Source organism: Tauraco erythrolophus, chromosome 13, assembly GCF_009769465.1.
Source record: "Tauraco erythrolophus isolate bTauEry1 chromosome 13, bTauEry1.pri, whole genome shotgun sequence".
NCBI classification, from domain to species: domain Eukaryota; kingdom Metazoa; phylum Chordata; class Aves; order Musophagiformes; family Musophagidae; genus Tauraco; species Tauraco erythrolophus.
The window spans coordinates 6,760,214-6,904,392 of record NC_141477.1 but is presented as its reverse complement, the minus strand read 5'-3'; positions in this window follow the sequence as shown (position 1 = coordinate 6,904,392).

The following is a 144,179-nucleotide window of genomic DNA, read 5'->3' as shown; positions in this document are numbered from 1 at the left end:
CCACATTCGCTCTCTTAGTTATTTAATGGTATTAGCGGCAGCAAAAGTGGAACCATTTGTTTCAGGCCAAGCAATCATAAATCCTGCTCGCTCTGGATGCTGGTATTTAAATATGCGTGGGATGCTGTTTTCATCCTACATTCCTGTTCTGTAAGATTTTTGCTTTGCAAAGTTTTCCAGTCTCTTGGTCTTCTGTTTAACACCCTCCAGGTAAGCCTAGAATTGAAGAAATGTCAACCATTTTAAATAAGGTACAACACCAAAATGACATATGAAGATTTTAAACTTCCAGAGCAAAAAGGAATTATTTAGCATGGCTCTACTGGGAGTACAGACTCACGCTGAGAAAAATGGGATGCTTTGAATGACTTTCCGGCAATGAAATCTGTGGAATAGCCCAAGAGGGAAATGTCAGGTCCTTGTTGCTGGGGTAGATTACATCCGCGCTAGAAGATATCTAATCTTGGCTGGAAGGCAGGTCAGTGGTTCTTTCCCAACCGGTTGTACAAAGGGCCTCTGAGGCTGGTCACAGGCTCTAAGTGAGCACCTGGTGCACATTATCGGGGTGCAGAGGGAAGGCTTAGCTCAACAGTCAGGCAGCAAGGACAGGGCTCTGGAGTGAGAGCGGATATCCTTGTGATACGGAGAGGAAACGGAGCTGTGCAGCGTGCCAGCATGCAACCGGGAACAGCGTCTGACCTTTGAGAGAGCTGTCCCTCCTTCCGCCTGTGCTGCACTTTTTCTCTGCACGAGGTTTCTGAAGCATCTAGCGTTTCCCTGCCTGCTCCGACAGACACACACACGGTGGGGATGTGCCGGGTGCGGGTTAAGCCCAGGTTTGCACTGAGCACGCATGGTGCTGGGCTGAGCAGGGTGGCCGGGGCTTTCCTGGTGAGGAACACCTGCAAGCTCACGCCTTGTCCTGAGCTGCTCACTGCAAGCAAGCCCCAGCCAACAGGGTATCCGATGGGCCCGGGCTTGCTTGGGCTTGTAGGGTTGGAGGTGGTCTGACGCAGGGTGCTCCCTTGGGTGCAGAGCCCCTGCCGAGGCTGAGCTGGCTGCTGGGAAGCAGTCCGTCACCGGCATTTTTTCACGTTTTGTCTTTAAACCTGCTGCTTCCTGGAATTAGTCTCATTCTAGATTTTGATGCCAAATCCTCTTTCACCTTCTTCTATTTCTCTTTCTGTGTACCGCTTGTTCTTTAATTAGTAGAAATTCTGTCTCTGCTTTGCTTCTCCCTTTGTCCTTTTCCCAGCTCTGTGCTTGGATCTCTCTTTTCTTTACTTTTTGTCTGCCCTCTCATGGCTGGATATTTATTTGCTTATTTTAATGTCTCTGGTGGGAAAGCCTCTCCTGCACCACATCTCACAGACATCAGAGGATCTTCTTGGCCCCTTCCTGTCCTCCTCGTCCCTGTGCCAGTGTTGTTCCCTTGCTCTCTCCTCTTCCGTGAATTGTGCTGTTCTTCTGCTCTCACTGCCATGGTAACTTCAAAAAGACACAGCCATTTGATATACTAGGTGAAGGAGAAGTCCGCAGTAGTGCGTGCGTGCATGTATATATGTCAGGAGAGGGAATGGGACATCCTTTTCCTTTCTCTTCTCTTTTTTATATTCAAGCCATTTCATGACAGCCGCTGGAAAGAGGCACTCCAGCTCGCAGGTGCAGCTTGGGGCTGTGGGTCAGGAGCTGTGCGCCCTGTCCTGCTGCCCATCTTGGGACAGAGGATGCTCAGCTGCTCCCTGAGCCCGACTCCTGGCTCTGCAGCAATGGGGAGGAAAAAAAAAGAGGTAGTAACATCTTCAAAGTCTAAAGCATGGGAAGGAATATCTCTGCTCCAGAGGCGAAACATATGGGGCATTAGGAACACTTTCCTCAGCTTGCGCATTTATACTTGAAAGTTAACAGTCAAAGAAAACAAATGCAACAGCTTCAAACCAAACAAGCCGTAGGGGATCACGGGCTGTAGCAGCTGCTGGGGTGAAACCAGCAGCGCGTGGTGGTGGGGACCTGCTGGAGAGGTTCGGTGGCATGTGAGCTGCCCTGCGTCAGCGTGGGACGAGGTGTCGTGGGGCTTTCGCTAAGTGTTTGGGGTGGAAGTGGTGAGGCCAGCCTTGCCCAGGCAGGGGTTTCTCAGGGGTATAGTCCCATGGAAGTGTGTTAATCCTGTCCATTGTGCTGGCTGGGAGCGCACAGCACCCTGCAGCCAAAGCCTGGGGCTGCGGAGCAGTGGAGGAGGCTACGGTGGAGGCTATCGCTGCAGCTTTCGTCCCCTTTTCTGCAGGAATGGCAGATCTCCCCCTGCCCTACAGCAAGCAGTAGCACCCTGCGTGCTGACCTGCTGTTTGCCCGGAGCCGGCCACGGCCGAGAAACCGGAGCCAGAGCCGGGCTCTTTGAGGATCTGGCAGCAAAGGGTCCCTCCAGCACTGGGAAACACAATTACTGTTTTGGACTCGTATATTTTCTCCACAGTCTCATTTTGAAAGGGATAATGATCTTTTCTTCTCCCCTGGATGCCAGGAAAGCAGCTTGGGCAATTAGTTGCAGAGAGGGGCTGTGGGAACCGCTCCTGCCTGGGAGAACAAGGGTGCCGGCAGCAAGGAGGGGACACCTCTGCTTCTGCCTCCCCTGGTTGGTTACCAAAAAGGTAAGAAAAAATAATAACTGCAGAAATGTCTCTATGTCAAGATGTTTATCCGCCTTGCCGAGCTGCTGGGCAGGAATTGGTCTCATGTTTTTGGGAGAGTGTGGTGGAGCCCCAAGCTGCTTTCCCCAAGGGGGATGCAGGACTGCGGGAATCTCATGTGCTACCAAAAGCGGGGCTGGGACCTGCGCAGGGTGGGGGCAATGCGGGCATGTCCTTGGCCCAGCTCGGGCATGAGTGGCCTCATTGCTGCTGGGGGTTGCAAAGCTGTCTTTGCATGAGGTGGATTTGAAAGCAGCTTTTCTGCTGCACTGAGCCAGGAAAGAACAAACCTGATGCTCCACAGGGACCAAGCAGGGGATTTTCTGCAAAGATTTCTTCTCATAAACACCCTCCTGTGGCTTTTAATATGGCTGGGGAGGAAGGAGGAACAATCTGGGCCAGCAAAGCTAAAATCTGGTTTTCTAATATGTGAAAACCAAGCAGGGAAAGAATAGAGGGAGTAAAGAGCAAACTGATGACTCCACCATGAATCTTGAAGGAGCAGAAACAGGTCCCTGGCACGATGCTCTGCCCCACTCACCCCATCCCTGTCCCACTCACACATCTATAGCTTTGTAGTACACCTTTCATGATTGCATGAGGGATGGGGTTGCTGCTAATGAAAAAAGAAGCAGCTGAAGCCTATTCCCTAATGCAGTACTAACTCACTCATGTCCGTTATCTTTACTGTGATAGCATCGTGGCAAAGCTATACTAATGCAGAATCCTTTTTTTTTTTTTTTTTTTGCATGGCATTATTAAGTTATTCATTAAAAGGTTTGACTGGCTGCATGGATTCTTGCTCCGTGGCTTGTTGGTGGCAATTCCTTTACTGTGTCCTCACCAAGAAGATGCAGCTTGAGACATGCTGGAAAAAAATACAGCACCAGAGAGAAACAGAGGTGCACCTGAACAGGTAGGGGTAGATCAGCCCCAATACTGGCCATGCCATCATGTTTTATGTAGTTTCAGAGTTCAGATGATGTGATTGAGGCAGGAAAAGGGCTGCGGAAACTCCTTGGGCTTGGCTCCACGTCCTTGGGCAGAGCTGCAGAGCAGTCGCATCCTCAGCTCCCTGGAGAGCTGAGAGCTGGTGGGGCAGTCTCGGGGGAGTGTTCAATGAAAAGAGAAATGAAAAGAGAAAAAAATGTCATTAGGGTTAATTTTGGTTTGGTTTTCACCTGAAAGCATTAAAAAAATCGGAGGAAACTTTGAAAGGAAATGATGTTCTGAGCTGAAAAGACCTGAAAGTCTGCTATTGAAGGCTTTGACTTTTGTTTTTGTTTTTTATAAGCAAATAGCAGAAGTGCGCAGATATGTTTTGATGCTTAAGCTCCGTTTATTTTTGTTGGAAAGGGTGTTTGGCTGTTTGGTTTTGTTTTCACCAGCTTTATGTTGGAGAGAAAACATCCTGGATGCAAATGTGTGATCCAGGAGAGAATCTGTGAGTCTGCCACCAAACACATCTTTTCAGTACAAAATGTCTCCAGCACCAGAATCCTGGGTTAATTTGCCATTCTTCCAGGGCTACATACAAACTGTTTAGCTGATTAGAGATGTGCAAACACACCCACCACAGCATACACTAGTGCTCATAAACTGATAAATAACAACAACCTGCAGCACAGAGAGCTGGTGTGCCTGGTGAGCCGGCACACAGACCTGAGCCAGGGAGCGGTTCCCCACAGTCTGGTGGCATCAGCTAAGGGCCTTTGTTCTCCCCAAATCCAGACTTGGAAAGTGCTCCGAAGTGCCCCACTCCTGGAGCACCCGCTGGGCAGAGCTGGTCCCACTGGGGCCGCCAGAGTTCACTGAGCTGGTCAGGCCCTGCACAGCGGTGGGGAAAGAGAAGTGGGACGTGAGAGACACAACTCTGCAGACACCAAGGGCAGTGAAGATGGAGCAGGAAGAGATGTGCAGGAGCAGAGATTCCCCTGCAGCATGTGGAGATTCACTGTGGAGCAGAGATCCACCTGCAGCCATGGAGGACCCCACAACGGAGCAGGTGACTGTGCCCCAAAGATGCTGTGACCCCTTGGGAAGCCTGTGCTGGAGCAGTCTGTTGTTGAAGGACAGCACCCGCAGGAGGGATCCATGCTGCAGCAGTTTGTGAAGAGCTGCAGCCTGTGAGAAGGACTCACGTTGGAGAGGTTTGCGGAGGACTGTCTCCTGTGGGAGGGACCTCATGCTGGAGCAGAGGAAAAGTGTGAGAAGTCCTGCTCCTGAGGAGGAAGCAGCAGCAGAAACAACGTGACAAACTGACCCCAACCCCCAGTCCCTGTCTCCCTGCACTGCTGGGGGGGAGGAAGTAAAGAAATTGGGAGTGAGGTTGAGCCTGGGACGAAAAGAGAAGTAGTGGGAAGGTGTTTTTAAGATTTGGTTTTATTTCTCATTATCCTACTCTGATTTGATTGCTAACAAATGGAATTGATTTTTTTTTCCCAAGTCGAGTCCGTTTTGGCCATGACCATGACTGATGAGTGATCCCTCCCTGTCATTGTCCCGACCCACCAGACTTTTGTTATATTTTCTCCTCTCCATCCCACCTGAGGGGGAGGCATGAGCAAGCGGCCACATGGTGCTTAGTTGCCAGCTGGGGCTAAACCATGACAACTGTGCGTGCAGCAGCCTCGGGGCTTTTCTCAAGCTGTGGAGCAGCGGGGAGCTGGACCAGATGTGGGCATGCGGTTGAGGTTCTATCAGCCCACCTCGGAGGAGGAAACTGGAAAAGCTGGTTTGAGTGTGCCCATCGGCGTGGTTTGGTGATGGTGCGGGGGAGCTGGTGCATGTGCTCCATCACGAGCAGCAGCCGCGGGAGGATCTGCTCCCTCTGGGAAAGGACAGGCTGGATGCATTTCATTATGCTTCCCTCGTGGGCATGCATATGTATGAACGGCAGGCTGGTGCATGTGCGTATGCATATGCACGGCAGGAGATGGAGAGGAACTCATACATTAAGCTGTGTGGAGAACCGACTGGTGCCCGTGGTCCAGGGTAAGTGGGAGCACTGGTCGGCCTCTCCAGATGAGACAGTTTTAAGGAGATGTAGGTCCCTGAGTGCTGCGAGAACAGGGCTGCTCCCAGCTGTGCTGCGGCACCCGCTGCAAACCCTCGAGTGCGACGGGACCGAGGTGCCGACCCTCTCTGCTCCCTGTGTTTTTGGCCACCCCGTTTACCCGTGGCAGTGAGATCCTGGTGGGGTTGTTCTCGCAGGGGAGATCTCGCTGGCCGCTCAGATGAGCTTCTTGTTGCTGGAGCAACGCAGAGCAGTCTGAGCAGCCCTGAGCACCTGGTTCCTGTAACACTGCTCCTTCGTTAAAGCCCTATCATATTTATGAGGCAGTGTTATAGGCAGACGTATTCGTAGCTCTTCCCTGCCCATTCCCAGTCCCACCCGTCACTCATGCACTCACCATACCTGAAACACGCAGAGCCCAAATTCTCCTCCTCGGGAAAACAAAACCGTGCATCTCTTCTCTTACAGCCGGGGAAAAAAAAAAAAAAAGGATGTTTTAAATCTAGCTCATCTTTTTCAAAACTTCCTTTCTCGTTGTCCTTGAAAAACTTCTCTTGGTTGTTTCTCTGTCTGGTCCCTGCAAATGAAATTTCTAGCACGGACACCTTGTTGGCTTTTTTCTTGGGCTTGAATACAGTGTTTCAAATGAAACGCCTTTTTTAGTCTCACCTACTTCATCTACAAGAAGATGAGTGAAAAAAAGCTGTTTTCTTTCTTCTTTTTAAAAGATTTTTTTTTTTTTTTTTTTTACAAGTGGCCTTGTGGCTCCTTTTAAAAAATTATATAACAAATTGAGGAAATGTGGATTGGAGCTGGTAGTTTGATTTCTTTAAGACTCTCCCTTCTGCCACTAAGACAAAGAAAGGCAGAGTAACATTCAGTACACACAAAAAAAATTAAAATCAAAGTTACTGTTTGGCTTTTGAACAAGGTGCAAATTAGGGAGTATTTGTTAAAATTTGAGACAGCAATTGTCTAAGAAAAATATTTTCAAAGAGGAGAAGGGTTTTTTTCTTCTTAAATAAAAAAGCCCCTGAACCTTCCTTTCTTTTAACTTCAAAAGGGAGCCAGATTGCAGAGGAAGAGAGAAAAAGCTTAAATCTCTTCTGAAGGGAAGCAAGTAACTTAGTAAAAGTGGTCTTATTTGTGATGGAATAAATTCCTGTTCACTTTTTTTTTTTTGTAAGATCACGATCAAGTGACTTGTAAATTTTTAACTGAGCCTGCGAAACATCTGCTCTACCTATGGAGAATTTGAATGGCCATTTATTTGGGAATAGCTGGATTATGCTAAGACCCACCTGAAAACTTCATCAGCAGGCACCAAGCAGGAGTTTTCTCTCTGCTTTGGGTAGCTGTTTTCAGCAGTACAAGAGCGCATGAAAATGCTTCCAGCTCCCTGCGATGGCGTTTTGCACTTGCTTCTGCATTGATGCAAGTAGCGGCAACACAAACACGCTTAAGGTTAGGCATGGATCCAAGTCTTGGTGGAAGATAAGCGGTGCCTGTCCTGCCTGAGGTCTCTGCTGCATTTGCAAATAAATAGTGGTGATAAAGAGGGGTTTTCAGATGTGACCCATAGGTATTTCATGTTTATGCAAGTGATAATCTCTGGAAGAAAGATGCCTGCTAAGGGATGTTCTTGCGATTTATCTATGAAAGCTGGTGTCAGCCTTGTCCAGAGAAATATTAACCCTTGTATGCATTTATATATGCAGCATCTGCTGAGTCTTTGGCTGGGCTCGTAGATTTGACATTGAACTCCTCGTTTCAATCTAAACTTTAATAACGTAAGAGTTGCCACAGCGCAACAGAGCGCCAATTCATCCCGTAGCCGGCTCTGCCAGTGGCCCGCGCCAGATGCTTCAGAGGAGATTGCAGAGCATCATCATACAGCTAATTGGTGGGAACACGTCCTCCCGCTGCCAGCTGGTGTTCATCAGCTATGTGTCCTGCAGCACCGGGGTCTGATGAAAATAGCCATGTGCAGTGCTTCTTGCCTGCCTTCAATCAGAGGAGCACGAACACCAATGAATGAAACCCCTCATATGTTGGGTATTGTGTTGTTGCTATCTGTTGATTGCCTGATACCAGGGGACTGAGAGCCAGCATCCTTGATGGAGGTTCAGCGGCTACAATCACTGGATAACATCAAAACAAGACCCAACATATGAAGGGTTTTGTTCACTGGTATTTGCACTCTCCTAATTTCCCTGATGGTCCAGGGAAAGTCAGGTGGCTCCTGCAGGTATGGGGAGAGCTGTCCCAGCGAGGGGCTGGGACCACAGTGTGTGGCAGGGCGGGCAGGGAGATGCTCCTGCAGGTGTAAGAAGATTAAAAAATAGTAAAATTAAAACTAATAAAAGAACATAAAGCTGGGCAAAATGTGATACAGGCTGAAGCCTGTGTGAAGGCAGAATTATGAAACCTGTAGCCGGGCTCTGGCTGGACCTGCCAGTCTCTAGAAAATGAATGCTTCTCCCTCTTTTGTAGAGGAGCAGAAGCTATTCTTGTAGCTGTCGAGTCATTTTTTGAAAGTTAGTAAGCTTTTTTTTTTCCTCAATAACCTACAGCAGAGAGCCCTACAGGCTAATTATATGTTTCATTTTAAATCCTTTAATTTTTTTGTAGTTCAAATAGATAACTACATTTTTTCTCCCACATCTTTGATTCAGACAGATGATTTGCTTCATTAATTGATATGTGGAGGAAGGGGTCTGGAAATGAGCTATATTTATGCTTCAAAAATAATCTTTTCCCAACTGTGTTTTTTTCTTCCATGAATCCTCCTATTTATTTCAAAATTATCCTTAAGTGAATGTCATCAACCTTTATCCAGGAGTCTTTTGCTGAATTAACTAGTCTATAATGAAATCTACTTCTCGTCCTCTTTGATTTCCAACTTTCAGATTGGCCTGGTGTCAGGCTGCGCCCAGAAATCTGCTTTCTATCCCGTCAGTGCGAGCAGGGAGCAGGAGGGCAGGGTGCTGGGGCTGCTTGCAAAAACCCACAGCTTGGAAGAGGTGGAATTTCAGTCATTGATGTGAAAACACACCCAGGAAGAAGTTCTTTCCTCAAGGAGTTGTAGGAAATGGGTGAGTCCAGAACAGAACCGTCGCAGAGCTCAGCCTGGTCCTGGTCCAGCCACTCTGTCGGGTGGCACAAACATCCCTACACTAAATGGCGATGGAGTCACCTCCCAGAGGGGAAGCTTTTGTGCAGCCTTGTCACTTGGTGATGTTTATTTCAGCTCTTCCTCTTCCTGGCCAGATGGAGAAACGCGTGAAGGTCCAAGCCCTGCAAACCAGACACCAAAGCAAATCACACTATCACGCTGTCGTGCCACCAGCCAGGATCTCATCTCCCTGGGAAGTTTTCCAGCGCTGCTTGCTTGCTGCTTTCTCCTTGGCTTTTTTTTTTTTTCTTTCAACACACTTTGGTGAAAAATGGGTGTGAATCATTTTTCATGGGAAGCTTCCATTGCAAAAAGGGCTTTTTTTAGGAATGCGGTATCTTTTTAAGTGAAATGCCAGAAATCTCACAAGCTGAAGCTGAAATGTGCTGGTTGCAACATTAGGTGCTAACAGTTGGCAAAGCTTGAGTCCCAGTGGCTAAAATACCAGAGAAAATGGCAGACAGTTCCTTGGCTTTTAAATTTGGGTTGTCTCGCTTGTGTGACAGGAGGAGACAGGGTAGGACTCAGCTCAGGCTTTTTGGCTGAGTGATTGACACATTTCACGGACGGTTTTTTGTGGCGCTCATCGTGGTGATGTTCTGATTGCCTCCTCAGCGCTAATGAAGATCTCCTGTAATGGGCCTACGAGGTAGGAAAATATTATTATCTCTAATTCCTAGATGAGCCTGATCTGCGTGGATCCATTTGCCTGACATCGCTGGCCTGCGTGATGGCGGCGATGACGCAGTCCCATGCAGGTGGTGGTGCCTGTGCTCTTGGCCCCGTGTCAGAGCTCTGACGCCATGGGCCTGGGACTGGCTTCACGAGGGGTCTTGGACATATTCCCAAAGCCACTGAGAAACCCCTCAAGACCAGCAATGTTGCCAGCTGAGAAATGTAGGAAAAAATGCCATGCCCACAGTTGACTTTGTCTTGAAATCTTCGAATGAAACCAATCAGAATTGTCAGCATTTTTATTTAGATCTTCATTCCCAAGATTTTTTTTAATAGAAATGCCTGCAAAACGGGTGCACAACATGTTAGTAACAGTCTCAAGAAAACTGGGAGAGGAGAGATGTTAAAAAAAAAAAAAAGAACAGAAATGAATAGAATATTTTTTGAGAGTAGGAATGTTTGATGTTGGCACTAGCTTGGGGTAAGGTGGGAAGAAATGTTTTTGAAAACCATCATTTGGAATAAAATCTTTCATCTGACAGTTCAGGTCAGCCTTCAGATTGCCACAAGGGCTGTGACCACTGGCCAGGTAGCCTGGCAGTCTACTGAAATTTCGGACCCAGTCACCTCCTTTTCTGCAGAATGTTGGGGACATACCCAACATCAGCCTTGAGCACGGAACCTCCAGCTACGGCATTGTACCCGACACCGTCTGCTTGCTCCCACTCTCTCTGTTGCCTGTAAGGAGCTGCAAGCTGATGACAGATGCAAATGGTTTATAGGCAGATTTGTGGAAAGATGCATTTTGTAGGTCAGTGCCACGATGAGGACGGCTGGGGTGCCAGCTTCCTGGATGAAAGATGAGGCCTCTGCTCTGCTTCCCTTTGACCTGAGCTGAGCAGCAAACTCAGCTTGCCCTCTGGGTGGAGAGGTGGCACATATGGATTTTGATAACTTTCTTCTGTTTGGAGGTCATTTTCCACTTTAAATATTCATGTTCTAAGGGACATTAAATAAATAATGCTGAACTTGTTGAGCTGAGCAGCTTGCAACTTTTGCGTTTTGTGTCTTATTTGCAATCACGAAGTGGCGCGAGGCTGCTAAATACGACCTGCTCTGTAATTAGGGAAGGTTGGTCGTTCAGACCCCATTATCTGCTAGCTGGGTTGGCAAAGCAGGACTGCAACGGTTTGCACACAGGTCTTCAAAACAGGTGTCTCTGATGGCTACAAGCTGGTTTCCTCTTTAGGAGGAAAAAAAAAGAAGAGCATATTTGCTGCAAATCAACATTTTTGATCAACCAGAGGCCCCAGTCCAGATTACCGTGCGTGGTGGGGGGGTTATTCCCTCCGGGGCTGTGATGTGGGGGCAGAACAGCCCCACCACAGTCCCCCCGCTCCTCGATTGCTCCCGCCAGCGGTGCCGGGTGCCCGTGGGCTTTTATTATGCAGATTCCAATGCATTGCCTGTAGGATCTGCATTAAGTGACAATTTGGAAGAAATCCCTGTGGCGTGAGATTGAAAATAAATGGCCAGCGCCTCTTATTTTATTTTTTACTCTATTTGGTTGGTACCAGAATATCCCACGGTGTCTTGGGACTTGCAGTTCAATTCAGACACTCGTATTTGCAAAAGATGGTTAATGAATATGAGGTTTCAAGGTAGGAGTCTTTCAGCGACATGAGATTTATGCAGAGACAGTTATTATAGTTTTTTTTCCCCCCTGCCTGCTTCAGAAGGAATATGAATCACCAGCTGAAGGCCTCCTGTATTTGTAAATCAGCTGAAACATAACGGTGATGTTGGGAAGTTGTACTGAGTTAACTGAGCTACTTCTCAATCTCGGAGCTTTACATAACCCCTTCTTAACGCACTGTTATTTCCTTTATAGATAGACTCATAAATTACTCCTGGTACACAAAATGTGTGGGAGGCTGCCTGTTTGCACAGCATGGGACCAAGACCTGCACATTCAAATATCGGCAGACAGCTGGAACACAATCTGTGAAAAGGCACTCAGAGCCTCCAGGTCTATTAAATACAAACTTAGAACATCTATCGAGAATTTTATATCTTGCATTACACGAGTAATGCCAAAAAGAATAGGTGCAATACGCCTGAGACTCTGTCAATGAATGTAGCAGCAGAGCATCCAAAAAAATCTTTCTTCTGCGGGTAGGTGGATCGGTGTGCACACAGAGGCTGGGACATATGTGTGCTTATGCAGGAACATGTATTTGTGTATAACTATATATTTGAGAGAGGAAGATCAGCCTATGATAGCTATATTTAATTTAGTATCCCATTTTGTGCTGCACTCTAACCACATCGAGAGAATCGGGAAATGTGTCGTTTTGGGTTCTGCAGTTGTTCTGCCGCAGTCCTATTAAATGACAATGTATACAGAACCCAAATTGTCCCTTTCTGGAGTTATTTGCTTCTTAATGTTGGGAAAGCTTCCATTATGGACAAAGTTGCCATATTTGCTTCCAACAGTATGTACCATTTGCACTCGCAGTTTTTAGCAGAGAAGTGAGGTGGTGAGATGCAGCCATGAGACTGATGGATGCAAAGGGAGACAGGGTCAAGATTCCAGAGCCCCACTTAAGAGCCTCTAGTTCAACTTCCACGTTATTGCCTTTTTTATCTTACTGGCTGAATTCTTCAGTGTCTGATTTTGAAATGTAGTCCAAGGGCCAACTCTTACCCCAAACCCTCTGGCAGTGTGTGATAGCATTTATGCTGCTTTTACATCATGTATCTATGCAGACTTCACTAATATATTTCAGTTTCCTGTTACCCACAGCCGGTAATGAAAATTTGGAAAAATACTTTACTTTGTCTTTAATCTAAAGGCCACCTCTTGATTAAGCTGTTTTTGAATACGAGCCAGATACGTTTCCAGCTGCAAATAAGGCCCAGGTATTCAGGCTAGTCATGTGTCGGATTTGATTAGCAGCATAATCCATTGGGCACGGAAATGATTCACTAACATTTCAGAGCATCTCTGGATGCTAACAGGTTGTGGTTGTCTGCCATGCAGGCACTGGGCAAATATACCTGGGTTTTGGAAAGAGAGAATCTGATTATGAAAGAAATAATGCACTCAGGTTTTATGTTGTACTGTTGTCCACAAACTTATACGAAGCGGAGGCGACTGCAGTGATGTGATCTGGGCTGCATGCTGATGAGGCACCTTATTTTGGGTGCTCAGGGAAGGCAAGCACAGGGAGGCTGGCCGGAGGCTGAGCAATGGAGGCTCCTTGCAAGCACCCTCGCTGGGGAATTGCCGTCCCCAGCTTTTCGGGAGAAGGGATAAGTGACTGAGATTCTCCAAACTCCTTTCTGCAGCCAAGCCACCATCTAGGTGATGCAGAGAGCACCCAGCCCACATCGTTTCCCCAGTGCCCGAGGGGCAGTGCCGCGACCTGTGGTGCCGGTGGGAGATGGGACCCGAGCCCACACTGCTGCTGCAACCCGAAAGTGCAGGAGCACATCGCGCGGCTGCAGGGACGGGGCGAGAGCCGTGTTACTGACACCGTCCTCAGAGACTTGAAATGCAAACAGCTGAGAAGCAAATCAAATCCTCTGTGCTTCTCCCAAGAAATCGGTCATGCCTGGGAAATTTTTGTTTCTTTCAGGAATAAGGCGTGGTCAGGAGGGAAGAGGAGAGATGTAAAAACAAACAACGCGCTCAGCGTGCCTCTGTTTCAAAGCGAAAAGCCTCTGGAGTGCTGGGAGGAAAGCCTGTTCTCTTGCCAGACTTGCTGTTTGTTCCCATATGACATGATTTAAGTTGCACCAAGTTTTGTTACCTCCGTGCATCGTTCAGTCACATGGGAATAAAAACTCTTGCCTACAAGGCCTACTTGATGCATGGAAAATGCTTTGGGATTTTTGAATAAGAAATGGATGAAAGCCCAAGTAACTATTGCTCATTGTACTGCTAAGGAATTTTAATAAAATTTGATTTAAGAGGCAGGGATTAGGTACAGTGCACTGTAAAAACATCAATTAGCAGAAGTACAACAAGCAGTCATACAAATTCGAGTTTGTTAGTGACTCCTGCTAGAAATATTTAGTGGAGTTTTTCAGGGGCATAAGTTGTCACAAGACTTACAATTCTTGTTTTGATTCTACTGATAACTTTCTATTTTTATAGCTGCAGGGAAAAAAAAAGATTAATGTATCTGTTTTATAAAAATCTATACAAGATGGGGAAAAAACCCACCTTCTTACACTTTGCCTTTCAGTTCTGCAATAATAAATTAACTATCACAGTTTAAGATGCAATTGTTTTTCTTCTACATCTCCAGAATAATGCATTGTGACACCTCAATTACGTGAAACAGGGATGGCTCGTCCTGCCCCATCTCTTCTAGGTGGAAGCCTGTGACCACAGCAAGGAAACATTCACCGGCCTCCTGGGCTGGATGCGACCCATTTGTCCAACAGCAGCCGTGCCCGGTGTCCCCGGCTGTCCCCCGCACCAGCGGTGGGGAGGACACAAGGTACCCGTCCCCGTGCTGGTGTCAGATCTCCCCGCCAACGTCGCTGAAGGGGCCATGTTTCTATTTGTGCACCTGTGTACCTGCTGCCCTTAACAATTTTAAAAAATAATAAGAAGAGGGAAATTGCAAAGCTGCTGGACCAGAACACGGCGGTGTGCAGCCAGAAGTCGGTGCGCACCGTGCGCTACTGCCACGGATGCTGTGTAAGAGAACGGGAGCATACAATCAACAGCTATTGTGAGAGTAATGAAAAGAGCCTTTCAAAACAAGTGTGGAAGCACACTGGGAAAAATCCCTCTATTTATTTATATTGATATCCCTAATAAAATTACTTCCTACAAATGTTTTGTGCTTGACACTGCCTTGCCCAGTATCTGCAATAATCAGATCCTAGTAAGGCAATTGAGCAAGTTGTGTGTTTTTTTTTTTTCAAGAGAAAACAGTTTGTTCTTTTATTCCACCAGCCTGGCTCTGCATCCCGACTGCTCCCCTCCTCTGGCGTGCTCTGCCTCGGCCAAGGTGTGCTCTCCCGAGCCGTCTGCTCGCCCGCAGCTGGTGCCAGTGAGGTTGGACCATCAGTGAAGCCATCCTGAGCCATGCGACCGCCCGAGCCCTGGTCCCTAAGCAGAACTGCTAAGTTTGGATGCTTCCAGACTAGGGCAAAATTCCTCAGCCCATCTCCATGAAAACACGATTATTGTCATTAAATGCATACTGTGATACACAATGTCTCTGCAATACTCCCCGATGAGCCCGTGCACCGAGCCTAACGACTCCTACTGTAGCTAAATACCATACGTGGTTGTTAAGACATCACTGCATGCTCGGCTCCTACCGCTGATGAGTGGTCTACGAAGCAGCCTGATGATATTCTAAAGATCTGAGATCATGGTAGCACTCGGAGAGTCACAAAAAAAAAAGTCTCCTTTCCCTCCCTCTCAATCCCTGCAAGGCTCATTTTGCAAACTGCAGCTGCTGAAAATGAAAAGCTGGTTAGAGCCATGTCTCTACGATGGCATCATGGAGCTGGGATGCTGCAACGGAAACGGCAGGCAAGGACGGACACACTGGGCTCCCAAAGCATGAGACCTCACTCTCCTGTTCGTGAGATGAGTCTCAGGAGCCAGTAGCACCACTGCAACGTGGGTCTGGTAAAAGTGTCCTGCGCTTCTGCCAGCGTCGTCGGGAACACACGTGGCCACATGCTGCCGGCACAGGGCGAGGGCCGCCAGTCCAACCGTGTCGGTCCCCAGGCTCGGCTCAGGACCAGGTGAGTAGCATGCTGCCCACCAGCAGCCCTGGCCACCAGGTCAGTGTGCCAATCCCCTCCTGCCCCATCCACCCGCTGCTGCCTCCTTTCTTGTTTGGCCCCTTAGGAATCTTAACGGAGCCCATAATATTTAATGGATTTGCTAGTGATAATGTCATTTTAAGTGACATAGCTGTGATAAATCGCTCCCACACGTCACTGAATTCTGTTTCTAAATTTTATGTATTTTGATAGGCCAATTTATCCATGCTGCAGCTCCAGCCCATGCAGTCAATGGCATTCCACTGGGGGTGAATTTTGTCTGCTGTTTACAGTGTGTGCTTTTAAGCAGTGATTGGTGTGACAGTATGATCTGTACAGCTGTCTCCCTGTATTTATTCTTTTGCCTATAAGGTTGATTTATTCTAGTTAAAAAAAAATTATATTAAAAAAAAAAAGATCATAGCTTTTCCTGTGAATGACTTTAAATAACTGATTAACGATTATTATTAGCATGATTATAATGGAACGGGGTTTGCAAAGTTTATGGGCCTGGCTGAGCAATTGCACGTAAAGCTGTTGTGTGCCCCTCTCCAACTCTAAATGTTTTCTGAGGTTTTCTTTGTAATTGGACAGTGCCCTCTGGGCTCAGGCTGACTTGACGGGCCTGACGTGACGTTAGTGGCAGAGCTGCTTGTGTGGGGGAACGTCTGGTGTCCGTGTGCGGGGATGGCATCACACGGGTACCGGCTGGGAGCGAGGGGAGCTCTACCCCAGCCCTTTCCTTGTGGAGAGATGGAAATCCCCCCTCCCCATCCCAGACAACAGTGGTGGCTTGTGGGCAGGGAGCGTTCGAGTGTCTCCTGTCCCTCTGGGTGTTGATCTGTGCCTTGTTCATGGTGTATTCAGTGCCACCCAGGAGTCTCCTGGAGCCTTTCGGAGGGGTGCAGTGCCAGATTAACCTCCTCTGCTTTGGTTTGTGTCTCTTCTCCCTTCCTGGACAGACGGTAGCAGATTCCTGGTAGCCAGAAATACCTGCAAGCAGCCAAGCTCTGCTCCCACGTGTGCGTGGGTCCTGGGGATGGCACAGGGACAGGTTCCTGGCTGCTGCGCGCTGTCATGGGCAGCGGCACAACAAGTGTCCGCTGCCAACCTCACGCTAACCCGCGCTGGGGTGTCTATTGCTAGCACTCAACCAGCAAAATCCTTTCTGACAGAGCAGCTCCTATACAGTTAACATTTTCCAGAACTGAGCCTCCTGAGATGTTTATTCCAGCAGCAGCAGTTATCCTGCTGGAGCTACCACCTGTGGTACCAAATAGGAGGAAGGATGGCTACGTCATGAACACGTTCATGCCCTGAAAGAAGCAGGAATTTGCAAGCCAGGAAATGCCGTGTGTGTTTTCCTGAAGATTTAACTCCTGAATGGGCTTGTTTTTGTGTGTTTGCAAAAGATATGGCTAAGCTGCCTGCAGAGCAACATCAGAGGGGTTCGGTTTTTCCTAATGTTACACAAGGCAGCCGTCCTGCTAGGAGCACCCTTGCTGTTTCATTGTTGGGTTTGTCCCTGTCAGAATCCTGGGAAGGGAATAATAGGTGTTTGTTTTGTTTTGTTTTGTTTTTTTTTTAAATAAGATAGGATAAGGCCAAGTCTGAGAATACAAAGTATTATTATTGTTATTATTATTATTAATCACAGCTCAGGTAAACCGGCCCCAGAATCACTTTTATTATTTGGTCTGCTTTCCTTTGGTTAATGTTCCCTGAGCAGAGTTTGATTAAAAACTGTTGCATCTCATTTCTCTCACAAAGGTTGATGTGCTGCGTTGCTGTCACCTATTTGCAGTGAAAATAACATGGCACATCATGGAAATGGTTGAATACTTGCAACTGGTTTTGATCTTCTTCAAAATATCATTTTCACTTTATATAACTAGAGAATAGCTGGCCTCCTGCCGTTCCCATTCACATCTTATCCTTGAACAATGAGAGTAAAATCTGCCTGCAGTAAATGTTCAGTTTATGTTGGGGAATTTTTCCAATACAGAAAGAGAAAGGGAAATAAAGCAACTCTATGAAATAATGCTGCCGTTCTCAGATAAACACGGATATTTTTGCTGTTAACTTCATGAATAAGGGAGAGTAAGGAGGTCAGCTGTAGCTGAGCTCATGCCAGAACTGCTTGCCTATTCAAAGGTTTTGGGCTTTTTGAGATTTTTTAAAAAAAGACTTTTAACTCATGCAGGTTTTCCTTTCCTAGATCTAAAAAGGGCAGATTTACAACAGGTGTAATAAATAAAAGTGGGTTCCGAATGCACCCTCTCTGCGATCGGCGGCACGGCAGGCATCGGAGTGCCAGCCCAGCACTGGCTCCATGGAGATGGGGACCCAAAGCAAGTTGCTCACAAGAACCGCGGCGGTATGAAACACAGTCATTTGCTGGCATGATTCTGCAACCGAACAGCAGCTCAACTACTTTTATTATTAATTTCAAGCTCCAGCTGCTGCCTTGAAGCATTTTGTTTTGTCATTCTGAAAGTTGCTGCTCAGAACAAACAAAAGGGAAAGACAAATGAAAGCAAAGCCCCTAAAACTCATTAGTAACATAAAGTCTAGCAAGGATGGCTAACGGTGTCTAATAATCCATCAAGGTAGCTCATCTGTCAGCTATAAAAACGTCATCTCTAGAAGTTTACTAAAGCTTTATAAGGTCTAAGCACAGTTTACTGCTCGTGGCAGCGGCGCTGCGGTGGTGGCATGCAGGAGGCACTGCACGGCCAAGGAAAACGGAGCGTGGTGCCCACACCCTGCAGGAGCAGCACCGGGAGCATGGGCCAAATGTGTGTCAGCCCCAAGGACAGAGTGTCTGTCAGTCCTGGCTGCAGAGGAGACAAAGGCAGTCAGTGCCTGGGTACGTTGCTTTGGCCAGAGAGAATGGATGAGATAGCTGTTGCGGATGTGGGGGGAGAGGGAACCAGCCCAGTGACTTGCCCTGGTCTCATCAAAAGGCACGGAGAGAAGCCGTAATCTGGCCTGTCCTCTGCCAGCACAGCTGCTCTCCTGGGCTCTGCCTGGCCAAAGCAGGGCAGGAGGTGGTGGAGTGGCTCCACAGGAAACAGAGGTGAGCTGGGAGGGCACACACAGCAGGCACGGAGGTCCCACTGAGCCCAGCAGCTGCTGAAGTTGGTTCGTCTGGAGTAAACTCATGCTAAGGTCTTCACGAGCAGTATATGGCTATTTATCACCAGGAGATACTCTCCCTGTGCCTCCTGCAATGTCTCAGTCACCTTCTCCGCTCTCCCTTTCAGTGACTTTCCCTTTGCCCTCAACTAATCCATCATCTGGGTCTGGTCCCTGGAAACAGCCCATGGTGTATTTGCTGCTTTAAAGTGCCGACCTTCAGGTTTTGCTCCCATGACGGCTCCTGGTCCGTGCTGATCTCTTTTCCCTTCGGAGACTGCTGAAACGTTCTGGTTTTGAAACAGCTTCATATAGAACTGGAAGGAGATCTCAAATCCAGATCAAGCTTAACATCCACCACTGCTCCCCATGCACCCAGCCTCTTCCCTCCCGCAAGTTTTAAGCCAGTCTTCTCACTCTGCTGCTTTGTGGGGCTAATGAGTTTACTGCTGCTGTTCCCTCGGACAAGGAGATGGGGACAGTCACATAATCACTGCGAAAGGCTTAGAAAGACTTGTAAGGGGTTTGGGTTTCTCTGTGAAATCTGGATTCCAATCCCCACTCTCAGTAAAAAAAAAATAAAAGGGAAAAACACCAACACTGAAGAGCAGCAACTTACTTAAAAAAAAAATAAAATTCATAGGGAGTCCGAGGTTTTGCTGTCTTTTTCTCCAGACAGGAATGTTGTAGCACTGCCTACGGAGCCTTTCTTCTCTGCATTAGGAGAGCGAGGAGATTTCATTTCATACATCATTTACAATGGAGTGCGTCAAGAGCAGAGTCGGTGCATATTAACACAGGGATGTGGGGAAAGAGTTGGGTTCTTTGAAAGTTTCAAAGCATTTCCACTGAGGAGGGGAGCCTGGGCTGCTGATTCCCTTTCACTCCGTTGTAGAAGCTGTGTGAACCAAAAGCCCATGAAATGGAGAGAGAACAAAGGCACTGAAAGGCCTGTAATCTGCCAGCGTCTGTGCGAGCTGGAGTGTGTGGGATGGTGCAGCAGCCGGCCCTGTAAATTTTGAGAAACTCTTCCATCTCTTCTCCTCACTTTCCTAACTGCCTCCTGCCTTCCTTTGTATTCACACTGGCATGAGTACAGTGTCCTCCCTGTACTTGGAAAGACTGGTCATGGGTTGGGAGAACATGCAGAAGAGGTTGTTCTCCTTCCTCCCCAGCCCATCTGCCTAGCAGCTGCCCATAATCACGCTTTCTTCGTTGCCCCATGCTTTACTTTAAGCCAGGTTTTCAGATCACTACAGAATGGCCACCCCCTGTATTGATTAAAAAGTCTTTTAGATAATTATTTGGTTTAAGAATTGATGTTCTTCTTTTCTGAATCTATTTGTGTTGCTTTTGATTTCCTCCTGGAATTTGTAGTCTTGAGATATACTTGAGAAAACTGGAAATTGTAACTCCCTATGAGCTCTAAAACTAAATCTAGAGAAGCTGATGTTTTCTTATCACAGGACTCCAGGGGCTGGAGCTTTCTGGAAAACACCTGACACGACAAAACTTGCTATAAAAGCAATGGGACTGGCAGCGAATCGACCATGTCTTCTCCCTTCCCTTGTTACTGTGCTTTTTTCTTCTTTGGTAGATGCTGAACATGTCACCCTGCAAAAGGGAACAGGAAAGTCCCCGATGCCTTGTGACAGCTGTGCCAACATCTTACCACCTTCCTCGTGGCTGGAGAGAGCCATTGGGCAGGGGTGCATGGGACCTCAGGCATTTGTGCATGAAAAAAACCCTCTGGGCTTGTTCTCTCTTGCCTTTTCTACGGAAGACCACCCAAAGGGTCTTGAATTTTGGACAGAACTGTCTGGTAGAGAGCCTTAGGAATAATGCCAGTATCAAGGGCATCTTCCAGGACTGTCGCACTGGGAATGCAATTATTATCTTATCTGCCTGATGCTGCTCTTCCACGTACACAGTTGTAGGTCAAGGGATTGGGAAGAGATTTAAATAGGAGCTCCCATGGCTCCTGAAATTAATATAAAGTCTTACTTGGCTGATATTAATATAAAACCTTTCTTGGCTGTTATAAAATTTACCACATCCCATTGTGGTGGGTCACCTTAGTGCTATCTGATCTGAGGGAGTGCAGGAGCAGCAGCAAAAATGCCCACCACGTCTGAGAATGTCTACCTGGATTCAAACGCTTTCGGGTTTGTTCGGTAATTAATGTTGAACAGAGCTGTTTCCCTGGATTTACAAAGTTTATTTTCAATTAGACTGTTGACTGGTACTTGCTCAGAGTCTGTTCCAGAGCTGGTGATGGATTTAAGTCACTTGAGAGAGACTCAGCTTGCTCCAGGTGACTTCTACAAGGTTAGAGGAGCAAAAAAAAGCATGCTGGGCTTCTGTCAGCTGCAGGTTCTGCCCTGTTAGAGTTAGGGAATGGAAAGTTTTCCCATCCCTCCCCCATGACCGTGCTTAAAACTCCACAATCTGTTTTCTCTCACTCTTCACCTCTTCTCCTTTATATTGGCTGCTTTGCACCAAAAGCCCCATAGTTACATGCACTTTGACACTTGCATTTCAAAATGCCTGATTGTGGAGTTCTGCCAATACCAGCAATTGATCTGGTGCCACAGACCAGCTTAATTATTCAAGGTCAGTCTCTCTCTGTCTCTTCTTGTCCAGGGAGCTGCAGCTATGGGGAATAAAACTTGAACAGTCTTTAAATTTTAATCATAAACTTTAGTAAGTCACAGATTTGTTTTTGCTGTATGTGTTTTTTTTTTCTATTGTACTTCCTGCAACTTTTCCAGCATCACCACTCAGAGCATGTCTTCATCGCTCCGTACAACAGTGTGCTTTTGTAAAGCACGATATTTTACACTGCTATTTAAAATGCATAAGTTGTGTGATCTAAGCAGTTTCCAGTTCACTTTTGAGCTCCTGTAAAACGTATCCCTTAAGGCATTTCAGCTGAGCAACTAAGAAGGTGAGGCTATTAGAGGTTGTGAAATGGCTTGTCTGCTAATTCTTTCTGTGTGCATCTCTTCAGATAAATCTCCTGTGACCTCCTACTACAAGCAGAACGTTAGTTAAGTATCTCCTTGGTAATGGAGTGTCCTGGACCTGATCTTATATTACATTAAGGACCCTTCATGCTGTCTGGGAACATGTTGGCTATCGGGACAGATAGGAAAGGTGTCCCTGAAAGCACGTGAAGTGCTGGTAACTTCATTGAACAGCACTGGGCTGACACAAAGACCCCGGCCCAGCCCTGCTGCCGGGCGCTGAGTCAGGCTGGAGACTTGTGGGGCTGCAGCGCCTTAGGCGTGCTCTCTGCTAGCTCATGCGACGGGGAACAAGGAACGAGATCCAATTACTGTAGCCTTTGGGGATGCTCTGATTTTCATCTGCCCCAACCTATGGGAAAACAAACAAGCCTTTGAACCCCTTGGTCCATCCCTGAAAGGACTCAAAGCTGACAGAGTCTAAGGAATTATTATCATTTTAATAATAAAGCCTCAAAATAATTGCTATACAGTATATAATTTTTCTATATTATAGAATAGCTATATAGACTATTGCTATAAATTATAATAAATCCTGAAAAAGATGACCCAAATGGCTTTTCAGATTAAGGATAATAACAAATCCTAATGTGAGAGGCAATATTGCATGGATGCAGGAGGTACAGTTACCTCTGTGCCGCTAGGATCATGGGAAGGAGAAGCACGGGAAAGCCACTGGCAATGGGAATGGAAACCTCCTGCAGTCCTGGTCACAGCTCCTGTGCCTGGGAGAGAACCCGGCTCTGCGATCGCAAGGGCCGTGCCACACCTGCCAGCACGGAGCTCCGCAGCGGCGCAAGTGAGGACTGAAGGTGACCAGGGCAGAGAGGCAGCGGCGAGGTGCTGGGTCTCCCCTGCCTGCCCATCACTTGCCAGGCGGTGCTGCCAGCTGGCGGGGCCCGAGGGGTGTCACTTCTTACATGTGTTTTTTAGGGGGAAACAAAGCCTGGCAATCTTTGCTAATTTTCAAACTCTCGGTGCGATTACAGTATCTCTGTTCTTCAGCACCCAGCCATTAGTGAAAAGCACTATGCAAGTCAATTAATGATAACGTCTCTTTCCTCGAGATAAAATAGTTCATTCTTACAAACCGGCCGGGATGCGCAGAAAGTCGAGCTGCGTGTTGCCCTTGATGGTGCAGGATGAATAGAAGCGCAGATTCGCTTTCTTCCCGTGCAGTTGCTGGCTTTGTTGCAGATTTAAAGCAGCACTGTTTGAAGCTCTGCCTCTATAGCTGTGTTATGCTGTCCTCCTTTGTAATGAAAACTTCTCCCTTTTCATCATTTTTAATTTCAAAGCATGCAGGGGTTAGCTTCCTCAAGGCTACAGCTCAGTCTATGAAGAACGGAGCATCTAGCTGTCCTCTTCCTCACCAACCCAATGGCCAAGGCTAGTTGGCTTTCACTTTGTACAACAATAGTTTATAGCTCTCGGCTGATGTTTACGCAGCCCCTTGTCTGTCTTTAAAACGTGTTTCTAGATGTGAAGCCATTTGTTCCTGAGCTGACGCGCTCGCTGCTAGTTTGGGGGAGGTTTGTTTACTGCAGGAACCAACTTGCTCTGTATGTATTCCCATCACTCTCCCTTGGTATAACCTACAAATCTCTCCAACTTATCCAGCTCAATGCTGGAGATGGTTTTTGAAGTCTTCTTTAAAGTATAGTGAGTGCCCTTAAAAATTTTCCCTGCTTTGAAAGATTCTACCTGTTCTAATGCAATTCCCTATATAAAGATAGGGAATAAATATCTTGGGGATGGTTGGCTCATGTACAGCTCCTATCTCTTAAAACATTAATGGTCCATGCTGTTTGATTCTTTTTGAAAGTACTCTGTTCCTGCTTTGTTTATTTAATTTCTTTTCTCTGCACTGGGACTTGCCAAAAGGAGTCGTGTGTGTGTCCCCCCCTCCCCGCCACCCGTTCATTCACAGAAATCAGTGGGATGTAAATACGGCTCATTTAGTTTTAGCATTGCCAACTTTTGTATCAAAAATCAGGCATAAGGTCCCTTGAATTTTGAAATAGGTTTCAAAAACTCTTGTTGAAAAAATAAATTCTGAATAATTTCTGGTTATCCTTTCCATATTTTGTGCCTTTGAAGGTTCACACTCCCAAGCCTTCATGTACAATCATAAGAGATTGAAACTTCTTTTACTGTTAATAACTGCTGCATCCCCTGCAATCACACAGTTCCAAGAGGGAGCCACTGTAGGAAATGAGCCAAGTCAAATACCGCAGCTTAATAAACTCCGAAGACTTGACAACAACAAATTTTGCTGCTGAAAATTGCCCATCGCTTTGTCTGTAGCAGCTATGAACTCTGGGAAAACAACATGGGAATAGAGAGCACCGTGGCTGCGCTCAGGGCTACGCAGTGAAATAAATCACACCATATTTGCGTGCCTGGGTGATGTGACCAAGCCTTTGCTAACTTGATCTAAAAGCTGAAGGCTGGCTTGGCCCCAGCCCTGGGCCCCTCTGACCCCCTCACCGAGGGATGGGCGCGTTGCCTCCCATGTGGCGTGTTTGGGAGCCCTCCTCCAGCCTCTGCTCTCTGGTTTGGGGATTACAGACGTCAGATTTGAAGATAGTAAGGAATTAGTGCCCTGAAGGGTGTCTTGACTCTTAAGGGGTTTACCAAAGCTCAGCACTACTTTGTGTTAGAGCTGGTCTTTCAGCCCCGGGGCTGAGCTTGGGCTGTTTGAGAGACATCCCTCTGGTCTGCCTGTGCCTCTGCTGAGCTGCAAATCACTGGGCTTATTAGTTGGAGCTGTCTCTCCTATATTAGTGTCATTTTAGCTTGTCCTGTCCTGTGGCAGGTATCCACGGTTGTTTGGCTGGGTATGACTGATGTCTCCTCTAATTCATGTCAAATGTCAAGAAGAGAAGAGCTGGGGGAGGAGGGAGCTGCCCTCAGCCAGCGCAGGGGCAGCGGGCAGAGGGTCGTGCCCTGGGGACCAGGGACCCGCTGCTGGGGAGAGAAGGGCTGGCACCAAACCCACACCCGAGTGCCTTTGAAGCGAGCACAGGAGCAAAACTTCTGCTGGTCACTTATCACCGCTGTAGTTTTGCTGTGGGTTTTGTTTTTCGCAGCCTCTTGTGCAGAAGGTAAGCGGGGGCTGAGCGAGAGATGAAGATGATTCGGTGTGTCAGGAGTACGGACTGTTTTCCCTCTGGTGTCGCCGCTGTTGGGATACGTTGATGACACTGCACAGATGGTCAGGAGATGACGCTTGGGATGGCCGTGGCTGGTGATCTTTGCCCCACGCCTGGGTGACGGGTACCAAAGCTTGCCCAGCGAAATCTTCCCATCTGTACGGCCCGTTACTGACACCGTCGAGTGAGGGAGACCAAAAGCATATGTGCAGAGACTGGGCAGTCAGTAACAGAAGCACATATGGGCGAGGGCTTCATTAATCAGACACGTTATCTGGGCAGCCAGGGCCAGCAGGTGGGTCACCTAAACCCCCCAAACTTCGGTCAGTGCATGTAAATCCCCTTTTCTTTTCTGCTTTTTAAGTCTTTTATCTTTCCTGTCTGCAAGATGTGAGATAGCAGCATAGCCCTGCTGCTTTTCTCCTTTTCTCCTCACACGCAAGAAATGTATAAAAATATATATAATTTATAGATACCTATACATAAAATAATATTCTGTCTGGATACATGCAGACACACACGAAGCATGTTGCAGAGCCTGTGGGAAATACTGTCTGTAATGGAGCTTGCTAATTATAGCGACTCTAATGGCAGCTTCCCCCCCACCCTTCCCAACAGCAACAGAGATCAAAACCTTTTTTGTTTAAAATATTTACTGTACAGCTTGCAAAGCTTTAATCAACGTAACATGACGTTTCCTTGCAGCAGCCAAGTAATAAATATGCAATTAATAGGGAATTGAAATACACCCATTAGCTGTTTGCAGAGTCTCCATTTCCCCACTGTAAAAACGCTTTCAGAGCATTTAACGCTCTGCCCTTGGCTGGCTGCGCCGCCGAAGCCAGGGAGCGAGACGATCCCGCTGCCCTTTGGCGTGGAGAGGGGCCATGCGTTTCGGAGACGCCTTGCAAAGTTTGCAGCAGAAACCAGCCTTGCTCCCGCTCCGGTGACCGCGACGAGCCTGGGCGACGCGGGCGGGCAGCGGGGCGACAGCTCCACCCACGATTTATATCTCTCCTGCCCGGGAATTGGGCTTTTGAGAGTGTTGATTTTGCTTCAGTAAGTGCAACTCTGCACAGCTTAACAGGTCCACGCGCGCTGATCTCCAGTGGCTTCGTGTTGGCCTGGCGCAGGGCCGCTGCGGGGAGCTGGGCTCTGTGCATCCATGGCTCCTCAGGGGCTCCTGTCGCTGGAGCTGGGGTCACAGCGGGGCTCCTCTGGAGCTGGGACACCCCTTGGGTAACCCAGCACTCGCCGGATGGGTTATAGCCATGCTGAGTTTGCAGTGCAATGGCCCACAGGCCAAGTGAGCATGTCCTTTTTGTGATTTTTAAGCTGCTTTTATAAAAGTTAGTTTCCCACCATGGCCATAGCACCATCCTGGCTCTTGGGTAGCAGGAGACAGCACGGAGGTGGCTTGAAGGCCCTTGAGAACTAAGTGGTAAAATCTACCCGGCATAACCGTCCACTTCAGAGCATTCTCTAAACCCTTGTCTCACCAACCATGTGAGAAACTAAAGCCGCAATGTGGGACAAGAGCCTGACTCGATGCAACAGCCCTGGCAGCTTGCCCAGCAGCAAACAAGCCCCTCGTTGGCAGGGCTGACCACGTCCCCTGTGGCCACCCTGCTCAGCGCTGCTCCAGATTGGGTTGAATGATGCCCAGGCGGGCATCCGGGCACTGGAGCTCCTGAAGCTGCCCCGTACGCAGCCAGAGCACCAGCCCGATGCTGCTTCCCAGAAAAGCCTCCCCATTGCACGGGGAGGAGGCGGCGCAGAACCGCGTGCCTCCCAGCTAAGCATTAGCGAAGCTTTTTAATCTCTCACTGTGGGATTTCTTTTTTGCTTCAGCATCGCGCCATAAAGTATTTCAGACAAGGTGACATTTTCCATCTGCATAAAGTGCTTGCAAACAGTGTGAATTTAACTTTTATTGGCCTGATTTAAGGGTATGGGACTGTGCATAAGTCTTGGTCTCCCAACCTATAGTCCTGCACTTTAAGTGATGAATTAGTCAGTAAAATAAACAGGGTATTATCTAGCTGTACACACGTCTGCATTTTCCAAAGAAAATTAAACCATGTTTGAAAGTACAGAAGTTAATGATGGTGAAATCAACTTGGCTATAAATTACCCAAAACTTAAAAATAATCCAGAACTTTCTGAGAGCTTAAAACTGCTCAGCCTCCTGGAGCAAAAAGCCTCAGATGCGGGACGATGGAGTGCGACCATGCTGAACCGCTGCGCGGCACTGCCTGTGCCACCCTGTCCATCTGTCTGTCTGTCTCTCTAGGTGCTCATCATTCCCCATGAGGTTTGAGCAGTGGATGGGACAAGAGACCGATGTTAACGCCGTTCCTGTTCCCCACAGACTGAGGGAAAGAGTGATCCATCAGTTACCATCTGCGGCGATCGACAAATGTTGATGTCTTAATGGCAACCACCATACCTGCAGCTGCGGTGTGATGGAATACTGATAGAGCCATTAGTACCCAGGCTGGTGATACGATTTTATATTTCATTTAACCCAGAACACAACATGCTGCAATGTATATATTTGTAACTACTCCCTTGATGGTCTCTCTGGAGTATTATAAAGATTTATCATGTAGTGTTTGGTCAATACTAAATACCGTGAAATGTCAGTAGAGCAGTTCTTGGGATTGCTTGAGCAGTAAATAACAGCATCCTACAATATCCAAAAAGAAACGAGAAGGTGAGCAAGTAACCTTAAAGAGACAAAATTAAACCAGCCCAATTCCTAACCTTTAGAAAAGAACAACAAAGTAGCAAGGATTTTATTATTAAGTCCCCTTGACTTTTAATGAGACGTACAAATACTTGTCACCTAAGTACTTAGAAAAGAGTCTCCATTTAGATCTGGAAATGCTGTGCCTTGGATTTTTCAGGCACCCCGTCAAGTTTCCTCTCTTTTAGCTCCCTGAGACCCTTGCTCTGCCTGCTTCGTGACCCTGCAGCAGCAGCTGTGCCAAGGTCAGTGAGACAGCACGAACATCCTCCTCATCCTCCTCTCCAGAAACCCATCCGAGAAACAGCAGCTGCTTTGTGGGAGGTGGGATGGACACCCCCTCCCAGTGCTGACACGCTCCCTCCTCTTCGCTCCCCAGCTAACGGTGGGGATTGCTCTGAGAAAACCCTCCAGGTTTCGGGTTTTTTTTACAGGTCAGAAATTGGCTACTGCTTAAACATATGTTCCTCTTTCCCTGTCTCTGACTTGCAGAATAGCTGCTAACTAACCAGAAGACAACACGGTGAGCCGAGGTTATTAGTGAATAATAATGGCATGTGCAGCAGCGAAGGCTGAAAGGCTTCCAGCGCAGTTAGCAGTCTGCGGGCATCTCCCAGAAATGCATGAGCAGAGCTCCTGTGCAGCAGCCAAAGAGCCATTATTCTTGGAAAGCACGTCTGCCTCACGCTTCCAAGTCTTTCTTAGTGTCCTGAGTTTTAACAAAAAAAAACATGCTGAAAGCAAGCAGAGAAACCAGAGTAAAGGACTTTCCAGGTTGTGAAGGCACCTGACGGCAGGGGTGGGCACCTCGTGGCACCCTCCGTCTCCATCGGCAGCAACCACCGGCTGGTCTGGAACCAGCCCGAGAGCCCAGAGCCTGGCCTGGAGGAGGCCACAGGCAAATCCCCTCTCTGCCTTCCCAAGAGCAGAGATACAGTCCATGCAAAGCTCCTCCAAAACTGCATTTTTAGGATGAACTTCAGTCAAGCAGGCTTGGTTGTTGGTTGGTTTTGCTTTTGTTTTTTTTTTCTTTTGGCTTTCCTGTGTTTTTTTTTTTCCCCAAACATCTCATTTGTAGCAGAAGATTATATTCCTAACGGGGTCATTCTGAGTGCAGTATTGTACACAGTTCTGCTCTTTAAAGAACTAGCACGGATCCTAACAGCTCTCCAGGCAGGAAATCTGGTGGGAGCTCTGCTTTCCTGCTTACTGATCTAACGCTGGATCCAGCGATCCCACTGAGCCCATCAGTGCAGTGTCTTGGTAGCAAATAATGACACAGGGAGCCACCGAAGGACTGTTTTATGGTCCAAACTTGTTAATGCCAGAGAGCAGCTCTGTTGCAACTTTATTATATTTTTTTGGCAAATCTCTTTGTTGCTTGCTAGTTTATGCCACGTCTTTGTTTAACCACTCTGGTGCTATTTTTTTTCCTTTAAATTGCATATTCCAGTTCCTACATGAGACTTACTGGCAATATTTTTTTTTTGCGTGTGCTTTTTCTATATGCTGTTGCATCTTTTTTGTTTCCCTCATTTTAATTATGCATTTTATTTAAGTGCATTGTTTTATGACATCACTTGTTAGTTGTTCGGTTATCACTCTGTTGCTCTGCTGCTCTGCAGCGTGCAGGGCCCTTGAAGTGCTGTAGGAGTGTGTCGCAAACGGGGAAAAAAATATGCAAATGGCCCAAAGATGCTTGTAGACAGTTCCGTGCTGTTTAATGACATGGTGTTTGGCAAATAATTAGTAAGAAAGTAGCTTCTTTCTCAGTATTGAAAGAGCTTTTTCAATTTGCCACCCAGTCGCTGGCAGGTGAGGACTGCTGCTCCTGGCACTGCCGTCGGCCCACGAGCAGGCGATGCTGCGGTTCGCAGGGGTCGGGACTGGACCCATGGCGTTGCCGGCTGATGTGCCACTCATGGGACTAGCAGCATCTCACAGCACCGCAGGCATTGGCATGGGGACTGTGCTGGGCGGTCAGCTGGTGCCTGAAAGGCGCAGGTTAACAGGAGCTGCATTTAGCTGTCACCTCTTAACTCCCGCAGCTCACCTGCTGCCACAAGCCCACGCTCCTGCTCTTTAATTTACTCCCATACCCACTTACTGATGCCACTTACAGCGTCGTGCCTCCCACCTCCCCTTTGCTTTAGGATGCCAGCTCCCTTTGGAGCTTCAAAAAGGTGAGAGGGCCAGTGGGGTGCAGTTCCTGTCATCAGCCCTGCCTGAATTTCAATAGGAGTAATTAAAACCAGACCAAAACCCCCAAGTGATGCAGCTGCATGATTAGTCAAGGTGTTATGCTGAGCGCTGTGTCTCAGCAGCAGTCAGGTACACACATTTCGATGGATGGATGAAAGGAGCACTGTGGTTTATAGGTGCAGATCTATCGAGTGGCTCGCCTTCAGCTTGGGGAGATCAGGGTTAATGTCCTCTCTGACAGAGGAGGGACTGATATTGGTCTTGTGCTGCCTGAGCAGTCGGAAGGCAGCCTCGCCTGGGCGGTGTGCAGAGTGGTGTTACTGCAGTAGGGTCTTGAGTAATTCCCACTTGGATTCTGGAGACTAAAAGGCTGATCAATGAGTGTCCAATTCCTCTCACATGCCCAGCCCAGAGTCGTGTGTGACATATCCTCCACGTAGCTGTGGACACTTCCTATCATCCTTTTTTTCATATGAAGCCTCACGACAGCTTGGAAGCTGGCTTATGACACTGAACTCTTCATTACATAGCTCAGATCAAGCACACCAGGTGCTCCACGACATGTCCAGGTACAGAACGGTTTCATCTGTAAATCCATACTGTATATTAATTTGGAAGGGATATGTGGATTGATGGCTCGTATTTCTCTTAGGAATGCAACAGTTTGTGACCCATTTATAATAAAAATCTGAAAGAGAACTGAAGATGCTGAGATTCACCATATATCGCTGCAGTATCTCACTTGTTTTACAGTAATTTGATGCTGCCTGAACACAGTAGTCGACCTTTTTTTACTCCTGCTTGCAGGGTGGAACAGCAGGGATGATAAACCTTATGCTTTAGTTCAGAAATAGCACACATCAGTGAGAGCGACCAGGTTGCACCACGGGAGAGAGTGGGTTGTGGCAGCTCAGAGCAATACTGATTACTGAGGTTTATTATATATACAAGAAAACCATATTGCCTACCAGAGAAGTCGCACTATGGCCTAAAAGCCTTATTAGGGTTTGTTCGTTTGCTTTTTAAACCCAGGCTCGTACCTAGTTTGATGTCCTTTCTCTCCTGGAAAGTGTGTTCATTTTAGAGCCCTGAACGGCTCCGAGACTTGAGAACCTGAAATGGAGACTTTCGTGAGCACCATGATAGTCCTGCTGCACCCGGAGCTGGCAGTGGCTGGAGTCTGCATCAGCTGCACACACACACAGGTTGCTCTTCTTTCCTGAAGGCAACATTGGCATCTCACAATATCCCAAGTAAAAAGAAATCTGTGAAATAGCCACTTGAGGTGGAAGGGGAAGCGTGATGTGTGCATGGAGGAGATATCTCACTCCGGCTACTTGAAGATTGTATTTGTGCCCTAACTTGGGGAATAAAACTCAAGAGTAGGAATGACCTTGCCTCCTGTGCAGCCTCGCTGTGCCTGGTCGGTGGAAGACCAGCTTTGTTCTTGGGGCCACAGTGTCATGGGGTAAGGTAAACCTCAGCAGAAAGAGCATGGAAAAAAATAAAGAAGCAAAACTAGCACAGGATGAAAGCAGCACTTGGGGTCATCTGGGTGCTGGATAGCATCTGCTTTTGTGTATACAGAAGGAACATAGCATGAGTAACGGCTCTGAAGCAGCTATGCTGGATGTTTATTGCACAGAGACGACTGGGGCAAACTAGAACATTTCCACTTTTCAGCAGGCGGTGCACAACGTGCGTGACTCTCACGGTGACCACAGACCTCAAGAACAGTGGGCAAGCACCTTCCTTCTAGTAAGGCCGTATAATCTCTCTCCAAAACTATGACGCCCAGCCTCAGAGATCACAGGGATTTTGCCTGATTAAAGACCAGAATAAATTTTGGGGCCAGGTTGTCTGGCTGTTGTAGCAGCAAATGTGGGAAGAAGGGCCTAGGGCTATTTTCCTTGACATGGAAAACTTACATGACACATCGTTTGATGTGTTGATTCTATTTTTTAAACACTGCCTAGCACAGACCCGGGAGTTGGCTGCAGCTCAGCCAGCCGTCAGCTCTGCCCCGCACAGCCCGACGGTTCTGGCTCGCAGGGCAGGAGCTGTTCCCGGCCCCGTGTCTCTGCTGGCAGCGACTGTGCTCCCACACGGGCACGAGCATCTTTTCTCAGGTGTCTTCCCCACCTCCAGCACAAGCTAATCATAATCCCTCCTTCCTCCATGAACTATTTACACCATCACAGCCAGCCGTTGGCACAATTTCTTGCTAACGCTGTAACAGTGACGGCACTCTCGTCACGACTGTGCTGCCACCGGCTAAAACTGTGCTGCGAATTATCTCACCTGGCTCAGTCTGCAACTTGTCTACGTGGGGGTCAGCTGGGTGAACGGTCCTGCAAGATGCGTGGCCCCAGATGAACCCGAACTCATTGTGGCATGTTCCAGAGGAAGCGTCACATCCCTTTTACGAGTCACAGAAAAGGGCAAATTCCACCGGAGCATCACTGGCTCTGGGGCTCATCTTCACAGGTGACAACTTGGAGGAAAGCTTTCATCCCGAGGAACTTCGCTGAGCTCTTCTTACATTTCATATGTATGAAAGGAGACATTCTGAGGAGAGAGAATTGCTTGAGACACTTGAAGTGGCATTTGGCTGGTGGGATCTCTCTTACTGGTGCTAGTGTGTGAGGAGGACAAAAATGAGTCTGACTGTCAGGTCCTGGGAAAAAGCATGCAGCTCAGAAGTAGGAAGAAAAAGATAAAACTGTACTTTCTGCTTTGTTGCTGATTTTTTTTTATAGTTTTACAAGCAAAATCGATCCTAAATCTCAAGGTTGAATCTTTGGTTTTGTCAGATTTTCTTTTCAATACTGGCATTTCAGAGCTTGTGGACAGACCTTTAAAGATTACACGAAAGGATAGTGTTGAAGTGCAGAGACAGCTGAGACTCTTCCAGTTGGAAAAAATTCTCCAACCCGCGCTTCCTGACAGAGGCAATGGGAGATGGCAGATGGTAGGTGGCATCTTGTTTATCAAAACAAAAACTGTAGGATCTCTTGAGGTGCTGGAAAGACTATACAGCTGAAGTGAGAAGTTGTCTGTGTGCATTTACCAGCTATTTCCTCTGAACTAAAAATTGCTTCTCTTTGGTGGCAACTTGCAGAAAAAATGGATTTAGCCTAGGACAACTAATAGGGAGGACATCAGTCCTGTGCTGGGTTGGGAGATAAGGTCACCAGGGCTGCCATACCTCCTACCATAGCCAAGAAGCCCAGAGTTTTGATCCCAGAAACCATTGCTGAGGGTTGTAAGGGCACCCACGTCAGCAGGTAACAGGAACCCCACTGAGAACCTCAGTTCCAGTCATTTTAGATCACACTTATTGATGTGTTTTCCTTGTAGCATCCTCACAGGAGCTACCCAAAAACTGGAGGCAAATGCCTCCTACGTAGAATAGCAAGAATTAGCAGGGCCTTCCTTTACTTGCAGTTGGTGACTGCTTCCTCTAGTAGAAAACACTGAGAGGGTTAGGTAGGTAACAAATTACATACCAAAGCAGATGTGTACCCAAGCAGATGTGGTCATTCTGCCACTGGGACAAAGCCAGAGCAGCTTTACGGATGAGAATGGAGATAAATTGGAATTAAAAAAGGTATGGGAAAAGAATTGGAACCCTAATGTTGCTTTTTCTTTCAAACTGATCTGTACACATGTCACACAGTTGGGTGTATGAATAGTAAATTATTCTATTCATTTCTTACTCTTGATGAACAGTAAATTAGTCTAATAACATTTACTGTTCAATTCATTGATTGTCAGAGGGAGATTAGAGGCAAATAGCTTTTAAGTCTTTCCAGCTGCAAACATTAGAGTTGTCTAAAGTTATGATTTTTGACTGTAATTAGCTGCAGCTCTCCAGCATCCCCCCCACTCCATCTCCGCCGCGCAGGCGCGCTCCCCCAACCCCTGCCCAGACGCGCCTGCTCCTGCTGCCACCACGCTGGTGGTGGTGGGGATCTCAGAGCACTTCAGCAAGGTGAGCTCTTGCAGCTCCCTTGACAAAGTAGATAACAAAATAACTATTTTTTTAAAAACGCAAACGTTACCCAAATGGCTTAACAGCACTGCACAGCAAGAACGCTGGCGATGGCGAATAGACCCGAGAGCTGTGAGGCTGAAGGGTGTAGGGCGGTGCGTGTGTGTGAAGTTGGGCTCTGTCATGGCATGAAAAGCCTTTCTATTCTGTGTCTGGAGGGTCTGAAGTGCTCTTACAGTGAGGACTTCACTGAAGTTGCTGTACTGAAACCGGTGGAATACAAGTGTGTGAGCGAGGAGAACAAGGCCCATAAACAGCCGACGAGTCGAGTGAATTTAAGACGGATGCCTGCCTCGTACCCGGTGTGCCTGCTCTTTGTCATCCTCCTGCCCGTGGCTTCGGCTCTGTGCTGAGATTCGGTCCCTATCAGTAGGAAGGCCCCACTGGCTATTTAACAGACACAGAATTACTTGTAGCCCAAAGAAACCATAAACAGCAAAATATTCAAACCTACCAGAGCTTGGAGTTGTTTGTTACCTTTATCTACACCTTCACCCCCCTTTTCTTCCGCAAGACTAAAGAAGTGAATAGAAGTGGCCTTCCCTTGATATGCCAGTCAGGTTTTATCTCTGCCAGAGACGTGTTGTGCTCGCTGCAAGCTGCAGGCGGGTTGAAACACGGGTGCTTCGGGAAATCGAGCCTCCTGCCAGCACCAGAGCCCTGCTGAAACCTGGCACCAGGACCACGGGGCCAGCAACGGCCACCCAGCACACTCCTGCCACCAACGCAGCACCAGCCGGGGCCGGTACACTTTGCCGGCGCTGCCGCTTGGTGTCTGGAGGGAAGGGAGTAGACACAAGACATTTGGCCATGGAGCATTGGGAGGGCAGGGATCAGCCTGGGTACCCAGCACCCTGCTGCACTCTGGAGCTGCGCAATGAACTGCTGGGGGAAAAGGCAGGCGAGGCTCTTGGCAGAGCATCTGCTGGCTCCTGGCATGGCGGGACTGGGCATGGGGCAGCCGCCAGCCCCGGTGCTGGGTAACGAGGCTCGGCGGTGGTGCGGGGACGGGTGGGCGAGCAGAGGGGCACAGGCAGCTGCTGGGACAGATGGGGCTGCTGTTGGAGATGCAGCTTCTGCTTTGTAAGCACGTGGGCTGTATGCAGCAATAAAACGCCACTCAACATATTTCAGGGAAATTCTTTGCCATCAGAAAATGGAAATCTGTTAAACTATCTGTGTGCAAATAGTTGATTTTTGGTGGAATTTTCCACTGGGAAATCAGAAAAAGTATTTCATTGACTAGGAACGTGTTGAGTTTGGTCTATATTTAGTTTTGCACTCACCTGGGCTGTCGGCATTTTCTGCGAGCAGTTCTTCATTTCCAGGGGCATGTAGTTGGCCTTGCTGAGGCTGACTCATCACCTGGGTTTGGAGCGTAATGGAAGGGGAGTACAGGATGCAAAATCTGCAGGGAAGAATAGGACCACAACTATAAAAGCCAATATATTTCAACTGCAGGCAAGGATTAACATCAAAGTAAGATCTTATTAAAGAAAAATCTTCTAATTTATATTTATCTGAATGTTTGAGAATTTCATTTTTAGCTTTCCCATATAATGACCCACAGCAATGACAAAATATCAAAACTTGTGGGGAACTGGCATTGTGATTGTTTGGAGGGCATTGATTTTAAAAGCTTTACTGTTTATGCCTTTCTTATGCTGAGGTTTTCAAATAGAAACATACACACACCTTAACAACAAAAGGCTATAATGACTGTGTTGTCACCAGATAAAACTGTACTAAAAATAAATAAATGCTGCAGTTTAACATGATTCAGTAGGCAGGGTCCTTATTATTCTTCCACCATTCAAAGGAAGATTTAATTTCAGCATAATGCACTCCATGACTCTGTAGCATCCCTCATCCGACTGGTGCTTCTCCTGAAGTGTCTATCTGCTCATGAATGCAGAGGGTTAAGAATAACCACAGGAGCAAGCGTTGTGGTCACTGATGCATATTTTAAGTGGTAGGACACAGTGAAGAATCTTGGTTTAAGTGTAATAAAGTGAGGTCCCGATTTGTTAATGAGGAGCATTGTCTGCTGCAGACACTAATTTCACTACAGGGTGCAGTCTTCAAACTTTTCATGCTAATTAGAATGCATTTCCATATTCTTTATCAATTTCTTCTCTTACTGAAATCTTCTCAAATGACCTTTTTTTCTTCACTTATGACTCATCCAAAGATTTTTATTTTCCCAAAACATCATTCAGATGCAACCGCATTTTTCCAGTATAACACGTTCAAAAATAAATGACCTTGCCAGCTCATGCCTACACAGTGGGAGAAGGGCATTAGCAGTGCAGAGGCAGCTACTAATAATACACAGGAAAATTAAGTATGGGAGGAAGACCGTCTTCTTCTAATTCCTTGAGCATTAATTTCCAAATGCCCTGCAGTGGAATGTGTCGCGAGCAGCAGCTTAATGGCTACCAATGGAGTTCCAGCAGTGGGGAAACAAGTCCCGACAGAACAAGGAGCGTTTTGTGCACAGAGGAAAATAGGTTATCTGCTAAGGAGGCATTTTTTGCCTTTCCTTCAGTCCTCCACAGCTGTGTCCACTTCCAATTTTAAAATAAAGTAAATTATTAACTCAAGTTGACGGATTGGTCGGTGTTGGTAATAGGCTTTCAAAATGATTAGTGATATATACTCATTAGCCAAATTAAAAAGCCATATTAAAAATAAGGAGAGGAAATGTAGCAGCATTATCAAAGTAATAATTTCTACTTAGTGCATATCTTTCCTGAACTTTGGCAAATGTTGAATTATGCAAGACAAACACTGATCTGAAAGCATTCTAATTAATGATGGTATTTCTTTGCTATCAAATTAAAACCAACACATTCACAGTGCATCTGACTTAAACGTTATTGCGAGTTCTTCACAGTTGGAGGAAGACTGTTGACCGCGTTTTAAAATATTATACCTATACCCAAGTTACCAGGCTTGAGCCATATCCTTCCCTCACAGAATAATTATTAATGGGAAAGACTTACAGAATTCAAAGTTTACCCAAATATTGTTTTGTTATTCAGTGCTTGAACCATCTCAGGGAAAAAAAAAAAAAAAAAGAAAAGCAGAGATGAGTATCTTGACAACAATTAATCACAGTGCTTTGTTATCCAGGGTTTGCTATAGTTTTCATCAACTAACAGAATCAAACAATTGCTTTCACTTTAAAGATGCTTGATAGATGAAAACACATTTACAAAACTTCTTTCGGAATAAAACAATAATCAGGCAGCTAATTAAGCACATTGAAAGTACTGAGCTTTTGAGTTAAAGACCTGTCCAGGCTGTAACATCATTTTTACTTTGTTATTATATGCAGAAAGCTAATAATAATATAATTTTGAAAAAAAAAAAAATCACATTAGTGATTTGCCAGAGTGAATGTAGATGTCAAAAAATGCTAATCTAGAGAAGCTGTCAGGAGTTTAAATAGATTTTCACTGACTTGCCGTTCTTAATTATAGCTCAGCGCCCTGTACAGGTTAAAAATGCCGGGTTCCTTCGAAACAAACTATGAGCTCCTCACCATCTCGTCAAATTCTCCTTCGCTTCCTTTCAAATGGATCAATCAGATGCCAACATATAACATTTTTCATTTACATCTGTTCTTAAGCTTCCTTATCCACCGCAATTATATTTTTACCCAAACCTATCCTGAAGGGGATAGAAGAGATTTCATGGAAGAAGCGTAATTGGCAATTGAGCTTGCTCTTTCGTGGGCTTCTTTCATGAGAGAAGATAGCGTTTTGTGGTGTAGAAATTCAGCACTTAAATTAGGGAGTATGCTGGCTACTTAGTTAAATAATCTAGAATAATCAGGTCAGGAGGGAATAGTACATAGCTTTCACTTAATGTTTTGTATTAATTTTTCAGATAATGTAATTCTACATACTATGCAAGTATTCAAGAGTGCATCAAAAAGAGCTGCAAACCGAAGGATTGACAAGTCCGCTAATCCAATCCTCTGACTGTCACAGGGTGCCATGTAAAAGGGATCTTTTGTTCTTTAAGAGCTGATTGAGTTCCATTAGTATCCATATTCAGAGCCCTGGGCACAATATTAATGCTAATACCGTTGTTACGGAGATGGAAAGCCGTTAAGAATGAACAATAATCAGCTCACAATATCATTGGACATATTCATGCAGCTTGTAGCGTGGTGAGATCCGATAGCTCTGAACCTTTCTAAAGAGAAAACGAAAATCCAATTAACATCTTCTGTGTAAACCTCCTCAGCTACTTTCAGTGGAGATGACCTTGGGCAGCTGTGTTGCAATTTTGCCAAAACCTCAATTATGTCTTTAATTCAGCGGCGTTGTTGGTTTTGCCCAAACAGAAGGCCTGGCTCCGCAGCCTGTCCTTCGTGCTGGGTGATAGCTGCTCACACCAGTTGCCTCAGCAGCCATTGGCATGCTCTGCCCTGAGCTGTAATGTAGACAGGCGGCAACCAGGCTTCGGGCTCTACAAGTCCATGGGGATGCGTAAGCCAACAAATAAGAAAGCTCCTTTTCTCTCCCTCTCCCATTTCCGTCAAAATCCCAGCTCTCATATGTGCCCCTTCCATCACAACGAGGGCATGCCCCTGTTTCTGGGGCAGATGGCTGGGGTGACCTGGCAAGTGGCTAGTTGTTCCTGTAATGAAGCCTGTGTGAGAGGACGAGAGACTCTACATACCCCCTCGCAGGGCTTCGGTCCATATTAAAAGGAGTAATAAATAAAAATTTATTTTTAAATTTAAGGAGTATATAAAATAAAAGAAGTATTTCTCTTTGGGCAGGATATGAATTTACCTGCATTAATTGCCCAAGGTGAGGTGAAGAAGTAAATATCATGAAAGAACTCAAGAAGAAAGAATTTATTTCTGAAGTATTTACTATACTGTCCACTTGATAATTTTCATTAAGGCAGAACATAAACATAGTTTTCACAGCTTGCCCTACATAACTCTGTTTTTGACAAGCAGCCTGCAATTAGACTACCAGGTATTGCATGACAGTGAGTGCTCATCCTGGTGACCACATGGCCCAAGACTCTTCCACTAGGCAACATCATCTGTAGCAAGGTCTGATCCTAATCACCATGAGTAGGACTCTTAGAGGAGTGAGGATCTTGATGGGAAGAAGCACATTCATTTCCAGCCAGCATGGACAGCTTCTGGACATAAAGCTTTTCCGTTTTGTGAGTGCACATTAATGGGAAGAGAGGTAAGAGACTCGTTACTGACTGTGCTAATGCCACAGAGATGTTCAACAGATTGTAAGTTGTGTTCAACCTGCAACTCTGTTACAGCTGCTGTCAACTCCACAGGTGAAGGATCCCAAAATATAAGGCATTTTGAAACTCTTTCTTTCATTTGCTTTCATTATACCAGGACGATATTGCCTTATCTCAAACACACACTTGCATATTTGCACTCTATAATGGAGAAACAGCACTACACGTTCCGGTCCCTAAAAGTAAACACCAAACTCGGCAAATCTTGCGTATAATTAGGAAGATTCTTCTGGATTTATTATTTTTTCCCCAAAGCTGTTACTTGCTTGATTTGGCTGTCATCTGTGTCACTTCTTCTGCGGAAAGATTTCTCTGTGTTAGGGAAATCAGAACAGCAAGCTAATAACTTGTTACAACAGTGAGACTTAGGAAGAAAATACTGAAGCAGAGCTGCTGGCAGCACTATGGTCGTTGTACCTCCTCCTTAAATGAAACAGGTCGGGATCACCCTTTGCTTTACGGAGTCTCTCTTGGGAAGGACCAGCACAGACCTTGCACCCAATGGGCACAAACATCCTTTGAGTACTTGTACCTTCTGCCAGCCAGGCCGTACGCTTTGAGCTGAATGCTGGCTGTGACTTTAGACTGAAAAGGAAACGTCTTCCCCTTAAATATCCCCAGCCCAAGACCAACAAAACAAATTCGGTCTCACCTTATCCTTTTGATTTAATTTCCTAGTTTATTAATGTTGCCATTCAATGTCATCATTGATCTATTGAGTCCATCTCAGCTGTGACCTTGATTTGATTGCTTAATTGGCTCAGCAAAGCTGGATGCAATCACCTCTGTAACGTGCTTGCTTGATTTCCGTACGTGCTTGCTTATTCTTTCTTGTAAGATCTGTAAAAAGTAACAGAACTTATTTTACATAAAATGGCAGTCAAGCTTAGAAATTCCAGGGCAAAGATAATCTGAGGTATATGCATGCCACTTCTGTCCTCCTAACATGAGCAGAGTAGTCTAATCTTGCCTTGTGCAGATCTGGAGATGTTTGAACACTGACATGTGCCCTTCAGTAAAATTTTGTAGTTTAACAGATCACTGTCCAGTAACAGCTTGGCTGAGGCATGAGCTCTCATTTTCTTCAGATGACTGCTGTGGAGGCGTGTTTCCGCTGGCAGAAGCAGAGTAAGGAACAGCTGATGGCAATATCTGCTGCAGATGCAGTAAAACTTCCTCATATGTTTCACTCAGGGTCCCATCATCATTACACCTGACTGAACCAAACCTCTGCTGCTGCTGTGATTTTAAGCATGCCGATGCAACGCACTGGCATTTCTGTGTTTGCTTCATTTGCATTTAAACAATCAAGATTTTTAATTAAAATGCATAATGAATCATCCACTAGAAGCCCTATCTCCCGTGTTATTTATTTTTTATATTAAACCTTCAATTGATGGATAAGCACTGTCATTGGTCATTTCTGCTAAAATGATCCCATCAGCAGTGAAATATTTGACGAATCTGATGTTAATTTTTCATCTCTGGCTTTCAGCACTTGTGGTCCATTAAGATAAATAGTACGTCTCACACTTTGATCTATTCTTGGAAGCTCTCTGGGACCAGCACTCTGTTAAAAAGGAAGAGGTACAGGTCACAAGGATGGTTTGTGACCCGAACGGTCCAGCATGTCCGTGGCGGTAAGAACATCCTTTGCTTCTTCAGTGTCTTCCATCTGTGACAACTGTCACTCCTTTCTGTACATGGTCAGAATTTGGAGGTTGGTACTGACCTTTGATGAAACGGAAAGTAATGTGGCCTTTCCTCCTGAGTGAAACACGTTTTCCTTAAGCCTTTTTGGTTTTTCTTTTTTCTTTTTTTTTTTTCCCCTGCCTGTGGCAGTGGTACCTGCAGTCATCACAAAAGTCCCTGCTAGTTCCAGTAGTACTTTCCAGGTGGGCACTGAAATTTAACTCCAAGGAAAGTAATTTGTCCCAAGAAGTGCATTCCAATATAGAGAATAAAGCCGAAAACACACTCTGTTGCTAGCTTCTCTCAGAGGATTACTGTAAAACTAAACTAATAACAATGCAGCATTCCTTCAAAAACTGAAATCTTGCTCACATGCTAAGAAGCTGTAAGAGTAACAGCATCATCTGGTGGCTTCTGCCACAAGAATGGATTAATTGATTTTTTTGTTCTACTTTCATTTAAATTCGTCATCTCTCAGTGAGGCCAGGTCCTGAAGGAATGTGTGAGAGGAAAAACAGACAGAAAATGATAAAAATGAGAGAAGTAGTAATGAAATCCTCAGCTATACTGAAACATTAAACCACATCTGAATAGCTCAGATCTTTTAAAAAGGATTTTTGAAAGAACATTGAAAAACACCATCCTCATTGAAGTCAGCTTCATTTAAGGCAACGCCAGATGGGGTTGGGATTTGCAAAGCATACATTAAGAACAGGAACGATGCCTGCTAAAGGCCTTGAACCTCAGATAAGGGACTGGTGTAAACCTTAACAAGATCTTAAGACAAGTCCTTTCCACCATTTCTTTTTTAAATGCCAGATCAAATCCTCCCAACTCCTCCTGCGTCTTCCTTTTGGAATTCTTATTATTGATCCTCTTAGCTTTTGGAGAGGTGGTATTAAAAATGAGATGAACATATATTAGTTTGCAAAAGAGTTTCAGCTGTGAACAAGTGCTATTATGATTATGATTGTAAAACAAGCTAATCCCACCAAAGCTTACATGTATGGTTAGCGTACTCCTAGAGGCTGAATCAGCCTGCTTTAGGTATTAAATCTCCCTGACCTAAATGGGCTGAAGCATTCCCAGAAGTGTCCAGGGTCCACCAGTAAGAAGTTTACTGCAATCCAGATGAAACAGAAGGGCTTCACTAGCCTACAGAACCCAAAGTCCTTCAGGATTAGTTGTTGCAAAAGCTTATTACAAGGCGATAAAATGAAAATTATTCCTTCTGGCTTTATTGTGCACAATGTCTGTTTAACATTCATGCAGTTTCTGTCCTATCCTTGCAGTTGTCTTCTTTGTTGTATTCTTACAAAGAGAGAAATATCAAAACATTAATTTAAGCTGTCACAATGCAAGGGCTGACAGTCATATAAAAATTATCATTATGGCAGAGAATGGAGACAAGTTAGAGAAGGAAAATAAAGTGACTAGCTAAACAGAACCGAACTTCTTGAAAAATCTAGGATATTGCCATGACAATTCGAATTACTCCAACTTTTTCCTTTTGTGTTTTTCAGCACTTTCCTACACAGTCTATTATCAGCCTGATGGGGAAAAGAAAGAAAAAGAAATCGCTTCATATATATGCCAGTTTTAGTGAAATCTGTATTTCAAAAGAGAATGTTCATCCTGTGCAAGTTTGTGCAATAAGATAAATTGCAAACTAACATCAATCTTGGTAATATTTCCATATTGCAGAAGTCAGACTGACCAAGATTACAGCCTGTCTAATCTTTCTTACCAATGCACGCCATATAGAAATGTCCTCTTCAAGGCTTTTTTTGAAAACAAAAATGATTCGTTTCTAGCAAACAGTAAGATTCCTGCAGGTGGTGAGTCAGGGTCTCAAAATGATGTGTATATTCCTAAGAATCATTTTACTTAGTTTACAAATAAGATAAGGAAGAGAGTGGTTACAAGAAGAAAATGACCACTTCACTCTTGTATTATGCTTTTCAACAATAGCTCTTGGAACACTTCACTATGACCCTGAAGAAAGTGAGCACACAAGAGTCTCAAGGTGCATGTCCACGCCCATGAGATAGACCACCGCAGCCTGCATCGCACGCTTTCTCTGGTAAGGTAAACCAATAGATTCTTCATCACAAGACAAGTTTTCAGCAGGGAACACAATGATTAGTCTTGTGCTCTATCCCTTCATCAAATGCTACCCAGGTAAGAGGAAGAAGCTAAGAATTTAACGCAAAAAGTTGGTGAAACTCTGCTTTCTGTCTTCCACGCAAATGTCCGCTGCCTTCTAGCTATGGTATCCGCAGTGCAAATTAAGTCAGTTAGCATTGCAGTGCTAACTGATCAGACGACTAATGAAGCGTGAGTCCACAAGATTGCTTTATATAGTCAAAATTTATAATTAATTCTCATACGCATAAGCATCAGTGAGTTAGGTCAGCTAGCACATCAAAACCAGATGAAAACACCAAAGGATGAGCAAATCAGTCTTCCCCAGGTAGATGAATGGGAGGCTTACATGACTAATGCCAACAGGACAGAGGCACAAAACTCCCTGTGGATGTAAGGACATAAGATCCTTTCCACTTGTTCGTCATCCTTATGTACCTTTAAGCACTGTAATCCTGGAAATTAGAAAAGCAACTGTTTAGAAACACCACAGTAGGTAGCCTTGAGGTTGTGGTGTATATTCAGTAGCAGCAGGTACTCAATTCAATAAACACTGAGACCAGCCTGCTAGCATCCCAGCCAGAGCTGGACAGGCCTGGTGTGTCCTCACCAGGTCAACCCTCTGCACAGTGAAGTCACGCCTAAAGCATCTGCATAGGTCATAAGATTAAAAAAGAACAGGAAAGGACTGCAAATCACTATTATTCTCAGAATAAATCAGATGTACATTATGACTTGGGAAAGCAGACAAGAAAACACTTAGAAATGTAATAAATGTGAATTGCTGCAGTCACAACCAAACGTAGCTTCAGTCCTCTAATTGTATCAATTATTTTTTACGATTGTGATCTCAAAGATGGTTAAGTTTTGCTAAGAAGATGTATTTGCAAATCACTTTGATTACTATCTGTGAACAGCGTGAATCTGTTTAAGAGCTTCTGCATATTCGCTTTGGCCCTCTGACCCCTCTTTGCAGTGTCCCTGAATCAGTTGGCAGAACATTAGGCCTTTGGACACTCCTACTTGAAGCATTCAGACAGTCCTGAATTATTTGGGCTACTCAAATGGAGAGTCTTCTATAAGCTGTCCTTTACTGATCTCAGGGCTCTTACAACTGACTTTGCTTCTCACATTCTCTCTCTCTCTCTTTCTCTTTCATTTTTAATCAGATATGTTTTACTGTGAGAAAGGATTTGACCATTTACTATTGTGTTCTGAGAAATAAGCCTACTAGACCCAAGCATTCAAGGTAATTTCATTTTGCAATAAAAGGGTATAATTGAAGAATCATATTTTCAATGTAAGACACTATCTAAACTAGTCCCTGGTATGAACCCTGGTCAACTATATACAATCCTCTTCAATATGGCCTTTGATAGTATTCATTTAGCACTCCAGTGCAAAGTCTCAAAAAGGGTATTGAATGAAATTAGTTTCCAAAAGAACTGAAAGTTACAGAAGTCCCTTTCTCTGAATTAGCAACAATCTTAAAATCTCGACTGCTTTAAACAGCACATTAATCCACAACAAAATGTTTGCATAGCATTTAAAAAACGCAAACAGGATTAACAAAGAACTTCCCAAGGACAGGATATATTGATTTCATTTGAAGACCAAAAAGAAACTTCAGTGCCTTAACTTTTTTTAAAAAGAGGTTAGAGGCTATAACTAGATGAGGGGCAAAGGAATTCCTTGTTTTGCTTTGCTTGCATCGCGGCTTTTGCTTTACCTATTAAACTGTCTTTATCTCAACCCACGAGTTTTCTCACTTTTACCCTTCCAATTCTCTCTCCCATCCCACTGGGGAGGAGTGAGCGAGCGGCTCGGTGGGGCTTAGCTGCCAGCTGGGATTAAACCACGACACTCCCCCGAACACCAATTCGAATATTGCAAAGTTTATTTAATAACCATATATCACCCTTGTAAATATAAAATCTAACCGCTTATTGATGTAGCATGATTGGCAATAGGTCTGTAACAGCATTGCCCGTAATCGCTCTTTCCAGCCACTGCTGTAAGGCAGCCTGAGTCTGTAAGAGCCTCCTGTACCCCAGAGCTCTCCAGTGCTCATAGCAAGATCAATAACAGCAACTTAACTGGCCCAAGGAGTAGGATCTGTAAGCAAGTATTTTTGGATTTGTTTTAGTTATGCAGCTCTACAGCCCATAAAGGGAAGCACCTAGCTCACCACCTAAACAATCTTGTGCCAAAGGAAGGGGATGTATTTTCAAGGTAGGAAGCCATCCCTTCTATCTCAGATCCCAATTTTATGATGGGATTAATTGACTCCTCTCTCTGTGAGCTGCGGGAGAAGATTAAGCAACAAGCTTGAACTAGATAATCAAGCTTCAGAAGACTAGAATTAGGTTAGGGGAATTCTACCCAAAACATTTTTGAGCCGGGTCTTCAGCTAATCTATGTGCACCTAGACCATTCCCCTTGATGGAGTGCATGCTGGTTTCCCCCAGCAAAAGTTTTGACATTTATAATACACACAGCATTCTGGATCCAGAAAGCAGTGAGAGAAAATCTGTAGGACAGAAAACGGAAGGTGGCCAAAAGAGAAGTAACTGCCTTGGCTGCACTTCCATGAGGACACTGGTCTCACCTGGAGCACATATTTCTCCCTGAGGCTTTTCATCAGCTTCTCATTTCTCCTTCATTTTCCCTTTTGGGCTGAGCAGAGCTGTAGCACCGGATCTGAACTTACTATCACTGTTCAAAGAGAGATTGCAGTGCTGCAAATTGCGAGTGAAGGACAAAGGCAGACTGGAGTAAGGGTGAGCTCCAGGAAGATGAAACAGAGCATCATCTACAGACTGACATGTCTGAAAACTATGGGCCTAAGGAAGCTCATCCTCATACTGAAGTGATTTCTTACCCTGTGCCAGTCTCTGGCTTCATTTCTGCAGCAAGTCAGGACTGGCCTGGTGACCACAACTGCTGAATGCGAGAAGTCTTCCTGCCCTCTTGGTCCTGTTCCTTGCTTTGTAAACTTGTGCACACACACTGCACACACATCTCAGCACCTGCACTGGGGACCCTGTTTCTTAAAGTGAATTTGGAATGAGATGAACAGGGATTGTTTTGGGAGCAAAGAGCAAACCTCTGCTAAGCCTTAAAACCTCATCTTGGTAGACATTTGATTGCTCCAGGGGTGTATATGCTCATATGTATGTACTTCTGCAGTAAAAAATGTTCAGCAAAAATGATTAAACACATGAGGAAAGAGGCTTCCATCTAAAAGGTGATTAAAAAGACTAGCATTGTTTAGTTTACAAAACACAAGAGTAAAGATGATATAACAGAAGCAGGGAGAAGGGGCTATTATTCTGCTTTCTCTCAAGAACAAATATGCATGGAAAGGTGAAGGAAAAACTCTGAAAACATTTGTGCCGTGTATAATCGACCCTGCAACTCATCGCTGCAGGATATTAGGCAAATTTTTCAGAAATATTTCGAAGTGTATTAGACACTACAAATAATAAGCCTCAGTTACCTAGGTGAAGGAAAAGCAAAACAAACTCCTCAAATCGTAAGGACGGTTAGTCCCTGTCCTTGTGCTGAGATTGGTTAGAGATGGAATTTTTGTCTCCAGAGGGACGGCATTATTTATTTATCAAGTTGCATGATATGGGAGTGCAGGAGGTTCTGTAGGAGGCAATTAAAAGGGTCAGTAAATGCAGCTGTATGAAGTCATTACCAGTAGATTTCTCCCAGAATACATAGACTTACTAACGGTCAAGTGGCTCAAGTTTAGTTATTTGGTTCTCAGCTGGTTATTTGCCCTAACGAACTTCAACTACAGCTAGTTAAGAGTCAAGGCTGTGAAGGAAAATGGAATTAAATATATTCGTGTCCTTGGAAAGTTCTTTGCTAATCCTGCTTGTTTCTATGCACTCCTAAATGCTAAGCAAATATTCTCACTGTGGATATAGCCTATTTTGAGTATAAAAGACAAACTGTTGTACCTCCAATGTTACTCCAAGTTAGTAGTGAGTGGAGCCTGAGTTTTAATGGTCCCCTCTGCATCACCCAGTGCTGAAAGCAGCCTCGGAGAGAGAGGGTGCGACACGGCACTCCCGGGCTGTGCTACTGGAGCCTACGCGGCTGTGGTTTGCGCTGTCGGGTCCGGAGAGTGCTGGAAAGCAGGGAAGGTGCTGCTGCAAACAGAATTAGTACCTGCTTAAAATGATCATGTATACAGAGAACAAACTGTCTTTCTAAAAGAATTTTAAATGCTGCTTTTGGCGTACGAAGAGTTTTCTTGCAACTGTCAGGCCATCTGCTTGCAGAGGGGTCTGTACAGTCATGAAAAGGATCTTAAAATATACTCTCCTCATAAACATCTTTTGTTTGGAAAATCCACATGCATCACATAATGCAGTAAATGGCAGCACAGGCTGAACAGAAACATTTTTAAATGCCGAGGATGCAACCTTGGATACAGCTCCCCCCGCCTCCCCTCTATTAATAAGCACGCTTGAAATGCACGCTTAGACACATTCTCCTACTGACTCGGATTGGCAGCACCCACCTGCTGGGAAACATGCTAAGATAACTTCCTTGGGTACATCCAAAATACCAAACTGGGTTGTGGGCAGAAAAGAAACAGGTTTCTGCACAGCAGCTCTCTCGGAGATTACATCATTCTCCCAGCCAATTTTCTGCCTACACTGCACCATTTTGTATGGGGTGTGTGTGGAAAAAAAATAGCATACGTCTGTGTGTACACAGCCAAAAAGGCCAAATCAAGGGTGTGCAAGCACATCTCATTCTGACGTTTCCTAACTTTTGGGAGCTTAGCTTTTCAGAACTGCTTGGTACGTGAATATATACCGTACGTACATATGCACATAAACATTTATTTGCTCACATGCTTAGAATGTGAAATCGTGTGTATGAAAACAGTGTTGTGCTTTCCTTACATTTTTATCTGTTTATTTTCTTTTTTTTGGTCATTTTGTTTACCTGCATTGTGTTATTCCAATGTAAGTTCAAATATACAAAATGCTAATTTTCTTTTACATAAAAATGTAATAAAACTTTCTGGCTTTCTTTATAAACAAGTTTCAGCAGGAATGTTGATGGGATGCTGTATAACAAGTAAAGAAGAAATACTGTTTAATTATCTTCCATATAAAATCCAATAAAACGTTCTGGCTTTTCTTATTTTTCTGTACTGGGGATTAACATCAGCGTCTTTGTGATGAGAAATCTGCATTCATGGCTCCTCTATTTAGATTTAAATAGGAATTATAGTTCTTGGCAGAAAGGGATCTGTCAAATATCACAGCATTTGTGGCAGGTGGTCACTGCATTGCTTAGTACAGACACTGCCTGCTTAACCATAGCCTGAAGTAAACATCAAAAGTCAATTATTCTCTTTGTAAATATTTATTTATATTTTGGAGGCTAACAAACGTCTTTTCAGTGCTTGGCTGAGACCTTCCTCCATGGATCTAAACCCTACTGAACCTGCATTTGGGTGGTTAAAAACATGTTTAGCAATCTGGGGATACCAATGTAGCTACCAGTGTGTATCAGGCTTCGTAACACAATCCTCTGCTTGGAAACCTTTAATGACTTGTCCGGGTTGAAGTGGACAGAGCTAAAACTTGTCATGGTTGTTTATCATTGCAGCTGCCAATTAGTATGACAATCATGTATTATTTTGCCAAAATCCCTTTCCTCAGTTAAACTGTATTTTGAATATAATACTGCTAAAGAAAAAAAAAGTGTCTATTTCCTTTGATTTCACATTTTAAGGGGGGGAAAGCAAAACGTCTGGCTTAATGGCGAGAAGAATGTGTGCATAGCAGCCCTACAGAGGTAACTTGTATGCATATTGAGTAGCAAATGTGGAACAAGAGCTGAAGTCTGAGGGTCAAATGCCTTGAAGAAGTGTCTTGTTCCAGGGTAAATCTACTAAAACAGAACGATAGTATCTGGCAACAGTTATGCATAGATGGCAGAATCTGTCCCAAAACCCCTATTGTGGGGAAAACGTCTGAAGATGCTGCAACGCGTTTCAGATCCTTATTTGAAACCTATCTGAACTTTTTGGGTCATTAACTAACCAGATCATCTCATTTAAACAGTGTTATAAAAATAATCGAGCGCTTCTGCCTACATAAATATGCATTGAACATATTTACCTTAAAGAACCGGGATTTTCTTGGGTATTTACTCCTGACATTCAGGAAACAGAAGGAGTACAAAATGTTAAGGAGAAGCAGAATTCTCTGAGATGGGGCTGTGGGTAATTTTCCCTGCAAGCCTGTTTGGTGGTAAGTTAATTGACTCCCACATTACCGAAACTGCAGCGTACTAAAGCACTGGGTGCTCGTTTTCCTTCGCTATTTGACTGGCAAAGGCCATCTGTTCTGCCCCATCCATCCACATGCACAGCGTCTATTGTTGTCAACAGGATTCACACACACGTGGATCAAGGCAAGCATGTGCCTTTAACTGTTTTGATCCCTAGAACATGGATTTTTCATTTTCTTTGTTTCTTTGTGCTCATCCAGTAATAATACTTGTCATCTGAGAATTCATATTGATCTTGTCATTACCTTAAAATTGGATGACAATTACTATCTTTGTCAAAATTCGATCTGATGAAATGGCTCCAATTAGGAAGGAAAAAGAAGGAATCCATCACAGCAGGGAGCATCGCATTTGGCTTTAAAGTAGGGAAGCTTCTCTTAAAGAGGTTCTGTTGGAACAAGCCAACGGGAAGAAGCATAACAGAGATTAGGATGCGAGTCTCTAAAGCTGCAGAAATTAGGTGTATATGTGAAGTGAAAGGCCATTTAATTCTTACAGTCCATATTTGTCTGCTGAACTGAGTTGGAGCTTCTCTGACGATAAATGCCAGTAACTGTTGTTTTCATTTTCTGATCTGGTCAGACACACCGTGACAGTTGACGCCAGCCTTCATGCATTTTCAAATCCAGTTATCATCAGTATAATTATAATACATTATCAGGGCTAGATTTGCTGAAGTTCATGAAATGATAACAGCGTGAATTGCATCATGTTTCCAGATACTGATCTCACCTTGAAACTAAATATAAAGAAGCAATGAAAAAATTAAAACCGAAAGAGCGAGTGAACTTCCATTGCTACTAATATTGGCACTAAAACAAACAACTCATCTCTGCTAATTACCAATAAAATTGAGCTGATTACAGATTTTTTTAGTTTATATATCAGCCCTAAAAATGAATATGTGCATTTGTGTGTGTGTAGGGGTGGGGCTATCATTCTCCAAAACAAAGATGTTTGTTTCATGTTGAGTGAATGTTTTGTTCAATAAAATAACCTGTCAAGTGTTTTGCTTCCAAGCAGGAAATGAAGGGCCGGAATCACTGCTGGTCAGTTATTCTAGTGAGGCCTTACCCAGGGGCTCGGAGATGTGTGTTGGTGCTCAGCTCTCCCTGAAGGGCTGGAAGCCTCCTCTCACCCAGCAGAACCATCTCAGCTCAAAGCCATTCTTGTGTGGGTCTCTCCAAATCGGGCCAGTAAAGGCTGTTGTGTGTTTTTTTTTGTTTCACAAACAAAAGCATGGCAGGAACCAGGCTTTTGGAGTTGTGCAATTATGTGAGCTCCTGAACATGAGACCACACAGTTTATTTCCCCAAAAAAATCATGTTTCCCTAACTACACGGAAGAACTGCACCAGAAACTGAGGGAACCCAACCAAGCACACCACGCTTTTAGCAGGTGGTTACTTTCTGAGCTAAAAATGTAGTGCTAGCGTGATGCAGAGATGAGTCACCACACCTCATACAGCAGCAGGCTCTTTGGCAGAAGATGGGTGAGCTGGTGCTACCAGGTCTTCCTCTAGCAAGCTGAGTGGACATAATTTCCCTTTCACAAAATCTTTTGTTCCCCCAGCCCCGTTTTCATTAGCTAAACCTACTTACTGACTCTGACCTACATTTGCAGTAGTTCCAGAATGCAACAGAACTGTGTTTCTGGGGAATTTACTATTTGCTAAAAATTTTAATCCAAGCCATTTGAAAATGTTATATGCTAACTGAGCAAACACAGCAATCAGAAAAGTATACAAACCCCATGCGATTGTCCTGGACTTGTTTGCAACACACTGCTATTAATGAGCATCTGGGATGAGTATGGTATCTTGTACCATGGATCTCATGATCTGTACAATAATGGCTGATTTTAAATGACTTTTGCTTCATATAGCAAATCCCAATTGGAGAAGTTCCAGGATGCCGCTAGTGAAGAACTGTGGGCGGGTGCATGTTTTGAAGTGATGGTAAACATTGTGACATATACTGTGTGTACCACATATTCTCATATGCACATTTTGACTTTTGTTGCCTTGGCTTTCACACAGCATTTCTAACATAGACATTTCTATTTGCCAGTTTGAGTGGAAATCTGTTAATATGTGAATACTGCTCGCCAGCACGTACCACCGTCGCTGGACTTTCAGTACTCATCTTCTCCCACGAAACAGCCAGCCCTGCGTGCTCAGAGGGGCCTCGCAGGACCGTGGCATCTGTGTGAGCAAGACCGGTGGAACTGGGTAAAGGAGAAGTGATGAGAGCTGCCATGAAAAACTTTAACTTTGAGAACTTGTAAATTCACAGCTCAATATGATCCACCAGTTTCCAACATAAGTAACATCATCAAGAAGGCCTCGCTCTTTTACTGCCATGAATTTTTTCTCCTTTCAAGAGATGCTGGTAACTAGTGAAGAGTTTGGTCAAGCCACTTTAGCACTTCAAGTGCGATGGCTATTAAAACACCTTTAAAGGTCTGGGACTAAGAGCCAGGTTACCTGTATGATGTATTTTAGTGATTAGCCAATCCTTCTGCTTGAACTGAAATTTGTCCAGGATCCACAGTGGCTCTTTGGGAACCTGGACTCAGCCAAAATTTGCACAGATTTTTTTAATCTGATGCATTAAAAAGTCCCCTTTTATGTATCTGATCCTGCCCGGCTGCAATATGGTGTGGCCAATATCAGACAAACAATTTGGTTTTCGGATCTTTCTAGAAAAACATCTGCATCACCTACAGCAAAGCTACAAGGTATTTACAGGCACTGAAGCTATGTGCATCCTCTCCCAAGCAGTAAGGTGGCCAGAGCACAGGGAGGGTGCTCTGCTGCTGCCCACAGTCCCCAGAGACGTAGCCAGAGAGCCTCTGATCCCATTGCAGCAGCTGCTCCACGTTACTGCTGAAATATTTTCTAAAAAGGAAGGGAAAAAAGGATACTTTTTCCTCACTGCAGCATAACCACTTCTCGCAGATACCACCTGGTTGCAGACGACTGTTAGGCAAGATTGATGCCACGGAGCATGTGAGCGCAGCGCGAGGAAGCCAGTGCCAGCACAAAGTAGCTGCTCAAATCTACTGCGCTGAGCACAATGAAATAAGTGCTGGTGAATGGGTGTTTCTGTAAGGTAATGCTTCCATCACAGCCAATTCTAACGTTATCCAGCAAACTGCCTTGCCAGGAGCCTTCTTTGTATTGCAGGAAGCCATCTGTGATGGTAACTAAAACGAGAACAGAAGAGGATTTGCTACGAAGGCTCGTCAGCAGCGCTCTCCTCGAGCGTGCACTCTGTGGTTCCCACGTTGCCAGAAGCAGCATCTCTCCGAAGGTGAGGAAGGCGTTATCACCGCAAGCCCCAGAACTACTGCAAATAGATGTTGTGCCTTTCACCTGCTGCCTTTCCTGGGGGCGGGGGGTGTCCATACAATCTCCATGGCTTGAACCATAATTTGTCCTTGGCCAGGACCGTTAATTGCCATGGAGATGGTAGGTGGGACGATGGATCGTTCGGAACACGTTATCTAAAGCCTCGGTTTCAGCCATTTTAACATATCTCCTGGCAGAAAGTGCTGATTGTTTCCATTGATCTCTGCTGCTTCTGGTTTAATTTTTCTTTCTCTATCTCCAAGTCTCTATCTCTGGTCTCTTTCTTTGCCAAACTATTCATTTGTTGCTGAATAATCAGGGCTTTGTGTTTCAGATAGCTTCCTCTTTTGTCCATCTTTCCATTCTATCATGCACATATTTTTTCTCTGCAAATTTTTCCTTATTGTGCACTGACAAGTGGCTATCTGCTAATGCCAATATTACTCCTTGAGAATTCTTTTTCCTTGCATCATCAAGGATTTAAGTGGAAAGCCTTCAGCACAGTGCAAATTTCACTCCTGAGAATATCTATCTTTTGAGGTAGCTGATTTTAATTAAAGAATACTCTCTCTCCCTCTCTCTCTCTGGATTATACTTTAATTTCAGTCTCTATCACAACAGTAGATACTTCTTAGATAAAATGTATTTTTGTCTCTTTTCATCCATGATTATCTGTAGTTCTTAAACACTTGGGGTCAGCAGCTGGTCCCCAGCTGATGTAGTTCAGGAATAATTCTATTCAAAGGAATTAATTCAGATAAAATTGCCGTTAAGTTCAAACCAAGGCAAAACGTTCATAATATTTTGCCCTTATTATATATGAGAGAGTGAAACTCTCAGAAATAGCAGTAATAACAATTGTGGTAATAAACAATAATCTCTGAAATGTATAGCACCTCTCACCTGAGCATTTAGACATAAATGCATTAAAGCTGCTGTCATATGAAGAAATGTCATTATCGTAATTTCACCCAAGGGAAAAAGAAAGATGGCAGGAAGCTAAGAAAGCAGCTGAAAGTCATATAACAAGAATTGAACCCACATCTCATGATCACCTGTCTCTAATCCCCTAAGGACAGGGAGAACCTGTTCCCAAGGGATATAACATTGAGGTCTTCAGGGTTAATAGTTATGAAAGAATCAACACTATTCAAACATTGAGCTTCTGCCTCCATCATCTTGCCAAATGACGATTGAAATAATATTAATATTGTGTCTTAAATTGTTTATGCATGACATTTGCACAGTTAAACCATTTCCAGATTTCTCAGATAAGTGGTTGAAGTATAGTCCTGGGCAGAGAAAGTCTAGCTACAGATTTAAAGCTGCTGCAAAGAAATCTGGAGTGAAACCCTGCCACTTTGGAAGACAAAGGCAAAACTTCTCATCCTGCTAGAAAAAGGATCCTGGCCAGAGTCCCTATGGCCATGAGAACCCCCCGCAACCAATGAGTGCTTTTTCATATGAAACAGTAATATATGGGTGTGCATGTACACGTGTGTATATGCATGTGACGGAAGTACAGATGCACATAAACCCACACAGCAACGACGGGGTGAGTTCAAGCTGGCAAGATGGGGTTGTTCTATTTTCTGCGTACTGAGTGACATGAAGCAAGTTGTTAAGTCATTGCACCAGCCGTTACAGATTTTTCCCCCCCCCTTTCTTTTGTCTGCTTTTTGTTGGTTTGTTTCAATGCCCACTCTAGTCTATGCACAACATAGATATGTATCTCTGCTTGGTCATGCACTTCTGATCTAAACAGAATTAAAGAAAAAAATATGTACGTAGGATAAGCATAGGAATAAAATGTGCCTTGGCAAAGTGCTTTAGACTGCCTTTCTGCCAGTAAGCCATTAATTTGTGCTTCTTTGTTTTCTTCAAGCTCAGAATAATTTCCATCTGCCTTGACTCACTGTCTAGTGTACAAAGGAAGAGGTCCTTTTTCTGAGCATGGATGAAATAGGAAACTTTTTTCATTGATGAAGAATGGGGCTTGGAATTCTGGGGTTTCTACCACTGGGACCTAAAATAACTTGAGGTCCTGCTATTTTAATTAACTTCATTATGACGAGTCTGCCTCTTCTGTTCGTGTATGTTTTTCCAGCTTTTGTGTTCCTGGTCTGCCTGTAATACATATGTATTCCCCTTCTTTCCTCTCACTGAAGCTGAAGATACAATCACATCTTTGAACCACCTGTTTTTTAATTTATTATTTTCCCCCATCGTATTGATGGGCTTTCTCGTTTTTCTGTCAGGCTAACGGTTTGGCTCCTGTTATCTAAGACATGTTAACACGCTGTTCCTCTTCTGGGCACTGAGTCAGTCTATTGTATTTTCTGAAATTAAACACCAGGGATTTTTTAATAATATTTTCTTCATCAGACCAGGGAATATCCTCTACCTTTACAGCCTCTCTTCCTCCTTTTGTTGTTCCAGTGCACATTTTATGACTTTTGCTAAATTTAGGCTAATGTCTTATTTTTCTGTCCTCTCCAGACTATTCTCAAGATGAATGTTTGGAGCCTGTCTGGGAACATTCCCGTACCTGGTGAGGAACCTACTCACGTGAGGCCAGAGACTGGCCAGGATTCCCCGGAGGAGGCAGAGGAATCCCCGCAGAGCTCCTTGCACGTCCCTGCGGGGCAGGACAGGAGCCCACGATGAGCACAGCAAGGTGCTTGGCCTGCCCCTGTTGCTCATTGCTGTTCCCAGCCTTTGAGCTTGGGAAAAAACCTTCCAGACCTTGTTTTGCTCACCCACGAAATGAGGAGATAGATGCAGCGAAGCCCCTTCCATCGCCCCAGACAGCTACTGTCGCAGCCGGGTGAGGCTGTGCCACGGAGGGTAGACTTGTAATCCTGAGCTGTAACAGGGAGCTGTATATCCCCAAGATGGCTGGGAAGTTCCAGGTAATCACCCTATGGAGCATAATGTGGATTTATATTTGTTACCTTACTTTTCTATAGTACCTCCCAAGAGTGTTCTGAGGCATTCCGTTCTTTAATAAGCAGAAACTGCTCGGAGATTTTTCTAATGAAAATGATATAGGAGCACACAGTGTTATTATTAAAACTTCTCCCTTTTTCTCTAGGAACTGCTAAAATACATTTACAGTTTATATCCTTTTTGGTGAGCATTAAACTTTCTAATTTAAAATAATAAAGCTGGTTTGCTTTCTTTCTTTTCCTTCTATTTCAAAAAATGTAAAAAACTGTCTTTTTTTTAGCTATTCTTATTTTGCTGAGTGATTTTTGGATTTCAATAAAAGTAACACTGTAGTTACAACAGTTTCTGAGATAAGCAAAGAGATTTTTTTTTTACAGCACAATTATGGAAATTTCAAAGAACCTTATAAATATCCTGCTATTTGCATATATGAGATAAGCATATTTTAGTAATGGTTATGACAGGCTAGCAAGGAAAACGTGTGGGACAGCTATATAGCAAATATGTGCAAACATAGACACAGAGAGGGGGTGTGTGTGCACTTTTCCAGAGAAGCTCACGCTTGGTGGACGTGGGATCCCTGGGAATGCATGGGGCAGCCCAAGGAGAGGGACCACCTCATCCTGACTCAGTTTCCCCACTTGCAGATGCAAAATTGGCATTATTTTTCTAATGGAACGAGGCATTTTGGCAAGCCCAGATGGTGTGCACTAGATAAGGGCGAAATACCGGCTTTTAGTTTTGTTCTCACTTACCAGGGCACAAAGATGGGTTTTGCCAGGACCCCGGGGTGCCACTGTGCCATGTCTTGGCTGGCAGGGATCAGGGCTGGGTGCTTGCACTGCCCATCTCACATGGTCTGCCCACCTGCAGCCATCACTCCTCGTCGGGACAAGAGTTTGGAGCCTCTCCGAGGCACATTGCTGGTGCCAGGGCACGGAGGCAGCCTGTCCAGCCGCGCGGCAGGCTGATGGTCACTCCAGGCTGCCCAAAAGACTAACACAGCCCTAAGTGTTCGTGAAAAACCCACGGGCAGCTAAGGCTGGCTTGGTCTCCAGCACAGCCCCAAGCCTCCACTCAAAATGCAACGGGAACGTAGGGTAGCTGCCCTAAAGTTTTCAAGGGGCTTTCTGAACTCAATCAGTCTCTGAGTGAGTCTGTTCTTTTGTTTGCCGCCTTATTTTCAAGTTGGAAATTGCTCTTCTGGTCATGCTTGAGAGCTGCTAGGAAGCTCAGCGAATTAGTGTGGCAATTTCCTCAGTCTTTTGTTGAAAAGGAAGACTCCACACAAAAAACCGCACTGGCATTTCAGCTGCGTAAATAGCGCAAATTGCTGTCAAACAAAAAGACGATTTAACTAAAAGAAACCCCAAACAGCCAACCCCTTCCGCACGCACTTTTCTGTCCCCGTCAGAACTGCAGGTTTCCATTCTGTGGATCTCCCAGCCATCTGCTTGGCCCTTGAAAGAGTCCTTGAGAAACCGAAAAATGAAAACCACTTACTTTCTGAAAACTAATCTTGGCTTCCCGGTGCCTCGCTTTCAGGGGAGTTCCACTCGAGGCTTGATTTCTGTAAGTGCAGATACTCTGTGTCCTGGACCATTAGAGGCCTTTGAGGATGCTGAAAGCTAGACATAAAAAACCAAATCAATCAAGAGTCTTGTTTGACAACTGACACTATTTCTAATTCAAAAAACCCAACAACCAACAAATAAAATAATTTAAAAAACCCCAAAAAATAAAAAAACAGAAAGCCCAAAACCTAACAGAAAATCTACCAAAGAAACCCTTTTCTCTTTAGGTTTTAAACCAGACATTTTTCCTACAAAGTTTTCATTAGCTTGTCTAGAAAATAATTACAGATATATATGTCCATCTTTCTTCCCCTGTTGAGGGAGGCAACCCTTACCAGAAGCCAAAGTCCCCTGACTCGAGCAGCACAGCCAGGGACCCTCAGAGGGATGCTTGGGCGTTGCTAGTGGATTTTCTCTGGGTCCTGGTACCTGCAAACGCTCCTCTCTTGTCACGAAATTGGGAGGAGATGGGGTGATAACAGCAGGCAGTCCCTGCGGACTCTCAGGAGCCCATCATCACGGCCTCTGGGCAGAAGCTGAGTGCTGGCATGAGGAGTCTGAAGGCAGTGAGCAGGACTGAGCTGCACAAACTGCCGTTAATTATGTTGTCATTTTTCCCCTAGCTCTCATAGAAACCTGTACCTTCTATAATGGAGACAGGAAGGATTACAAGCAATCGCTACCTCCCAAGCAGTTGATATTCAGAAGAAAAATAGAAGAGCAAGGGAAGGGACAGTTTTGCCTCGTCAGCTAATGATCCTTGACTCTCTTACTTTGTGTTTTTGGTAGCAACCACAGAGAGGTCACACATGAAACTGTGGAAGTGTGAGGTGTCTTTATTAAATATATCAATGGAGTTTATTAAATGGAACACACAGCACTGGGTAGTGTAAGCCACCGTTGGATGGGCTCGAGGTCACGCAGGCCTCCTGCCTCGATGTCACCAGCTGTCGGATTAATACTATGAGCTCACAGCATGGGCCTGATTAGAAGGCCGGGTCCCGGTGGGTTTTACCTCTGCCCTCTGCTAAGGCTTCGTTTGCAACGTGAGCAAGAAGCTTTTCAGCTCATCACCAAGGCGCCACGTTCAGAGCCAAGGTGGCTCTCTGAGGTCTTTCACCACCTCTGGCAGACATGGGGTTTAAAATTCCTGTCCGGCAGGAGAAGGGCACAGAGGTGGAATCATTATCTCCTATTGTCAGATTGATAGTTTGGGCTCTGGAAAAGTCTTTCTTTTTGAAGATTTTTGCTTTTTTTTTTTTTAATCTTTCCCCCTTTTTCTTCTCATTTTCAACCTGCACCAGGAGGGCAGAAGAGAAAAGGCTGCTCAAAGACTTTTCTAGCTTGCTTTCTCTCAAGGGATTCTAGTTCATGGCAGCAGAAACTAGTCTCTCTGACAGGAAAAAGTAGTGAGTTAGAGACCCTCCACCATAACGAGGCAGTTTTCCTGTTTGGAGCCACGGGATCACTTGTACAGGCTGGGAAGGGCCAAGGGTGGAGGAAGCAAAGAGAAGCTCAGGCTGCACTGAGGGGTGAGGGAGTATCTGACATAATTCAGAGGAACGCAGATGGGAGGAAGGGATTTAGGTATGACGGTGGTCACTGCATGATTGGAGGTGACAGGAACAACAGCGTGTGGCTGTGTCTACACTACTGGTTAGTGGCATGTTGGTCTCTCGGGAAAGAGGGATGTCTCCTGTTAAATACAATGCTTTTAAAATAAAGTGGATGGGACTCTGTAAAATGCAGGGAAGAGCAAAGGAAACCAAAAGTGAGGACTTTTGAACTGTTGGGTGACACTGTGTTCTGCTAACAGCCACAGCAAAGCAAGACGAGCTCTGGAAAAGTGGGACTAATGCAGCTTTGAGTCATCCTTGTGTGCATCCAGTTCTGGACAGTCAGGAAACTTGGACATCTCAGAGATACAGGCTGGAGCACAGTCTGTGGGCCATGCTGCTGTCCAGTATCTGGGGTATCAAGGCCTGTACAATGGTTTTATCACACCGACCACCCATATTGACTTCAGAAAGTGCTTTGCTTAGACAGAGAGGGTACAAACCAGCAAGGAGGTGGATGCAACTATCTCAAGTAGCATCCCTGACAGCTCTGCTCCTTCCAGTCCTGTTCTCCCTGCTGCACAGCACAGGCAGCACCATGCTGCATGCAGACCTTGCCCTGACAGAGCAGGCAGAACAGAGAGAATCCAACACTGTTCAAGCATATTCCCAACTTTGGTAACGTTGATGACCAACACAACAGCTGGAAGAGCTATTCTTACACACCACAGCAAACCCGTGTTTCTATGCTGATCCAGGCCTGGTGACTGGTTAACACCTGCTCCTTTACAAGATCCTGAAAAAGACAGACAACTTTTTAGCTTAGTCTTTTTCTCCTCTCCAAAGCTTTGGCTGTGATTGATGAAACTGCCTCACATTGTCAGAACTCACTTGAACTAATAAACAATGGAAATGCCTTTATCTGTGCTGGTGCCAGGTCCATCCCACTTGCAGCCCAAGTTGCGCTTCTTCCAAGAAACCCATGATATATTACCTGACCCCCTACTTGCCATTCTTCATGTAGGTTATTTACTATTTTCTACCTTTTATCTATTCTATGAACATTTTGCCCTAATTGCTCAGCTATTTGTTGATTATCCTGCTGCAGTTGTTTGTCAAATCCTTTTATCCATTAATCTGTGAGTCCTTTCAGTTGCTATTCATCTGATAAGGAAGTTTTTAACCACTGATGCTGTCAGAGTCACATCTCCCTTCCTGTCATGGTCTTAAAAGCCATATAATCATGGCTGGCTGAAGTTGTTTGTGGAGCCATTTAGATGGGAACATCACATCCTGATTTTTGCCATTCACCTGTAACTTCCTTAAAGATTCCTTTACAAGCCAAATTTTTCATATCCTGAGGTTTGTGAGTATTCTGCTATGTATAGTTGCTGCTTTATACCTAGCTGGGAAAAAACTTGTTTAGTGAAAAGAAATCCTTCACCTTTGTTTGCTCATACTTCTGAGAAGCAACACTTGACAAAGCAGCTGGGATTCCTGCCACTTGTACCGAGTGAGGCGAGACCTGCCCCACTACCTCGGGCTCTTCCTTACACGGACTGGAGCAAATCCTGTGCAAGCCTCATCCTGTGGGAACTTGAACCACCTGTAAAGCAGATTTCTGAGGATGTATTTTGACAGAGACAATTAAACCTGCACAGGCCACCGCACATCAGGAGGTTGCAATATGTGACAGTTATGTTCAGCACCCTCCGCCGTTAGGGTATGGAGGTGCTTGTGTCACGTGTCCTCTTCCAGGTCTAACTCCCCGAGTCATTAACATGAGGGTCCATTTTGCCAACCTAGAGTTAGATATGTACCATCTTGTGATCTATCGAACACAATGTATTCCAAGGAAGAATGACTGGTGTGTTGTATCATTGGCCTTCCTCCAGCGATATAATCCAATTTTTCTGATTTCCAGACTAAAGATATTCATTGTTTTTGACAAGGAGTTGTGGTGTCAATAAGATTCGAGATGCACAGACAATACCCTGTAACACAGTATCTTTCTTCTGTGCCAAATTGGCACATCTTTCCTGGCTAACAGAGGCAAACCACACGCAAAGAAGTTTCCTGGGTCCAGATAGTCCACCACTGCAGCCGGCTTCAGCTCGACCAAGCTGCCTGCTTTTCTGCACCCTGTTCCCACTACCTAGTTTTCTCTAAAAGCTTAGCTGGAGGACGACTCACTTCAGTGAACATCAGAATAAAATCCTGCATACAATTAAATGTGGCTTACAGTGCTCTTAGCTAGGCAGAGCGGTGGGGTTGGGTAGCTTTTGAATTAATTCCACACTCTGTTTCTCAGGAGTTTGGCCTTCAATATCAGTATTGCTCCTAAATATTTCACCTCTTGCTGCACTAATTGAACCTTTTGTCTGTTGACTTTCAATCCTTCCTCCGCTATTGAAGCCAAAACTTCCTGTCTGCTGACATGCTTGGTCTTCAGAATTCCCCCAATTCAGGTGTCATCCACACATGATGTTACATGCTTCCCGGACCTGCAGGCTGATTTGTCCCACATTTGGGTGATGTGTATGTGACAGATTACAGGAGCTTGTGAAATCCTTGAGGAACTCATGTGAAACAATTTTATTTCTCTTGAAACGTAAAAACAAACTTTTACCAACATTTCTCTGCTAAAGGGCTAAAGAAAAATGCATTTACTAGATCTATGACTGAAAACCACTTAGCTCCTTGTACTATTGCAGCCATCATTTCTGGCATTTTAACAAGAAGAGGTGATGTTTGTGGAGTTACAGCATTTAACGCTCTGAAATCCAGTCAGATGCATCTTTCTATCTGCCTTTAATACCAGCCACACAGGGGAATTACACACACTGGGTCATTGCACTGGCACTCCTTGATCCACCAGGCTATTAATAGTGGACAACAATCCTTTCCGGGCTTTGCTTGGGTACTTACATCGTTTCTGCAGTCTTGGATCAAGCCCTGTTATTAAAGCAAAGGCATTAATCTTTCCATACTCCAACTTATCTCACGCTTATACTTGCAGAAAGGTAACTCACCCTCGCCCTGAGGTGTTCTGACTATTTCAGGAGTCTTTACAGGAGTATATCATTTTGTACCCAAGATAATTATGAATCTTTCTGTTTCTGCGCTATCCTTCCACAGTTAGTCAGATCTGAAGTAACTTATTTTGTTTAAGAAATAGGCTGCTGAAACGCCCGTTTTTCATCCTGCACATGATGCTGAATACAAGAAAGCTCAACCGTGCTCTCCAGTAAGCACTTTGCATGGGGAGCAGGCGTAGAAGCAGAGCTGGTGGACTCCCTGCACCGTAGGAGACCACTGTACACTTTTGCCTCTATTGGTGTACCTCGTAGGCACCCACACTCTTACAAAACAGTAATTTCAATAGTCATTGGTGCACCAGAATCTAACAAGAGTTTGGGCTCCCAGCATCTTGTTTTTCATTGCTGTTATACGCTTCTGCCAATTTATGCATTAAGACACTAATGGGTTGTATTTTCCACCTAGCCATATCTTCTCCCTGGCTCTCTAGTTCCTTCCAAGTCCTGTTTCACCTCTACTTCAAATGCCATTTTCAAGATTTATCCAGTCCAGACAAAATACTCTCTGCCTTCCCAAGGGCAGAGTGCCACATACTGCAGGACTGTAAAGTCCCTCTCATCCTTCAGAGCTTTGGGTTTGTTTGTCTTCAGGACCCTGATTAGTGAAAGTGATTATTACTGGTATCAATTGCTTTGACTAGATTTGTTTCTAGTTCCTTTTCTTTCCAGAGAAACCTTCCAGCCCTCCCAGCATGTACTTCCACTCCTGCCTCTCCTTTACATTAGCAGAGTTCCCAGGTCCCACAGTCATGACTAACCTCTAGCACTGCAATTCTAAATCCCACTTCGTTACTGGTAGGATCTCGGTCTCCCCCAGCAATAACACAGCAGCTATTCCAGGAGTCGTTTTCCAGCAACACATAACTCCGGTCTCTCATCTGATTTTTTCTTTTTCTTCCAGCTTAGATGCCAAACCAGTTCAAAATCCCAATGCTCATCACAATAAATGTAGCTTATTCTCTCTCCCTGCTGCAGGCTTGTGGATCTCAGTGTCATGTAGACTCCAGTCAGTGGACATTCAGTCAGCTTTAGCTCCAGGATTTTAAGCAGAATTTGTCTAACTGGGCTGTTTGCCTAAAGCCACAATCCACTTCACACAAATATTCCTCTTTAAAGTCCCAGTTCTGTAGTGAAAGCTCAGCCTTGAGTGGTAACCAACTCCGTTTAACACAGTGGTCTCTCTCTCGTGCTGGTCCCTGTCTCCCTGAATTAACAGAATCCTTTACCATGATGGAATCCTCCTTGCCTGTGTGCTTGTAGCTCAGTATGTAAAAGGAGTGCAAGTTCCAGGGTATGGCTGGGGTGAAATGGGATAATTCCAAATGTCACCATCCCAGTCACCAGGGTCGTTACTCCTCCAGTTTGTACTGCAGCCAATATATCCAGTTTAGCTGACAACTTCTCTTTATTTTTCTCACTCACTTGCTTACCGGAGTCTCAGAATTCAAGTGTTCTTGTTCGCCGTATGTGGCAATGATTCGATTTCTATTCCTGCTCCGCTCAAGACTCTCATAGCCTCACTCTCACGGACTTGACTGCTGGGTTACCACCAATCTGCCACAAGTAAAACACAGGCTGATGATGCATTCAGACACTCTCTTCCCCACCAGCATGGAGCAGAATAAAAATGGCTTGGTAATATCTCTTTTACTAAAGAAAATTGGGGAAACTGGCAATTACTAGTGCTGCCCTCGTACCAGACAATTTTGGGGTATTTACATATGCATTAACACACCCAAATGTCAAAGCCAAGAGAATACCAAGCCTGACAGCGGCGAGTCCTCGTTCAGATCCCTGGATGGTAGATGGCATTTTCTGGCTACTGGTAAGGACTGTGGTGCTCGTGCACTAATACATCTTCAGGTTTTTCCTTATATAGTCTAGTTACAAAGGAAAACACTCCTGATCTGCCAGTCCAAACTGCTTTTTACTAGGCTTAGCTTTGCAAATACAGCAGTGGGTATGTGACTATATTATGTACAACTAACTGATCATTCAGTGAAACAGCCCCTGGTTTCCAACAGTTTTCCAGACTACTCACTTCAGATCTACCAAGTTACTTTGGGCTGGCAAGAGACCATTGTGTGACTAAGGTGATCGCTAGAAGCAGTGCTGTAGCCAGCATCACTCTCTGTATCACCACGACCCTTCCCATGAATGACCCCTCACCTGGCCACTGTAGCCCTTCCTTGCTCATTTGTGCTGCACAGCTGCTTCAAAAATGTGCTAGCGAACATGTGAAACACGCAGAAAACAGCTCTTCCTGCCTTTCCACGGCACAGCCCAAGGACCACATCAACCTTCCTTGTCTGCCAGGCAGGGTGAAGGACCATGGGGAGGTGCAGCTGTCTACGAGGGCTCGCTTGCCCCATGGTGGTTCTCCTGCAGTTTGGGGGGTCCCTGATGGCACCGGTTCCTCTGCAAGTCTGCATGTGAAAGTTGTGATCTGCCATGCTACACTGTGGCAGCGACGCTGCTTGTACAGCGAAGGACCCTGTGATTTGTGGTGCTATAAAAGCTGAAAAACTCCATCATCGCCTTTTATATATAATTGAAAACGCAATAATGGACTGCAGCATCAACTAAAGAAGGCAGACAGCACCCTTGGAAACACACGCAGGCGTTCGCGCGCACACCCAGCCTCCCACTGCCAGCCAGGCAGTGCTGCGTGACTTGTCTTAATAGAAGGCTTAAAATAAATCAGAATTATTTCCAGATTAGAGGAAAAAAAATCCTGTGAAGATGTTTCAGTCTAAGCACAAAGCATGTGAAGAGAGCAGTCTCTTTGTCAGTCAGCACAGCGTTTTCTGTCCTCTGCCCTCCTGCTCCCACAACCTGGCTTAACCTTTTTTTTCTGTCTGATGCAGGCAGACATATGACATTGTAAAGCTGCTGCATCCACACCAGTGTATCTGTGAGAACATTACATGTCTTCCAGACTTTTTGTTTTCTTGACAGACGTCTCAGCCAAGCTCTCCCAATCAATGTGGTTCCTTTCTGAACTCAGCTTCAGCAGCTTAAAATACCCGTCTACAGCCGCAGTATCTATGACCATAAACTCTGTTCCTCCTGGAATCGCCTAACCAGGCCCTAACAGCCTTTGACCCATGGCCGTGTCATCTGGCAGAGCTCACAGCAGAGGACTGGGAATGCACGGCAGTGCTGTTCCCATCTTTGCCAACTCAAAGGTCCCAAATGCATCACAACGTCTGATGGAGCTGGTGCTCCCACCTCCGTGCAATGCACACTGCTGGTATGTTAGAGCAATATGAAAAGGTTTTCTCTTCTCCAATGGTGGCGAAGACACTGTGGGCAATTCACTAATTTCAGCATCAAAGCACATGGGGATCTTGCATGATTTCCTTGATGCTCTCACTGAGGGACAAGGTCTGGAAGATGTCCTGCATGGTAATATCTAGCACAGCAGATGAGTAACAAGGCACTGAAGGAGAAGGGAAGGATGTGGGAAGAGGGACAAAGGCTGAAAGAAAAGCAAAAAAATCTCCTTCCCCACTCCCCTTCAGCTATTCACATTAGGAGAATTTTTCATTTTTGACTGCTCAAGTGTGCCATTTTGTTTACCTCGGGTGCTTTTAGGACAAATTATAGAAACAGGCCAGTTTACTTCACTCTCATTTTCAGACAGTTTCACTTTCAGCTTCTTCTGCACAAACAACATGCTACAATTTGGGGGTTGCAAAGGCTGCAGGGAAATATTGATTTCCTCACAATAACACTAAAACAGTTCGACCCAACATTTTCTGAAGGCTTTTACAAAACATACATTTTGAGGGACAAGTTTGACTTGACAGACTTCTTTTAAAGAGAGCTGCCTTTCTTGCAGCCGCAGTAGAGCTGTTATTTACTACTTTTTATTACAGAAAGAGAACTGTTGATGCTAGAAATTTCTTTTACTCAGGTAAATAGCTCTGAAGTTTCAGATTATTTGACTACATGAAAAGCTGCACTGTAACACAAGAAAAAAATCTAATTATTCAGCTAATTAAAAAAGTCTTAATTATAATATGGAATAATTAATTTCTTTTGATACTTACAACTCAGACACTCCCTTGTATACCTCAGGGGCCCAGAAGTCTTAGCGAATGTAACAATGGGAATTGCTTCTCAGAAAAGCCAGCTTTCTCTAAGGCTTTTCTTAGCTTGGTGATAGCTCTGTATAGGAGAATAGGGACTGATGGCCAATAGTATAGCTGGAGATTCCTCAGTCATCAGATCTCAAATGCAGAAGGTCATATGCCACCTCTACTATCAAAAGCATTCCAAAAAAAGACACCAAAGTATCACGAACTGCGATACTTCTAGTGCACTACTGCACTACATGAACTGCAGCTCATCTCATCTTGCCATCACAGCCCCAGTCACAGCCCCCTGAGGGCTACCACTGGACTAGGAACTCCAGAACCAGTCTTTCTTTAATGCCCTCCATCCCATGGTCTCATCACAGACTTCCAGTCTATTCCTGCCTCGTGAAACTGCTCTGTGTCATCCAGCCAACGGACACTCCAGGAGCAGTGCTGCTCCTCTACTGCACACTGCTGGCTTTAACGTACCTTCTGCCAGAGCTGCACTCACAGGGACACTGGGGCTCACAGCTGACCCCTGCAGAGATGAGTAGCTGAGACGGACACACAAGGTCAGGAGATGCCAAGATGGGAAGGAGGCTTATACTTCCAGTCAGAGCCGTTGCGGTGACCTTTTTCCTCGTTTTATAGCATTTGCCTCAACTGCAGAGCCCTAATCAGTTTAATTCAAGGAAACAGATCTTAGCTTCTGTCCTCTCCATCTCATTTAGCCCAGTGAGCTGGATGGTGACTGCTGTCACCAGCTGCTCTGACATTCTGGGGCTTAGCTGCTCCTCTTAGCCAGGAAAACAGTTCAGCTATGAAGGACATGGGATTTGTTTGCACCCTGGTCCTTCACATCCAAAAGCATACGGAGTGTCAATTTGGGAGTGGGGGGAAGCTAACAGATGCCCTAAAGAGAGCAGGGAAATTTTAGGTATACTCAGATGTTACAAGCTTCGAGAGTAAGGGGTGGGAAAAGACAGTGAAAGATGTCTGGGTCTGCCAAGAAAGGAATTGTTTCTTGGGACATTTGCATTTTTTTGAGGTTAGCTAATAGAAAGGACTTCATTTGGTGAAGGCCTCCAAACAGTTGTTCTGTGAGATCAATATTAGCTAGCATATTAACTCCAACATTCAGTACACCCTCACTCTTACGTGTTCTCCCTTTCCAGATCCAAACATTAGCGTAAAACAGCCACTGGGAAGCGTGGCATGCCCAGGGAGAGCCTGCTGACATGAAGCCAGCCAGCAGATACTGAAGGTACATGCTCTGCTGACTCACTCGTTCCAAAAAACATTTTGAAAGGATTCCTGAAAGCTTTTGAGGGTCTCAGGGCCACAAAGCCTTACACTTTGTGATGCTTTAGCAGCACCTTTGTCTTTCTCTGTTTCTTACAGCACATCATGTAACAGGATCCTTCCCGACTCCTTCATCTTCTTGGAGGCTTCTGGAGGTCTAAGCAGGACAATAATACGACACTCAGCCACACAGAATGAGGGGCACTCTTTGGAACTGCTAGTTAATATTACTCGTAAAGAACAATATGTTTGCCCCATTTCTGCTCCCGGTGGAATACTAATTCCCAGTGAAAGCAATTGTGGCATCTTATTTCTTGCTCAAGGCTCTAAATCTCCTCTCCACCCATTCAAGTGTCGTAGATAAGAGCTGCACTTACATCCCGTCAGTCACACCCTGCTGCACAAGAAGGTGAAGCCACTTTAGGCAGGTTAGTTAGTAATGCAAGACCCTTTCCCAGAACAGTACACTTCTTTCTGGCATCTTTGATGGCAAAATAGGAAAAAGAAAATTCAATTACGTTTCAAACCTTAATAAAATTCACTTATCTTTCCACTTCTCTATTTTTAAAATATACCTGCATTCGCTACTTTCACCAGATCTTCTCCCTCTTAAAATTCAGTAAACCTTGTGTGCATCCTTACTCATCTCCTTCTCTGTGAAGAATTAGAAAGAATTAATAAGCTAGATTATTTGAATAAAATCCTTCTTATTTCATGGCCTGATTTTACTTCCATAAACTCTGCATTTATAGCAACCTCATAAATTACCAACATGTATGGAAAATAAATACCCCTTGTCTCTTCTACTAAGCCTGAAGACTTAGCAAACAGATCTCTCAAAATCACAAGGAAAAGGAAAGGATATTTTCTTTTCGACTCATTCAACTGGAAATACAATTTTGAGAAAAGCAAAGCAGTGTTTCCCTTTCACTGTTTCCATTTCATTTGGGCTGATAAATGCCTCTGGGACATAGCATTTCTGGTTTCACCTCTTCCTAGTCGTCTGTCTTTCCTTCTCTCTCTTTTTTTTCTCTCTGTCTTCTTCCCTTTTTCAATTGGCCTAAAAATAAGCGGTGCCTGGCAGCTGCAGAGTGTTGGCTGTCATAGGGATTGTTGGTATACGACCTTCTGTCCGCAGTAGAAGAGGACTGGTTTCCTTTAGACAGGCGTTGAGCAAGCTGAGAAGTGGTTTGACTATCTTTGTTGATGACAGTAACCAAAGGATGTCCTAGAGATGTCAAAGCCCTGTGGTTAGGTAGGCAGCCAGATGTGAATGATGGGACTTTATTACAAACAGTCCCGTCCAATAAAAGCATGTTAAGACTTTGAAAGAAAAGAAAGCCACTGTGAATTCATGTCCTTCTTTGTGCTTCTGCTGGCAGCAAGGCACTGAATTAGTGTGAAAATTGAGCAAAAATTAATCTTTGCCTCATAATCCATTATTTAAAAGGGAACACTCACTCACTATAATTTTCAAGTCACTGTTACAGCAAAGTCATTCTGAAATCTGTAAGTTTGCCATAGGGGAAAAAATAGCAACATAAGACTAGGTCTTGAGATTTGCCAGAGTGCCAGACTTTTAATCTGCTTACTGCATTTACCATTTGCAATTGTACGTTGTTGTTAGAGCCTCCCCAAGGTCACCCCAAACATCTCAAAGCTCTTAACCATCTGTCTCTGATTCCTAAAAGTTAACATGGAGGTGGAGAGAGAAAGACTGACGGACTCATTAGGGTCGCTCTCACCAGAATAAAAGCACCTTGCCAGCTGCTCCAGGAGCAGAGCCCTGGGCAGCCACAGCAGCAAACCATGGCCAGAACACACCTCTGTCACCAAGGCATCTGGCTGCATGCTCCCTCCTGACATCCGTAAGGAAGCGACAGGCAAGCCGGGGTCACGCATGCCAGCTTCGCCAGCACGCACCCCTGCTAGCCCCAACGCCTGTTGCAGGTGAGATGTGGGACTTTGGACCTCTTCGTGTCTGCCATCGCTTGAGTGGTCATCGTGTAGGAGCTCCTCAGGCACAGGTTTTATTTAGCCAGGGTTTACCCTCAGCACAGCTGTCACTTTAACATCAATTTCTTAGTCTATACCGTGCTCAAAATGAGCAGAGTTTTTATAAGAGACAAACTACACAGCTGTGTTTCATTTGTCATACGACTGCCTGCTGTCCTCCAACTTTCCATGGGATTTCGGAGAGCAGGAATAAGGTTGAGAGGATAAATCAGAGAAACAGTCTTGTGGCTACGGGAACCAATCCCAGATCTTTAAGAAGGCTTGAACCAGGTCATTGAATCTCTCTGCGTCTGCTTTCCCTTCCTGAAACATGGCAGTAAAAGACATTTCTTGCTTATGTGTGTAGACTGTGATGTTGTTCGGTCTCCTGCTAGATGTCTTGCGACCTGGGATGTCAGTCTCTGTCGGGGTCCATAAGATTTAACATAATATAACCACGCTACTAACAACGAAGTACATATGTTACTGAGCATGACACACATGCACACAAATCTAGCTCCTGCTATGACACAAGAAAGGACTAGCAGGGAAATTTGTATTTTGTTTCGGCTTTTAGGAGAGAGAAAAGGAAAAAAACAAACAATAATGGTAGACTATAAAACGGCAATAAAAAGAACGGAGATTAAGCTGCAGCATGCAGGCACTTTAAAAGAAATAAATAGCAAAAAAAGTCTAAATTTGTTTCCATTCGGTCTGAAAAACGAATTCAGGACAAAACAAAAAGCCAAAAAAAAAAAAAAAGCCACAGGCTGCCTAAAAAAAGATATATCATGGAAGGCAAAGAGTGATGAATACTTTGAGAACGTGTTAACTTTTAAACAGCTTGAATATTCAAATTGGAATAAAAATATTCCTTCAATTAAAAAATATTAAAATTAGCTCAAAGTATTTTTTGGTGTGTTCACTGCAAGAATTTAATAGGATCTAGTACTCAGCAAAGCTTTGAAGCAAAAATAACGTCTCAGGAGCTCATTACGCATTAAATCCTATCAAAAAGCAGAATCCCACTATGAAATTAACACAATTTGCAAATCATTATTGCAGGCTACTCCTTCCCCTGCTCTTTTGGTCACTTTTAACTTGAATCTGTGATGCTGTCAAAACCACCACCACCAAAAACCGCTCAGAGAAAAACAGGTATTGTATCTCGAAACACCCTGAGCTGTGAACAGCACGGTACAATAGTCACACAGAACAATAAATACAGGAGAAGCTGTCAGGAAAGCCGAGAAGTAGAAAGTGAAGTGAAGCGAACCAAGGGATGTGGATCACAATCTTGCTTGGGAACTTTTCATATGGTAGGAAATTGTGAACCTTGTGCCTTCCCAGGCTTCTGTAAATGCAGTGGTGTAGTTTTCAGTTTTCAGCCTGAGTCTTAACATGGCTGAATTAATTGGTTATTTTATAGGACGTGTTGGCTCACAAGTGTTCATGAAATATGAATCACTGGACAAAGTCTCCTTTTAATGAAATGCTGGTTCTGGTTTCCTCTTGTCTGAATCAGAGGAAGAGAAAAAAAGGACAATCAATACGGTCTGAAACAGCTATTGCTCATTAAAATTCCAGGCTGTCAATACAGTACATGTCTATCACTTTGGAGGCTACTGAAGTGTTGGTGGTAATGGCACTTTACTACTGTATTTGTTAAAGTACTTGTGGTGTCTGCTAAACCTTAGCAGGCGTTGGCTGCCTTCAGTGTTTCGGGGGGCCAAAAGGAGGTGACAATTAAGAGAGAGTCATCAGTCTCCTAAACTGTCCTCAGCTAATATGAAAACCGATGTAGTTGAGTTAGGGGATTCGTCTCCATAGAGCCCAGCTGTTATTTTTAATGCAGTATGTGGAATATTAAACTGTTTATCTTGTTATTGAAGCCATAAGAAGGCTCTTTCATGTCATCATTTCTATTTTATTTTGTTTAGAGTCCTTCATTAACTTTTCATATGAAAGATCTGTAATTTACATCTTCAAAGAACTTTCAAAATGTAAGTTTTAGTGACGACAAGTGCTGTATGTGTGCAGTTCTATTCTGATGGCAAAGTCAAATCGCAAAAATACCATCAAGAACGTTTCTTCCTTTTCTTTTTTGTTTATGAGTAAAACACAGGGGATTTCTCTAGGGGAAAAAAGAATTACTCTGACTTGATACTAATCAGCACAAACAGAAGGCTAAACCCAGTGCTGCCTCTGAAAGGCTAAAGGCGGCTTTATGATCTATGGTCTGGGCAAAAAGCCCTAGATTAGAGGTAGTTTAAGACCAGGAATGTTCTGCATATTGGGTTTGCTTTGCAATCCTAATTCTGAGCAGTCAAAACCCAAAACCAATCCCCTCAAACCTGCAGGAGATTTCATTCCTCCCTGTTGGGTCAGGGAACGTGGCCTGATTTTTGGACACCTGGGAGCAGAGGAAAACCCTGGCCGGTGCTGTTCGGCTTCATTTCTCTGTTACAGTGTTCAGTTCTGATAAGTGCAGCTCGGAAGACCATTTTACTAGGACATTTCAGCAGCAACCACAGCAGGGCTCAGAAGCTGTCCCTCAAATCCTTGCCACACAGAAGTCAGCAACAACATCCTGATCATCTGAAAAAGGTTTGTATTACTACACTTAAGGGTGATAACCTCTCTCAGGTCAAGTCCTTTATTATAAATCAGTCGATCAATCCCCAAGATTGCTAAAGCATTCAGTTCCACATTGTGATGGTAAAGCAATTGAAAGGTTAGCCCTAAACAAATTAGAGTTTTGTATGTTTGGTTTTACAAACAGCCAGAAAGGGGTCAGATCTTTTATCACTGTTGTCAAGGGGGAGGGAGAGAATCCATCAAGTCACACAGAACTAATTTACACCACTTAGTGAAAAAAATTGGAGCTATAAATGGTAACCCAAGTAGAAAGGCTTCTTTCAGTACAGAAGTGCACCAGACTTTACAGAAGCCTGACAGATCCTGAGTTGGTCCTAGCTGAGGAATCAAAAGAATTAGGGGCACACTGGAGAAAAGAGATCTCTAGCAATGACTGGAAGAACCCCAGAATCTGGAGTTGTCTCCCCGTATTTGTATATGTAATCTGTTATCTCAAGGTAGTATTTCATCATCGTGCCCTAGAGCTGTACCACCACGACTGCAGCTCTGGGGATCCCTTTACTGCACTCCTCTGCGTGGTGGAGGTGGATGTGCCCATCTGTGCTCACCTGGCATCTCCCTTGGGTTGTCGTGATCTCATGGCACCCAGTTCTCTATTCCTCTGTTTGATCCTGTCCTGCTGTCTCTCTTGCCTACCAGGTGCTGAGACAAAACCAATATCACAGTGAGATGAGGTGGTACTGATGGGGACGCAGGGCTGGGTAGCTCTGACAAGACCTGGAGACTGTATCCAACTCCAGGAGATGTCAACATGTGTCTGGGCTAAATTTCTCCTTAAACTCTCCCAGCAAGTTCACCCATGCTTAAGAGTGCAAACTGCTCAGGGTAGGGACTATCATTCACTGTGCCTTTACTCATCAAGGCACAAGCCTAATGCCTTATCTTTAATGAAAGTCCCCGCATGTTCCTGTACTATAAATAATAATTTAAATATTGTATGTCTGAGCTCCAGTGGCTGAGGTTGAAGTGATCATTTTGGAAAGATGGAACAGCTCTCATCTAAAAATACGTATCTGAAAAACTATTCTGGAAGAAGCGAGACTTATAAATTGATAAATGGGTTGAAGCTGGAATGGAGACTATGATGAGAGAAAAAATTCAGCTCTCGGAAGAAAACTAAAGAAAAGCAAGAACCGTTCCAAGACTTTTATAGTTTAAAATTAAGGATTTGAGGCGTAGCAATATAAAAACTGGGAAACTGGCATTCAGAAAATGCTGACCTAGATGAAGAGTTTTTGAATCCAAAAAAACATCATTAAGGAGACTTTCCACTTAAAGAAAATAAGCAGGAAAAATGGAAATGTTTTTTATGGAAATGTAACTTTGTAGGAGATTAGAGAAGCATGACAGAAACCCAAAATGAGGATTCAGAGGAGGCATATCTCAGCCAGCTAAGTAGCTTTGATCCTAATTGATAGGAAGCACAGATACAATTACTCCTTTCCAGTTCCCTCCCTCTGAGCGATGCGGTCAGGCACTGACCTGCGGAGCGTGGGAGTCCATCCCACCACGGCCTCACGCCGGACTCTCACCGCCACGCGCAGACCGCTGCCGCTGTCCACGGCAAGGACAGTTTCATGAATGGAGCTTTGGACTTGTACAGAATGATTTACTTTTCATAAATAAACAGTCTTTTACCTTAAAATTACCCTTTCTTTCATGGATAAATGTGAAATATTTCATGTGTTCTTCTGAGACTAAATAGCACTGAGTAAAAATAGCCTCTCTCGACATATTTCCTTTAACAATCCAGTAAAATCCTAGCACTTTTTTTTCCACATGCCATGCAAAGAACAGCAAACATTTCTCATTTCCATTTGAATTTTATCACTTCACTAATATAAAAGACATGTACTTCTAAGCATGACCTACCAAAGGTCTTTGAATTTTTTAGCCCATGAACCAAATTAATTGCTTTATTAATGATTATGATAAAACCAGAGTTTTACTTCCTACTTAATGAAAACCTATTTCTCTGAGAGTCTTTAAAAAGTAAACACACGAAGGCTCTGAGGTGAGTGCACCCAGTCGTACTGGCACTCTGGAGGGTGAAACCAGGGGGAGGGAGGATGCAGAGATTCAAAGGTAAAGAAGACAAGAACACACCATGGGCCACAGCAGAACATGGAGCAGAATCCACTTCTGCAGTCATAATGAAAGCACAACTTTTGTTTTCAGGAGCAAAACAACCTCCCCACAGTCTCACTTGAAACCAATTACATAGATGGAGGAGATATTCATAGCATGGTGACAGAGATTCATTTGAAGTACACCGAAATCAGTGAAGAGCTGTAGTACTGCAGCAGGTTTTGCTTTAGCCCTAAAAACTTACAGCACTCACCAAAATGTCGATGAAACTTGGAATGCCATTGGGGTGGTGAGTGAAAACTGCAGAAGACCATTTGGTGGGCTCAGAAATCCCACACCAGCAAATGGAGAGAAAGAGCAAGCAGATGATGAAGAGCTCAAACAGCTTAAGCTGAACTCAGGAGACAGAAAATTAATTGCTGCATTGGCATTAAGGTATAGAGGGCTGGGCACTGGTGGGAAGGGTTAAATGTCTGCATTTACCCTGGATTGAAGTTCAAGGCGGGAGACTTTTATGCTGACAGAAGGCAGGCTGGAGAGGGAAAAGAACGCTGATTGATAGGAAAGAATCAAGCTAGTGAAAGTGAATAATAGAGGAGCAGACAGTAATTGTTGAAGGAGATTTGATAAACTGTTTCAGAGCAAGACAAGGAGCAGAGAGTCAAATATTGTGCTGCCACAAAAGCCAAAAGTCAGAAAAAAAGAGTAAAAGCGATGCTTTTTTTCCCCCTCTCAGAAAACACCTAACAGGGGCCACATGAGAGAAGAATCAATAGGGCTGATTTAAGATGTGTTAAAAATCACTGAAAAAAAATTCCAAATTATTCTGCTCAATTTATTTGGTGAATCAGCAAGATCCATCATATAGTATTTGAGACCAGGGTGGAGAATTATCAAATGAAGCACAGAGTTCCCATAGGAGCCCTCTGTAGGAAAGGCTGAGAAAGAAAACATTGGTAAGGTTTGAGCAAGAAGTTTCTAGCATGCTCTAAAAACTTCACCAAAGAGTCAGCTTTGAAGAGATCACAAAATAATGAACAAAGGGGAGGAGATAAGACACTGTATCTAAATGGGTTCAGACTGGACAAGACAAGGTACCTCTGTTAGCTGGGTGCCATGGCAGCAGGAAGCAAGGAAGGGGCTGATTTGATGGATGCCATGACTTTCAGAGACCATCCCTGGTTGATAGACGCCATTACAAACGTGGCAGCATGGCTGGAAGGGCAGAAGGGTGTACCAGTACTGTCTTCTTGCCATGGGGCTGGTAACTGAAGAAATAACAAGGACTTGGGCAGCCTAGGTTCTGAAAGATGAAGTCAGCAACAGTGTTGCTTTTTTTAATCAAGCAGTTAAAGAGTTGTTTGACCTATTGCTTTTTCCCCTTCTGCATGCTCTTCTGAGAAAGAACATGAAGAAAAAAAGCTTGCTCTGAATCTCAAAGGTCTGGACCCACAGTGCATGCACACACGTATTCCCATCGCCAGAGCTTACGTGTTCACGCTCCAAGAGAGCAGACTGTGGGGTTGAGCGGAAAGTTTCCCGTTATGCATGACTGCAGGTGGGGTTTGCACTTGGCTTTTACCAGTTGCTGGATCTTAGTCGAGAACTGCAGCTGGCCTGCAAGTCCAGACGGCATCCTGGTGAGCTGGCTTTGAATGGGGGTCACTGATGCTTCCTTTGAAGGACCACTGTTGGCCTTCCCAACCACACTGAGCTCTCTGGGTCCACAGATTAGACAAGATCTTAGAGCTGGAATGAGCTCAAATGTAAAATACTGCAGTTGGCCTCTTCCCAGAGAAAGCTGAATCTCTTTAAGGCTGGCTTTAAAGCCAAGCATAGCTGTCCTGTTTTCTTCCCCATCCCAAATGCTTACCACCAGAAAGACCTATATCATATGAAGCCCTGGATTATCCCAAATCTTAACAAAGGTAGAGCAACACTAGCAAGGAAGACAGGATTAAGAAAGAGCTGTTTTATCCCGTAGAATACAGATCGCTTTTGAAAGGAGAAACCCAACTGCAGACAGAATCTCAGGAATGTAATGATGCAGCACACTGGGAGAGCACACACAGGAGCCTAGCACCTCCCAGCATGTGTGAAACACAAGCAAGTGTAAAAGCAACCACAGATTAAAGCTTCTCTCTTCTCAGTTTGACTGGCCTAAGGGAAACAATAGCAGGATTAAAAAGAATAACAATAACAATCAGCCTATGGGAGTAATTTTTAATAAAAATACTCAGCTCAGGAGGAAGTTCTGGCCCATACCTGTCTGTATGGAGACTCCCAGGAGGGCAGCTGCTGCTGCTCCGTGATCAAAAGGACCTGTGGTAGGGATGCAGGAGAGTACAACATCAGGGCTATCCGAGTCTAGGACAGGTGGGTAGGGATGAGGTATGGTCTGAGCCTCAAATGCACCGTGTGGGAGTAAAGGTACAGACGACTGATTTCAATGGGGTAACACTTCAAGTGTGTAGGGGGGGCTGATAAAAGCACCAGCAGCATACAGACACTAATGAAGGCATGAACTGTGCGGTAGGGCTTTTTTTAAGGACTGCTTAATGAACTCTGCTTTTAGATACATCAAGTAAAATATGTAAAATATTCACTACAGGGGTGAAGCTCTGAAAGATCAGAAATAGACACCACTGGGAAAACACAGCTGCACCTGAGACTGCAAAACTGCACAAAGGGGCCATCAGATACCCTGCAGTTGCCTTGCTGGGCGGAGGTAGGCTCACATGACAGAAGAGGAAATCGAGTCAATACTGGCGGTATATATGCCACAGTGGGGGAATCATATCACTTCGGTGTCTCATTTTGCCAATCTAATAGTGGATCTAATCATATTTACCCACCTTCCAATAGCACAGTGAAACTTAATGGGGTGCTTTGAATTCTTGGACAATACACTCTATAGAATTACGAAATTATAACAGACTCCTACTCAAAGATCCTACAGTGTTTTATCTTACTGCAACTGCCACGGTAACTCACTGCCCAGAAAACGTTTGATAAAAATCTCAGTTGTCTGTTGCACATCTGCTTCTAAATCAATGGTAACCCTGAGTGCCCATTATTGTGATCAGACACATCGTTTATGTGATGCTTTCTAATGAGTGCCCTAACAGAGCTCCTACCAGATCCCTGTCTATGGGCATTTCAGCACAGCAAATAGACTTACACCCTCAAAACATGACAGATGAATTAGTGTGATGCCAGGGCTGATGAGCAAAGGAAACTTAAGAGACACAAATGAATAAGTGCAAAAATGTCCCCAGACTAAATATCGTACTTAGGGATTGTTAGTTCTTTTCCCTCTGCAGGAAAGATTTGCCAAGGAGTTGTTGCAACAGAACAATATCACAAGTATGCATTCCTCTTTCCAGTTGTTGAATACATCATGGAAAACGCTCTCCTGCTTTTTGACTTTCTTTTTGATACTCGTTTTTTCAGACATTCAACCAGTACATGCCAGCACCTCTATGGACTTGACCTTCCTTAAAGGAAAATAATGAGAAAATGGCAGAAGCAGAAAAAGCTGACCCTTTGTGTACATCTCCTGCAATTCTGCAAATGCTATCAATCAATTTAGTCTTTATTCCTCACACAATAATGGCAAAAGTACAAATGAAACTTATTTCAACTTTGTTCTAGAACAAGAAGGATAACTTCCAAGCCTGTAAACTGTTTGTTTTTTGAGGGATAGGTTTTCCTACAGAATTAGCCTATAGAGTCAGCCCCTTCAAAAGGGGCTGAAAATAGACAAGATGGCACCACTTGCCTAAATTTTGGCAGAAAAAGAGAAGGAGCTTAATTGGCACGATGTTGGTCCCAGCTCTGATAGAGTGGCCACCAGAAACAGGGTAACTTGTTGCCTTGAGAAGGGAGTTGCCTTCACGAGATGAGATGTGAGCGCAGTGGCAGGGGTCAGGGCAGACTGGGAAGGCGGCCACCTCAGCAACGATAACCTGCCCAAAGCCCTACATCCGAGCACCCTGCGACGGAGGGGCAGTGGTGGTGACAGAGGGGACACTTTGCTCAGGGTTACATCAACAGGCGAGGAAGAGAGGGCTCTTCACAAGGCACAGAATAGGCTCTTCACAGAAACTGTGTTTTCTTCCCACATCAAAGCTGCTACCACTCTCCACTGAAACACACTTTGAGATAAGCTAGCAAAAAGCTCTGTTTAAGATAAAGCCAGTAAAGTTTGTTTCAAGTACTCACAGATCTTGAGAAATCTAAAAAGCCACCTTCTCCAATCTCCAGCGCAGCCAGGCAGGTTAATGGGGAGAGACCTCTGCAAGACGGCACGTCCAGCACCGCCGCTCAGCGCCCCGGCTGCAGGAGGGCTTTGTCGTGGTCCTCAGAGTCACCCAGTTGCCCTTCCAGACAACAGGACTGCCCATGGGAATCCTGCTTAGCATGAGCAAAGGGCTGTGGCATCTGGGCCTTGGCCTTCAGCAGAGAGGCTGGCATAGAGGATTAAAAATCCCGGCTGGCTGAGCTGACAACACCTGGTACTGCGTCCTGATAAGCTGGGCTACACAAGGACAATTATAAATGTTTCCAAGACATGTTAGAATACATGTTTTAATTTAATCAGAGAGAACAAAAAAGCACATTAATCACTGCTCTCAACAGCGAAGATGTCCAGACATTTGCCAAGATATCAGCATTTTTCCCGAACGTGCCAGGTACAAAAGGACAACAACAACAAAAAAATTACAGGGGTAGGTACAAAGCCAAATTCCACCCCGTGTTATGCTGAGCAGTTGCCAGCACAGGCAGCTGGGGGAAGGGAGAAGCCTGGCAAGGCTGCTGGAAAGGCGAGAGATGAACGTCTAGAGCAAAGACCTTTAGCTTTGTCCGTAGCAAAATGACTAAATGCTTCAACACTCCTTTACACTAATACATCTTAACCTCAGGGGACCTTTACAGTAAGTGTTTTCTCTGATTCTTCTGTATGATAAAATGAAAATTAACAAGAAAACATTCACAGAAATGACAATTGAACGCTGATGTACCAATCACAGGGCTGATCAAGGAGCTTTCTGATGCATGATGGAATGATCAAGGAGCTCTCTGATGTCGGAGCTGAGACATGTCCTTTCCTTACTATTCACAGGAGAAAAAAAGCTCTCATCTTAATAACTTAATTTTTTTGCATTCTGTGCTCTGCTTTAATCACTAGTTGCCCCTTTATAGCACCCAATGTTTGTTTTTAATGAGCCCACCTTCAGGCTTGTTCTTGACGAGCTTTTATGGAGGAACTGAGTCTGTAGCTGTGTATTTGCCTCGAGCAGATGCATTTAGGTTGGAAGCTAAACTGTGTACTTGCTGGAAATGCATCAGCAGGTGCTGGTGCCCAGAGACAGCTGAGCTGCTGGGTATTAATACCTGAGAGTGAAGCATCTTGTCAAGTCTTCAATAAAACAAAGAAGCAACAATTAACAGACCTAAAGACCATAGTGGTGACACAGCTGAAGAGCCACTTTCCCAAAAGGAATGCTGAGACCCCTCATGTTCTAATACCCCATGCAGAAAGAAGCAAGCTCACCTATTTTTAAATCCTAAAAAAACATCTCTGAAAATTGCCTTGGTCCTACGGGAAAGAATCTTTGAGAAAGTCTGGTCTATTACCTCCAAGTGCTAATGTCTCTTCTGCCAACAACGTCATGCTTCTAGCAAGACCTGGATGGCTTGACCACATAGTGTAAAACCAGGCACCTGCAAAAATGTGTTGAGTTTAACAGTGTAGACGAGCATCTAGTTAGGTTTTTGCTGCACTACTCCCTGTAGGAAGTTAAACTCCTCAAATTGAGTTTGTTATGACATTACATGTTCTTCCTTTGTACTGTTGTTATTTTTCCCTTCTTAAATTAACACACACAGCTGAGTTTGGAGGAGCAGAGTAGTAAGTAAAGAGGCACTAAGCAATAATCACCTTCCCTAACTGTCAAAGGATTGTTTTTGTTAATGTAAAATGCAGACAATTTATTGACAGAGAAACGCTGCAGAGGGATGATTTTACTTTACTTTCATAGGTAAAAAAAGTAAAAAGAGAAGTTAGATGGATGGACTGGTTTGATCTCAAATGGACAGCAAGTCATAATGATACGTTCAACTGAGAGGCTCAACTGGATCGACAGCTGAGAACGTTTGGCAGTAAGAGATACGTGATAATGATCTCCATCATGCATTTCTACAGCAGCTTTTATTCCAAACCACTTCTAATGTAACAAGCGGTTCTTTCCTTTTCCCTTCTTACTCTGGGCCACATTTCATATGGAGAGAGGGGGAGGAGGGAGGAGAGGGACTTAGCTCTTCAAAACAGCTCTGGAGGAAGAAGTGCTGAGTAGCAAATGAAGGTGCAAGAGGCTGCGCTTTGACAGGCACACTTAGATGCCATTCCTGAACTAAGGCCCAGGAGAAGTCCAACTGAAGTCAGGGAGACTGTTCATGTGAGAAATGATGAGAAGGATTAGGTACAACTGAAACTCACCGATAGCATAGCATTTCTGAAGCATTTTCCTCAGCCTTGGAGTTGGGCATCCCTTGCTTGGGTGATTTAACGGAATTACTAGGAACATAAATTCTGACAGGCACAAGATCACCCTGTGTCTCCTTCACATTGACTTCAGAAATTCAAAATGAGTTTGTTGTTCTTCTGACCATCCTCACATAGCCCTGAGAAAAAAAGAACGACCTCCACAAGGGTCTGTTTGGAGGCGCTGCTTTACACGCATCCAGCACGTGTGACACAGTTGTGCTGTGGCACATGTTCACACTGTCCAAGTTCGTCTGACAGGAACTAGAAAACATCTTTTCCATTTGAAGCCACAAGGGAATTTAAAGAGGGAAAAGAGAAAGCACAGGAAAAAAGTGCAGAAAGTACAAAATCAATTTGAAAGTACAGAAAAACAGTGCAGAAAGTACAAAATCAATTTGAAAGTGCGGAAAAAAAAAGCACGGAAAGTACAAAATCAATTAATCTGTGGGATTTCAGCAATTCAAAATGACCTCAGCTTATTTAACACATTGTTATTCATTAATTTTCTTTTTTTACTCTATAGGTTGGCAAATGATTGAGCTAAATGAATGACTATTTAGTCATATTTGATCAAATAAACCGCTATTGTTTCCATTCCTTTCCCTACAAAAGTCTGAGGAAAAGCAATAAATAGAAACAGGTGAGAAACATACTGGAAACATGATCACACAAAAAGCCTCATGCATGTTTTTGCATATTTCTTTCCTGAATCATACTTCACAGGAGGTTACCTAAACAGAATTTGTTGGGACAATCTCTTTCAAAAGTGCACTCAGATGTCTGATAACAGCATTGTGCTCCGAAGTTTGCTTTCCATGTTGTTTGAAAGACTGCACCTTTAGCAGCACAGAAAAAATGTCATCTATCGAATTACACAGAGATTATTCTGCAGCAGCCCAGCTATTTCTTAGAAGCCATCCATGCGAGTAACCTGGACTAACCCTCCTTACCTTATGTAAGCTGGCAAAATTTTAGTGGAAGATGGCTGCACGATGTAGAAAAGCTATGGGAGAAAACATTTCTTTATCAAGAAGGAGATGAAATGGCCACGCAGCTCTTTGGCCTTTGTTTCTGCAAAAAGTGAAACTGGTAGCTCATGACAAATATCACTGCCTGAAGATGAATATCAGATTACTGGGGAGTACAGAACAGTACTTGATCATTTATTGAAGAGCCTTGTAAAATGAATAGCAACTAGCATCCAGAGGCTTTTGCAAGTCATATCAGTACGTCTGGAGGCTGTGCGGTGGTGTGCCAGCTGCTGGCTCATTTCAGCAACGTGCTGGCACACCTTGACACAGCCTCCAGAGAAGGCAGCTGGGCTCCAGGTTTGTAACCAGACTTCCTAACTTGCCAATTAAATATGGAGGTCTGAATTAAAACAAAATTGCTGAATATTAGAAAGAGCAAGTAGGGGAATGATTTTAGAAATATCAGATAAAAGCCTTTATTTTGGAGGTAGATTTTATTGTCCCCCCAAACCAAACTGTTAACGGAAAGGAAGAAAACAAAGCAGCTCTTCTGCATAAACAGGGAAAAAACATGGATAGGACCATGAGGCTGCACTCTGGCTAGCTACGACTTGATAATTTCTTAGGTATGTCAGTGCTTCCACGATTACAAGTAATTGTGGGGCTACATAAACAGTCACTGCCACCATCTAGCTTTCCTTATTTAAGAGAGTTGCAAGCCTTTGCTCCCATTGTCATTCAAAATGTAGGATAGTTTGGGAGCCAGCCCTGGCTCTATCTTGTATTTAAGCACAACTCTCAGGAAGCTTCTCAACACAACAACCAGAAAAGCAAAGCTCTGTGTTTCCTACAGTCTCTCCACCAGCAGCACAGGGGTGTTGACAGCAGCTGAACAAGCAGCAGCTGTGCTTGCAACAGCCACAGCACGGAACCAGTGTCCAAGGATGTCAGAGAGCATCAGAGATGTCAGCAGGCTCCTGCCAGCACCTTTCCCTTCAAACCCTTGCTTTGTACTTCTTACATTTTAAGCATATGTCTGTGCCTGGCTGAGAAGAAAGGAGGTGGGAAGATGTGTTTTATTTTCTGTTTGTACTGCATGCGAAGCTATGGACCCACACGACTTACAGACTTTACTGGGTCAACCAAAATCTTTCCGGTATATGCACATCAGTGCTTTCAAAAGAATTATACTGGTAGTTTCCAAAACATGAGTCACCTGCGTGGGAACTCTCCTGGGTGGAAGAACACAGTACCTGCTCCATTCATTTAGCCTACAAGGGAGTATTTCAGAACGGAGGCTGTAGCTTTCTCTGGGCTTTTCTCTTGGATTATTCTGAGGTTAATGCCTAGGCACTGTTAACGAGCTGGCTAAGCACTGCAGCTGCTGGAGACATGGGAAGGAAAAGGTCAGATGTTTGCTCTCCTAGCAAAAGCATTTGTCACATGTGGAGCTGAATCTAGAGATAGATAGATGCTGCCTTCAAAATTCCTTAATCTCTTTGAGAAGTTCATTAGTAAAAGGACTTGTCTCCTGCTTCACCAGGAGCTCAGCAATACAGAGGATTTTGTTCTCTTAGCTTTCAGCTTCAGCCTCTCCTTACTGAAAAGTAAAACCCATTTGCCCACCTTTCAAAGGTATGAGGAATCTCCTGTTACTTTAACTGGCAGCTCATCACCACCCTCCTCTCACATCACCTGATCCAGTCAGCTTGAAAACTGCTTGCTACCCTGCAATACATCATCTCCCAGACCTGGCTGAATTCTCTTTTGGGGGAACACACCCCGCCAGAAACCTCCCAGAGTAACAGGCATGAGATCTCCGCTCCCAGAAGCAGGAGGCCTTTGGCCCTGACAGCATCCCTGATACAAAGGTGAGTTTCTCTATGAGGAGCTGTACCGATCCCTATTTCCTTTTCCAGATAGTAAGTTATGTCAAGTTCTCAATTTCTACCCCAAATCACGGTCCCTGGAGCACAGAAGAACAGAGAATAGAGGGCCACCACATTGGTTAGGAGGCTGGAGTACACGATGTACAAGGAGAGCCTGAGAAAACTGGATGTGGCCAGAAGAGTGAGAGGATTTCCTTGCTGTCCTCAACTGCCTGATGGCAGGGTGCAGGGAAGTCAGAGCTGGACCGTTGGAGGTGCACAGATGATGGGATGAGAGGTAATGGACGAGAGTTGTAATAAGAGAAGTTGTGAGTCCATGTTAGGAAAAAAAATGTCACCAGTCCAACACTGGACAAAGTACCCAGTAAGGCTGTGAAATCTCCATCCTAAGAGATAGTCAGATCTTGACAAGCCAAGGCCCTGAGCAACCTGGTTTAGCTGACCCACCTTTAGCAGAGGATCTGACCAGGTCATTTCCAGAGATCCCTTCCAACATACACTGCTCTAAGGGTCAACTGCTTTGTCGGAACAGTCGGTATGTTCAGGTCGTGGTGGTAAGCCCAGGCATACAGACAGACTGCTCCATCTCAGTCCCAGCTAGTTCAACGATACACTTAACTAGATCCATTGCCTTGATGTGAAGCCTCCCATGGAACTGCCCTGTCAGCAGTGAGGGGCTGCGGAGCCTTTCAGAATTCTTCCTGCAGGAGTGCCTTGATTATGATCATAAGTTTGCAATAATGATAATGGAGCTAACCATAATACCATTTCCAACTGAGGTAAACTATGGATTTGTATAAAATACGTATCAAATTATTTCTAGATTTTTTAAGTTCAGAGCCGACAGGAGTTTTTTATTATAATGATTTTGTATTGACATAACAACGACTTTCAGCTAAGCGGTTAGGACTATATATTTCCCTCATGGCCTCCAAAAGCACTGTAAATTGAAATGTACATTAAAAACAGTCAATCTCTGTTTGCTAGCAACACGGAAGGAGAATTGACTGTATTTTTATTAAAAAAGCTCATATCTTACAGGGACTAGACTACAACGAGAAAGAGTCTTAATGAAGTGCTCATTTAAGAATTTAAAAAAAATTCTCCGTTTGACTAGATGCATAGAAGCATCATTTTGCTCAACAAAATTTTAAAGATGCTCTTTAATGTCTTCACACAACTGACAACTTGATACAAAGCACTGGACTAAAGAAAATGAGGACCCAAACATGATGTCCTGCACAGACGTGACCACAAAAGTGTTACCTGCAGCTGCTCCAGGAAGCGAACAGGAAAACCCATTTCCCGCTCTGTCCTGCTGCCTGGAGAGATCTCTGTCCACGTTCCTTGGTTCAAACGCTTGGGTGGAAAAGCTCTGTTCATAGAGAACCTGCCTGTTCAGTGCTAATATGGTGGCAAAAAGAATAGGAAAAAACTGAGATTGGGAATGAAAGAATCCCCCTGGACCTTAAAAACTTTGCTCAGGTAAAGCAAAAAAAACAGTATCTAAAAACTATAAAGGATGAATGACAGGACTTGGCCAGGCCCTAAGGCTGTCTCTTCTGCAGACAAAGTCATCTGTGCAGAAGTGCTAGGTGCTAATTAATAAATAGTGCTGGTTTTTCGTTACCAATTATTTATTGATACACCCGATACTGCTCTTTGATAAGCCAGTCTAAATTCGTAATAGCTTTTATCACAGCTGTGAGCAAGCAGAATCAAGTATACAGTGCCTTTCCTTTTAAGTCGTTTATCTTCTGCTGTTATAGAATTCTCTGCAGAGTTTGTTTGGAATTGCGATGAATTAAACACCTTATTTTTTATTATTATTATTTGTATTGTAGTAATGCCTGGAAATCCCACTGTGGACAAGAGCTTTGCTGTTGTGTGAATACAACTCGGAACACAGAAAAGGCTGTGTCCCAGAGAGCTTACCCCTGAGCTTTGTGATTGATTGCTTATACGTATTCCTTCCAAATGTTATCTCTGAGCGAGTGTTTTCTGTAATTTATGTCATATTCTATCTCCTGCCTTGTTTTGTGTCTGTATTTGGAGATGCAGTTTGCACGAAGCAGCCGGAAACATAAAGTTGTATTGCACAGGGTTGCAGACAAACTCCACAAAGCACTGAGATCTGCTCTCTCTGGAGAATGAAACTAAATTCAAAGTAGAAGAGATTTTCTAACCACACCAAGCAAGTTCATGAGGTAAAGACCACAGGAGAAAAAATCCTTAACCAGCACAATGGAGCTGATTTGAAAAACTCAATACATTGTCACAGAATGTGATCATTTCACTTTGTTTTCTTCAGGAAAAAACAAAACCAAAACCCAACGTAGTAAACAGAGCAAGCAGATTGCTGGCCTTAGAGCAGTGAGCCTCCAGAGCACTGACTCAAGGCATCCATCCTCCAACATGCACAACTCCTCCAAGAACTAAAGATGTAACAAATGCCCTCACAACCTATTAGCAAGCTTTGTATTTTGAACACGAGAATCCCGGGGCCCAGCCCTGAAAGGTCATGAAATTTCTTAGGCTCAAACTAGTCCTAATCGAGGTTTTCCCAAAAGCAAATGCAGGAAAGTAATGATTTGTAAGAGGAAAACCTAAAGAAATGACATAATTCTCCCATTCTTTAGAGTCTCTGAGTGTGGTTGTGAATGGTACGTGGCTCTAAAGGGGAAAAAAATCCAAAATTTGGTTCTGGAGAAAGATGGAAGGGCTTGTTTCTGCAAGGGGGTGCCAATGAGCAAGCCAACACCCGTGAAGCTGTGCTTCAGTGATGTAAAAGGGTTTGAATAAATTCCGAATTATGTTCACTGCTTTCGATGGCTGTGGGGGTACTCTGTCAGTCTAACCTGCTTTATCCTAACTTTTCTTATTCTCCGCAAAGTTTTACGTTAATCTAGAAGAAGGAATCTTTTCTTTTTTAAAACAGGAAATGTTTCCTTTTTTTTTCTTTGACTGCGTATAAAACTCTCGCGTCAAACTGTCCTCTCACACATACGCTTTCTCATGAACGGAGAACACCCCTTCAAACACCTCTTAATTTGTCACTGGTGATATTTTCTATGGTTTTCGTTAATGAAAAAGAATTAAGGTAGGCTCACTGGGACAAAGAGAAATAGTTAGAAAGTTTGATTGTTTATAGAAGAATATATGTCAAATGACAAAACCAAGTTTACCACACACGTCTTTTGACCTTCTCTCCCCTTTTTTAATATTCAAATTCATCCCACAAGGACTATTAGTTGCAAAAGAAAAGTATTTGCTAATGATACAGCTTAAAAGCAAAACCAAAAATTACAGCTGCTGCCTCAAAAATGCCCTCCTACAGTTCATTTATGGGTTTCCAAAGTGAAGGATTTTAGAAATGTAAAGAATAACTGACAGTTTTATATCCATAATGCATTCCTCCCTAGGCACATTTACAGTCTATATAGTGTGTGGTATTTTAAAAAATCCCAAGATATAAAACCAGTTACTTAAATACAAAATCACTTTTTGAGGCTAATGTAGTTTTATCAGAGGCAAGGATCCTATACTGACTCTTCGACTGTGACCTATGCTTCACTTATATTAATTTGTTTGTTGGCCAGCCTTGCTTATCATGAATTTGCTATTTGAGATGAAGTTCTTTTTCAGACTCTTTCCACTGCACCATTTGTCTTCGTAGCACAGATTCTCTTTTCTCTCAACTATTCCACTGACATCTTTGCTTGACTTCATGTTCTTCTATCCACCCCCCAGGCTATGGCTGCCTGCTTATTTATGCTGTCGGCTTAATTTCTTGATTGATATTCTCACATTCCCCCTGCTACTTACTTATTTACATCATCTGCTTGTTTCCAAGTCCTGCTTCTTTAAAATCACAATGCTATTTTATTTATGGAAGAGAGTCACTGTTTTCCACAGCATGTTCTTTATGCTTCTGCCACAACCTTCTACAGTACCAGTTAATCATTCCACATATTTCTACTCAAAGTGTTGTGCTTTTCAATCCTCTGTGCCTCTTTGGTGGAATTCTCTTCCTGAGGACACCTCATCAGCTGAAGTAGTGAGGTTTTTTATTATACTCATTATTTGGCACCTAAATAGCAGTACATTCTCTAGGTAAACAGAAGATAAAGTCCTTACACTGTGTTACTCATGACCTATGGATCTGATTTACCATTCTCCAGGGTAAATCAGCAATTGTTCCTACAATCAAAGGGTTTACCTCTGGGTAAAAAGAAGTACCACATGAGCACATGTGGCATCCTGATGGCAAAAGATACAACATCCCATGTAGGGAGAGAGAGAAGTGACCACTCTTGTCTATTATACAAATGCTTTGGAAAGCCCACAAACACATGGAGGTAAAATGCTGGCTCAGGAAAGGCAAGAGAACTACTAGTTTCAGTAGCATCACAGTTTCACTGGGTTGGTTGCTGAAGGATGAATTAGGGTGTGAGTGTCAGGACAGGAATCTCAAAGGATTCTTTGAGGTGAGAGAAAGGGTCTGGATGCCCACTTCAGAGGGATTTGGAGATTTAAGGGATAATGATATATATGTGAGGGCTTAAGCAAGACTTACACTGTCCAGCCACTCAGAGAGAGCTTCACCTTGACCGAGTAGCCAGAAATTGTGCTACTCAAAGCACACTGCTCCTTTTAGATATTGCTAGAACATTTTGATTACTTTAGCCAAAGGTTTGTCATGAGAAAGGTTGTAACAAGTTCTTTTTGTGCATAACAAAATGTACTGTAGGCTTCTTCTAATTAATACTGCTGATTTCTGTTCAAGTGATAACCTTTCACCTCCCAACCAACACAGAGGGGACAGTGAAGCTTAGCTCTATTTCTCAAGAACTACGTGCTGCTGCCAGTGCTTGCCATGCCCTTGGGCACAACGCTGGGCTAACAGTGATGACAAGGAGGGCAGGCGAGGAAAAGAAACTGGGAGTGTACTGTTTAAGTGAATTCCCAAATGCACCACGCATCCCACATAGATTCTTCTTTAGCACTGTCAAATCCAGCACACTCAGAATCAGGTCCGAGTGGTATCTGGCCCTGGTTATAGCCATGTTCACTGCCTGGTGCCCCAAGCTCTCCTCAACATGTTGGAGACACACTTCCAGGTCTGATGTGATATTTAAAAAGTACTAGTGGAGTGCTTTGAGATGGACACGCTGAGCTGAGGCTGAGCCTGCCTTTCCCTCACAGGTGTAAAACATGGAATGCCCTAACAACCCAAGGTTCAGTAAGTTGATAAAATAGACTAAGTTGAGGCCTTATTTAACTGCCTTGCTTAATTTGTTGGCTGTCAAGAAGTTAGGCTGTTTGTCTTTTTCTGGGGTGGAGAGCAGAGTCCAAGTCCATCCTGCTTTTGTACTGCACAGAAGGGGGAAGGAATCAGCAGAGGCTATTTATTTAACAAGTGGCAAAATGGTGATGCCACAGGGGGAAAAAATAGATGCAGCTGTGCCTGCAGCATTACTTAATCTTTCTCCCTCCATTGCCTTCAATGAAGATTGAGCCCCAGCCAACAAAGGAACAGCTGCTGGTGGTTATACAAAACTATCATGCCTGAGTCCAGCCCGAGGCTGGGAGATATGTGTTTGGTTTTCTGCATAGCGCCTTTCATAGCTGAAGGTTCACAAAACTATCCTCATTGACTCTGCCCCAGGACTCTGCCTCAGCACTGGCATGGAGTTGGGGAATGCAGAAGAGGCATTTGTCTTGAAGTCTAGCTGTGGCCAACAGTGCAATAGCTGGGTCAGCAGCAGCAGGGCTGATAGCACTGCCCTTACTGCACCAAGCGCTTCGTAGCTGACAGGGAATCTCACCTGAAGCTGTCTTCAAAAATCTGTTCCCCCTCTCCGTGCCACCACATTGTAAGCTCTGTATCCATGTCCCACTGCATGACCCAGAATCCTGCTGCCTTCAGTAGAGGAATGCAGGACTGGAAAGGACTTGCTGGGTTACAACCCGTTATTAAAGACAAGCATTTAATCACAAAGACGTAATAATAATAAAAAGGCATAAATACTCATTTTTAATTCTTGCTTATATAAAGGCACATCCAAATATAAATCAGAATGAAAACTTCAAAGAGAACTAAATTGCCTGATCCAGTGAAATAAATTGGATCCAAAGCAGCCTACTATATAGCTGCAGAAATACAGCCCACAAGACATTAATTAATATAGAAGCAGAAGGAAAGATTGATGCCAGATTTAAATAGGTGTATCTCAAATCACAATCTGGTCCACAGCATCTTGAGTAATATTCTTGAATGACACGATTAGCAGTGGGTGGCGGGGGGTGTCCTGCTCAATTGGAAGATTGTCCCCTGTCATTCTGGCTACCATCAAACTTCAGAGCACTGAGATTTCAGTAGTCTGGTTCTGCTCGTTTACCCATGAGCTCATCTGCTCAGACAGAACAGAAAGCTTCTTTCTTCCATTGTTTGATATAAAATAAAAATGATAAAAATTGTCAGCAAAATCCAACTGTCAAGATCTGCCAGAAGATGCAAAAAGGAGAGAAAAAGAGATTAATGGATCCCAGCACCATTAATCTACTTTATATCCTGTTTGGAGGTGGACAGTAGAGATACTGTGGCTCCACCCTGTATATTTTACCATTGCCATTCCAAGGACACATGACATAATGGAAGAGGCCTGGCCATTCCTCCATCCTTTCCCACCCTTGTGCATCTTACATGAGGTCTCCTGGTGTTGTCATTCTGCTACAAGTAACTGGCTTGTCTCTCTCTACTGCAGTGCTTAACTGCTTCTAGGTGGTTATGCTGAGATGGAGAGAGCTCCTTCCATTTCTTACTGCATCAGCTTGCTGTAGATGTACCACAGCGTGAAAGCGTGCAGGACTCCAGTTAGCACCAGTTGGAATTTCACAAGTGTGTGAAGGAAGGACAGATCTCCAGTGCTTTTCTGGCATGGCCTTCTCACTGCTCTGCCTTTGGATCCAAGGTGGATGTATGTTTGAGGATCAATGGTTTCCAAGTGCCACTGACTACTGGTTCCTTAGCAGTAGGTCAGGAATGTTCTTTACTTAAGAAAGGGCTTTTTGAGTTCCTCAGAGTGGTAATGCTTTGTTCACACCTCATCTTTAATTATTGCAGCAGTATTTTCTTTCACTGAAAGAGCTCCCAGAGGACTCTCCCTCAGCATGACTAACATGCTTCACTGTACTTCAGCACATCATCCTGTGCTTGTATATTTGCAAAGCAGCCTGGATGTAACAACCAACAGACTCTGTGCACGGTGCCTGGCCCAGGTCTAAGGATGACATGTCCTGTTCATCCAAAGAGACATCTATTAAACTCACTATTGTCTACCCTAAGGGGAGAGTAAGTCGTACAGTAGTTAGATCTTAAAAAATCCTCGAGGCCGGCTGAGATGTCGCCTCTGTGCACACAGCCTCTGAACACCTGGGAAATTCCAAATGAATCACAGACAAAAGTCCTGGCTTAAGTGAAGTACTGATGAACACGTGGGTGTAAGAGCAATATATTTATGAGACTTCAACTATTTATAAAGGAAAGTCTGTCTTGAAAACAAAACAACCAGTTGGTTTAGTCAGATGCTTATTAAAACCTTGTGCATTACCTCTTGACCATGTTTTTTTTAAGATCTTATCCTACAAAGCACTGGTGCCTTCTCAGAGGTAATGAATGTTCTTACCTGACAGTGAAGGTGGACAGAGGGAGCGCTCGGTGACTCTCACAGTAAGACTCTGAGAGGGAGAGGATGGACGGCTGAGAAAAGCAAAGCCTCAGGCTTGAATGATCAGAAAATCCTGAAGGAGTTCAGATGCTTTTCTGAACCTTTTCTGCCTAGAAATCACAAAGGATCTGCTTCTCTCATGTGATTCACAATACTGCTCTGGTTTCAGCTGGAAAGTACACTGTACTTCAGCAGATTTTTCTGCTTCCAGCCTAAACCCAAAAATTGCAAGGGCACAATAAACACTCCATTAAGTCTGACCAAACTTCTTCTAGCCTCAGAAAAAATATCTATCCTTGCTTTATTAGACTCAATTTGGATCACCCATCTGTTGTCTGAGGGAGTTTGAAAGCTCATGGGTGGAATAAAAAAAATCTTTTCTTATTCTTAACTATTCCACTGGCATTTGCTTACTAGTTTCCTGCCAACCAAGAAGTGTCTGAAGGGGACAGCACCTGAAGCTTTTTGGAACCGGTTTAGTTCAAGCTCTATGTAACAAGCAAGTGACAAGTGTATTGTGTATTGTCACGGGCATCTTTCCTCATAAAGAAAAAAAGGCATGTATAGATCTGGAGTTATTTTCCCCACTCCTCTTTATTAGTTTTCCTTTGTTCTCTTGCTTATCTATTCCTTTTTAATGCAGAAGATAATACAATTCCTATTCTCCTGCCTTGTGATGTTCAATGCATTTTGACATGTGATGTTGGTTGATGAAATTGGAGGAGAAAAGCTGCATGATGATTTAAAGTGTTATTTTCATGATTGTGCCACTCTTGAGTATGGCACAAAGGCAAACATGACACATGAGCCTCCTGAAGAAAATAATCAGGATGACAGAACGTTAAATTAAAAATTAGTCTGTCCTGGTTAAACCAGGATGTCTGGACATCTAACCTTATAGGATTATATCTAACATCCTTTTACCAGCGACAGTTAATGCTTGAAGGGATTTTATTCTCATGTAATCCCTGCATTGCTTTCAAATCTGCTTGTTTGGGGAGATATAATTAAAACTTATTATTCTTCCTTTCTCTGCCAACCAACTGTCAGAGAGCAGGAATAGAGAAAACAAGATTTCTTTACCAGCAAAAAACCTTGTTATTTTAAAACTAAAACCTCATATATCTATTTAATTTCAAATCAAAGGAACAGTACAGACCTTTTTACTGGAAAAATGTACTGGACATGACAGGCACAAATATCAAACTTCCTTTAAGAAAAAAATAAATGTTGACAGATCATTGGAGAAATAGGAGTTTCAGAAATTATCTCTTTCTCCTCCTCCCTTCTCTTTGTTCTGCATTTTAGAATTTATCAGCTGGCTTTTGCATATGATGTAGCAAAATGACTAGACAATTACTTCTGTTCATACCACTCTACCTGTTTTGTGTTTTTAGTACAAAAGAATAAAAGAGTGTTATATATAGTACAGGCATGTCACTGGATAAAAGCAGAAGCCCCGCATGAAATTTAGGAGGAACGCTCTACTGTACATACAGTCAGTATGAGCGATACTGTGCTGTTTAGATCCCTGGAGGAGTTTCAGAGATTTGACAACCTTAAACCCGGGGATTCAGGACTTTTTCATTGCTGATACACTCCCTCATGTCAGTTCAGTTTGATCTTAATAGCTCAAATCCAGAACATGAAGGATGGCATCTCTACCAGTTTCAGAAAGGACAGAGAAACCTGCAAGGAAAGCTTTAGATACCATGTGGCCAGAAGAAATTAAAGCTTTGCTTATATGTTTTACCAGCATTTAAATAAACTGATTAAGGCAAAACTCAGATACTGGAGGGTAAAGGGTAGCTGGAAAATTTCTAGTGTCTATGAGCTGTATTAGAGCAAATAGACATTTTTCCTTCTCTTTACAGACATTTGTCTTCTCAGTACTGAAGCAAACAAATTTCTCCCTCTCTTCCACTCCTCCCCAACCACCCGTCCTCAGCACATGACTGCCTCTTCTTTCACGTGACATCCAGAAGCAGACTGAGCACAGCTCAAGCTCTTCTCCTGTCCTGGGACAGCAACGTACGATGGACCTCCCCCACGCTACCCCCAGCCCTTCACCTGGTGCTGCTTTTGGCTTCCCTGGTGAAGTGCCACAGGAGACGTGGCTTTGTATTGCTGTGACGCATTTTCCCCCACTCCTCAAGGCTGACACATTCTATGTAAAACTGTTTTGTTGTGGTTGGCTGAATCACCTCCTGCCTCACGGAGTGCTCACAGCTTTGCTGCCGTGACGTTAACGTTGCCCCTGTCCTTGGTGGACACGCAGTGAGTGAGTACTCCTGCCCACAGTCCTCACCTACCCCTGGGCCACTGGCACCCTTCAGCTACACGTCTGAGCCACACTCACAACGGTCTGAAAAAAGCCAACGCAACGTTCCTGGAAGCAAATAAAACCAGTCCCCATGTGCAGAGACACTTCTCCCGTATGGGCACAGCCACCTGAGCGTGCCCAGCACGATCCCAGCTGCGGGCAGCAGCCGTGTTACCACTCTGCCTGCAGGCAGCTCTGACCCCCAGTTTGACCCGGTGGGTGCCAGGGGGACGCCTTGCTCCCTGCAGAGACAGCACTGCAGCCTGCCCGTCCTTATTGTCCAGTAGATTTCAAAGGACAAGCCAGTCAATCGAGGCTTTGAGCATCCTGGTGTAGTGGAGGGTGTCCCTGCCCATGGCAGGGGGGTTGGAACTAGGTGATCTTTGAGATGCCTTCCAACCCAAACCATTCTATGATTCAATTCTTCTAGGAAGAAACCCACAGGAATAAATGATCTTGTTAAGTTTGGTGTGCAACTAAGTCCTGAAGCTGAAAAAAAGAATTATTTAATAAATAAGAGCGGGTAGTTTGAAGACACACTCATAGCCAACAAAGGTCAGCGATTGCAGTAGTTACCATATGGCACTATGTGAAGGTGGGAGGCGGGAGGGAAGACACGGGATCCCAGTTATCACTGTGCGGTATCTGCAGATGATGGGCTTTCAGTGGTGATACCACATACACCACTGGGCAGATTCCGCAGTTGTACTGTAGCAACCTTCATTCAATCAATGAGGTCACAGCAGCGTCAATGCCACGAAACTGCAGCTTCTTGTTTTCTTCAGATGAGAATTTCTGAACAACAAAGGAATAAAAATACCCAAACCAATCTTCCCTGCAGAAGTGTGGGTGTGATCATCCCTCTGCTCAGCCCCATGATAATTGATGAGGCTGTACTCATGTAATATCAGCTTGGATCTGATACATAAACATCTAGTGTTCCCTTTAGCAGTCAAAATTAAACAGGGTTTTTTGAAAGCTAGGACTGAATTCACTGAACACTTCAATTTTTTGAAGAACACTATTGCTTATATAAGTAAAGAAATTCCCAAAGAAGTAAGCTTCCTGACAGCTCTTCCTTCAGAGAAGGAAAACAAGTAGCTTTCATTTACCTGGGAGAACCCTTAACTAGCAATTCTCAGTCACCCACAGGTGGCTGATTGAAATATCAATTAAGGTCTATTTCCTGCATCATGCTTGTGTGGCAGCTTTGCTGCAGCTCATTTTTACACGCTGAAAGAATGCATTATTAGGGAAAAATGTAGTAACTAAATCAGGTTTTTAAGTCATTTTAAGGCTAAACTAAAATCAGCCTGCCTTTTCTAACTCTCTAGCAGACAGCAGCAATACAGAACTTTTCTTCATAGGTCTTAGTCTTGTGGGGGAATGTTTATCTATATAAAAGATGTGTTAATAGCTGGCCCAGAGACCAATACTTAGACCAATGGTCTAAGCTATTTATACTGCTTTTGTAGAGCTTGGCTACAATCATGGATATGACACATTTCACTCTTTCTCATTCCTTCCTTTTCTTCGTTCTTCCCTCTTAGATCCTGAAATTCAATCCTCTGTTTAAATATAACCCTATTCAGAACAGACCGCAAATCACAAAATTCCTTCTGACCGCTCAGTTTTAGTCTGAATGAGGAGCTCAGTAGTAAAACCAACTATTTGATGTTACTTTTAGTCATCTTTAAGGAAAAGTCAAACGTCTGTTTCTGGGCACAATCCAAAATCTAAGAGATGAGAACCAGAAGAAACTTCGTCAGAAATGCTGTAGGGATTCCTGATGCAGACAGTCTCTCCATTAAAGCAGCTCGAAGTTGCAATAGCTTTCAAAAAACTCCAGGCAAGCCTTCAGTATGAACAGTAATCCAGTAGCTTCATCTTCAGTTTTCATGAGCCATGAACCAGATATGAGACTGTAAAAGCTGACAATCGAAAAAAACAGTTCCCTTCATCCCAGAAAAATCTCTTTGGATAGAGGACTGTGAAAAATAATCAAGAAGATTTTTATCAGTTTGAGACTATAAAAATAAGTAAAATTTGAATAGATAATGTATTAAATTTTTCACTTGTGTGTAGTAATGAATTCAAGTTGTCAGTGAGACAGAGCCAAATTCTACTTACTAAAGTCAGTGAGGTTAAATAAGTGATTTATGTCAAGGCAGAATTTGCCTTATAATCTGGATTTGAACCAGGTGATCTACTCAGGAAAAGCTACATCACCTATTGCTTGAAACCCCGCTAACCTATCTATATTATGATATTGATTTCTCCACTCTCATTACTTCCTTTCACACATTAAGTCGTTGAGTAGTCACCTTTTTATAGTATCACCCCTATTTTTGCTATGATATTTTATCTGCTTTTAAACAGCGGATACAGGCCATATTAACCCATTGCTGAAATCCTTCTTATATAAGGGCACACAATCCTTTTTATTACACAGTGCTTTAATAACTTACTCTGTTAATAGCCCATTCATTTCAGATAGTTTGATACAGCAGTTCCCCATTGGATTTAGCAGTTAGCAAAAAGCTATGTTATCCTTTCAGAAATGCAAATATATTATTTCATTTCTATATGTTGATCCAGATTTTAACCTAACATATGATTAAGATAACATGAACATCTTTCAGCAGCACTGTGTTTTTCCAAAATGCGTGCTTCATTGCTGAACTAAAACTAGAGCTGGGTAATCTGCAACTTCTGCTGAAGTAAGCAAGGAAATGTCACATGGCAGAGGCAGAGATGAAAGAGGGTGAAGATCATGATAACTGAAACTACCAGAGGAACTCAGATAAGAAGTTAAATACAAAGACTGGAATTTGGCCAGCAGATCTGGGTTAATGGTCTTACCCTTGAAAAACTTCATAGCAAGTGTTCAGCACCTAGGTTTTGCAACTCATCTTGGACAGTAAGGTGATCAGCTGCACTGTAAAGATGGCTTTGTTTCAGGGTCAAAGTCTGAACAAGCAGAAAAGGGCAAGAATAACGTATAGTATTGCCAGCTTTGCTCTGTAAACCCAGACTGTTCCTCAGAGATCTCCTACTCAAGTGTAGTCCAGAATGAAAATGTGTAGCCCAAAATATAGCTTTTGGTCTTCAAAATACTCAAACAGGGATATTTAAATACATAGTAAAATACCAGAGCATGCAAGATTTCAGTTTGTCACTGCCATAGGGTTCAAATAATTACCTAAATACAACACTCATTATATATTCAATTAAAACTTTGTCAACCACAAAAGCTTAGAAGCACAAATCTGTCCCAGTCTACATTCAACAAAATGAAAACCAGTTAACTAAATACCATAAGACTCAGTGGGAACACTGACATATGTATGCAAGCTATTTTAATTAGACTATACAAGACAGACACACACAATCTGCTCCCTTATGAAAACCCAGATGTAGGCTTAGTACATACTACACCTAGAGTGAGGAACACTACCAAATGCTAAGTCTTCTTGGGAAAACATTCCAATTGGCAACCTCTGGAAAAATCAACATTTCTGCCTAAATTTCTAGGCCAGTCCAACCTCTCCAGCATTCAGCCTGAAATAACTCTTGTGGGCAACCAGTCAACTACTACAGCTAGCTCTCCTGCCTGCTTTTATTTAAAGTATCAGCCAACAGTCAGATATTTTGACATCAGCAGGTGGAAGAGCCTCATTACTTTGCAGACCTAAACCCACAGCTTAATTAGTAACATAAACATCTATAAAGGAGCAAAAGGTGAGGGACACCTTGTTTAGCTGAGCTCCCATTAAACGATTGCCTAAATTTATGTGCACTGATCTACCCGCTATAATAGCTTGGCCTCTTTCTCCTATATCCTTCCCTGGTATGGTGCCAGGTTCATAGTGTGGGGATCACACTGAGTTAAATGAGTAGAGTGGGGTGCCTTATCTGCAAAAACACACTTTCCCACTGCTCATGGTATTATGAGATTCATACTAGTCATTGCAAATTTTGCTGACTCGAATTTTGTGAAAAAGTAATTAGAGGTGAGCAGCAGTGCCAGCTAGTAGTTTGAGAAACTTCAAATGAGAATACAGATTAACAGCTCACTCAAGTAAGGAAGATTTTCGGTGTTAGTGGAGCTTCTGCGTTCTGTGAAAGAGTAATCGAATGAAGAACATTGCCCCAGAGCCAGGGTGGCTGGTACAGAAGGACCGTCTTGCAGCACATCACAAAACTGCACAGCACGAGACAAGCATTTTGTAACTTTACCAACTGAAAGTCACATTTCTTTCTAAAATGGTCAGAAGTCAATAAATTCCTATGGATAGAATTAGTTAATTGATTTTGCTGCCACCTGTGAGCCAAAGTAAGCTGTGAGTATAATATTACTTACTGGCTTCTTCACACTATTGCGAATATTTCACACAAGAGAACTCTAGACAAATTATTCTAGTCCTGTGTCTTTTTATTGCTGCTAATAGCTTGTTTCAACAAAGAGTCAGACATTCCAAAATTGATGGGAAGAATATTGACACTGGCTTAATAAATCCTTCCAACCAGAAAGAGTTGAACAAAGGGAAAGAGGTTACGGTTTTCCTTGTGGACTTGTTCCATAATTAAGGAGCTTGGGGCAGATTTTATAGACCGAGAATTCCAAAACATGTATCAGTTTGTAATTCCTCTGATCATTTCTTCTCTCAGTGTGCCCCTCTACCATCTAAATGCCTTTTAAAGTCTGCCCCTTGAACATATCTTTCCTTGGCAATTTATCTCTGTGCATATCCCTTTTGATATGCAGAAAGCTTAGATACACTACATACTGATGCTAAAAGTGATGGGCTGCAGAAATAAAGCTTTAACTAAGATGAAATCAGAAAATCTGGAAAACTACAGTGACAAGGTTGCCTGAGAGCAGCTCGTTCCAAGATTAGCGGTGTGCAAAGTTAAGGTTTCAAGACTGCCTGAAATTTTTCAGCTATTCGGAACAGAAATTGTGTGGCCTTGAATTCAGCCCATCACAGACAGCTTAGCACCACTTGACTGCCAGAGCCAGGCTGATTTTTATAATGATCGTTAATCTCGGTCACATAATAAGCTCATATTTGAACATCACATACAGTCTTGATTAATACTTATGTGACAATGCAGTAGCAAAATAGGAGAGCTATCCAGAGGCAGAGGCAGGAAAGGAAGAACTCACCGACTTTGTGATCTGTGTCACATGGTGTGATATCGCTCCATCTCGCTCAGCTGCATAAAGAAAAGGAAAACAATGCGTTCTTAAAAGAGATCCAGTTTTTCTGAGACAGGAGTATTTGGAGGGCAACAGAATAGCAACAGGGTCTGTCATGTTGGTGAAAGATGGATAAGTGGTTTTTAAGTTCTTTGTGGGCACCTGACAAGGAACCTCAGAGGTACCGACTAAAAAATCCTTGCAGGTTCCACAATCTTGTAGATTGAGCTGTAGTTGATAAGACCTATAAGATCTTAAAAACCATGCCTTTACAAGTAAATTTCTTTTTATCCGGAGAGTTAATGTAAGAAGGTAATTTTCTAACCACTTCTTCCTCTGCCAGCTGTTTTGCTCTCTAAAGGACGAGACCATGTTCAAGCAGACTGGGATTTACAAAAATCTTAACAAGCACAAAGGATTTTTTTTAAACCCTTCTCTGCTCTGTTGCATGTAGAGTTTTGCCTGCCTCATTCTCCTTTTATTCTCTCTCCTACATGACACCTCTTATCTCTCCCTTGCTCAGTCTCTGTGACTGGTCCCTCTCAAAACTCTGCGTATCTGCTTGGCCCGTTGCCTCAGCTGGAGGGACAAAGCTCTGCTCACTGATATCTCTCAATCATGAGGCATCAAGTTTAAGGCACTTTTGGGAAAGATGCGAGGCTATCTCATCTGCCTTCTTGCCTACCTGGAATGCCATAGCCAGAAGGGATAATAGAGACATTTGGGACAGGAACAGGAGCCCTCCCACACAGCAGGAAATTGTGCTGATGAATGTTGTCTCACATGGAAAGAGTAACTAAATTTTTACTCCATAACTGGCTGGACCTGTCATCACTCCAGCAAATAAATAGTGAGAATGGGTGGGAAGACTGGCTTTCAGCCTGATCTGAAAATCATTTCCGAGCTACAGGAATGATGTGCTTTGAGACTGGCTGCTAGAGGAAAAGTGGCTCTTAAATGTGAGAAGGGGGTATAAGGAGAAAGCCATGGTGCTTGGGCTGTGCACGGAAGGCATGGAGCTTTGCTTCACTAATTTTCACCTCTCAGGGAAAATTTCCTCTCCTCAGATCATAGAAAACACAGGTCTATTCTGAATGGCTGTTTGTTCAAGAACAGTTTTCTTTGAAGTTCTGGAAAATGATCCCTGTGAAAACTGCTGAAAATTCCAGTACCACTGCTTTAGAAATGGGCTTTTCATAAGAAAATATCGAATTACCTTGCTGTCTTCACAAGGCATTGTTCAGTAAATAAAGAGTACTGATAATTGACGCAAAACCCAGACATCCAAATTCCAGAAGGTGAAAAAAATTCCTCCGTACTGGCCCTTTGATTCCATCCCAATGCAGCTGAACTCTGCCTACAGAGAACTTCTGTTTAAAAACCAGCAACAAAATATCCTTTTCTTTCCTTTGTACATTTTTCTGCTTTGTGTTAGGGAGTTGTACCGACTTTGTGGAGTCATTGCAGTTACTTGTAAATGATGTATGAAAAGAAAAATTCCTGTCCTTTCCGTGCACCAAGAGAATACCAGCAGCTCTCAGCAACACCAAGTATGCTGCTTGTTTGTATTAAATTCAAGCTCATCAAGGAAAGATCCTGAACTGAAAGATAATTCTTACCCATCCAATTACCTCGATGCTGCTTCAAAGGAAACACATTTCAGGGGAGTCTTTCTTTGCCCCTATCTTCCCCCAGCTCACCCTCAGGTTTTAAATATTGTATTTTTAAAGGGCAGGTTTCAAAGTTTAGAGAGTAAAGCTTGGGCAGAGGGTTTCTAAAAGCTTGGGTGTGGTTCTCTCTGACACCACAGGCAAGAATGCCCCAAAGACTGATCTTAAAACCAGAGAAGCCATTGGCGTGATTGTAAAAAACAGAAAAAGATGCAATGACAGAGACTATGAGCCCAACTCATCTGTTTTCCCTCTTAAATTCACCCTTTCTTGATCCAGTGGGAAATCCAAGCTGTTCAGTATAAGCACTTGATTTTCACAGTAATTAAAGACTTTGTTATGTAACTACAGGAGTCTCTTAATTTTTTTTTTAAATAATATTAATATGATCCCCTATTCTCTCTAGGAACACTCCAAGATGCAGGATCTACATTTGGCTCTGTTACTTTTAGACTGCTGCAATAGCAATTTTTTAAAAAAGGAGATACACTGAACACAGCATAGTCTTTCTTTTTGTCTTGCTCTCAGCTACAGGTGAAATTGCAGCCTCTGTTGTTGCAGCTCTGTTGATTTCAAAGCCCCAGAATTACATTTGTGCTTTTCTCTCTGCCATGCCATTTGATTAGGGGAGAAGTCACCACAGCTCTGCTGTCCTGCGTTTAAGCATCTTTAACACATTGCCAGCCAGCTGACAAAATGACTCTTAAGCATAAAATACTCCACCTTCTCAAAGCTGCATGTAAAGAGGAATGCAGATTTTTTATTTTAATTTTTTTACTTCCTTTTAATGCTTAAATAAGCAGTCTATTCTTTCAGAGACATGAACTGTCCTCCTTCAGTTAGTTACCTTCTCTAACATGCTGTTCCACTATACAGGCATGTACATAAATTATCTTATTTTTCCCATGTGAATAACACACTGACATTTAATTCTAACTAATGCTTTAGGGGGTAAAAGATGGGAAGAGCTGGGTCAGAAAAAAGTATCCTCTTGCCATTTGGAGTAAGAAACAAGGAAGAGACAGATGGCAGCTTTCTCTTCTTTCTGAAGCAATAGTGTCTTAAAGCTCTTGGATGCTGTATTCTTAAATCTATAAAGAGGTTTGAAAGTGCCATGTGTGAGAGGCTGGCAAGGGTGTACTTGTTTATGGGAAGTATTCCTGCTCCGAATAGGGAAAGAAAAGGCAAGAAACGGCTGGGACATTTGGACTGTAGGTTTGCAATGCTCTGCGCTGACCAGATACATTTAGATTTCAGTTCAGCAGATGGGTATTAGAGAAAAAAGAAAGAAAAATCTCTAACCAAACAATTCATCTTAAAAAAAATCACCCCTGCAAATGCTTCTCCTTTATCACTTTTGATCCCACATCACCTTCCCCCTTGCCTCCCTGGGGGTTTTAGAAAGAAAGCTAAAAGAGCTCCAGCAGCCACTGATCCTTCACCTCCTTCCTGGCTGCTGTACTCCTGCAAGCCGCTCTCCAAAAGGATGTATGGGCAGACTTGAAGTCAGACACAAAGAAGTTCAAGTAGAATATCCATCCAAAGCCTGCACAAAATACTGCACACACTCATCTCCTCGATTCTTCCACAGCAGACCAGCTCCAGACAGCAGTGATCTGCTGCTGCAGTCTGCCACAACCTGGACAGGACGAAACGATTTCACAGAAATCCTGTTTTTAAGATTCTGTTTCAAGGTGAGTCACGTCCTGTCTTCTGTGCTACGTGGAGCTGTGATGTCTGTCCACAGAAATACCCAGTCAGGCTCATGACCCACAGTGTCAGAGACTGTATGAAAACAGTTTCGGTGAGAAAAGAGAGTATGGAATGATTAAAAGTGTTTGGCAGGAAACTCTTTGCACCTTTTTTAACACTTCTTGCATCATTCGGTTCTTCTGTAGTTCATGAGTTTGGATCTTATCAAAGCCTTCAGTGACTGAAAGCTGTTGCCAGTTCTTGCTTTCTCCAAGTAGCTGCTGTGGTCTAGGCACAAGTACAAGGAAAATTAACACCTTAATTAGCTCCACTGCTGCTGTTTCCTTTGTCTCTTGTGGCCTATGAGGCTGCTCTGAGTCACCCAGGGGCTACACAGGTTCCCTGCACAGGTCTGAAATGCAGGCAGAGCGCAGGCAGTTCTCCTACCCTTCCCCCCTCCTGTCCTGCATACGGGGAGGGAATCTTCGAAATCAGGCTTTTTATGTTGTACCTTCTTAAGGAAAGAAGAGTATTTCAGAGTCATGTTCAGGAATACACTGACCAACACATGTCAAGTTTTTATAATGAGAAAGGCAAATTACAATTTAATTCAATTATACTGGCTATGGGACGGATAACGGACTTTGAGCTACATTGCTGTCTCTCCAGCACCTCTCAGAAACATTACATTAATTCAAATAACGGAAACAAGAAGTTCAAGGTTTGCTGTAGAGCAAATCTTCTGGTCTACTAAATGAGTAACAATTGCAATAGTTTTTTTTTTGACTGAGGCAGCTGGATCTCAAAAGCCCTACCTTGCAGGAGTCTTTATACCAGTGAGCAAAACCACAGTACTTCACAATACACTTGATTGCATCCATACAGAATTGTTTAGTGCACTTCAAAGACCTGAGTCTGCAGGGCTCCTAGTGCATGAAGACATCGAGAAAACAAGGTTTTCTAAGTGAAGATGAAGAAGTGACTTTCTGTTTGCAAGAGTTATGCTGCTTTGCTGGGCAAACAGCTCGTTGTTTGAGTTTGTATGCTCGTCTTTGTTTAAACTTGACATGGTTGACCTCTGTGCCAATCACACAAAAATATGTACATCAAACTGTGTTTGCATAAAGCAACCTTGAAGTCAATTACAAAACATAGAAAGATTTAATCTGAATTTACACTGCCAAATTAACTAAAACGTAGAGTTATGTGTCTCTATTCCATACTAGTTTTTGAATAAGGAATCCCATATTTCAAACTTGTATTTAACCTCATCCATTCACACGTACAATCACTATGGACATATGATTACAATAAAGGCATGATGCCAGACTTCCTGGGTGACATTTACGTTTTTGCCAAGTCATTAACCTTACATCAAATTCATTTTCAATCTACTGTACCTCCTGAAGGCTTAGGATGTTTGTTTGGTCGATCAGTTCTTGTAAATCACAGACTCATCTGAGACCCGACTGTAGTTTTGCCACTGGAATGTATCGCAGTCCTAAACATAAGCTCAAGAACAGTGCTGCCTTGTATAAGCTAGAGAACAGGTACTTCAGGAGAGAGATGCTCCAGCTTCACTTTGCCTATACCTTTAAGACAGAGTATACAATAGAACTGCATATGGCACTGATTTTAAGACAGTTTGCTATAGGTAGATGATACAAGGTATAAATTTATTTTGGATGTTTGCAAAGTATCATATATAAAACACGAAAGGAAGTACAGCAATCTGGCATTCTTGTGAAGGCTGGAACATTGGACGTTATGCATAAAATATTTAAGAAATGTAGTTTTGATGTGTTATTTTCCGTGTCTTTTTGCCTGCAAGTGGAGAGGTGGATGGGATTCCCAGAGAGTCTCTTTTATAGATTCTGCTGACAGCTCTACAGATCCACTTCCTTTCAAGCCCTGTTGGTTCTCTTTTTAAGGAAAACACAAAACAAAACAAAACTGATACATCTTCTCCAAACTTTACAAAGAAAAATAAAAGAAACTTTGCCTACAGAGAAGTTTGTTTTTAACCGTTTCATCTTTATGTGATTTCATTAACTCTGGGTGCCCTGGAGCACTAAGCACACGTAGAAAACAAAAACCAGGATCTTTTGCACTCATACAAAACCTGTCCCTAGCCACCAACATTAAGCATGGCAGTCTCACAGAGCTGGGCTGCTAGTAGATTTGGATGTCTTTGAGACAATACACGATAAATAAAAGAATATATGAAGCCTTTTTAAAATTCCTTTCATTTGAACCCCCAAATCTGTATCAGCTGGGGAATGTGAAACTTCATGATTAAAACGAAAATATCTAGCTGTTCAGTGTGACTTTTCTTTTTTTTCTGATTTACTCCCCACTCTACTGTTGTGTCAGTTGACTTTGCTTTTATTAGAAGTTATGAGAGTACTGAGTTTTAGTTAATCACTACTAGGCACCTGACTGTTCTGCAAGGAGCAGTATGTACTGTCTGGAGAAGGAGCAGAGGGATGGAGGAAAGACTTCTGGCTTCTGCTTTGAGGTCTGCTACTGATTTTCCACAAACCGTTTGGCAAGATGTATAACTTCCTTTTTCCCCAGCCTTACATTTAACAAGCAAACCAGTTGTGAAAGTCAATGTCTAGAAAGTATTTTGAGATCCATGGATTAAAAGTTTCCAAAAGTTTTCAAAGTTTCACCTCCTGTAACTGCCAATTATTAGTATTGACTATAACCTGTCTGTCAAATGTTAGAGGAACAGGTAGAGAGGGATGGGGAACAATCAATAACAACACAAATCTTCTGCCTCCACACTCTTCTAAATTAATGACCGCTATCATGGGTTAATGGTGGTCTTATGTTCATTGGTGTCTGCCCTAAATTAAAGGTGCTGCTGAAGATTGGCACAATATAGGAAGAGGTTGAGAAATCCAGGTATCAGCCTAAAATCATAGTGCTGATGCTACCCAGAAGGAAGGAAGGAAGGAAGGAGGAAATATTCCCTCCTCTCAGCTTTTATTGCCATTCTGCTATCTCACCAGCTACCCACTGCAACATTAGTCTCAATTAGCACCCCTGATGGTGGATGCCCTGTTGCATGAGTGATTTATGTCTCACATGCCAACAATTTTCTAAGGGCCTGAGTTAAGCAATGAATCTGAAATCTTTCTACAGTTAATTCATACGAAGGCGGACCCATAAGACACTCTGGATTTACATAGCTGCTCCTGCCCACCCAGTTCTGAATGAAAACACAGAGAAGTTGGTAAAATTTCCTTTTGCCAGTGATTTGGACTCCCCTCTACAAAGCTCACTACAAGCTGGCAGTATGGCACTGGGCTTTTGCCAACATCAGTTTTTAAAAAGCTTTACCCTGAATGACTGATGCTTGTTGTATCAACCCCTGTAAATAATGGTTTATGGTATTACTCAGGTTTTACGTGTTAGGACAACTCCTGCATAATATTGTTGTCACTACTGAAGCTTTTGCAGGAAGTGGACTCGAGGATATGGTCTGCACCTCAGCTGAAACAGCAAAAGAGCCACCTAAGAAATGATAGGCTTTGCATTTGAGGAGTCACCTGAAGAAAAACAAAAAAGTTCCTAACTAAGTTTTTCAGTTCAGCTATTTATTGGTTGCCTTTTTAACACCTCTTTGCAAACACCTGCTCACACTGGGTTTTTTTACAAGATCCCAAATGTTTACATAAGCGAGGTATCAGAAGGCAGCTTGTTTCACAGGTGGATTTCACCTGTGTAGAAGCTCATACATTACAAAAACTTGCGTAGCCTGCCTCAAAGCCCGGCAAACAAGCAGGAAGCCCCTCTGTTCCAGGATCCAATCCGTCACAGACGGAAACCAGCCTGCCTCCATCCATCAGTGGAGCCACGCTGATTTTCAGCAGCTGGCAATCTGGCCCCATATGTCTTAGCTGACCAGTCACATAGCACAAATAATGAACAGTCACAGCAAAAGATTAATGAACTCCAGACCACAAATCACCCATGCAAATGATCCTGGGATTACTCGTGTTTGTGAACAGAGAACACAACTGCGGCTTCTCGCACAGCTTACAATTGAGCCACAAAGCCCATGTGGAACAACGTGTATGTGAAAACCTCAGCAGGACACAGCCATTATCACGGGATTTCAAACCACAGACACAGGAGCAATGCATACAAATTTGATTTGGAAATCAAATGTGAACTTTGGCTGAAAAAAAAAAAAAAGAAATATCGGTGAATAGTAAGTTTGCCAAGAAATGCTATTTTAGGAGGATTGTAACCACCCGTGAATTCGGATTGAATTTGATAAAACTGGTTTGGCTCTGAACAACAAAGAAATGTTACCAGTACATGTAAAATGTTTAATTCTGTTATTTTCCAAAGAAAATGTTATGGCTTTTTACTTTTCAGTAAGACTCTTTATTATTTGAAAACCATATTTTAAGATAGTAATAGAAAGTGTTTGTCATCCTGAAGATGAAATGAAATATATAATTTTGGACCAAATTGTTCAAGTTTGGATCTTCACCCATAATGCTAAGAACACGCACACACTAGAGATATATGTATATGTATGCACGGATGTATGCGTGTTTTCCTTTCAACCGGTTAGACAAAGGAAGAGGAAAAACCCTTCTGACAGCTCTACACAAATATTTCTATCAAAATGACAAAGCCTTTCCTTCACACCCAGAACATGCAAAAATCCCATTTGCTTTTCCGAGCCTTCGCAGATCCCCGACCTTTGCACTACGGCCCCATCCCCCTGGCTCTGCACGAGGAGCTGGATGATCCCATCAGTGCGCAGCATCCCCAGAAGCAGCCAGGCAGGTTAGAAGGCACACACTGCCCTGAGCCCGAGCGGCCCTGCAGGTCTCAGCGTGTGGGACTGCATCAGCTGGAATGCGTTGGGTCCTCTGCGGTGAACGGAGCAAGTGGTCTTGGGAAACCTCTCCGTGCCAGAGGAGGACTGGAGCTATTATTACAGCAGGCTGAAGCAGGGAGAATCAGATGGTATCCAAGAGGTCGCAAGTGTAAGGAGCGAAAATTCAGGATGAATTTTCTGGTTGCTAAATTTAGATCACTCCCCTGAGGCACCAGCCTTCAGGGATTTCTGGTGTGGGAAATCAAGTGGCAGGGGCATGTGGAGAGGAACTTGCTTCTCCTCTCCTGAAACCCTCCCTGAATGTGCTGTGGGGAAAGACAAGAGGACAGAGCAGGACTGACATTGGAACAATTCTTTCCGAAGTCTGGAGTTTAATTTTCCTTAAAATGAAGTAATTTGTCACTAGGTACAAAGCACAGCTTCCGACCTTTAACATCTACAATGTATATATCAAATAACATATCTCCTGTCATACTCCCTTTTCCCCTCTTCACTTTAGAACTACTGCAGAATATGTATGGAAATAATCACATAAAACCCAAGCAGTCAGTGAAGGTTTTCCACCAAACAGGATACAAACCTCTTGGTTAACAGCAATGTCACAAAGAAGCTGTAAAACCCCCAAAGTCATTTCCTCCTTCTAATTCACAATGACATTAACAAGATCTGAACCCTGACCTGCAGGTGACTAAATTATGTTGCTAAGCAACTACACTTTCAAAAAAGGAGAGAAAAGGAGCGAGCGGTACACGCACGCCAGGCTGCCGGCGTGGGGTAAATACGTGTCGTGTCCCACTCCTCGCACTCGAGATCCCACGTGGGAGCTGCCTCTCCCTCTGCTGCGGGAAGGGAGTGGGGTTCCCGACAGGTGGACATGCTAGTTTGGGTTTTTCTTTTCCTAAGAGTCCACACAGACAGGTATACAAGAACATTGCTACAGCTAAAAATGACAAAATGAAATATAGCAGCCATTTTTCTTTGGAGGAGAGGTGCTTATAAATTCACTTCGTCCAAAGTATCTCTCGCTTCGGCAATACATCAAACTATGCAGCCCCATCAGTCTGAATCAATTAGAAATTACTCACCAAGTAAATTACATTGAAAAGCTTTGATTTGTTACTGGAGTTTGTTACTGTTCTCTTCAATCTTAAAAGACTGAAAGCAAAAAAGTAATAATGTGACAGAGATAGTGAAACGTAACTTTTATTGAGATTGATGGGAACCTATTTGCCACAATATTTGCTTTTAATAATTTAATTTTTCAAACACTGCAAAGAGAGCCATAAATATTTGATTATGAAGTTCTTCCAATTTATGGTACATTGGTTTGCACTCATTGCCTATCTTTTCAACATTTTTATATTTCATTTCTAGAAATAATTCTACCAACCATATGTTCATAACTACCTTTTACTTTGCCTTCTAACCGTGTTCTTTTAACTTTCATCTGTTGCAGGTTAGTAACCTTTCTACAAAAGGCACTTTAGGCACTGAAAGAAAGCACAAAAGGATGACTCCCTTAAGAAAATATTGGTTTTTTACAGCTTTGGTTTATTTTTGAATTCTGTAACAGGGCCAGTTCTTTCTGACATGAAGGTCACTGACAAAACTTGCAGTGATTTTGGTGAGAGCAAGGCTCGCTTCCCTCATTAGCATTACTTATGGTTACTGTGGCTGCTGCATGACTGGAACGCAGGATTTTGTAATTGGTAAAACTAAAAGCATTTCTCAGGCTAAAACAAAATAATACGAATCCTAACAGAATTTATGTTAATCATAGACAGCTTTTCTGGCTAGACATATTTCTTGTACGGAATAGGTTTGAACTGGTGTTTAGACTAGAGGACTTAGCGATTTTTGAGGACACAACAGCCGACTAAATTGCACAACTGGACTTTACTGATATGACGGTTCCTACAGACGTGAGTAAAAGAAAGGTGCAAGGGCTAACTTTGTCACTCTTCACCGGGTCTTCAGCCATATCTAAATGTAAGGAAGGGCATGAGCTGAAACAGTTTTTACCTCCTGTTATACCCAGGTTGTTAACAAAGCAAGGGAAACCACAGCAGGCATTGCTGCTGAGCGTTCAGATGGCAGAATTTCACGCACTGAGAGATGGTTTCACTCCTCATTGATGACTGGATACTACCAGCTTGGCTTCCTCAACCGGATATTAAACCAGGTTATTCTACAGATGCCAAGTATAAATTTTCTGGTAAAATGTGTTAGGGTACAAAGAACCTTTCTGACATGTTGGCTGCCTTCTAGGTGAATTATTCCACCTCGTACCTGGCAGGAAGTTCTGATGCTGGAGATACCATACCAACCCTCTCCCTCTCTTCACTCCCAAACATTACCGTTCCTGACCTGATATTTTTATGGTGGGATTAAAGTAAACATTGCGGTAAAATCTAGCAGTATATAACAGTAACACCAAAAATTAGGACAAATGCAATATAAAAGCACTTCTAATATAAGGTACAATGTCCTACGTAAATGTCAAATTCTAAGGTGTGTCATTTGTAGAGAAAATGACTCAGAAACTGAAAGACAACGCAAAAAGAAGAGTCAGGTGAAGTTCTTTTAAAGGCTAGTAAGTAGATGACAAATGTAGTTCAAATAGTGCAGGTGAAGAATGAGTCACTATTAATGACCAAGGGCTTTAGCTATTGGTACTGAATGGAAAAAAAATCATTATGTTTGAAGCTTTATACTGGCACAGAGTGGAAATTATATGCAATCCCTGCTAAGTGCCCGATTTTACTGCTAGAAAATCCCTCTGACTGAAATGTACTTCAAAGTAAACTACTTTAGAATTTCTTTGCACTGTTGGATGCCCAACCAAAGGTCATTTTCTTTCTCTCTTTGTGCATCATTTTAGCAATTTTTAAAGTTTTCTTCTCACCCTCTTCTGCAGTTTATTTCTATTTTTCTACACTTCAGAGGGCCTAAACTGAAAATTGGATAACTGCTTTTGGAAATGAAATGCCAAATCAGGAGCCTCCGGTGATTTAAAATGAAGATGTTTATTCATTATGGACCTTTCCCTGCAAGGCACTGGCCACCCTCTTGTGCCATTGAACTCAACAGGTGCAAAGGGGTTACGGAGCAGCAGCCCCAGGCGGCAGCGGCGGGCTGGAATCCAGCTCTTCCTCTCCTCCCACTCACAGCCCAATTACTCACAAGATTTACTTTTCCCTACAGCGAATTCCCACCATGCCCAGTAAAAATCCTTCATCAAGGAAGATTTTTCCTCATTGTTTAGGGATTCCCTGGCTCTAACAGCTTTCTCACTCACTCAGTGTGTTTTTTCCTCTCCTGATAATCAGCGCACTGACACAGCACCCTAGTTAGAGGCTGAAAGGAGAGGTTCTCACCTGGTTTTTAAACACATCTGCTACTAGTAATAGTCAAGAGCACTGAAAAGGTGGCAGTGTTCGGAGTGAAGCAGAGGGCTGTCTAGAGAGAGTACTGGGCATGGCATCCTCTTTTGTTACTTCAAGTGAAACCCTATCCCAAACCTCCCAGGAACAGCAAAGCTCCTCAGGGCATAAATTGGGGTACACGTCAGTGTAGGTACAGATAGCTTACATCTCACTGCTTCCACTCTGCTGCTGCTCTGCTTAGAACACTGTAGGGCAGCCTGAACGTTACTCCAATTTATCCAGGCTGAATATCAAAGGTATCTGGGCACTTTTCCCTCCCCACCTCTGACACATGTGAGCAGACGATGGAAACACATGATTAAGAACCTGCAACAGAACACAGCGCCTGAAGATCCCCCTTAGAGCAGGAGAACAGTGCTCCTGGGTCTACAAACGGGCTATATAAGATCAAAGCAACAATAGCTGCCCTGATTTGATGATTGCTTCAAGATTGTCTCTTGGACTGCTATCAAAAGAGCTAATTCAGCTGAAAATTAATGTTGCCAATCCTTCTTCCCTCCCCTGGAAAAATAAGTTTGCATTAGCCCACTGCTTCTTGATCCAGCTTGCCAGGTAGCTTACACAAGTGTTAGCACGAGCAACTCCGATCCCTGAGCACGTGAATGCTCCCTTTGGCAGCCTTCCACACTACAGGCAATCATAAACCTGCAGCAAAAAAATCCCATTCCTTTATTTATTTTCTTTCTCTGATGCACAAAACAATAAGTAGCTTTTGACTGGCGTGTGATCCGAAGGACAGGAGGAACATCAGGAACAAAAGACCAGTTAATAGTCGAACGAAAAGGACAGACATGCATGTTTGAACAACACGGACTGCTGCAATACATGACATGATGTTTTTTCTTACTATTTTCAGCAACAGCAATACGACTTTTGTCTTGCAAAATGGCATCATACGTTGCAAATACAATGTGTCCTGAGGCCTTTCAATTTTTTTGGTAGAATACAAAGTTGTGCTTACATGGATCTCTGTACTACACAGACAGGATGGAAAGAAAGGGGAAAGAAATAGGACAAGAAGAAAAACTCTTCAGGGCAAGCTAGTAACAAAAAGAAATGTGAGGTTTTTAAACTGGCTAGGGCATTGGCATAGCACTCAGGAAACCTACGTTCAGTTTCCAATTTCTGCTGCAGTACGATCCTGACCAGCTCTTTTCATTTCTCACTGCTTCCATTTTTTTAAAACCAAAAATGACACTACTAACCACCTTTCCTTATATTTGTGTTGTGAAGACTAATTCATTATTAATAACAGAGAGTTTCAGAAACACAATGATGCGTACCATATGAGCTGGCAGAAACTCTTCTATCCCCCCTGCATCATGCTTCATACAAAAAGAGATAAAGGGGCTGATTTCTAGCAGGAGAGCTGTGACTGCTGCAGATAAAGGTTCCCTACAGACTAAAGAAGGCGCTATTTGAAGGTACTTAGTGCTATAGCTTTCCTTACACAGACATCTTTATTCTACATAAAAGCATATTTACAGAATCCATGCTTCAATGCGCTATGGAGTGGCAGGGAAAAGGATTTGTTTTCCCTCTTTCTCCCACCAGTTTGCCCCTGAAGGCTGATCTGGCTCTATCCCTTGCCCCAAGCCATTCCTGGGGGCAGCTGTCTTCTCACCTGTACCCTCAAAAAGCCACACAAAACCCCTACCCTTCAGAGCACAGGCTGCCTATTGCTTCCTGCCTCTGAAGCCATTTTAGTTTACCCAAGAACACTCTGAGTGGATCATGACTTGAGACCTGGATTTGTCCTTAAGAAAATAACGTATCAAAGAACAAACCTCTCTCTGACAGAACATACGATTCCCTTCTGAGCACCTGTGCAAAGGAAGGCAGAGAATGGAAAACCACACACCATGTTTCTAGCTGAATTGGTGGAAGCTACTGATACACAGTGATAATGGCAGGTGAGCACCCACACAGCAATGACCACCATCCTCAGCCAGCACATATTTACAAGAATCCCTCTGTGGGGAATCAGGCTGCAGTCATTTTGGGAGCAGCACAAAGCGGCCATCAGGAGGGCCTGGATGTGGGAAAGGTGCTCGTCATGGAGAAATCGAGGCTGAAAGGGGATCTGGTCATTCTACACCATGGTTCAGAAGCAGGGTGAAGGGATCACTTGGAACTTTAATTGAAGTTTATTCTGACTTTTTGCAATTTCTTCCATTTCTGAATAGTGTAGTTGCCAAAGTATTTTTTTTCTTTCTTTAATAAAAACCCCCAAAAAGTAGTGTTAATGGTGTGATGCCAAGTTGGAACATGTAGACACAGTTGTGGTAGGCAATTTAAATGTTTGATGGCAGCAATAGTGGCTGGAAGTGTTGGCATTTCAGAATTCATAAAAGTAAAAAAAAAAAAAAAAAGCCTCAGGAGTCACCTGAAGAACTTACAGAAGTTGCATTGTGGCTGACAAGGACAGGCAAGGAGCCTAAGCAGTGCCCAGACAAGTACAAGACATCTTGTGACACTCCACCAAACAGGTGGAGCATTTGCAAGGGCAGTCAACCAACTTTTCAAGGTGTTCACGGTCAGGAGGTTGGATGGGGCTTTGAGCAACCTGATCTAGTGAATGAAGTCCCTGCTCATGGCAAGGGGGATGGATTAGATGACCTTTAAAGGTCCCTTCCAGCCCAAACCATTCTATGACTCTACGATTCTCCCGATCGTTGATCAGGCTGCACATAAACGACAACAACACGGAGACCAAAGGCAAGCAAATACATTCCAGTACTTTGTAAATGCAAACACGCCTCCTCACAGGGTTTATGCCAGTTGACATTAGGATTAACTTATTTCTTAATTAGGATTACACACACTTTCTAATACAAAATGAAAAGAAATCCACTGCCTGATAAAACATGGCCCTATATGCTATCTCGTAAAGGTCATAATGTAAATCTCCATTCAAACAGGACACGCTCAGTGGTGAAATATGAGCCGACCTCCAGGCATCTGGAGGACTTTCTGTCCTTCAGATAAAGTAAGTGTTTTGGAAAGTAAATGCTATCAACTGCATGGTAGGTTCAGGGGCACGAACAAGATCAACTGCAACCTGTATCTTCAGAATTCCTTAGGATAAACTCATTCCTCATGATCAGACCTCTCATGGCTAGAGCTAATTTGTCTCGCACTGTGGTGTAAAATGGTAGGTTGGGCAGAATCCAGCCTGTTATACTCATCATGGAATTATTTATGTAAATAATACATCTAAATTCACAAGAGTGCCTGGAAAATGCCCTCTAGTTTGTGTACACAGAAACTGGATTAAATCCTCTAAAAAATCCACACCACATTTTACAAAGCTTCCCGCTGGTAAACAAGTTTGTGATTTTTAATTAGTACTATGCAGACATGAGGCCAGACATGCAATGTTCAATAAACCAGTTAGTTTTTACATCCGTAATGAGTCTTAGAATATTAATGTAGGGCCTTCAGAAGTCAGGAACAGAAGAGTGAATGTGCAGTGATCCTAACGTTACCCCTAGGTGCATGTGAGTAGCAGAGATATTAACAACCTCAATGGTGTAAAGTTTAAAAAAAAAAAAAAATCTGTAGAGGTGGAAGTGTGTATTTCTCATGGGTTAATATAATCAGCTGCAGGTAGATTTCAGAGGATTATTTCCAATCTTTTGAGAAGAGATTTCTTTTGTGGGCATGATAAAAATTGTTAATATATTGCTGCTATTTTATTCAAGGTGAGAATTTTACTTTAATCACTTTCAAATAAATGCGAAATTCAACCATTACTCCCTTCTAATAATATTGAAGAAAATAGTTCACACTAAATCTAACATAATGAACACAGCATGTTCATAGAGAACTGAGTGTTCTGAGCTTAAGTCCCCTTTAATCCATAATTCCTTTGGAACTACATATTACATCCACATGAATACCAAAGAGGTTTATGATTAATGTTATTTTAATGAATAATAAAAGAATTGATGATGATTTACACAGAGTTATTTTCAGTTTTTTTTCTCATAAAGATCTGTTGGTTAGAGACTCTAATATATATAAAATAGAGCACTACGATCTGATTGGGATGGTAATACCTTTGCAAAATCTTCTAAGCAACCTGAGTGTGTCCCTGAATTGAGCTGAGAACAGCTGCAAGCTCTGGCAGCCCCCAGGTACTCCCTGAGTTCTTCCTGTACCCAGGCTGCGCTGAGGACGCGCGATAAGGGATGCACGTTCTCAGGTGAAGTGACTTTTCAAGCTTGAGTAACTGGGCCCGATTCTCACCTTGCACTAGTTGGACGTCGGGATTCCTAGCGCTCACTGCTCACTGATTCACTGCTCGCATATGGCGACACACGTGGGATGAGACCTGGCCATACTAAGCATCACTCAGTGCAGAGGGATGCTGGGTCCCAACTCCTGCCCTTGAGCGAGATCCTCAGCTGTTCTGAATGCCAGCAAGGTCACCGGCAATGAGTTACACCAGCACAACAAACGACAGCAAGTCACAAACGGTGCGATTTCCGAAAATGACGGGCAGCTAGAGAGCTTTCATGTAAAGGCTGAAGCAGGAGTTTCCCAGTTACATTACAAGCTTCAGGAGGGCTTTTATGCACCAGCCAGCTCGGGTATGCAGACGTTGAAAGCTGTCCTGCAAATGCTCTGCATGCGGAGCAGGATCACAGCGGCGGTGATCTTGAGGGCTGTGGTTCTCCTGCTGCTCCCGGGACAGAGCTGCAATACTGGCTGCCTCTTCCCACTCACTTTCTTGCCTTCTAGTCTGAGGCACTGGCTCTGGCCAAATCTATTTGGCTCATCTTTCCAAGAAAGTCAAGAAAGTGCAAGAAGGGCTGTGAAGCAGTGATAGCACAGCATAAGCCTGTGTATACTGTATCCAAATAACCTATTAATGAAAACCCTTTGGCAGCTGTTTAAATGCTGTGAGTAGAGAAACGTCTGCAGTCAGAACTCTGCGGGATCCCTTCCTGAAAATGCCATCACCAGGTTATTATAATTAGAACAACATCCCCCCTCCAATGCCAGCTATCTTTATTAGGTGCCAAACACTGAACCTCTTCCCAAATCACTGGGGTGCAAATTACTTTTCCAAGAACACTTTTGGAACTGATTTAACCATAAGCTTTCACACTGGAAGGAACTTTCCCAGGGACAGAAGTTGTGTTCATTCCCCCAGGCTCTGTGTGAGAGACTTCTGTGTAATTATCGACATCTGGCTGGATGCTGGAGGTGGTTTTCTGGACCTAAGTGTTGGTGGACTCTAGATGACACTCCATCGTGATCTTTTTTTTTGATGTTTTTGTCACTTTGACCAAGCAAACAAACAGCCACCACAATACCTCCCAGGGAAACGACAAATGAAGGCTCAGCCTAGGAAAAAGATTGCAAGCATGGAACTAGGATAGGCATGAGTTGGATGTGAATGCCCACCAACTCAAGTGGTACAACTTACCGTAAAATAACTAATTAATCATCCACATTTTTAGCATGCAATTGTGAAAGTTTCTCTCTAGAGAAAAGTTATGCCTTATTTCCTTTCCAAATAATTGCATGCTAGTGGTCAAACTTTCTCCATCCTCCTTCCCATGCATAGTACAAAACCTTTGACAAGCAAATAATTGCTGAAATAATCACAAAATATTTTAATAATATGAATTTTATATTCCACAATTCAATCTACATTTACTCTCATCGGCTGGTTCCTCACAGACAGCTCAATGCTTTTAGGTATTTAAAACCCCACCATGTATCGGCAGTTAGGTAAGTGATTCCCACACTTTGCACCATGTCTGAGTCCTGGCTTCTGTCTGCTCTTCTCATCAGTTGCCACCTAAACCTCTCATCATCTTTTTGTGCCCTCTTTGTACTCCAGGAGCATCCCTGAGGTCTGCCTGTGTTCACAGAGCTCGTCTGACCAAAGTGTAGCAGATGGTACCACAGACAGAAGCAAGTCCCCCTCCCCGCTGCCTACCTACACTATTTTAGAGGACACAGTAAGCTGCAAACAAACAAGTAAAACACACGCCAGGATTCTCAAAGGAAACGTACAATTTGAAGACTTCTAATCAAATTTCACGGGCTGAACACCCTCAGTACTTGTGGGAGATGCTGATCATGCCCTACCTCCTCTCCAAATAATCACGTGCCAGTGGTCAAACTTTCCCCATCCTCCTTCCCATGCATACTGCATGACCTTTGACAACTAAATGGCTACTGAAATAATCACAAAGTATTTTAATAATATGAATTTTATATTCTACAATTCGATCTACATTCAGTCAACAGCCTAACGAGCAGAACGAGATCTGGTCTGTAGGAAAGAGAAGCAGCTTTTCCTGATGCCAAAGAAAGATGCTCAATTTATCCACATTTTTCTGAGGGCACAGACCATCGGACTGGAGAATATTTAATATCTGAAAATACGTCTTCTTGTAAGTTTTATATTGCCACTTAAGTTATTTGGCTTTCTCCCAGTTTTTTAAATTGCTTCAGTTTTCTAGAACAACTTGGGTACTTCATAACTGAAATGCCATTCCTGTGCCTCACAAGATACACAGTGTATATCTGCGAATAAGGTTGAAGGAATCTTTCAGAAACTTAGGCAAGCACACCCCAGAATGACTTTTCCTGTTAAAAAAATACTGGACCACATTTTGTTGCAACTAAATGTTTAAAACTCTTGTTCTAAATGTTTGGAACCATAAAAAATACATAAATGTTAAGGGAGACAAGCAAGCAAACAGACTGTGTGTTGGATGACCTCATTATTCCGCTGTGACCAGCTGGAAACCTGCTGGTTTGCAGCCAGCCTCTCTCATGTCGGTAAGACCAACATATAGCTGATGCGAGATTCTGCCGGATGGACTGTGAGAAGTGGAAAGAAAGTTTCACAACTGATTTTGTGCCTCCCAAAGGGTTTATGTCTTTCCCTTTAGAGCAAAGAGCAAGAAACTTTGCTTGCTATCTCCTACTAACAAATAGCTGACAAGTCCTCTAGCTCCCCAGGCATCTGGCAGCTCTCCACTCTGGTCTTCCAAACATCATCTGGGCTGCTACATTTATTGCCAGGTCCAGAAATATAATTTCTAACAGAGGAACATCCAAAGTTTCTATTTTATCATCAACATTTTCTGCACTGGTGTTTCACCTTCAGTGTTTTGCTATCATCTTTGCCACAATCACGTTTTAGCATCTGCTGTGTCAGCATCATGTTTCAGCATCAGCATTTAACCATCAGCTGTTCCACCATATGGCATTAGAAGCATCAGCAACACAGCACTTAAAACACATACGAACAAATGAAAAGCACTTGTAGTTCCCCTCCACCCCCCATTACTCTTTCTTCATGTCATGGTGACCTTTCCCTGGGACAATACCATCCCTCAGTCATCTTTCTTTTTTCCAGGAAGAAATACATTCTGGAGGGAAGAAAAAAACAAAGCAAACCCAAACAATTCAGTTCCTCTAAGCAAATTTGAAAGTTTCTCTCTTGTGATCTGAATTTCCTCTGAGGTTCACTGAAGCATTTTTAAGGTCCTATTGCTATGAGAGCAAGGTAAGGGTCACTGATGGTCATGTTTTTAATCACAGCTGTCATTTGGCATGGGAGCTTCCCAGTAGCAGTGACAGGAAGCCTCCTGGAGAGCTGGACTGAATTTCCAACTAGCACAATCTTTTACTACCTTGGAGGATAAATTTAGGACACTCTTTAGACTAAAGTTCTTCAGACATACCTTACTTATTTTGCAAATGTTTAGAGTGCAGGACAGGTTGGTTAAAGTAAGCACAATTAGCACAACCGCCCTTGTGACTGGGCAAAATTTTAGACCAACGTTGAAATGTTGGATAGGTACAGAAGTCTGGGAAGACTCAGGCTGTCTTTATGTCTGAAGACAATACAGGAATCTTGGTGTTCCACTAGTCACATCATAAACCATTCAGTTTTTCAGACAGTATTAAACTGCCCAGTAAATGGCAGCAAACGTGCTCCTTTTCTGGGGGGGCTGCAATCTGCAAAACCAAAGCATGATTTAACTCATGACCAAATGATTTGATATCTGCTGAGCGTACAAGCAATTACGTCTCAAGTTTGTTCCGAGTAGAGTGCTGTTTTTCCACCTCATTGTAAAATTTGACAAATGCAAATTTTGTAGGCTTCACTTTGAGTGTGAAATTTTCCAACACGGTGCCTGTTTATCTATAGAAAGCTGTAGCTAGCAAGATATCTTTAAGAAAAATGCAGCAGAAGGGGAATTAAATGAGACATAGGACTTTTCACCATTGTGGTCAGAGTCTAATCACTCCTTTGCATGCTTAGAAGAACAGTCAGTGTGTATCAGTAGTTTTCCATATTATAATACACAAAGGGAAAATGTCGATCTTTGGAAATATTTCGGAGCAAAGAAGCCGAACTGAGATTACCAGAGAGCTAACAAAACTCACGAATGAAAGCACAGCATTAGCTGTCCTCTAACGGTGTCAATCATGGTTAGCAATGCCATGAACACTGGTGCCAACAATTTAAAGGAGAAGGATCAGTAGAAAACCTGACAAGATTTGTTCTTTGTATTATCAGGTCTTAAATGATGCAGCAACCTTATTTACTTTGATTCAAAGTTTTAGATCAGAAAATTTGAATTTGCAACAGTAAAAGGTAGCGAGCATCAGTTTAGTTGATAATATGCTAGGCTCTAAAGCCACCATTTTCACATGAAGGGTGCTTCTGATTAAGATGTTAGATCAAAGGCCTCACATAACTGGAGGGCTAGTTTAGATGTGAAGACATCCAGAACAGCAACAAGAAGTCTCTCTCTGTAAAGATATAGTTCATTGGAAATTGAGAATTACCCATGCAAGTTTTACACTGTTATGTGGTTTCATTACGTTCCTTCTAAGTGGACTGGCTGAAGTGAGGGGTGGCCAGGTCCTCTCCAAAATAAAACCCAACCAGACTCTGTAGTGACTGACAGGCTCTTAGCCATGTCTCATAATGAAGAAAATTTCCCATGTAACTATGCTTCTGGAAGACCTGACTTATTGTCATGTGGATTATAGGGATTTGCCACTCAAGTGAGTTCAGAACAAGTTTATATCATAACTTTCCGGCATGTACGCTTCTATGTGACATCCCCGTGACGGGGGGAGGAATCCAGCAGCAGGTTATCAATGGTTATTTTACTTCTGTGAATAGGCCCTTAACGAGCCCAAGATTCTCCACACACAGCAACACTTTTTACTGTAACAAACCATAGTTTTCTTCTAGAAAATGAATCCACTGTGCTTTCCAGCCAACATAAGCTTTTGTAACCAGCGGAGCCTACATCTGCACTCCTAATCACTCCAACCTTGGAAATCGTAAACAGGTCTCTGACAAAGCCGGAAGTAACACTTCCAGCTGTAATGCTATTAACCTAATCCCGGGTGCTTATTACAGAAACTCGGGACACACAGCTTAGCAGATACCAGAAAATACAGTTTTTCCTCAGTAAAGTCGGAGCTGATCTTTGTCTGTTATAAGCATTATTAAAACCAGCTGAATTAAAATGTTGAAAGTTGAAGCTTCTACAGCTTCGGTGCCAAGAGGTAAAAGTGGGTTGTATCCACTTTCCTGGTGCATGGAGGTAACGATGCAGAGGAGCCTGTTGTCTGCATGGTGCATTCAGGTTTTAATGTTTTGCATTTAAACCCGTACTACAACAATTTCCTTACCTGCAACTCAAATTCACTATATTCTCTTCTCTGTGTCTCGCTGTCTTTTCCACTCTGAGACACACAGGGCAAAATCCCGGCCAAACTAAGCCAGAAGATAGCAACACTTTAAATCTTCTTATGTTAAGTGTATTGGTAGAGTCTCATTTATTTTGAGAAACTTCTAGATTGCTGTTACAATGTAAAGGCATCAGAAAATGGGTGGAAACAGGACTTAACTTATCCTAGTGCAACTAAATATAAACTTGTGGCAATCACAGATGTGATGTTCTAAAAACAAGTGCCTTGAAACTTATTTAATAATCTCACACATTTCTAGGGGGTGCAAAGATATTTAGTTCTAAAATTACTGTAGAGAGCTTCAGAAGAGAGATGTTTCCTGTGGCCTTTCATAAAAACTTTGGTTTTGGTGGTTTTTAATGTTTTTCTTCCACTAAATTAAATTAATTTAGACTGAAAGTTCCCTGTTTGCCTTTCTTCTAGGGAACTGCAACTCCCACAGATACAATTCTTGGCAATCTAACTGCAGAAGAAGACTGGAAGGCTCACAGATGTGATATGAAAACCAAGGATTGTCTCAGAAATAAATAACAATACACTCTGTTCCTACACCACTCAGTAACGCAGACTCCACTCTGACTGGGGCCAGCTAGTTGGAAAAAATTTTTGAAGCTCCACTACCAAAAGCTTGTGCAGTACTTTGAGATACATGGGAACTTACCATTTTAGATGTGAAATGTAAGATGTTTAAAACATTTACTGTGGGTTAGACTGTCAAAGTTTCTCTTAGAGAACTGACCCCACTTTCTGTGACTGATGAGTTGGGTAAGACTGCCAAGTATTTGGATGAAGTTCTCAGGTAGGGAGCACAGTGCAGGTCTCTCTGGCTAAGGTAAGTTATCCTAGAAGAAATCTATGAAGGATCCTACACTCTCTAACAGCTGTAGGATCTTATTCATCCCCCGAGTGAGGGACAAGTTGAAGGAAGGTGAGGAGTAGGAGAGGGAGCAGTAGGAGCATTGCTTCAGAAGCAGGGTGAACGCCAGTGTGATTCATGGCATGATACAGCTTCAGAGGCAAACCCTGCTCAAAGCCAGACCCAAGGCCTGCAGGTATAAATTCATGGCACCAGAGTCTTCTAATATTTCATTAGCACCTGAGCTGACAGTACAAACAGAGTGAACACAAGGAAGAGTGAAAAAGCAGAGTGCTCGGAGCTCTTTGTTGTGTCCCACATTTTGACTGTTGTGCTTTCTGTAAATCTGAACAAGACGACGTTTTTCTCTTCTGAGAAAGAGGCATTTAGTTCTGGAAAGTGGCCCGCAGAAGAGATTTCCCTCCAGAAAAGGAAGGAACATTCTTGTAATTTTAAATTAAAGTGTGCAATTACTGTTCTTTATTGTTGCCAGTTAAAAGAGATTTGCTACAGTTGCTTACATACACGTATAGGAGCTCAAAGAAACCAGCAGATTCTATAAGAAGGTTTCCTCCTGAGAGGTGTGAATTTCACAACAGCAATAAAAATGTTTGCTACAGAGCGAGAGCTATGATTTAAACACAAGACAAATGCTTATTTCCCTTCTGATAGCATTTTCCTTAGTTCTTTCTGACACACATAAATACACTGCTTGGGAAAAAGACCTGGAATATTATTTTAAGATAAGACAGTACAAGTTCATAGTAATTAAGTCAAACTCTTTTTCTATGAAAAGGAGTGAGCAGGTTTCCATGGTAATTCTTTTCTTACCTTTTAAGACAAAGGACAGCTTAGAGCTACAAAATTAAGTTTTTTTCATCCTTTTCTTCTCATGCTTATACAGAAGTTGTTTCTGCTTTAAATCACCAGAGGCTCATCTTTTCTGATAAATCCAGTTTCAATATCAATTTCTAATGCAAATTTGCGTTTAATATTTAATGATATAAAAATTGAAGACATACAAAGAGTTAACAAAAATACTGAGTCCTGATTTTTCACACCCAAATTATTTTCAGGATAGCATTGGAGGGAGGGTGGGGGTGGCACAAGTCTAACTGAAAGAATTTTACCTAAATAGTGCGTTATTCCAAGGTGCAACTTCAGTGAGTTAATTGGCACTGTAACAAAGATGAATTTGGCCCAATGCAAATTCATCTCTTCTCCATTGTTAAGACTGCTCAAAAGAATGTTTTTGTAACCTATTTCTGAATCCAACCATTGCGTTTCATTATGATTTTCTTTTGATTCTGTTACCATGTGAACAGTGAAATACACATAACCACAGCTCATGATCTCAGAATGTCAACCAAGGGGTATTTTGTGCTTCAGAACTGATTGGAGTGACTCAGAACATTCTTTGAAAGTTCTCTGGAAAAGTCACATGTGTGTTTAGATCTAAAAAATTAATTAGGGATTAAGGAACCAAGAAGCAGACAAAGGAAAATTTTGATCACCTCAAACTCTATATAAGAACTTTGCTTTAGGAAAACCTTCACTGTAAACCCAGTCTTAACTGTGGATTAGATACTGGGCTGAAGTAAACTGGATTAGTTCCATTGACTAAAATGACTCAAACTTAGTGGAGTTACAACATGCAGTAGAGTGAAGCCTATTTATACAAGCTGGAAAAATGGCTCTATATTGAAGACAGTAGTTTGCAAGTTCTCAGTATGTAGATTACTGACTGCATTTACATCCTATTTATATACACAGCACCCATAAATCTACCCTTCTAAGTGGCATACTGCCCATTTACTCTTCATACAAACACTGATTACTTATTTATTAACTTTACTGTTAAGTTTCTTAAAGTCACAGGCCTAGATTTCTAGCTACTGCTGAGGAGCTCATCACACAGACTGCAAATGCTTCGGACTCCGTGTTTACAGAGGGTAACATGACAGACTTGGTGAAACAATGCAAGAGCAAATGGGATCCTGGACTCCCTCAAGAACTAACAGGGAAACTGTTGGCCACCTTCATCTTCTGGAATCTTTCCTGTTTGTGACAGTGCAAGAAATAATAGGAACTACTAAGAGTTTCGGACCCTACATTGAATTCAGAGGAATTCAAATTATAAAGGCATCCTTTTGGGATCCAGACTGAGTCAGTTCAAAAGTGGAATTACCTAAGAACGAGTATAGATACAAGCAATAGTGCTCACTTGATATTGAACAACTAGTACAACCGCTGACTACATAAAGCTTCAGTGGGTTCCTTCACCGGACTAACCCAACAGCTCCCACACAGTAAAACAAAGACCTAGGCTATGAAGTCCACCATGCACAGGACAGCTCTGAGCAGGTTTACTGACATGGGTCTAGAAGCCCATTCTTGCAATGCTGCACTTAAGCATCAGTGACTGAAGATGACCACTTTGCACTGCATCCTTTAGCACTTCCAGTCTCGGGATGAGGTTATGTGGATCCAGGCTTGCGTGCTGCCGTGCTAGAGTTGCTCTGCCTGGCCACCTTCCGTTCCACCTGGAGAAACACAGCAGTCATCTGTCTGGGTCAGTCTCAGCTTTTCTGAAGTCCTACACAGATTGCAACAGCCCACAATGACTTACCTGGTAGTCAGCAACAGAAGGAAGACAAGTACATGATTTTGGCCTCTGCTGTTTGCTAGTTTATCTACCGCCTCATTATTCTCAGGGAAACTCGGTGCTCACACCAAACTGGGGAAAGGTGAGCTGGGTAAAAGACCTTTCTTTTGTAGCCAAAAGTCACGCCATAGTTGCAATTAAACACATTTTTCAGAAACCAGCTGGAAGCTTTTCAGAGGCTGCTTAGCTTCTCCTGCTTCTTTCGTCATTTAACTCCTCTAATTTGCATCATTCTTTCTAATAGAAAATGTAAGTGGGATTGTTTTCCTCGAGTTTTTTAATGTAGTTACCTGAGAGTTACCAGACATGTACACTAACCAAGAAAGTGTTTTTCCCCGTGACAGACATGGATATGGTAATACAGAAAGAATCTGAGCAGTAGTTTCCTACTGCTTTTAGTACTGCTAAAAGCTCAGCAGAGACCAAGAGGAGAAAAGGTGAGATGAAAATATTCATGCCTCTTGTGCCCTTTGGACTATGACCTCTTTTGTTTAACAACAGCTGTTCTTAACTTGCATTTTGTAGCTTGCTACAAACTACTTGTAGTTCTCTAGCCATTTCATGCAGCTGTTAGATGACAGAACCGTCTCTAGAAGTACTGGTGGGAGAGAGTGGAGTAAAACATTACTCCCTTCAGCAATCCATTTCTCTTTAAGAATGCTGAAGGGTTTCTCATCTTCACTGGAGAAAAGCAAGCGGTTCAAAACACTGTCAGAGCTGAAAAACTACTGGGGTTGCATAATTCCTGCAAAGAGCAGAGAAAGAAAAATTGCTTGTGTTTGAGAGAAGCTGTGAGAGATTTCTGGAAGTGTTTCTGGATCAGGAAAGAGAGACAGATCTGGGATGCATTCAAGACAGATTTCTGGGTGCCAGCAAAGGCATTGGACTAGGTTCAATGACCTGACTATAAAATGAGACGGGTAATACTGCCAGCTCTTTGGAAGAAAGATTATCTGGGTTTATTCCCAGCTATGCTACAGAATCCCCATGTAACTCTGGATGACTCACTTAAATTCAATATTCTTCTGTTTACCTGACTAAAAAATCAGAGAGCAGAGTAGTTAATTTTCGTCATTCACTTCCTATTCAGATTATAAATGCGCCAGTGTGAGATTGCTCTTCTTTTATGTAGAGTGCCAAACGCCAGGTCAGCAAGGCTCTTGCCTCAGCTGGAGCCTCTTGTTTCTGACATAATGCAAATAACAGTAACTGCTCCCCTCCTCCTCCCGTGCCAGAAATCTCCCTTCCCCCTTGCTTTTTCTTCCTTCCCCAAATTAATCCTTAGGTACTCTCACTTTCACTCCTCTGCCACTGTTCACACCAAGGTCAGTCTGTGTTTTCTCTACTCTCCTAGTTTCAATGAAAAGAGAATGGTGGGCAGTCAGCTTCACAAATCCAGCTCCACTTCCATATTTAAATGCCATTTCTTTCCGAGGAGGAGACATGGAAGAACAGCTATAGACAGCTGTTACTTTTATCTAAGAGTAAAACTGATGAATTTTATATAACTTTTCTTGCATTATTATAATATTAGCAGCTTTAGCAAACATCCTTAACCATAAGAGCTGCCAAATTCTCAAGTGGCCACACTTGATTTATAAGCTGCAATCATGTTTGTCAGCTGATAACCAGAGACCCGATCAGTTTTCACCAACTCAGTAGACTGGAAGTGAATACTTTATTACCTTCTACCCAATGTTTCTTTTCAGATACAAAGTGCTTTCAGTAGGCAATGACTTTTCGAGCTGGAGCAGCAGGAGATGATTCTTGGTCAGCAGGGCAGAAACTGAATGTCTTTGTCACATGGCAATGCTAAGAAATCACAAAAACAACTCTTTTAATCTTTCTAATACTTAAAAAGGAACTTTAAGTGCTGCTCTCAACACCATGCTTCCACACGCTTCTCTTGCTTTATTCTGTACTGTAAGCCTTTCCAGGACTTTCCTGCCTGATCAGTGTCGTTCACTGCCTGATTTTCTGCTATGGACACAAAAATTGTGCAAAAAATTTCTCTTTCTTCTTGATGTCTCTGCCTACCTGTCTTACAGTCTGCATGCATCACAAGTGCCACTACAAAAAAAATCCTAGGTATGTTCCAGAAATAAATTAACTTTCTATTTTCAGATAATAACTTCCTGCAAAAAAATAAAACAAGCTATTCTTCCTGTAGTTCGCAGTAAGATTGACATTCACTGAAAATTACCATTCATTTCAAACATATTCCTTTACTGCAAAGACTTGATCCGTGGCTCACGCTCGAGCAAGATACCACTGCAAAGCCCAACTTCCACAAAAACACAGTGAAATTAAAATCAAAATTAAAAAGGAGAAAGAGGTCTATGTAAAGTAGAAGTTCCAGGACAACAAAGAATAAAGATTCAACAGAGAAATATTCATAAGTGTGACGTCAGTTCTGCAATCTAGAGCAAATGCTGCTTTTTTGACTTAATAACAGTGAATGTCAAATTCTTCAGGAAAGGAATTTGTGAAGTCTTGGTAACAAGTCTGCTGTGGAACTAAATCGCAGTGCATTCACCACAGTAGATTATCTGTCACTCAAAATCAGTACTTTCCAAGTCGCCTCTTAGCATGGCTCAATACATAGACATAGATAAAAATATTTACAAAACCCAAGCATATCCACCAGTATGATGCCACTTTCTTAACTGATTTATAACTTCAGTCTTCAAAGGGAAGACCTGCAACAAGCGATCTTACACTTGTATGACAGTAATAAAATTATCCGTTAAGAGGAAAAGTACCATTTTCATTGGCCAGATGATACAAAAGATTGGAGAAAACAACAGCTGGGTCATATTTTAAAGAGAAGCAAAAAACCAACAAAACCTATCCAGAGGGATCAAATTCCTAAGCTGGAGAAAGTCAGATAGCCTGATTGTCATCCCATACAGGCATAAATCAGGACTAAACATGCCAAAATCCAGACTGGGATGTTAATCACACTGACGGAATTGCAGATGTCATCAGTGGGATGAAGACAACGAAAGTAGTGTTAATGAGATTAGAGTCCATCCAAATGGCACTACCTCCACGAGAAAGGATAATCAGGCTCTGATTAGACAACTCCTGCATTATCACTTCAAAGCAGATGCAGCAAAACATGTTGATGGAAGAAACAGAACGGATAGGGAGCGTACTCTGGGTGATGAACGAGGAAAGAGTAAAACAAAAACATATCACTACTGGCCAAAAAGAAAAGAAAAACTTGACATATGAAGGAGAGGTAGGTCTGAAGACGTCAGCCTTAACGCAAGCGATGATGGTATCACATTGAGTAGCAGAGGTAACAGCAAAATGCCTAATGGACAAAATGTCAATTCTGACAATCATTCAAACAAGGGTGGATCAGTTCCGCTAAAATTTTGAGACAAAGGTACATTGAAAATGGGGAAGTTTTATCACCATTATTTTCTGATTCAGTTTGCCTATAATACTTGATGAAGCCTAAGTAACCTGCCAGCAGGGCGTCTGCAGCCTCTGTGGCAGTGGGGCTTTGGAGGAATGAGATGTTACTGCTGCACTAGCATCACTCGTGTTCACAAAGCATGGGTTTGCGTTGAGACAATCACTCATCTCGATCATGGAGGGCAGAAATATCACTTCTGGAGTATATTACAGAAAAGAATGGTGCAACCCTCCCCTGGTGCAGGAAGGGACGACAATGCAGAGGGGCAGATATAAAAGAACTGGCTGGGAAAGAGAGCTGGCTAAGAGCAGCAGCTGCTGATCTGACCAGGCTCTCTGTACTCCACCAGCAGAGATGACATAGTGTCTATATGGTATGTATAGAGGAGGCACTTACCTTGGGGACCATCGAATTCATCCCCATCCCCATCAGAACTTGCTAACTCCTGGTAAAATCTGAGCCTCACTTCCCACCTGCACTGAGCACAGCAGTGGATGTGCTAGCACCATACCTGGCACAGGAGGTATAAACAGCAGGAGAGTGTACCCACCCAAAGGAAGAGGGCCCATCGGTACCACACACTATAGAGCCATCATCACTGAATAATCACATATTTACATGCTGCCTATGACCTTTAGTTCCTGTATAACTGGAGAGACCACAGGTGTAAACTAAAAACTGTTCCCTGCTGCAGTATCCCTGGATACAAATTAAGAATATTTCCCTTTCCTGTTTTTGACTGAGATAAATCAGCACATCCCTAACAGCTCCCATTCTTTCCTGGTTAGCTGGTGCGCTGGGACTTCACACTTCACCTCGCTCTGCTTTAACCACGTGTGATGGTAACATGTCCAACCACACAGCAAAATACTGGGAGGAAGGTCTGGGAGGCAGAGGGAGATGTATCTCATATCTCTGTGCCAGCACAAGTGCATTTCAAGAAAACAGGCTTAGTCAAATAGCTTGCAGAAGTGCTTAGGTCAAACTGGAGGCTAGTTTAAACTCAGCATGGTCCCACTGATTTCAGGGAGATCGCAGAGAACTTGTCTTTCTGAGTATGTTTTGCCAAATTAAGCTGCGGACAACTATTTCCATAGTTTGAATGAAGATATACAACTTACTGCCTAGCGAAGACTTAATTCTCTGTCTGATAGACAGGAAAATCCTTTCAGTGAATCGTATCAATGTCTAGGTTTTCTTGTATGCTGCCAGTGCAGGTTTCTTGCAACACAATGGCCAGAACTGTGAAATTTCATGATATTTGCCAGGCAAATTGGAACTACAAATGATGCTGCAGCTGCAGTCCTTGCTTGGCTAGTAGACCTGAAAAGCCACACTGATCCTTCCTGAGTGCAGTAAGATGTAACCTTTACTTTTTCACTACATCTTCTTTCTTTAGATCATTTTTATCATTCAGAGCGTTGGCAATCTTTCTGGCTAGGTGAGCACAGAAATGTTCAGGTTATAATATATGGAGCATCTGAAAGGTGTGACAAGGAAAGGAAGCATTGTAAGTATCTCAGAGAGATTACAGGGAAGGGAGATGTGGTATTATAAGAAGTATTGGAGAGGCAGGATGAGGAACAGATATGCAGTGTAAGGAGATCACTGACATAATACTATAAAGAGCACTCAGCATCAAGGGATGGAAGGCATTTGAGAGATACAGGAAAGAAGAGAATTACTATACAGAGTATCTGAATGACGGGACAAGGAAAGGGGATACGTGATATTCCTGAACTTTTTATCATAACTGTAGTATTCATTGCCAGTGGCAAGCTATTCAGAAACAAGTACGTTTCACTGGGTGGTGGGGGACTGATAAAAACACTGAAAAGGCTGTTGGCAGCTTTGGAGTTACTCAGCCATGATGTTTGATTGAAAATGTGCCGGGAGAAGCCTGATGTGGCAAGGTGCTGAGCACCTTCACTGGGGACAGCAGGGGACAGCCTTCACAAAGGTGCTGAGCAGCCACAATTCCATGGAAATCAATCAGACCCGCAGGGAGTCGCCACCTCCGAAAAATCAAGTTGTGGGAGTTGAAGGCACGCAGCAGGTTCAGGTCTGAAGTGTCACATTAGGGATGTGACAGCAATAGCTAATAGATCTCTCTCCACACATATATACATGAGCATGTGCACGTGTGCATGCACATATATTTTGCCATACTCCTCCATCAACCATTGTTCAAATGATAGAAGTGCAACGTTTAGGGAAGGCAATCAGAGAAGTGGTAATTATCACAGTGGGTTTGAAAACTTTCAGTGGCCCAGTAGCAGGATGGAAATACAGTATATCTTGAAAGACAGTACAGACATGAAGAAAACTTTTTCCTTAACTGCAGCAACCTGCTTTTGATTGTTTTATTCCTCCTTTAATAACTACCAAATGTGAATTGCAGCACAGTTGTGCACCTGCCTTGAGGTGAGAAAAATTTTCTGCTTCCATCCACCAAAGAGCATCAAACTCTGATATACAGATTATGTCAAGATCTTGTAACAATCCTTCTTCTCTTGGTTAAACATTTTCTACCTCTCCCAAAGTACTGTCCTGTCCCACTCTTCAAGGTAAAGCAGTGTGTACAACCATGGTGCTGTGCAAATACAGTGTGACAACGCTAATATAGGTGTGGGTCAAAGCACTGTCACCAACCCTCATTTTCTTAGGGTGGAAAAAAAGAGATAAACACGCTGACCCAAATCTTGCAACAGTGTAAGTGATGGCGGGCTTAGCTTCTCAGAAAATGCGTATGCAGTAAGCAGCAAAATAAAACATCTTGCCTATTCATACTAACTTTTACACTTGCTGTTTACTAAATGATGGCAAGTGGCCTTTTCCACAAATTGTATCTCCTTTTTCCTCATGTCTTCACACAGACTACATGACACCTCATTTCTGCCAGCATAACTTTTGATAGACAGTCTCCTGCGGCACCTTCTTATAGCAGGGTAGTCTGTGCCAGTTCCTGGAGGCTTCGCACACTTGTCAGAGGTAGTTCTTGCACAGTTTTGTTGCACTATTTTGAATTAGCTATCATTCTCACCCTGCATAAGCACAGAAAGCATTGTAAATTCTCCAGAAACTTCAGCCCATGTGGGGCAAGTCCCTTTGCTTGGCACACTCTCACTGCTTTCCCAAGGGATGCATTCTGCATCTTTCAGTAGACACTTGAGAAAACCCTGTTTCAGATCTCAGTCACAAACTGACCTTTTCTTTGGGACTCAATCCCTAAAGATCATAAGAAGAGCTCTTCAAACCTGGATTAGTGCAATTTGCCTTTTTCATCTTTCTTTTGTAATTTTTAAAACTGCTCTTATACAATTCCTTTTGCAAAAGTGCAGCACTTCCTAAACCTGAATATAAAATTAACTGGAAATACTAACACTGTAAGATGACTGTTCTTACTGATCAGCCCTCAGATGTGTTCCGATATATCTTACCTTCTGTACAACATAAAATGTAGCTCCACTTGGCTCATAGCAATGCCTCTTCATGATAACACTTTCCATCGTATTCGACAAAGCCAGACCAGTCAATCAAAGACTGTTCTCAACCTAATGTCTCTCCAGGCTCCTTGGTTTAGACAAGAAGATTTCTGAAGAGGTTGTCAAGGTTACTATGAATTCTTGGAGCTATCAAGAAGTCATAGTAAAACAATGATTTAATATCTTCCCATTAAAAGATAACTGATAAAGCACCATCTACCATGGCTAGGGCAATCTCCTGTTACAGAAAACTCCAGGTAAATCTGGCTGATTTCAGAAGGATGAACAGAGCAAAACCAGAAAGTCTACAGCTAGCAAGCCAGCTGCTGTTGCCTAAGGGAAATTGCCAGTCAGTTAATGCATGGCTATTCGTGTGAGTAAATTAGATGTCAAGTCACTTCTGTTTTCATGCTGTTGTACTTTGTAGAACTGAACTATCGGCAGACTGATCTCACCCCAGAAGCAATGCTTTTTGGTGGCATTTGATCTTGAAGAAGACATTGCTGTAGAAGAGAGCTGCTCAAAGATAAGACAGAGTAATCACAATACCAGCTCAGCTAACTGCAATGAATCTGTTTCTTCTGCCTTTTAACATATCTAGCATTCCTCCAGATAATGCACAGATTCCCCTTTTGAGCACATTTGGACTGAGGGAACAGCATGTTAGGAACTCTTTCACCTTTTGCAGATCTTTTTCTCATTCTGTTGCATGTTTGTTTATCATTAGCACGAATTATGATGGGTGTCTGCACAATTTGAACAACCTTTTCTCTAACAGCATCATCTCAGTCTTTTTTCTCTTTAAGCTGCAGTTCACTACAAGGGCTATGACAGCTTTTATGTTTAACAGAATCTTTAGTCTGGCAATCATGATTAACTCGTCTCTACAGAGAAGTGCTATTTTAATAAGACCAAGTGAAGAGTTCTAAGAAAATCTTTTCCTTTTTTTTTTTTTTTAAGACTTTTATACATCTAAGAATTAAGACACTGTAACTAAAGTTTAGATACAGCACAGCCAATTCTTCCGTTGGTCCCTTGAAATATTTTGGAAGGTTTCCAGCAGACCCAATTATTTCAAATATGCTTCAGAAGTTTCAGAAGTTACATTAAGGCCAGCATAACAGAATCTGTGAATGTGTTCAGTCCTTGCCCTCTTCTGACCTCTGATTTCTTTCCAAATACAATGTTTAACAGTACTTTTTCTTTTTTTTTTTTTTATTTTATTTTTTATAGGAGCTTCTAGGGCTCAGGCACTGACATTATTTGAAATGTAAATTATCCAAAACCTAATAGCTTCTTTAGGGTCATAGTTATGTTTTGGAGCAATAACAAATCAGGAAACCTTGTTCCATGATGCTTAGACAAAATAACATATTGTCCCTTCTTAGAAGGCTCTTAAAAAATCTTCATAAACACCAGCATGCCTTGTGCTAGGCTCATTCTCCAGGTAGTAAAGTCACTGTCCTAAAAAGCCAAACATCCTCCTCAAAGTTTGAGAAAGAGCAAGACCAAGAAAACTTAAAGAACTGAGGTGATCTGAATGCTAGAAACCACATTATCTCCCCTAATATTACGGTGAATCACTTCTCATTACATAGGAAGATTTGGAAATTAAAAACTAATGATGTAGAAGGAAGGTAAATATGAGTTTCTGTCTCACTTGTCCCTCTTCCCTCCCCCAATTCATAGCCCAGTGCTGTTAGATGTTTAGCCTGAACTGTAGGATCTTGTCAGTCTCTGTACAATACCTACCTGGGGGCCCAACAGTTTCTGAACAACTTGGCCAGACAGAGGATGAGGTCAGGTTAGGAAAAGCTTGAGAAAGAAAATAAAAGCACAGCAGGATTCCTACTATTGAAGTCTTTATCACGCACCATGATTCCATATAGAAAGATTTTTATAAAAAGAACATAAATGAAGGAGAAATCTAGAGTATTTAATAACTCTGTAACTCAATAGCCTGATAAAGTTTTTGCTTGGTTTGTTTTATTGGAAACTCTGCAGAAATTGATCTGAAAGCAAAGCAAGGGCTAGGGGAATTTCTCATCTTTTGTCACAACTTCAGTTTGTTCCAATGCACGTAGTGTTCAGATCCAGCCAGACTTCTTGAAACATCAGAAAAAGATCAATAATCAGCAGAGGTCTCTGAAGTTTCCAAAAAGTGGGATGTTTAATGAAAAGGTAGGTGAACCAATATGAAACAACTGGTAGGACTGGTCAGCCAGCTTCCTAAAGAAACTCCCCTTTTCTGTGGAGTAAGGAGATTTCTGGTCCTTGTCTTTCTTGTAAAATTGTATGCCTGCATGAACAGTGTAAGATAATCACATTGGAACTGGATCAGTGGAGAAGTGTGAAAAATGTGGCAGCATTCAAGTTTCTATTTGAGAAGAGGCATTTACCAGTCTTGAGAGAGAGAGAATAAGAAAGTGTATAATTCAACATTTCCTTTTGATCTGTAAACTACTTTTTTCTTCTGAGTTAATTTGCTTAAAAAATGCACAAAGAGGGAGGGCAAAGCAAAAAGTAAATGTGCTAAAATGTTTGACAGAAATTCAAATGTTTGTGAGGAAATGCGTTTGTTATTCCATGCACAGAGAGCATCAGCATTTGCTTTGCTTAGTCGGGTGAATAAATCTAATGGCAGAAAAGGTCTTAACACAGTATTAGATATGAGAGCAATTCACAAAACTGATGCCCTTTGTCCGTTAAAGAAATGTGATCCACTCTAACAACATCACAGTGCAAACCACTAACATGGATGTTGTGCACTGGGGCAAACCTAAGGTTTCAAAGATATTGCTTAATCCAGTAAATTACTGGAGGATGCATTGATGGAACCAAGGTAACGGAAGCACTGCAGTGTAAATTCCCATACAGAAGACATGGCCTGAGGAAATGACCAAAAGACGGGTAATACCCTAAGCAAAATGTTAAAGAAGCTGTATTGGATCAGATTATGCTTTTAAGAAGATAACTCTATCTGCATTGGGCTGCTCGACCTCTTAATAACACTTTGGATTAATATCATGCATGAAAACATCTCATGCAATATGAGCTCCACAATATTAAATGCAGAAGGATTAACAATATTGCTACCCTGAGTCACAATCTTTCCATGAGTGCAAAAGCCAGTAGCATCCAGGCAGGCTTCCTGGGGGATTGAGAAGATTGAATATGAAGGTTGACCACTGAATGGAGTATTTCTTAACTAGCAACAGCGTGGGACAGTGGTGTGAGAGAAGGACATCTGAAATGCACAATTTGTGTTATGGTAAGTCTTGCTTGTGGAAGATGCTATTTTTCTCTAACCCACATGAAGAGGAGATGGCAAACGATCAATTTTAACAAGAGAAGGGCCACCCTGCCTGTCCAGTACCCATTTGATACAGTGTGTTGAGGAGTCAAAAGCTCGTATCACTGTGCAAGGCAGGATCGGGAGCTTCTCATTCCCCTGCAGCCAGGCTAACGAAGCCGAAAGCGTGCTGAATTCCTTTGGCCCTTGACATGCTATATAAATACACCATCACTCCTGAGTTCATTACATTACTGCGCACATTACTGGTGTAGAGCTAAAAATCAGATCTCCAGTACATCTGCAAACAAGTGTATTAACTGCAAACCCAGCTCTAATATCACCATAATATACTGACCCAGTGTGGGAAAGCACCTGAAGCCAGTCACCCAACTAAGCACCTAAGTTAAGAACCAAGAAACCTGAGGCTCCCAGCTTGCATCGTGCACCAGAGCTGCTTATTCTGTTCCCTGGCAGAAGGAACGCGCGGATTACAGCCTAACATCAACGCTGTAAGGCAAACGCTATGGGATGAAACCAGGCTACGATATATAGAAGCTTAGTCCATAAGGCACAAAAGAACTGTGTTCAAGTAGATCATATTTGCTGGTTCCATACAAGCCACGGGAGATACATCAGAGCAATCTCCAATTTCTAACGTCTCTGAACTGTTTGAATTTCTTTTTTAAAGAAAAAATTCAGGTCCTTGCTATGCTATAATAAATTAAAGTGAAACCTCACATTAAGTCAGTTTGGACTCTGGAGTATTTAAAATCTGTATCCCAATTTTGTAATTTAGACCTATTTATATGTAAATTAAAAAAAGGAAAAGATTACTTCCCTATTATTTCCCTCATGATAAATTAGCCTGAATTAGTGATGAATATAAAAAATTAACTCTTATATTCCTTATGTTTTGCCTCATTTACAAATGTCGTAAGAGCCCATTAGACACTTAAAAAAGTATGTCAAGTAAAAATAAAATTCTCTACAGAAAACAAAGTAAAGTGTTTAATGGTATAATGAAGACTCATTAATGTAATGTTTATTTTTAATATTAAAAATTCACAAGAATTGTCATAGCTCTTGTCTTAATCAGATGAGCTTTTGTAATATTTATTTGTATTGTAATTTCATAAATATTTATATATCCATTTTCAAACCTTACTGGCCTTAGCTCTATTAAATACATTTAAAACTTGTTAATATTCGAGGAATATTCTCCCCATGTGTGCAAGCCAGCCATTTCACAATGCACGTGATCACAGGTGTGAGTAGAGAAACTTATGGGTACAAGCCTCGGAAAGTAACCTTCCTATACCTCCCTACTACATGACACACTTCATTTCTTTCAAGATATACATGGACTTCGAAATAGTGTTAAGTGTAGAGGGTGGAAAATCAGTCCCCTCATTCCTACCCTCCTCTCCTCCTGTGCTCTGTGATAAGCAGCCTCTTTCTCCTGTGTTTTTCCCAGACGGTGTAAGTAGCTGCTCCAGTGATCGGGGGCCTAAAGTCCTGTTTTGCACTCCTAGGTATACACACAGGGCCATAATATTGCCTTAAGTATTACTTCCATAAATATCCCAACGTACAAGAAACAATCTATTACTGAGAGATATGTGAGTGTTTTCTGTTTCCGGGGTCCGGGCTCAGGGGGCTACGCTCTGCTCTCAGAAACGAAGGCAGTCCGTTTTCTGTGAGTCTGAGCTCGGAGTTTGCAAACTTAGTAAGACTGAGTTCAATCAGGGTGTGAACAGAAGGCTTTCAAGAAAGACAAAAGCATTTGAGATAGCATTCAGCATTCTGAATTGAATGTATATATAAATAAAAATGGTATGGAATCTTTCAAGTAAAAAAAATCAAAGATTATCCTTGACTACTGGAAACCCTTAAAGAGTCCGTTCACCAGAGAAAATCTCCCAAACAAGTAACTATTACAGATGAATGAAATTAACAGCATACATTTGGGGTGAAAACTGGTACAAATTCGTATGCTGCTTTAGAGAACGGGCACAAGGCACAAAACTCCTTTAGTCTCCTCTTAGCTTTGCCACCTCCTACACCTTTAACTGTAGATGGAAATAAGATTTCCCACCTTATTAATTAAGGATAAATTCAGCGAAAATGTAAAAAGTGTGTGGTACAAATGCAAAGCTGTGAGTGATACCCAAAGTGTTTCTGAGCTCATGAGCTTGAATACTACAGGCACTACCTGCACTAGGCTGGTACTGCCCAGGCTACTACATGGTGGTTCTCAGGAGAAGTAATTACTCCAGGTGAGCATATACGTGTAGCTGCGCCTATGTGTACCTGTGCTACTCTGCACTGCCTCAGGTATTGCTAAGAGGAATATGCTAGAAGCACTGCCTTGCACCATCTAAACATATCCTTCAAGGAGCACGGCCACAGCACTTGCAGAAATCCCAGCCACCCCTCCCTCAGCTCCTACCCTGGGTATCCAAGTACCAGTGTGCTCTCTGCAGCAAGTATGAAGAAACTTTGTTACCCAGCAGATTGAGGTCGAAAAATAAGTTCCTTTTAGGTCTCCTGCTCATGCCAAATGAGCTGGAGGTGTTTCACAGCATCTACCCGAGGTGCTTATGCTGAGAGCACTGATGCCCCTGGGCTCTTCCAGTTACCGCAGGGGAGAGGCTGCCCGCTCCAGCGGCCAAATCAGCCTCCGCTGGACACAAAGCTCAGCTAAAGGTGCCCATTTGTCTTCACGATTATGCATGGAGGCGGTGGTGACTGCCTTGCTCACATAAGCTCCTTAGTTAAATGCTTGAAATTATGTGGGAGAATTTACTTTAAAAGGCCCAATTGCTAATAGCATACAAAGAGACAACTAGAAAATACAAAAACTGTCTATACTTCTAAACCTTTCTGATACGACACTATGAGCTAAATATTTAGATATCTTTCAGGAGAGTTTTTCACTTCATCTCTCTTGATTTGCCATCCTCTTTATAATTCATGTAGTAATATTCATAAACTGTAATTATTTATATATAGTTACGGACCTCTTGAATTTGATTCTCTTCTCACTTAAGCTATAAATATGGAATAAAATTAATATGAGTTAGAAAAATTAGGACCCTAAAGACTGGAATATGTGTAAAATCACTTACAGTCCTCTAACTTTTTAAAGTGATTTTTTACTTTAATATTCTCATGGGCTGCAAACACTACAGGGGAAAGTTTACATCCAACCAAGAACTCATTTATTGAAGTGCTTAAAAATGCAGGAAAGCGGTTCTGCTAATATTAAATTTTCTAACTTTCTCTCTCCTGGATTAAAAACAAAGCAAGCCCTTTTATGCCTGACATTTTAGCATTTGGAACACATCAAAATGTTTCTTCTACTGCACTGGAAAGAAATTCTAATTCTCTTGTCCTCCTGTGTTTGAGTAAAAGAAGCTAACACAGAATTTACAAATTGAACTTCTTTGAGTTTTCAGGGAGGAAAGAAGGAAGATACAGAATCCAAACGGAGACAGATCTATTCCTCTGGGTTAGCATCTGAGACACAAACCCGGCCTGTGCACCTTCTGAACCTGGTTTTGGTATGTTTTTGAAACACGAGTTTAAATCACACACATTTTATTGGACTTACAGAGTATCTAAATAAATAGCTGTGCTATTTAGGAGGTCAGACTGGGTAATCTAACCCCTTCTGGCCTTAAAACTTGCAAATCTAGAGATGAATTCTTCTGAGGTTCAGATTCGAAACAGAAGAAACACCTGGCAGGCTCAGGACATGTCACGAGGATTTCACCACTGCAGTTCAGAACTTAAGAAATCTTTTTCACCATGGAAAAAACAAACCTCAATCGTACTTCTTTCCAGGCTTTTAAAAAACACTGAAAACACAGTACTAATCTAGATCAGAACAGACTTTCCTGTCCATCATCACTTTGAATTTAACACTCAACTTTGAAGTTTACAAATGAGATTTTTTTTTTTTTTCACTGAACTGAGACATGCTGAAAACAGAGGAGGTGGAGGAAGAAGAAAACAGGTAGAAAACAATTCTGAGAATGAGACCTTGATGTTCACGTCATAAACCCACAAACAGAGTATATGCCCATCTGCAGAGATTAGCAGTATCCTGTTTAGAAGCAATTTTACTTTTCAGCTTCTAGCTTCAAGGATGACACCACTATATCCCACTCCAGTCTTAGGCTGCAACATTTTGTGCGGTTCTAATTCACTGTGACTTCTGTAATTTATTCATCCGAAGCAGCACTTGCACATATGCAGTTGCTGTTATTTTTAATCTGCTTCATTATTATCTTTGCAATTTTATAAATATGAGCTCAACTGAAAAGGACATTCAAAGAGTTGATTTTTTTTTTTTTTTCCCCTGGAAATGAGTGCTGAGTGATGCTCACCATAAATTAATTTTTCAAGCTTTGTAGAGGTTATGTAAATTTGCAGAATGTTCTTCTGATGTTTAAGCCACAATTTGACAACAGCTTCAAAAACTGGTCAAAGAACTCTTCTTACTAGCATCTGCTTGTTGAAATATATGTAATGGCAGGGTTGTGTAACACTTCCCATTGATCTTTGGATGCCAGGTGATCACTCAAGCCAAAAAAATGCATGTGCATACAATGGAAAAGCAGAATTTAAACCTTGAAAGCAACAGAATGAGGGGAAAAAAGTGGTAAATATCCTTCATCTTCTTTAAATTATTATTTTAAAAGACTCAGATACAGCTGCAACTTTAACTAAAATCCCTTTGACTATTGTTATTAATTCCAACTGCTGTTCTTGGTAACTATTTTGTCTTCCTTATCACAGCCTAGAAAAATACTTTAAATTGGGATCCTCAAAACAACTCCCAGCTTAGTTTTTTTTAAGTAAAGTTTAAAAGCAGCTCAACTGCTTGTGGAAAAATGGGAATCACTGCGATTTCCTTTGAGGTTCAGCTGTTTGAGAAAACACTCACTTAATTAAAGCAGAAGGGAAACTGTTTTACTGTGTCTGACATTCAACGTCTGTAATGCTTTTGTCACAAATGATGTCTCTTTTCAGCAACATGGTCTCCTTGCCACCAACATAAGGCTTAGATTAATTTAAAATACAATTTAAAGTTTTATACATGGTGGGAACTCTCTCTGTCAAAACACTCTGCTGAACACAATGGGCGCAGCCTCCTTTCAAGCATGCTGTGTTACTTTGGAGAAAAACAGACACACAGCCAGGGCTGCACAAGTATCCAAAATTAAACTTATGGTATAGCTGATGCTGCTGGGCATTTCCAGGAGATAAAGGTTTCAGCATATGGACACATGGGACAATAAATAATATAATTCCAGTGTTATCAAAATAATATGTCTTATTTGATAAGTTAGCACATTTTAACTTCCAAATCTATAAATTTTAATTATACATATATCTAAAAAATATAAATAAATCTGCAACTTTATTCATCAAGAAATTAAAGGACTTGAGACTCTCAAGTGAAAATGTATCAGAAAATACAATGCAGAAAATATTTTTCTCCAATAAACAACTTAACTTTCTTTTCAAATAGCTTTCTTTTATCATGGAAGTAAAAAGCTCAGCATGACTTGTCTATAAAGCAGCAAAGTGGATTTGGGATTAGTTATCAGGGAGAAAGAATTGTGTAAAATACTGCAGGTGACAGAAGTGTGTAGCAAGACACGCTTGGCTTTATTACATCTTCAAAGCAAACAGGCTGTATATGATACATACATTAGAAAACCCATTTCAGAAAAAGACATTACTCTTCTACCAAAAAAAAACCCTAATCTATTGAGATGAAACCCTCACCGCTTTCCTAACCAAGAGTCAATTATTTATGGAATTTCTAAATAATGAATAATGGCATTTTTTTGAGAGAGTCATACTTTTGATTCTCTGTGCTTGTGTTCTCTCTGACAACAGGTGACATTAAGTGGTGACCTAAGTAATGCCATACATCACCTTGCACAACTGAATGCTCACCGTCCAAGGGAGTTACACCATCGCAAGCTGAACCAGAGGCTTTCAGGGAGCTCTATTCATATGCTCTGCGACAGAATTTGGAGTAATGTCAAAACTACTGTTTAGTCAGTGAAGTAACCTGAATCTCTTGCTTCCAAAATACACTTAAGAACTCACACTCCACAGCACAGCAAAAATGACAAGCAAAACCACTGTGGATTTCTACCCCAAAAAAGCAAGTAACAAATCTATCAAATCCTTCTTTAAGGACACAGACAAACTACTGCCTTTTGGCAATATGTGAAGCCTGAATTTGGAGATTCTGGGGGAAAAAAAAGTACTGAGAAATGGGCACTGTTGATATCGGACAGCTTGTTAAGTGGCACTGTATTTCTGTGGATAAGTCATGATGTTATTTGTCATATTTTCACTAGTAGTGCAGATGAACACGCCTGGCAGATACTCAGTGAGACCAAGGTGACTTCCTTGAAGATGCAGGTAGCCTCCTCTATACTTTTGCCCATTTCAGTGTCTTCATCTTGACTTGACCTGAAAGATGGTAATGGTTCATTTACTGGGGTTTTCGAAAAATATTTTCTTTCTTCAATATCTATTCTGTCAGTGTTCTCGCAACTTTTTGGCATGTTGTGTCCTTGTGTATTTTCAATGAATTCTTAGGTTAATTATTTATTTTATTTTGAAAAGTGATGAGATTTTGAAAGCTATTGTTATACTCAGAGTCATTGGAAAACTCAGTATCAGCACCAGATGTTAACTTTTTTATAAAAGGACATGAATATAGATTTAAAGAGTAATTGGCAAAGCTCCAAAGTTTGGAAGGGAGCATGTGGATAAGCACCAGAAAAAGGTATCCTTCCCAGACCCTAATCTCAACTATTTTCTGGTTCCTTTGCTTTTCAAAATTTGGTGGAAAATCTTTTTAGTCCAGGTTTCGCACAAGATTGCCAATATTACTCACATCTGGCCAGGTTAGTCAAACTGTCAAGACAGACTTTCTAATGGTACTTCAACACTTTATCTGAGCTGAAGCTGGCAGCAGAGGAACGTGAAAATACAGTATGACAGGAGAGAAAGTGACAGATCTCTTCCAGAATCCACAGATACACTCTGAATTCCTGGTAAAATTTTGAGCTGGTTATTTCTCTTGACAAACTGGTGATGAATTTCCGTGGACTCAGACACTGAGTTTGATTTAGAAACACTGCCCTTCCGCTCATGAAAGCTTTAATTTAGCTTTTGTTATAACAGGAAGCTGGTATGTCTGACTAAATAAGTTCTACTTTAGTTTATACAAAACACAGTGTGAATAAATACGATGAGCTATAAACCCTCACTCTGCCCCAGATAAAACACTGAAATAAATCAATAAATAAAAAAAATTCAAATATTTTATATATTTTTATAATAGATAATATTTTAAGTAAGTAAAAACGTAAGGACACCATACTAGGCGTGATGTCCTCCAGTTTGAAATTCTTCAGAGGCTTTTCTTTATCTGTGTACTGTATATTCTTGTCCATCTGTGCCGTTTTTCTCTGAAGCTCATCCTCTAAAATGTTCACCTGCATGTTGTGCAGGTGAACACTTTGTAAGCATAAATCATGTGTTTCCCATCTCGTCTTTCTTCGAGAGTAACTAATTCCTACTGCTTATTTAAACTGGCAGAGTGCCTGCTTTATTATCACTTTAAAATTTGTGCACAAAAATGACACCAGTTTGCATAATTATCTTGAAATAAGACAGGCTTTTTTAGGGGTAACAATCTGGTAACTTCATAATAAATCTGTCTGGAGCGAACGTAATTACACAGTAACTCATCTTAATACATTTGTATTCGCAGCAGATAAGTGTGGTGATAAGAAGCCCTACTATCATCTGTGATTCACTGAAATAAGAAACTGCATACAGAACCACTACATAATACAATTTCTAGAGCTTTCTACCCTGTCTTAAAGGCTTACTGCAAGAGCCCAAGGGTTTGTTTATCTAATCTGGAAAACAGTTTGAATTTTGGTTTTATTTTTTCCCTGTAGCCAATGGTATAAAATAGCATCAGAAGTAAAATTTCCAGTGTGTGTTAAATTTGTATACACTCAAATATCTGAACATACGCTCCTTAGTTCAATCAGTACCCCCAGTTGTGCATGTAAATCGGTTAATTGCCTGTTTACCTCTTAATGCAGTAAGCAACTATTCAATACAGAATACAGAGACGTGCACATACGTATCTTTTACATCATCCGAATAAAAGACTCTCTGCAAACCTAGCAATATGTTAACTCTGCTTTTATAGGGGATGATGATAAGAAACAGGTCTGAGGAAAAAGTCTTTGCTTGGCAGAGGAGCATAACAGAAAAAGGAAGAGAAGAAGTTGTAACGTATTCTATACACCTGGGTAAAGAAAGGATGCTCCAAAACTTGTTCCTATGAATGGGAAGTTGAAAGCAGCTATAAAAGATCACATCAGTGCTGATAAGAACACAGAAGATGAGACAAATTTTACCATATAAAAGACAAGCAGGAAACTTTACAAAGTTGCATAAAGTTGGTTGTTAGCAACCATAAGCAAAAATTTGAGGAAAAACAGCTTAGAGAAGTAACACAACCTCTCAGTGATATCCCTACAAAGTTCTAAAACCGAGACTCTAAACTGATACTGTATTCTTCTACAGTAGTCTCACTTGTTGCTGGATGTGGCTTTTATCAGTCATTGTGCCACCGCAGCCACTCAACCAGTTGTTCTCACTGTGCCTTTCAAATTCCATCTCTTCTTCGTCTCTGGTCTTCCCTCTCGTTTAATTCTCACCTTACTAAGTCATATCCAGAGAAATCCCATGGTCTGTATCACTGCCTGAAGCAGGAATAACCACGCCCAAGACATTCCTGAGAGATGTTTATCCAAGTTGCTTTTAAACATTTGCAGGGAGTGAAAATCCATAACCTTCAGAACTGCCGTCACCAGAATAAATGTTTTCTTAATGTCTCTTTTAAATTCTCTTTGTTAAAATTTGTCTCATTCTTCTCACATTATCCACTTCTATTTTCTCTGAGCCTCCCCAGCTCTTTCTCACTTCCTATCCCATCTCTCTCTATTATCAACTCCATTTATTCCTCATAAAGTAAACCCAAGGTTTTCTTTTCAATGACAGACAAAGCTCAGAAAGACATGCACCCATCTTCGTGCTGCTTGGGAAGGTACTCTTCTTTCCTGTTTTCTTCCATAATTTTTTTTAAATCCTTTGTGCTGTGTGAGAGAGCACACAGTACATAACCCAGGAAGTTATCAGTAGCACAGAAAAAAAAAATCACTAGATTTCCCAGAACTCTGAGATCCAACAGACTGATGGTATTCTATGGACAGAGTTATGAGAAGAAAAGGTGCCAAGTATTTAAATCAAGAAAAAATGTAATCTAACATTCATATATCCCACACCAGTTTATCATCTCTGGCACTACAAATGTTAAGCAGAAAACTGTCAAAAGAGAAGATAAATAGTCTACAAATCTGGTCCCCTGAACATGGACTTAGTACAGCAATTCTTAATTGCCACTAAGGTAAGTCTGAGAAGATTCAGAAGAGAAGTTCATGTGCAAATAAATGTTATTGAAAGTCGTGGGTGGAGAATGTAAAGGATATATAGGATTAATATAATGTTGATGAGAAAATTTAAGATGAGGCTCATGGAATTAACTCCAGATGCAATCTGATATTTTATGACATATAACTGATTACACAAGCAACAAAAAGAAATTAAATTGATTGCTTTCTTTGACTCTCTAGTTCTAGGATTAATGTGTAAAGCACAAAATTTGGTTCTACTTTCACAGAGCAAGAACAACTTTTTCAAGGAAAAACACTTAACCTGCATTTGGAGGCATAGAGAGGTAGAACAGTATAAAATATCTCTCTCTGAAAAGCAGAATCCTACATCTGTGAACTAGAAGATCAAATCTGCAGACAGAAGTTTCTTTAAAAAAATCGAAAGAAAATAGAAAATTAGAATCATAGAATCATAGAATGGTTAGGGCTGGAAGGGACCTTCAAAGGTCATCTAGTCCAACCCCCCTGCAAGGAACAGGGATATCTCCAACTAGATCAGGTTGTTCAGGGCCTCATCCAACCTGGCCTTGAATGTCTCCAGGGATGGAGCATCCACCACCTCTCTGGGCAACCTGCTCCAGTGTTCTACAACTCTCATGGTAAAAAATTTTTTCCTAATATCCAATCTGAATCTACCTCCCTCTATTTTAAAAGAATTACCCCTTGTCCTATCACAACAGGCCCTCTTGAACAGCCTCTCCCCATCTTTCTTGTAGGGCCCCTTGAGGTACTGGAAGACCGCTATAAGGTCACCCTGGAACCTCCTCTTCTCCAGGCTGAACAGCCCCAACTCTTTCAGCCTGTCCTCATAGGAAAGGTGCTCCAGCCCTCTTATCATCTTTGTGGCCCTCCTCTGGACCCTCTCCAACTGGTCCATGCCCTTCTTATGTTGGGGGCTCCAGAACTGGACGCAGTACTCCAGGTGAGGTCTCACAAGGGCAGAGTAGAGGGGAAGAACCACCTCCCTCGACCTGCTGGCCACGCTCC